At 40.4% G+C, this 122,621-nt stretch overlaps 3 protein-coding genes across 4 annotated transcripts; 1 reads left to right on the top strand and 2 right to left on the bottom strand.

Annotated features, from left to right (window-relative positions):
* Window positions 1–12,328: 12,328 nt before the first annotated feature.
* LOC306772844 (uncharacterized protein) lies at window positions 12,329–70,671 on the top strand. The gene is made up of 18 exons (XM_079262476.1): window positions 12,329–12,498; window positions 24,668–25,987; window positions 26,673–27,068; window positions 30,199–30,382; window positions 36,473–36,694; window positions 38,763–38,969; window positions 40,152–40,310; window positions 53,827–53,948; window positions 54,239–54,607; window positions 60,756–60,822; window positions 64,724–64,847; window positions 64,920–65,010; window positions 65,804–65,909; window positions 65,982–66,055; window positions 66,286–66,381; window positions 68,926–69,042; window positions 69,131–69,228; window positions 69,622–70,671. Exons 2-18 carry the CDS (start codon window positions 24,890–24,892, stop codon window positions 69,833–69,835), a joined length of 3,744 nt encoding a protein of 1,247 aa, XP_079118602.1. The 5' UTR covers window positions 12,329–12,498; window positions 24,668–24,889; the 3' UTR covers window positions 69,836–70,671.
* A 138-nt stretch (window positions 70,672–70,809) lies between these two features.
* Window positions 70,810–79,479, bottom strand: fgl1 (fibrinogen-like 1; the record flags this gene model as incomplete). The annotated part of the gene is made up of 7 exons (XM_079262465.1): window positions 70,810–71,035; window positions 71,128–71,324; window positions 75,753–75,841; window positions 75,912–76,009; window positions 76,110–76,269; window positions 77,935–78,103; window positions 79,423–79,479. The coding sequence occupies 7 exons, from the start codon at window positions 79,477–79,479 to the stop codon at window positions 70,810–70,812; spliced, it is 996 nt and encodes a 331-aa protein (XP_079118591.1).
* Window positions 79,480–84,680: 5,201 nt separating this feature from the next.
* On the bottom strand, window positions 84,681–108,164 carry patl1 (PAT1 homolog 1, processing body mRNA decay factor). Of its 2 annotated transcripts, none has more exons than XM_079264402.1 (20): window positions 108,107–108,164; window positions 104,569–104,674; window positions 101,116–101,343; window positions 99,485–99,727; window positions 99,219–99,295; window positions 97,834–97,914; window positions 97,544–97,744; window positions 95,644–95,745; window positions 95,447–95,533; window positions 93,252–93,469; window positions 92,979–93,123; window positions 90,779–90,899; window positions 90,599–90,696; window positions 89,424–89,483; window positions 89,195–89,340; window positions 88,947–89,106; window positions 88,745–88,870; window positions 86,410–86,501; window positions 86,172–86,321; window positions 84,681–84,937 (listed from the first exon to the last, which is right to left on the bottom strand). In XM_079264402.1, exons 1-20 carry the CDS (start codon window positions 108,119–108,121, stop codon window positions 84,916–84,918), a joined length of 2,478 nt encoding a protein of 825 aa, XP_079120528.1. In that variant the 5' UTR covers window positions 108,122–108,164; the 3' UTR covers window positions 84,681–84,915. The 2 variants fall into 2 exon arrangements, with proteins under 2 accessions (XP_079120528.1, XP_079120529.1); XM_079264403.1 differs by lacking the exon at window positions 108,107–108,164 and adding an exon at window positions 106,424–106,439.
* Between the last annotated feature and the right edge of the window lie 14,457 nt (window positions 108,165–122,621).

Here is a 122,621-nt window from a genome sequence, read left to right as displayed (position 1 = left end):
GAAAAAGAGAGAAATAGTAGCATAATTATTATTGATTATTCTGAGATGTAAAATTCTAAATTATTCAAATTCTGACCTTTCTAATTTGGACTTTCTAAGTCAAATTTAATTACTGTTATACTTTGTACTGTTTTTAAAGTCCAAATGGAAATTGTTTTCATGTAAATGGCAGGAAATTATATATTAACTTTTTTAAAAATTCTGTATTATCACCTTACCTGAAGAGAGGTTTTGCTGTCATAAGTCAGTCAAAAAGAAGATTTATTTATAATTTGATTATGTCACAGCTTCAAAAATCCATATAAAATCTTTTGTACACACACTGGTTCCTTTTTAGTTCCATCTGGTCACATTCTCTCCAAACATTTAGCTCTTTTTCTAAACTCTTCTTCTAAATAAAGTGCATCCTCATGGTCAGGCGGCAGTTTCCTGTCATGAGTAAGTGTTGCTCAGCAAGCAGGAACAAGTGGAAGTTAAATTACTAAATGTGTGGTAATCCATGTCATAACACGTGGCTAAACAGACCAAACCCATACAGATGTACTGGGAGCTGTGAAAAGAAATAAGTACTCTACGGCCTAATCTAAGGTGATTTATTGGAGGATGAATACACAAACTACCTCAAAAGAATTAGCAATCAATGAAGGAAGGAATTTGACTGCAAATGTAAAATTATTATTTTTTTTAGATTGCAATTTCTTATTTCTTATTTAATCCTATTCTCTTAAGGTAAAGTCAGAAAAAAAGCCTTAGATTGCCCATATCTGCTGAAAATAACTTTACGCTGATGTAAAAGTCTTTTACTTGCCAGTTAATGGATCCAGTACATGTTATGGAATTAATTAATCATTGTAAATTTTATTTAGGTTTATTCCCTTGTTTCTCATTGTCTGAAGATATTGAGGAAAATGAGGAAAGGGCAGTGGACTGGCCAGCTGTCCAGGGTGTAACCTGCCTTTCACCCAAAGACTGCTGGGATAGGCTCCAGCTTCCTTGCAACCTTTCATTGGACTAAGTGGTTAGGATAATGGATGGAGGAGAGGGCAGAAGAGAAAAGGAAAATAGAAATAAAATAAAAATAAATCAAATAAGTATAAGCTAAGTTTGGCCTTTTGACATTTTTAATGCTGACCTGCATCTGCTTTTTTGTTCCAGTTGATTTAAAAATGTTTATTAATTGCTGGTGTAATTATTTGTGTTCGAGGGGCAGATTACAAAACATTTACATTCATGTTTGAAATTCGTGTTTGTAGTAACTGATTTCTTTTGTAAAGAACTGAATAAATACATAAAAATGAAGCTGCATATCATAATGATCAAGTGAACATGGAAACAACGGCAAAGCTAGTCACCTTTTTTATTTTTACCTCTAGATGGCAGTGTGACATATACAGTGGTTCATAGGTGGCCAGGTGAGATGATCTGTCCATTCAGTCAGTTTTAACACCAGCTCAGTTTGTGACTTGCTCTAAGAATGAATGAATGAATAAATAAATAAATAAATAAATAAATAAATAACACGTTCATCAAATCCAACCAACAGGGAGTAGAAAACCTTGTCTTATTCAAAACTTCAACTCCGCTCAATCCGATCAAGGGTCGCGGAGAAACTGGAGCCTTTCCCAGCAGCCTCTGGGTGAGGCCGGGGTACACCCTGGACAGCTCGCCAGTCTATCGCAGGGATGTTTTTAAATTAAATGGAAATAATTATGTTAAAATGAACATTACATACTTCTATGTCATTGCACTGAGTCACTGATTTAATACAGATTTTCTTTTTCAAACTCTTTATAGTTATGGTGATGGTGTACCTGTGGTTTGTCACTGTGTTTGTAACTCAAAATAATCCATCATAAACTTCTGCTTGTTCAGATTTTCCAACCACTCAATTATTAGCTGTTGCAAATCCTAGTTTAAGTTGCCTACAAGTTAACAAAACTCTTCTGTGTCTCTGGGGTCACTTTTAGACCCCTACTAATGTCAGAAGTAAACCTGCACCTTTGGATAATCCTCAGTAAAAAAAAAAAAAAAAAAAAAAAAAAAAAATGCTGCTTCTTGTCCGTCATAATGACGACTTCGTGTTTTGTGTTTGATTACTTTGTATTTTGTCTTGAAAATCATAACAAACCATCACAAAACACAGTAAGACAACCAGCACGTCCACACTACACTGTATTCCTCCGCCAACAACTTAGTCCGTGAACGTGTGAGGGAGCCGAAGGCGTGACTATTAATTCGGGGCTTTTTGGTTGGTTCCAGTTGTCCACAGGTGTGTGACTCAGCCGGCCAGACAGTCCATGCAGGAGATGGTAGGATGCAGCTGAGAACCAGTTTCTGAAGGAATGGTGAGACTGGATGTTGACGTGTGAGAAATCTTGCGCTCGCGCCATGACCAGGTGAGCGTAGCGGACAGCGGTTTGGTTAATATGCAAGCGTTCACGCAAAGCTGTGGGTGATGGTGAGTGTGCACGTATGTCTTCATTATCATCATCACTGACCTGGTTCACCTTCCTGCCTGATGGCACAGCTGTTGGATGGAAGCGGTTGTTCACACACCAAACTCCGTTAGAAAATAGTGCGATTTAACGTTGGCGCGTGTCTGGTGACGGCACGATCGCAGTCACAAATGATTTCACCCTCTTTTTGAAGGTGAGAGACTCGTGCAACAATTTCGTCATGCATATAGTTAAGAACAGACACAGAATATTGGAGTTAACTGTGATTTATAAATAAAGAGTTGGATGAACGAGTTAAAGTAACTTAATCTGCTTTAGACGAGTAGTCCTCCATAGTGCTGCAACCACAGACTATCACTCACCTCTAATGAGGTGTCAGTGTAGCATCACAGGTGTCCTTACCTGACATTGTGTGGTGTCTCCCGCAGTGGAAAATGATTGTGTTCCAAGTCAGTGCTTGTCTTGTACAATCTGTGGTCTATTTCATAGATTTTTTTATTTATTTATTTATATTTATTAAAGGGATGGGAAATCGCCAAAGTTACACCCCATCCACGCTGAAGGACGTGATTTACAGCTTTGTGTGTCTGTGCATGTCTGTGTGCAACAGCCTCTAGCTGTTAAGTGTGTGGGTTCTCTAGCAAACATACTGAATGTATGGACACACATGAACTGGATTGCTTGCAGTAGAGGCCTTGTGTGCAGACTCCCTGCTGCGTTCACAAAAAGCCTTGGAACATCCACTGTGCGTGCGTGTGTTCAGTGGAGAGTGCCAGTGTGTAATGGACATTTGTGCTGCAGCAGCATTCTGAGGGGTTACATAACAGGTTGTCCTCTGCATCATCCTGCAGGGCTGTCCGGGATTAGATGAAGACTTGGTGCGTCTCTGTGACATCGCAGCGCTGTCTTTGCTGCACCTGTACTGTTTTAGAGCTGGTGTGGTCCATTTCTGTCCATTACAGGCTACTAGGTGGTCCTCTGCAGCTCCTTTATGCAGACATGTCTTGAATAACTTATTGCTGCTGAGGAAGCAGCAGCTCGGACTACTGCAGTGCACTTCATAAAAACTATCGTCAGATTTATAGCACAGGCTAATCTAGCTGTCTTTACAGCATTGGAAAGCTTCAGATACCAGATAATTACATTAATCTGATGATTTATAAAAAGTTGTGTATGTCTTTGTTATCCCTATTACTTTAATGCTCTATGTATATAATACAACTGCACAATAAATGCACTGAAAGGAGGAAACTTATCACCCCAGAATAGCCTGGCAGTGCTGTTCTGTGCAGGCGGTACTGTTCTTTAAGAGCTCCTAAAAGGAGAAATGTGACAGATAAGTATGAAAAAGAACCATTTTATAGGTTAGCATGGCATCAAAGACATAATTACCTGAAAAAATTAGAAATTTGTTTCATTTTAGGGTTAATTTGTGTTTAGAAAACGCAGCAACTCCTACTAAATGTATTGAAATTAAAATGAGGCACTCCATGAAGCGTGTCCTTGGTTGCATGGAGCCAGGTTTCTGCAGGACTAATCCAGCCACTCCTTTTTTTAAAAAAGTAATTGTAGCGGCGAGTTTGTCATAATTGGCATTTTTGTGTGTGAATGGGTGTGAGATAACTGAAGGCTAGTCTTTGCTCGGGCTTGTTGGGATTTTTTCAGTTACTGGTTTTGATTGTGGCTTTTATTCCTGTGTGCACAGTGGAGCAAAAATGTTATTTACATTTCCAACCCATATTTACTTGATAGCATCACAAGGTTGCTGCAGATATGTTGGCTGCACATCCATGATGAGGATCTCTTGTTTCACCACATCCCAAAGGTGCTCTGCTGGATCTTGTGACTGGAGGCCATTCAGTACACTGAACTCATTGTCATGTTAAGGAAAGCAGTTGGTGATGGTTTGAGCTTTGTGACTGTTGATCATGGACATGATGTTTCCACCTAATTCTGAGCTTACAATCTAAATATGAAGCTGAAACAGACTCGTCACACCGGGCAACATTTTTTTTTTTTTTTTTTTTTAAATCTTGTTAAGTTTTGATGAGTCTGTGTAAATTACCTTCAGCTTCGATTTCTTAGCCGACACGAGTAGCACCTTGGGTGGTCTTCTGCTGCTGTAGCCCATCTGCTTCAAGGTTAGACTTGTTCTGTGTCCAGAGATGCTACTCTGCTTACCTTGGCTGGAACAAGTGCTTATCTGACTTCCTGTTGCTGTTCTATCATCTCCTCTGACATCAATAAGACATTTTAGTCCAGACAACTGCTGCTTGCTGGATATTTTCTCCTTTTCAGCCCATCCTCTGTAAAGCCTAGTGATGGTTGTGTGTGAAAATCCCCGTAGATCAGCAGTTTCTGGAATGCAGATCAACATCCATACCATGTTTAAAGTCACTTTAACCCCCTTCTTCCTCATTCAGATGCTCAGCGAAGCCTCTTCCCCATGTCTACATGACTAAATGCCTCGGGTTGCTGTCATATGATTGGCAGATTACATATAATAGACATTAGAAGACCAAAGAAATGACTAAGAATTTCTTTACAACAGTATGTTCTATTATTACTCCGCTGTTCATCTGGAGTGAGGTGGTGGGAAGAGTCAGAATAGATGGTTATTGAGCCAAATTAATCTTATTCAGGATGGAAAGATGCATTTTAAATCCCAGGGTTGTAGAAGTTTCCCTTTTCAGCACCACCTCCCGCGTTGAAGCGAGCCAGTACTCCCCAGCTTCCTCCTCCTGTTGGCACAAACCTGCCATACCTTTACTGAGGCCTGCAGAGGAGAGCAACTCAGTGAGCAAAACAACCAAAAATAGACTGCAGCCACACACAGAGGACAGTAAGTGTGTGTGGGAGTGAGTTGCATCCATCTGTTTTTAGTCATGAAAGTTTGGGTCCAAATCTAGAGGTCCGGCCTGAATGTTGAAGTCCATTTCTATACGCATGAAAGTTTTAGTTTCCAAGATGATCATTATTTATTTTCAAGTCTTAATAAAATGATTTTCATTTGTTCCCTCAGATGGGTTTCAGGTAAAACTGATTTCTCTTTAGAGTTTATGGAGGTGGTCTTTTTAATGCTGGGACCCCACATGCTGATTTAAAAAAATAAAATAAAATAAAATAAAAAAAATAAATAAAAAAATTTACCAGTGTGTGGCTGCAGTTTACAGAGCTTACATTTATTAGGAAATAAGCGGTCATCCGTCACAGAACAAAGCTGCATATCTGAGAAATAAAACAATTGCATCTCTGCTGAAACACAAACAGTTCCACATCTTTTCACACAATATTTACCTGCTTCAACACACCTGTTTAATGGCTCATTACCAGGATTCTGCAGAACTTGTTGCTGTAATTCCCTCATTTAAATCAGATTTACTGGAGCAGAAAAGCCTCTAATATATGCAGATGAGCGGGTCCCAAACACCGCTGCAGAGGACACAGCAGCTATCAGGAAACAACATCCAGTTTTTATCTTCAAATATCCATATAAGACACCGTTAAATACTTTTGTCTGCATACTTTTGGCACATTGTCGCTCTGAAGCTGTAAATCTAAACCCTGATGTTGATCATCTGCCCTCATTTAGCAAACAGATGTCGGCAAATATTTACAACCAGCAGAAACTAAAGTCATGCTGCAGGCCAGTCAACAAGTCCAACGTTCAGCCTCATTTTTAGGTCTGTTTTTGTCTCATCGGCTCTGTTTAGCTGCTAATTGCTCTGTGACATTAACAAGCTGTTAACCGACCTGTGTCCGTTATGATTACAACCTCCTGGTAGATTTTATGATGGTGAACATAAATTCAAATAATGTGGTCCAAAAACTGGAAAAATTCCAGTACAGTCTGCAGGCCAGAATTATTTTAATCAATTAGCCAAAGAGCACCTGTTCAGTTACTTGTTACATGTAATTTAATTAAACATGTCAATGTTATAACACAGTTGTAAAAAATACAGTTCAGATTATTATGTAAGCTTTTTAGTTTTGAAGATATAAATGATATTTAATAATTAATAATAAAACAGATTCACTGCCATTTGTAGTGATTTTCTTTCTTTCATTCATTCATTCATTCATTCATTATCCTAACCGCTTAGTCCCATTAAGGGTCACGGGGAAGCTGGAGCCTATCACAGCAGTCTTTGGGCAAAAGGCAGGATACACCCTGGACAGCTGGCCAGTCCATCGCAGGGCCTGTAGTGATTTTATTTAGGATAAATGAACAAAACCAGCAGATCCAGAGTAATCTGAAACACAGTGTGAAGACACGCAGCAGGCTGGTGACGCAGCCTGAACCATAGTCTCATTTCAAGTTTCCAAAACAGACGGACACATTTCTAGTCAGCTCGACTGTAAGGTTGTAAGACCTTTTCTACAGTTTGTGGAGCTGTCTGTGGAAAGGTTGGATCCAACTTTAGTGGTGCTGTTCAGTTGCCATGGCAACACTGTGTGTTGAGCTCCTACACAGATCTGTTTGTTGCACCATCATGTGAAACCAAACCTGAGAATCTGAACCACGATCACCTGAGAGGAGTCGCAGTGAGACAGACGGATCTCTTATGGAGGATCCTGGTTATCGTGACAGCTTGGGGAGGAAACTTCACGCTTCCTGTGTCGGACAGGCCGGAAAGTTGATTAGAAGAATTTTTAGTCAGTGTTTCCATGGATCCCCACAAAAAAGATTACATTGTTTTTGCTTTAACCAGATTTTAAGAAAGTAAAATCTTAAAAAATAACTAATACCTGGATTAACAACTATCAAATAGAATACATAAATCAAATTTACCATAATAAATTGGAGGTTTAAACAGGAAACTGCTGGTTTCCCTTTAAACAAAGAGGGTTTTATAATGAAGTATTCACTTTTATCATCATCTGCTGTGTTATGATTTACTACATTCTGGATCCTCCTGGTCTTCGAAGGTGAATTTGAGGGCTATCCCTGGACTCTCTTGACTCTAATCATTAATAGAGATGTCCATCATCAACACCAGCTGATGGCTTCCTGAGATATTTACCTGCAGAACACCTGGAAAACTGCTTGTAGCCCAGTTCCTCATCAGACATTACTGTACTCATTCCTAAATTATGTTGGCTACTATCTGCTGGTTTACACTGAAAGTTATCTTTTTTTTTTTTCTTTTTTTTTTCTTTTTTGTTTTTTGTTTTCTGTAGGAGATAATCATGTAAATCTCCTACAGTGTTCCAGGTAAATTCACTGACACAGTAACTAATCTTGATTCAGTCATTTGTGTGTAATCTCACGTCTCCGCTTTATGTTAAAAAACAAAACAAAAAACCAAAAACAAGATGATAGCCATTGTAGTTGTGAAGGCATACTTAATTTACTTCGGGTGTGTTATTTTGGACTGTAGAGAGAGAAAATTAGGGTGTATCAAGAATAGATTAAGTTCTTTAAGACTGAGTTTTTCAGCTAAATGTGAGGTTTGGAGGTTTTCCATGTGGAAATACAGAACATAAAGTTTGCTCACTGCATTGTTTTGGGGTCCTGAAGTATTGTTAGGTTTTTAGCCATCCTGAAGTCAAACATCTTCAGGATACAACTGTCTATAGTTCCCTTGCATTTTCCCTCCATCTGATCTGCAGAATAATGCTGTTTTTGTGATGAATAATTTTCCATGTGACTCCTTAAGCTTCAACCTTTTTTAAGATCAGAAGTTAATCAGATTATTGTGCTGTTAATCAGTCTGCACTAATAAAAACCGGTGTGTATGTTTGTCTACAGTTCTAGTGAACCCAACATCATGAAGCTGAGGCTGCTCACTGTTTTCTCTTTAAGCTGTAGCATGTGCTGTGCAGTGCTCTGCACATGAGTGGGCTTTCCTTGAAGCTGTTCTGCTTTGTCTCAGAGGTCCAGACGTTGTGTTTTCCAGACGTTACTAGAGCTTATTTAATTCTGCCATCCACTAAAATCCATTTACATTAAAAAAAGGTTACTTTTTGGGGCCAAATGGTTTCAGTTGTTTTAAATGTGATTAATCAAAATAATTCAAAGTCTCTATTTAATTTGAAAAAAAAAACAAAACAAAACAAAAAAAAAAAAACACCTGATTATAACAGATTGGTTTGTAAACTCATCTGAAATAAACTCGGCAGCAGAAATTATTGATACTTTTATCTTCATTTTTGTCTTTTTAATGTTTATAAACTGCAGAAACGAGATGTTTATAGACAGAAATCATTCTCCAGAGCAGTTTCTGCATCTCTCAGGGGGAATAAAGTCATATTATTAACTTTTGTAGGCCAGCAGATTGCTCAATCAGCCATGTTGCTTCTTTCCAAAGGGGGCGGTTTTGCTGCAGGGTCTCAGTGGTGTGCAAGTGCTCACTCGATTACACCATCGGAATATAAAATTATAGTTGGCTTGAAGCACAGATATGTTAGTGATCTGCTGCGGTAGAAGTTTCATTCGCCAACAAATGTAATGCAGGCCACAGATTTTAGAACTTCAGACACTAAATGAGCCATGACTTTTTATGGAGTCGTCGCTTGTCGTCTTTGTTAGCATTTGATGGCATTTCAGACTGCTGTCCAACATGGTTTTACTGGGCCATAAAACAGCCGCCGCTCCCAGCAGCTCGGCGCTGATCAATGACTGTGGCTAAACCGTAAATATTTCAGATTATTCCAAGTTGTATTTTCCTACACGCGGCTGATGAAAACTCCTCTTGCTTGAGTTTGAGGACTCTATCGGCTACACAGCCACCTTCTCAGAGACCAGTACAACCGACCATCTAACTGGAGCAGATAAGGAAACAGCAGCTCAGACAAAGTCCTGCTTCTGCAGTATTTTTTTGTTTTTAATTGCAGGCCTGTTTTTATGAAGTCTCTATCTCACACGGTCTTCACTGCTTCTGCATGATGAAAACTGTTTCTGCTACGTTCAGATCTTCGGATGGATGGGAGGTTGTGTTTTCCTAATCACCTCTGGCTTGGTGAGAGCAGTTGCTGCCATTTATCATGCAGTTTATGGCCTCTAAAAGTTATGGGGCAGTTGCTGCCTGATCATGTTTTTTAGGTACAGGAGGTGAAATAATCCCTGCATTCATCCAGATGATTTAATAGAAGATAATTCACATAAAAATGTAGTCAAACTAATCAACTAAGTGCTGTGACTGTGTACTAAGTACAGACTGTTTACTAAGTACACCGTCTGCGTCTGCATCAACCATTTTTCCTTAATTTATTAGAAATTAACATGTTGCACAATAAAGGCAAACATTTAAAATAAAAATAATGTCTTTAGTTAGCACAGCGACTTATCTCCATCTGAATAACAAGAATACATATTATAATAAAATGGAGAAAAAAGTAAAGTACAAACTGGTCAAAGTAATATTGTATCAATCAAATCACATTCGATTTAATTTATTAATCTCTTTTCATACAGCAAGTAACACAAAGTGCTTTCTAAGACAAAAGCTTTATTTAAAGGTAAAAGCACAAGCCATCACATACACTAGGTTTATTACAGCACAATTGAGGAAGCACCTATAAATTAAGCCCACACCCCCTTCATCACTGCCCCACCCACTTGGGTACATTTACATCTGCCTTTTTAATTCAATTCTTAGTCCATTGTCTCGGAAAGTCTGCTTTGTTTGGGGAACTGTGAATATGCCAAACAAATTCGGACTACAATAGTCACTTCCTGCTTTTAGCGTAATATACAAAGCAATTGTGTTGCCCTCTGCCTTGTCTGTTGTTCATACTCTGCTCATTGGCTACGGTTACATGTTTTTTAATTCAGAATTAATTATTCAAAATTAAATGATTCAGAATTAACGTATTCTACGAGTTTACATGAAAATGATTCCGACTGAAGGTTTACATGAAACGCGTCCTTACTTAAATCCTCTTTAGAGCGGCGGATTGGGATGGGTTCTGCTTTTACAGAGGGTGCACGTGACATGACGTCTACCAGAAACAAAGAAAGTTGGCTCCCTGCTTCTCATCTTTTCAGTCATAACTTGTAAGAACTACGTAATTACCAGTTTTGCCGCTATTTTTATTAGAATTTTGAAGTACCAGCTCAACACAAGCATACTACTTCACTTTTTGCAGCAACTGAGAAGGAGAAGAAAGAGACCACTGAACACTGGAGGCAAAACAACGCGCGTCATCCGGACAGGACAAGGTAACGAGCATGAGCAGAGCGACCGGAATTAACTTGGAGCAGAATTACGGTTTACATGACAGAAGAATTAAATAGTTTGGAATTGAAATGCAAATAAACCAGTCACTTACATCAAAATAAGTTTAATTCCAAATAGAAATTAACATTAGTAATTAAGTGTTTACATGGTAATTTTTTTTTTTTTTTTTTTTTATCAGTTTAATGCTGAATTTACTTTTTTTTTTTTAATTAAACGGCTTAAAACTCCCATGTAAACATAGCAATTGTTGCTGTGTAAGTTTGCAGTATACTATATACACAGAATAAAATAAGTTGTGCTTCTTCCTACCTCTTTTTTAGACTTGTCAACAGAGTACATGGGTATTGTTGGAGGCTATATGCATGAATGTAAGCAAGTACATATGCAAAGGTATATGTAGGTGTGTGTGTGTGTGTGTATATGTAGACACATGAAGAACATAAGTAATGTTGACCTGTCTGAAATAAAAGAATTAAAACTAGTGCAGCGCCTCCTTTGGTGGGAATGGGGATATATTAGTTTGGCCAAAGTGCAGCGTGAACACGATCTTGGTCTGTATTGAGTGGGAGCAGGCCTGAATCCCAAACAGGACCCTAAGAGCCTCTTTTAAAAAACCATCGACAATCTCTGCATACTTGAGGTTCTCAGGCCCACAATGGTGCTGCGAACTTTGGGAACAACTTAACTACTCATTTTTCTCCAGGAGCAAAGAAATCCCACCTGGTTGATTTAATTAATGAGTTTGAAGGGAATAAATCTTCCTCTGCTCTACTTTCCCATGAAAACTCAGAAGGAAAACGACACAAGCGGTAACACATGGATGTTATTTTACTTTATTTACCTTCGTGGTCTGATTCACACATGGAAAGTCATGATATTGAACATCTTTATAATTAATTAGTTGGGCATTTAATTAGGATGTTAAATGCAAAATCAACATCACTAGTTATCAGGCAGAATCTGCTGGAAACTGTTCAGTCCTCGAGGCAGCGAAGCAACCACATACCATCACATCTCCACCACCGTGCCTCACAGGTTCTTCAGATACCTTTTAGAGGCCATAAAGGTGTGTTTGTGTGTGTGGACAGTAGTAGCCTTTAGTCTCTGTTTAGTCTTGGGTTTATATTCATTGACTTTCCAGGACAAACGTGACTCATTTCCAGTCCTCTCACTGGGATCAACCCTCTTTGGCTCCCTGGCTCAACTCCTCCCCTCCCCTACATCAGATTTCATGGCTTACTTTTCCATGACACCTCCTTTCTTCTGCAGTCCAAGACCTCCCCTCCTGTTTCCCCTCAGACTCCTGAAACTGAGAACAAGGAGGGGGACCGCTGCTGCTAGGCAACAGCCAGCCCCACTGGACCGGTCAGAACTAGTCCCTCCTCCATTTCTTTTTACACATAAGCGTAAGGTTACCTGGAAACTACAAGCTTTCTAAGTGAAAACACACGAGACTGAGTATAATGTGTGTGTGTGTTGAGGAATGTCTCCCCCAGTAAAAGCAGTGCAGCAGTTAGCTTGTTACTGCAGCACCAAGCAGCATGCTTGTGTTCAGAACCAAAAAGGGAGGTGTATTTCTCCCTCCCACCCTCTTGACTACCGTCACAGCCTGCGCAGTCTTCCCTCGTCTCTGTGCTCACACACAGCAGCGATGGGATAACACACAACGCGTGCACATGCAGGGCAGCGCAGTGCAGTGAGTGGTGTGAGGGAGGACAGCTGAGCGTCCCAGACTCGAACCAGACGGGCTGAAGAAACTATTCTTATTTTTACTGCTTTTTTTTTCTTCTACATTTTCCACCCTGATGAGGAGCTGAAGGAGCAAGTTTTTACTGCTACGCAGGAGATCTGCACGTGTGGTATTCATTAATGCGTGTTTGTTCTAGGGCAGAGGTCTTTTGGAAAGTAAATGATCCATGCACTTTAACATGTTGGCTGGTTTACAACAAGTCAATCATTGATCCTGAACCTGAGTCATTTCCAGCTAACAGGCCTGAAAAACTACAAACATCTTATCTCAATTACAGGAAATGTTTATTTTAGGGTATTCAGAGTTTCTCCTGCAGACTGGGCTGTAATTTCAGGGCAAATTTCTGTGCATATATTTACTTATTTTTATCAGGATTAATAATTCCAAGGTGAGGGCCGGCTGGCGGCTCCGTGGTGACACAAAGCTGGTGTTGTCGTAGAAGTTGATGGCTTTGATGGTTTCCAGATGCTTTGTGGAGATGATTGCAGATGTAACTGTATCCCTCCACTGCACACACAAAACTGGATCTTTGTTTCCGTGAGCTGAAGGTGGCGCGTTCGGGGTGGATTTAATATAAATGCAGCTGAAAATCTCAAGCAGTTTGCAGTCATGTTTGTTTAAAGAGGCATGAATGAATGTTTTGTCTCATTTCACGAACAGAAACAGGAGCGACAGATTAATAAAAGTGGAGATGGCATAACCTGTCAGTGATGAAGTTCTGCAGCGGCAGCAGAGGCGTCGCTCCTCTGGAGGAGGCCCAGTCCGTATGAACAGGATCATTTTAGTAGCAGAACCTTTTGAGGTGTCAGCAGGGCTGGATACACCGACCCTGCTGACCCAACCATGGACTGTAGTTTGGGTGCGTCATGTGTCTTGATCCTGACCCTCCCACACACACAAACACACTGTAGAACCATTGTACTTTTTGTTCAGAAACAGAGCCGTGACTGGACTGGTTCAGTTGACATTTTAAGCCTCATAGATAATTATGGACTTTTTGTCCTTTCGGGTAATTTTTCCAGCAGTTTCTGGCCATAATTCTGGATGTTTTCTCTTGTGGATGCCTTTTTTCTTGTAAGAAGGGGTTTCTCTTGAAGAACTTTAATCAGTCTTAGCAGAATCATTCTTACAACCCTTTTTGATCCCAAAAACTGGTATGAAATCCTTACATTAAAAATTTTAACCTTTTATTTCTCATATCATTCAATCGACATTTTACCTTTTTAGTTTATTTCATTTGATCTATTTTTACAAGATCTCTATAAAATGTGTTTTTCATATGTTATACAAAAACTGTAGTTGTATTTTTTTTCCTGTTTATCGCAGAGGCCAGCTTGATCATTTGAAATGCATGTTGTCTCTATCTATAGAGACATCTATTCTATACAAATAGATGCACAATATATGCTTTTATTTGGACTGAACTTGGCTGAAAATGTTTAGGCAAAAGTGAAATATATTAAGCTGTAATGTTTTAAAGCAGAGAAGACTTTTTGTCTTATGCACAACAAGGACAACAAAAAATGTTGTAAATTTGTTGTTGACTTCTCAGAAAATTCAAAATCAGAAGAATTTAAAAGTTCTTCAAGAGAAATACTTTTGAACGACCTCTCTTGGTGGATGGGTAGAAAATGGAAGCAAGCGCCAAGAGTTAACAAGGATTCGATCAGGACCTGCGTCATTTCACTGAGGCTATTTTTTCACACCAACGTCCCTCAGCAGTCACGTATCCAGCTATTGAATTTGTTATGCTGAGGTCAGATCTGGAAAAGGACAGCTACTCAGTTATGTAACAGCTCCGTTTACAATGTACAGTTTACCATCAGGACCAGTCCTGAGTGGACTGGCTCAGTTTCTGCATGTTACGGTGTTCTGGATGCCCATTAGCAGCCGTCTAATTAGCTTAATGCTTTCTGTCATGAGTGGCTCTGAGTTTAGTTTCCTGATGCTCATTGATTGCAGCGTCATCTGAAGCTCTACAACATCATACATGGTGATGTTTGTTTTTAACCGCTGATGGCTATAAAAAGTGTCATTTTGATCTTTTGAAAGCTCATGAGAATGGCAAAGTATCATTTGAATGAAGACAAGAAGACTAAATGGTGCATTTCCAACATTACTTTCCAGGTGCAGCGTTGGTTTCTGCACAGCTCTCTCAAGGCACCACACACATAATTTCCATCAGCTTTCATTTAGAGATGATCACAGTGTTTTTATTAATGATTCTCTTTTCCTTTCTTTTACTCCATGTAATCACCAGCTGGTAAGCTGTTTAAACTGAAGCTGGTTGTTATTTTAAGAGAAAATCTTGACCCATATAACTCCAAAAGGTTGGTTGTCGCCGTCTGTGTCTGCTTTAGATGACAGACTCTGTGTTTGTGCTCCGTATGCTGTTTTTTGGGGCTTCGAGGTTCCTTGTTTTCTCACCTGGTTAATTTTTGCCAAGACACAAGTCCAGTTATACTGTTATTTTTCTTAGAGACGATTTGCTCAAGAGGGGGAGTGGTAAGTTTGTGTGTATGAGAGTATGAATAGCTGTGTGTGTGGACTTTGACTTTTTTTTTATTAATTTTTTTTTTTTGTGATAAACGTGTGTGTTTGTGTGTGTGTGTGTGTGTGTGATTCCTTGTTAAGATGCAAACATTTTTATGCTGAAAAGCACTTTGTGCTGCTGTTGTGCATGTAAAGTGCTTCATGGATAAAGTTTGATATAAGATTATTAAAAAATGTTTTTTGTCTAATGGGTTCAAATTGAAATGGAAAAAAGGTTTTCATGTATGTTGCTCCCTTTGCCTGGAAACAACTGTACAGACTTGATTTGCTCTCTTTGGACAAATTTTAAAAATTCTGGATGGTTTGGAAACCATTACATTTTTTTTGTAGATGATCTGCTTATTTGGATATTTTATCTATTTTAATACTTTTGTCAGTTTAATTGTGTTTTAAGTTTGAGGTCTTGATTTTTTTCTGGATCTTGTCGTCACCTTGATTCTGTTGTGGTGTTTGGAGTCATTGTCTTGTTGCAGGACAGTCTCAGTCAAGCTTCAGCTGTCAGTGAGATGGACTTAAATCTGACTAGAACACTTTAGTATCCAGAGGAGTTTATGGTCCAGTCAGTTACTTCAAGTTTTCCAGGTCATTATCCTCCCACCACCATGCTGACGGTATGCTGAGTTTAACTGCAGTTTTTGGTTACTTGGTCTGATTAGCACCTGCAGTCAGTCTAAAATTCTGCTGCATATTTCTTAACAAGTCACATGATGCCATCAATCCAGTTTTAGCAGGTTTGCACTGGCTCTCTGAATGTTTTTGTACTTTTTAAAGCTTGACATGGCACCCAGCTCTTTAATCAAGCTGCTCCACTTACATATCTTCCAGAGATCACTGATAATATTTAGCTACCGTAATTGATTTTACTGAGATTTCATTTAAAGCAGTGTTTTTCAACCTTTTCAGGCTAAGGCACACTTTTTTTTTCACTTAAAAAATTCACAAGGTTCAAACCAAAAGTGATTGTTTAAAAAAAGCCTAAGTAATATAGAGTCCATCTTGTCATTTTTATTATCTTAGACTCTACTGGGCCTGAAACCTGGGCCTGTTTGGATGAACACAGAGCTATAAGAGCTAAAAAAGAGAGAACAATTAGGTGAAATTGGATCATTTGTCACAGAAGACCTGATAATTTCTGATGGGATGCTAGTAGCCACGGCACATTGAAAAACACTGATTTTAAAACTCAAGAAGGATCAGAGGCCCTTATGACAAAGCGTGATTAACATACTCTGGATATCTTTCTGTTACCTGAGTTTACTTACCCAGGCATTCAGGCTCTGGATAAGCAGTAGGACAAAGCTGGTTATCAACTCTGGAAAACTCTGGGTTGAATTACAATCTTAATCAGTGTGTGCTGACATAAAAAGGGGTGGAGAAATCCTGCAGAGCTTTTTTTTTTTTCTTTCTTTCTTTCTTTCTCCTGCAACCTTCCAAACAAGCCATACTTGTTCTGTCATAGATACGTACATACTGTACATATTCATATATCTGATGTTGGGGGACAACAATAACTAATAAAACACCTATCAATATCAGTATAGTAAATAAGAATAGTGGTGTTAGGTAAATGTAAAAATAAGAATAAGTGTAAAGCAGTGAAGTGAAATTGATGAGTGACAGTCCTGTATTCTGACCAAAGCCTTACCTGTGGTGCTGATGTGGTTTTTAGTTTTTTACCTGGAAAGACTGAAAGCTACCTGGAATATTTTCCACTTGTGAATAATATTTCTCTCTGTATAATGACTCCAGAAATAACCTGATAACTCTTCCTACACTGATGTGCAGCAACAACTGCTTCTGTAAGTTTATTGCTGATGTCTTTCCTCCTTAGCATTAGCATTGTGCTACTTTAAACAGTGTTTTGTTCCTGCTCTTTAGAGGTCCTGAAAGTTTCCTTGTTAATCTTTTGCCTAATTTTCTTTATTCCAAGTGTTTCACTTTCCTCCATCTTCCTCCCTGTAGAATCTATAACGTGTCTTTTGACATCACCCGTACCAACACACACGTCATCATCGTCATAGCTGCCGTCATCAGCAGCACTGCAGTGTTACATCTTCTGCTGTTAAACACTTTCTGTCATCCTCACACACACACACCTCTGCAGCGCCTGTAGGAGGTAAAATCTTGTAGGCAGGATGATGCGAGCCACACATAGTTTTCATCCATCTTTGCTCAGTGACTCAGCAGTCCTTATTGCTATGGTAACCACTTGTGCTGTATTGACTATCCTTTGTGTGATGCAGTGGGTGCAACTTTGCTGTCTGTGTATCGTGTTATCAGTTGTGTGTGTTGCTGTAACGTGATGCAGTGCAACTCATTCAGTGTTTGTATGAAGGCTAGATTAGCCTGCTGCCTGTTGAAGCTCTGGTTTCAGATGGGCATGCAGCCAGTCACAAACACCTTCAGCACAAAGCTTGTTTTCTGTTGCAACTTCACCTCATCAGATAAATTCCCTGATGAAGGATTTTTGTTATAAATCTGAAGCATCATGTTTTTGAAAATGTCACAGATCATCATTGTTTGATTGGGAGAGTTGCGCGTGTGGGTCTCTTTTCTACACCTTTCTACCACCCTTTTGTGACCTGCATGGTCAAAAATGTTCGCATACAAAAATTGCTTCATCAAAAGCCATATATATATATATATTTAAAAATACACTAATTTCCTTTGTTATTGCAAACATCCATGCACGTAGCTGTAACACAGCTAAAATGGTCACCAGGTAAAAGGAAGAATGCACCAAAATGCCTGAGGAGGGCACAATCTTTATATCACACCCAGCTTCACAGTGTTATGATTTTCCACAACCATCACACACACTCCTGATGCATGCACATTATAAAAGCTGATTTTTGTTGTCACATCAGTCTGCAGTGTCCAAATTATAGCTGCAAGTTATCCCTTCTTAAAATCCATTTTGTCTTTAGGAAAAAACATGTTTTCTTGTTTGTTACCTGGGATTAGACAAGACCTTATTCTGTTGTCTTAGTACCTGAAGATCTTTCTTGGTCTTTCTGTAACCTCATCATCAAAGATTTCCAGCAAATAAAGGCTGAAAATGATCAGTTAATTATTGATTAAAACACTCTTTGGGTTCAGATATAATTTGCTGCTTTTAAACTTTGCTTTTAGTTATCTTCTGTTCAGTATTGTTAGAGAAGCGAGTCTTGAGATAAACTTCCCATCCACTGTGCCACTTGTGTTACTTCATTTTAACACAAATATCTAATCATCCAATCACACGAAAGCAACTTAGTGCATTTAGTCATGCAGGAAACTGAGCATCAGAAGGAGGAAGAGAGAGGATTTAATAGACTTTGACCATTTCAGAAACTGCTGATCTACTGGGATTTTCAAACACAAGCATCTCAAGGGTTTACAAAGGATGATCTGGAAAAAAAGAGAAGATATCCAGTGAGCAGCAGTTGACTGGACTAACATGTCTTGTTGTTGTCAGAGGACAGAGGAGAATGGTCAGACTGGTTTGAGGTGACAGAAAGGCTACAGGAAGTCAAATGAATAAATAAGTATTTGTTCAACAACCATTGGAGAGTAGCATCAGTGAACACACAACACATCCAGCCTTGAAGCAGCTGGGCTGCAGCAGCAGAAGCCCACACCCCGCTGCCACTGCTTTCAGCTCATAGACTGTATATAAAAAGATGGACGTAGCCTCTGTGATGTCACCCATAGGTTTCTGAAGAGCTGAATTGAAACTCGTGGGTGGTTCCTACCATCGTCATCTTGGCAGGGGCATACGTGTCGCCTCGCCAGGAAAATACCTCTATGGGCAAAGGGGTTGAGCTGAGAGAGGCTGTGAGTGTCATGGTGAATGATTGACAATGAGCCAACTCCGAGCTGCCTGTAGCTAAGAGCATACCGAACTAACCCGGAGATAACCAGCTAATGGAGGTAATTGGACTAAACTTAAGTCACGTTCTGAACCAGCTAAAAACCGCAGTTGTTCTACGTTCTTCTCACTGTCAATCAAAAGGACACGCCCCTAAATATGCAGAATCCCGGGACGGGACTGCAGTTTTATGCACTTCCACATAGGCTTCACTTTTACCCGCCCTGGAGGCTCCATCCATCTTTCTTATACAGTTTGTCAGCTAAGAAGAAATTTGGTTACAATTCACACAGACTCACCGAAACTGGAGAAGAGAAGATGGAAAAACGTTTCAGTACCTCTTTCAGACGCTAGAAGTTAGAACTAGGTGGAAACCTCATGAAAGTATGGACCCGTCCAGGCTTGGACCAACATTTCAGGTGACTGGTGGTGTAATAGTGTGGGGGAATAGTTACTGGCCCACTTTGGGCACCTCATGACTACATATGATGGTTAACTTCCACAGCATACCAGAGTACTGTTATTGACCATGTCCATTCCTTAATGACCACATTGTAGCATCTTCTTAAGGCTGCTTCTAGCAGGATGATGCTCCATGTCACAAAGCTCAAATAACTGCTTGAATGCTTGAACATGACAATGACCCATTGAGCTAATCCCTTACAAGAGCTTTTTTTTTAGCAGAGTACAGAATGTTTTTAATCCAGAGTTGCTGAAAAGATCTTCTGGCTCATGATAATCAGCTTCAGTGGGGGTAAATGTTTGCTGTTACCTTATATAACTTCCAGTGCAGGCAGCTGTATCTGGCACACGTTGCTCTGAGGTTGTTTACAACTTTTTGTGCGATGAGGTCGAGAGACTAAAGTAACAAAGCCTGAAGAGTGAAGAAAATGGCTCAAAGTGCTAGAGGCAGTCTGCTTCATCACTCTGCACTTAGCTCAGAAAAAACTTTTTATTTTTCTTCATTCCAAACATGCAGCTTGAAAGGAAAGAAAAGGAAGATGGGCGCCTTTTCGGCCTCTGTCTGCAGAAAGATTGTTGGACTAACTTTTCCCTCCCTGAATGTAAAGGTTTAAGGTCTGATGTTGGTCCTGTGACCGTCTGAAAACCAGATACGAGCTGGTCTGATAAAGTGATGAAAGGGATCTTGCATAATGGAAAAACAAACTGTGGTGGTCTACAACGGTCAGGGCTGCAGAGTGGAAAGTTTGTGGTTTAAATATGGTTTAAATATTGGATATTTTCTCTCATGTGTTCAGTTAGAAAACACAATGTAAAAAACATCCCACACAGCAGCTGCAATTCTGATTCCCACAGCATCCGAGTTTATTTTCGGTTTCTGTCATGAGAAGTTGATTTTTAGCAGCTGTGGTGAGTCTGAAGGTAGATCAGATGGTTCAAGCGACGGATTGGATTGTTATGATCTGAACCTGTACAACACAATCTGTCATTTTACTTATCGGTAAGACACATTTTGTTTTTCATTTTGTTCAACTGACGAAAAAAAAAATCATAGATAATAATCACAAAATTTCCAAGAAAAAAACCCCCTGAAGTTTCAACTAATTTATCTTCCTATTATAATACAATTAGGACCATAACCATGTTTCATATAAAGTCAGTTCAGGAAAAAGGATTCTTACCGATTATTTCAGGTTTTCATGGCTAGACACCTCTAGAGTCAGCAACATGAAACCCTGCAGTCCAGAAGATGTTTGCAAACAGCAGGAAGCAGCGACGCTAACATGTAGTGTAGCAAAATGAAAAGGAGAAACCTGGTAACAAGACTCTACCAAGCATTAGCATCCAAACCAAAGACTGTTTAAAGCATGAGGAGAATAAGGACCTTCTCTGTCTAGAGCTTCTGCACTGTAGGGAACAGTTTGTGTGTTAAAACATGAAGCATGACTTTGCTGAAAACAAAGATGTCTGTCTCGCGATGCTGGGACCAAAACTCTAGGAGCTAGAAGCCAGAATCATAAATCATGTATTTTGTGGTTAAAAAGTTTTATTCCAGCTCTAATAACTCTGCTAATGTGTTGTCCTGTGTCTCTGCCTTTGTTTGAAATGAATCCTGAAGGTCTTGCTAGTTTCCATGGTGATGAAGGGGCTTTTATAGGAAAGTATTTCCTCCTCCTACCATAAACTATCTTGAGCTTCTTTTCTTTCTGGATCTTCTGGGGTGTGTTTAAGGTGAATTCTCCAAACCCTGATCAGAGTTGTCCATCATTTGATGGCTGATGGCTTTCCTAAGATATGTACCTGAGTAACGCCTCCACTAAAACACCTGGAAAACTGCTCAGGTTCACTTCTTACCCTCTAGCACAGTTCCTCATCAGACATTACTTCACTCATTCCTAGATGAATCCTGCTGCCATCCCCTGGTTTTTATCTAAGGTAATTTTCTTTTCAGAGGAGAAAACATTTACATTTTCATTTTACTCTGATGCAGGTCCGCATATCTTACTTCTGTAGTAATCTCACACGTCTCGCCTTTCTTTTAGAACCAAGATCATGCGTACAGTCCTTGCAGATATAAATATATACTAAATGTGTTTTGGGTATTTCCTCTTGTTGCACTGGACTTTGCTCCCTAACTGCAGCAATCAGCATCAGACTTCAGCTTGTCTCTTCTCTGAGTCCTACCCACACAGTAAACTTTTCTTATCTCCTGCTCTGCCCCTTTCTGTCCTTTGATAATGCCCCTTTGGATTTGGAGGACCACCGTGTTAAAGGGGGGCTTCCAATGTTTTGATTGCTGCAGCAATGATGGAAACTGTGTCCTTAGATGAACTCAACACCTTTTTAAAACATTAGCACTCTTTCTGTGATGATTCCACACCCAACATGAACAAAAGTGATCATTTCAGCTGCTCCCACCCACCACCGCTGTGTATCACACAGCCACTGTGCGCTTGATACGCTGATATGAGTTATGGCGACAGCATCACATGATGTCAGAAGGCTGTGGGTACGTTAGACCTCACTGGTTTCTCTCAGGCTCGTCTGAATTAACATGAACGTGAGAAATGAGTCGTCACTGTTCATCCAGCTTTATTCACAGAATCCTTCAACTAATTTTCAGTTTGTCTGCAGAGAGAATTGATCATATTTTCTGTTGATTGGTCTGGAAAAAACGGTGAAATCCTGAGTTCTGTTTGCAGGAATAACTGCAGCTCTTCAGATCTGGAAGCTTCCACATGAACGGGTGATAAAACTGACAGCAGGGTTTGCTTGTTGGGAAATATCTCCTCCCCTTTGTGCATTTGGAGTTTGGTTTCCCTAAGCTCCAGAAGTTTCCAAACCTCAAATATTCCCGAGACTGTGATGTTACGTTTGCGCCTCACTTCATTCCACATGACTTTTCAGATGAGATGGGCTGAAGGTCTGCAGGGATATTGCACAGGTGTGTTACTCAGGTTAAGCTTAGCTAAGCCTGCTGGGTAAAGTGTGTGTAGCTGGATTTAAAATTTTTTTTCTATTTTTTCATCAAAGTTCTTCATTTACTCTTTGAGCACTTCGCGTCTGTATTTGTGACTTTATGAAGTGAATTCACCAGGCTTACTGATCCGGTCCTCCTGCTGTTTAAATGTTGCCAAGTGCCCACTAATGGCTTTTGCCCCCTCTTTGTTCCCTTCAACTCCATCCATCTCTGAACTCATCCTGCTCGACAAGCGTGTCTTAATGCAAAGCAGGGTTCTACTTCTCAGCAGAGGTCCTCTAACTTGTGGATTAGCTCTGCCCTCCGCTTGACACACTTGGTCAGAATGAGGCCGCCAGCGGCCGATGATGAAGCTGATTTTAACAGGAGCGGACGAGTCGTTTGGTTGGTGCAGGACAGTTCAGTTAGAAAAGCTTAGTGTCAAAGGAAGCAGCCTCCTCACTCTGCTGGATGGAAATGTGGAACAGTCGGGATATCTGCTCTGGAACTCAGAGGAATTGTGTACACCACATAAGATGTTCATTTTTATTCAGTATTCCAGACAAAATGATCTCCTCTTCCATAAACTGCTATAAGACGTTAGCTTGATAATGTTGTTCCAACTTTTTCTCTCGAACTGTTCAAGCAACTTCAGTTCTTTAAAAGAAAAAAAAACAAATTTATAAATATTCCTTTTAAAGGAGTTTTTTCCTTCCCACTGTCACCAGTGTGCTTGCTCAGGATGGGAGATTGAGTTGTTGGTTTCCTTATATAGGCTATTATGAACTGGTTTTCATTATGTTTTCTTTTCTTTTTTTTTTCCTGTCTGTAAAGCGTCGTGAGATGGCATTGCCGTGATTTGACGCTATATAAATAAAATTGAATTGAATATTCAAATGTCTTTAAACCTTTTGAAATGCCAGTTTGATTACATAATTTCACTAGTTTTTTTTATTTAAAAAAATGCAAAGAAACATGTTATGGCGATAAGAATTTTATTTAAAGATCTGTATTTGTTGTGGTAACTGATTCTTAGTAACACCCAGATTTTGAACAAGTTTTAAATGGAAAACACTTCTTTCTTTCTGGATTTTACTCACAAATATTTGGAATAATTAGACTACATATTTGTTTTGATTAGAACTTGAGATGATTAAAACATTTTTGAGAAAAGTAAGAATAATCTTTAATGTTTTCGCAACAGTTTTCTGGTGACAAGTTTATCCTCCGATGGAAGTGACCAGCGAGGATTGAGGGACTGATTGTTTTATTTTAATTTCCCCGTCTTGATTATAAGACCAAGGATGACTTTCTAGGACCACTTAACTGGATTCTAGGAGCTTTTTAGGGGTTCACTGTTTTTATTTGGCTTTTTCCATAAAACACCAGCTTATGTAACAGAGTCGTTGGTCGTGTAAAGTGAACCTGACAGAGGAGCCGTGGTGACACCGAGCTCGTCCGTCACTGTGATCTGAGACCAACTGCAGCTCATACATGATGGATGGATGATGAGGTTGACTTTGAGGCTTCATCTGCAGATGAATGTAAAGGCAGAAACAACTTTTCTCTCATTTCTGTCTCTAACTTACATTTTCTCAAAATGACAGCAGCAAGCAGAGGGAACCTGCACTTCATGCTGCTTTCATGCTCAAATGGTGATGATGAAAGATCCATTTTCCTTTTACTGACTGTGTTTAACCTCAAAGTTTAGGGGCTTTGTGGGGAAACTGCCGTTTAGAGCTCTAACTTTCCACCACACCGGGATGATGGACAGATTCACCTCTATGTTTTGCTTTAAGTGTGTGCCGCTTCTTCATCTTCCTGCCTAGAAGTGAGTCATCTCATGGTGTCGCCCAGGGGCCCGACTGTCATTACTGGATAATAGAAAAGGAGTAACGTCCTGGATCTGATTGTCTTTATTTAGCTGCTCCACTCTTTTTGTCTTTGTCCCTGACCCACATTCACACATACAGAAACAGTCCAATAACTTGGACTCTTGACTGCGTTCGAGGTTCAGGTGCTTCATCTGAATGTAGATTTTTATTTACTGTAGATGATTTTCAGTCATTTTCAAGCGATTTGGTTTGAGATTTTTTTTAACCTGCAGTCAGAGTTACAGCCTGCAGGAGGCAGGATTTTCAAACTTAAGACTCAAGACAACTTTACTGATCCCTAGAAGGTTAAATCATTTGTAGCTCCTCCACATCACATACCGGCAATCAGAAACAAACAATTGTCTGTCAGCTCCAGTAGTCTGAACAGATTAAAAAAAAAAAAAAAAAAGTTAAGTCTTGGCTTAAATCCCAGTCCATTAAAAAGACTGCTGTCAGAATTCAGCAGTCTGATGGTTGAAGGAATGACGAACCTGGATCAACTTTTCTTCTCTGTCTCGTGTGATGAAATCCTAAAAAATGTTTACCAAATAAACTGATCTTTTCCTTTTTCTTCTTGCAGCTCCGAAAATGTGAAATCTTCAGGAAGGATGTGAGGATTCATCACAGATAACCTAAAGGAATATTTATCTAAAGCTCATGTGCAGCCCGGCCGCGACGTGACGATGTGAATGGATTCATGGGACATTACTGCAGAAGTATGATGAAGAGCAGCTGCCCTCTGGTTGCAAACCTGTAGGTGATATTTAGTCTTCTAGCAAAAACACGGATCCAGATTCCAGAAATGAGCATATTTGAGCGCGATGAGAGTTTCCCCATCCGGGGGAAGACTGGCTCCAGCATGAAGCTTCCCCTCCACCGCGCAGGAGACCGCAACGGGAACGCTTTCCCAATCTCCTCCTCTTCTTCCTCCTCATCCTCCTCCTGTCTGGGGGAGTCGTCCCCGGAGTCCCTGCGAAGCCTGAGCAGCCTGAGTGGGGGCCGGACCGACAGCCCGCTGGACTATGATGTGCTGGAGGTCACCCTGATGGCCACAGTGATGACCAAAACTGACACAATGCCTGATGTGGTGCTTTCTAAATGGCTTCCAGAGGATGAAGGTGAACAACGCGATGATGATGATGAAGATGGTGGGGGGAAAATCCAGACTGCAGCAGAGCTTTCGGAATCCAATGACACCTCTGTGTCCATTTACCTGGACGCCAACAGCAGTGATTACCGCCAGGACACCTGGAACGACAACCTGACGCTGGCCCTGTCTCTGAACACCAGCAGCGGTAACCATGGCAACAGTGATGATCTCAGCAGCAGGAGCAGCAGCGGGAGAAGGCACGGCTCATCCACTCCAGACTCTGATGCAACAGAGATCCCTGCTGATGACGACGACGATGATGTGGATGATGAAGCTTTGTTTCTGTCTGTTAGCTCTGACATGTGTGTGGCGTTCACACAGGCGAGTCCTGCTGGATCTAGAACCGCGACCAGGCTGCAAACTGAGGGCCCCGAGGCCCGGAAGGTAACCCAGGATGAATGTTCACCGCTTGGACCAGAAGGACCGGAGGTTTCCTGCCCTCTAGATCCACCTGCTGCTCCGGAGGACCTCAGTGAAAACTCAAACACACCACTTTCTAAACCTTCCCCTGGTTTAGCTCCAGGTGCCGCTATGCTAACGTCTCCCGCTGCTGAGGAACCTGATGGCCTTGCAGAAACATCCAAAGTTACCTACATTGGCTCAGCAGCAAAAACCAAACCACCTGACGCTAACACAGCTGTGAAACCATCTAATCTGGAAGCTAAAAAAGTTTCAAAAACCGACTTAAAATCTGTCAAGGCTAAAGTGGAATCGCGGCCCAACATGTCACCGTCTAAAACCCCCAGCCAGGTAATGTAATCACATCTGCAGGCTTCTGCACACCTGTCCTCCAACATTTAGACTGTAAGGGATTCAAACTCATTTTAGTTCAGTTTGATCCAGTAAAATAACATAATAACCTATTAATAACAAAAACTCCTAATTTTCCTCTTTAAATCTAAAGAAGTACGAGTATGTTTACATTTACTGAACTATCCTGTTTAATGTTTTACATATTATTTTATTTTTGTTTTCCAGTTGTCTTTGGTATGTTCGTAATGCATCAATCTATAACGCTGCCAAACATTTAATCTCGATATCTGGAAGTGAAAAATCCAGTATGTGACATTATGACTAGAGTAACTGTATATGTATATATGTATACATGTATATATGTGTGCATTTCCATATGAGTTGTAACCCTGACCAGGTGAACTGACTCCCCTCCTCCTACAAGCTGAAGTTGCACCTATAAAGTCAGAAAGATAAAATGGAACAAGTTATTCTTTTGCCTTAGAAATATTTTACGTTTAAACAGAACAAATAGACCTCATAATGATAAATGAGGGATTACGGTTACTTTTATTAAATAATTAGGGTTAAAATCATCTATGTTACATTCACTAAATTCATCCTGCTGTCCAGATTGGACCTGTGGCAGGCTGATTTTGGTCCCTGGGTCATGTGTTTGACAACACTGATTTTGACTCAGCAGAGCAGACCGACTCCGGCCGCGGGACGGAGAGCAGGTCCCAGGAAGGAGGAGCCTGACAGGAATAAGAGGACTCCTGCAGGTCAGGTGAAAGTGGCCGTTCTAAAACCAATAAGAGGAAAGAGCAGCAACCTGAAAACAAACCACAAGATGGCAGCAAGCACCAGCCCTGCTCCGCCAGTGGCCACCAGTCGAAGTCACTCTGCTTCAACCGGCTCTCTGAGCTATGAGGTGGTGGGAGAAGGACCCCAAGATGCTCCCAAGAAGGCTGTCCAGGATGCACCTGCAGGGGTGGAGGTGACACGTCCAGGTGGGGACATGGGTGGAGCTTCAGTAGAGAAGCAGAGGGAGACTTCGCTGAAGCATGCTGCTGTGGAAAAACCGCGCAGTCCTGGCAAGGTGAGTCTGAGTCACAGCTGACTGATAAAGATACAAATTAACTTCACATCCTCGTTGTTGAACATGGCGACCTGGAAATATTCAAGTCTTAAGAGCGTCGCTCATTTTAAACACTCAAATGATGTTCTTCAGACAAAGAAACATCCAGAAACAGAAGAGCAAATTTAAGCACTGACTCAGGCAGGTCGCCTGACTCTCCTGGAGATATGGGATCATCGCTGACCCAGCATCTCATCCTGAAATGTCTGCCTGGCAGTCGGGTACCAGTCTGACATCTATGACTGAAAAACACCTGAAGCACTGAACTCATTGGCTGCTAAAGCCATCTTTTGTGATTTCCGTATTTGGAAATCCAATTTGGCCAGGTGTGTGTCAGCACACATGCAACATGTTGTGAATGTGCTCGCAGTGTGCACCCAAAAGGCTTCCCAACACACACACACACACACACACGGCCAAATCAGCCCCCCCCCCCCCCCCCATTCTGGAGACCAGAATGACCCAAAAAGCACAGGACTCACTTCCTGGCAGCCAGTTAGTTAAAGAGTCAATAAAAAAAAAAAAAAAGAAAGTCGGTTCCTGCAGAAGTGATGCAGTCATTTCTGTAAAGATGATTGGAGAAATCCGGTCAAATCGTTCTGAAACGGTGAAACATCGAGCAGTTTGTCTTCTCACCGCAGACTAACTCATTTCTGGTTCTGATCCCTCAACATATAAGAAACCCCTCTGGGTTTTTTTTTTTTTCTTTCTTGTGACTTTGATAAAATGAGATTCTGGTATTCAGCAGAGACTCTGGGATATGTTTCATTTTCTGAAGTGATGCTGTCGTACTATAAATCCTTGTGTTGAAAGATGTAGCGCCCCATCCCGGTTTCATTTCTGAGCCATGTGTTGTGGCAGTACTCGGGGGTTTATTCTTGTTGGTTTGTTGGTTTCCATCTGCATGACTCAACTAAGCTAACAGGATGTAGCCCTCAGTTGGATGATTACATCAGATTTAATCACAAAAACCTCAAAGCAGAAAATCATTGTCAGCGTTCGTAAAACACTCAGATGTGCTGTAAACTGGATCATCATTTTTTCCTCCAGAACAATCCAGATGTTTGTCCAAAGTGTGTTTCCTCTGTAAGATCAGTCAGACTGGTGAAGAGAGTCTAATAGCTCTGGTTCCAGACCACGTTTGGACCAACATGTTGCTTCGAGCAGCACTGTTGTCTGGTCGGGTTTGGGAACGGATCATTCCGCTGCTGATGTGGGAAGACCTGATCCATCATGTTTATTCGTTTTCCTCACCGCTTAGTCCGAGGAAGGGTCGCGGGGAAGCTGGAGCCTATCCCAGCAGTCTCCAGGCAAAAGGCAGGGTACACCATGGACAGCTCACCAGTCCATCGCAGGGTCATCAATGAATATTCTCAATCAAAATATCCAAATGAAAACCAGCTGGATTTAGTGATGTCATCGCATAAACGGCGACCCCAGACTGACTGGAGATGGTCACAAATATTTTACTGCAAATGTAGAACCACGGTGGAGGAGGTGAGGAGGATGACTCCTTCCATCTTTGGTTATGAGTTCTTGTTGTTGCGTAATAAAAACATTCCAGTTATTATTTTCATATGATTCTGCTGTCGCAGGTACAAGTAGAGAGCAGCAGTCCTGCAGTTTTAGATGTTACCTGCTCCAACGCACCTGAACCAAACTCTAAGAAATGATCAAATTCTGCTCAGGTACTCATTCAGTTCGATCAGGTGTGTTTAAACAGAGAAACATCTAAAACCTGCAGGTTTCCAGGACCAAACCTGCTCTGCATGTCAACTGTCATGGTGCTGCTGCTACACTGATGTCACATGACTCCATCAGGTGGTGATCGGATTCTGCGGAGCTTTAAATCCTGCGTCTGGACTTAACTCTTAAACGTGGCCTCAGGCAGCAGCAAACCTCTGCGTCTCAATCTGGATTCCAGCCTCAGGAGCTGCAACGATAATGTGGTCAAGCAGGAAAAACTGCAGTCAGCAGCTCTGTGATGCACACTTTTCCTGATAAGAAATGAACAAATCTGCGTTGTTTTAAAGAGAAAGCCGTGAGCTTCAGTCGCCTGATTCAGGTTGCTTCATCAACAGTTGCAGACAAAGCAACATGCAGCTTCAGGTGTGAGCTCTATTGTGAAATGTGAGAGCGCTTCAAGGAGCATGCTCAGTCTCTGGTATGTGTTTTTAAAGATCCGGCGAGCCGGTGACAAGTTTAAAACCTGCCCTGGCGTATTTGCTCATAGGTTGCCTCGGGTTCGTATCAGCAGGGTAAACTGTGCTTTTAACCCATACATGCACAACGGTGCTTCTAAAAGCCCGAAAGGTGAAGTGAGCTGCACGATTTTCAGTCAGACGCACACGCCTGAGTCGTCTGTTTAGCTGATTTTACTGGTTCCCTCACCGCTTCGTTGGATCTCAGTGCATGTGACGAGATGGCTAACATACAGAGAAACTGCTGCACGTGTGCATCAAAGTCCATCTATCAGTGCTTCCTCAAACAGAGCTGCCAGCGAGCGTGTTAACACATGATTTAGTGTGTATTGGCATGCTACAGTAATCTCCTGGCTCTGCTTCTAAGCTGCTCTCTGAACAGCTTCATCTTTTCTGCAATAATGTCTGATTTTCTGCAGGAGGAAATTTAGCAGAGAATATGTTTACTGGTGTTCTGCTTATCCCAGTCCCTGACGCTGAGCTGCGACAGTTAAGTGACCGAGACGGATGCCAGAGCTTCGTCCACAAACTTGCTCCATGTGTGCTTGTGTTTATAGAGTCAGAGGGGAGGGACGTGGACGGGTGGGGGGTGGGGGATGAGCCGGAGAGAGGGAAAAAGTTTGGCCTGGTCGGAGCTGCTGCTCTCAGGGGGAATGTACAACACAATACCAACTTCTTGTGGTTGCAGCACACTCCCAGTTTTTCCCTCCTCCCCCTCTGTTTTAACTCATGCCGTGGCACTCCTCCCCTCCTTCGGTGTTCCTCTGCCTTCCCTCGTCCACATTTCTGACTCTGAGCAGGGAATGGCTAACACCATGGTCTCAGTGCGCAGCTCCGAGCTCAGGCCCCTCGGCTGGGACCCCGTCTCTAAACATCAGCTCTTCCTGCAGAAGGTCTCCTCCAAGCTGGGACCCAGCGCCAGGCAGCAGGTGAGAGGAGCCAAGCCGGATAAGGCACCTACAGGACCGGGATCTGGGACTGGACCTCCAGGACAGGGGACACTGGGAGAAAGTGGGCAGACAACTGGGAGCAGATCTCCAACTCGAGCGAGACAGAACCAGATCCAGAACCAAGGTGAGTCAATGTGGAACCAGCTGCACATGTGTGTGTTTCAGTCTCATGTCGGCGTGTGTGTGAGACGGGAGAGAGAGTGTTTTATCTGTGCAGCAGACCGAGGAAACAAGTCTGGTTCTGCAGAACTTGTTCAGATCCTTATATTGTTGTTGTTTTCATCTCTGTGTTTGTGTGTGCTGACTAATTTTAACCCGCACTTCCCTGTTGGCCTTCAGAGGAACTTGCCCATGAGTAACATTTCCTTCTCCATGCTGTCATTGCTTTTCTTTTCGTCTTTTCTCTTCTTTTTCTTTGTTTCTTGCAGGAATTTCAGGCTATTGTCCATTTCCTGTGTGCATTTGTGTGTGTTGGTAAATATAGAGTATTCTGGTGGCGAGACGCCGTTCAGACTGTCAACCTAAACATGGTGTCCCCTGTCTGGTGTCTTGTGGCCTGTAATTCCACACAAGCGTAACTTGACTCTTGTTTTCCGTAATCACTGCGCTGCAGCGGGTCATTTTCATAGCGGAAAATGCTCATGTGCATGTTGTGTTTGTGTTTGGGTGAAACATATTCAAGTGTGTGTAAAAGCAGATCTTTGTCCCAGTAAAGGCCACATTCTGCTGGACAAAAGCTGGTCTGTCCTCCCTGCTGATACAGGGGGACAAATGGACGCCTCTAGATCTCAGACTAAGATCTCCATCAATGAATTCCTTTGAGTCTCTGTGTTGCGACACAGGTTTACAGATGTGTTTATGCTTTCTGGGTTTTCTCAGATACCATCAGCTTCTGTAAACACTTCGATGAACACGAGAGTGATCCTCGTTTTATCAATACAGCTGTTTTCTGTCAAACCGATCAAAGAATTTGTGAATTTTCCATATTCTACAAAGTTGGAAAGAAAATTATTTTTAAAAATAAACTTTATTTGAATTGATTAGGCATGCACTGCATCTGTGGTCCAGCAGTGGGCGACTTCTGTAGCTTTGTGACTATTTGATTCAAGCTCAGTTTGGAGGGATATAATTTTCACAATTATGTAGATTAATTTGTTTTAGAATTTAAAGGGAGCAAATGACGATCTGGAGCAGTTCAGGACTCAGCCTGGTGGTCATTAGTGGTACTGCACTGAAACGCTTCAACTTCTTCATTAGGCCTTTTTTTCTGCCTCCTGGATTGAGATACCCAAGCTAATTTAAGTTAAGTTAAATTATCTTTAACTATGAGTGCTGTATGTATAATCTTATTCTCCATAGAAAGCTGAGACATGTGAGATTACTACAGAAGTGTCAGAAACAAGAGATTTGTTATTAATACATTTCTGTGAGTAAAGTAACGTCTGATGAGGATATGTGCGACAGCAGAAGGTAAAAAGTGACCTGATGCAATTTTCCTGGTGTTTTAATAGAGACCTTATGCAGATACATAAATTAGGAAAGCCTCTGGCTGATGAATGATGGATACCTGTATTAATGGTCAGTCAGCAGAATCCTGGGACCGCTCCAAATTTACCTTAGAAACACCACAAGGATCCTGAAAGAAGAGAAGCCCATTATAGTGTTTTATAGAAAGAGAGAAAACTTCACTATAAACCCCCTTTATCTCCATGGAAACTAGCAGGACCTTCATGATTTATTTTGGAAACCACATTTAGCCATTTTTGTAATCAGCAGTGAGTCTGCTCTTGTGAGACATGTTGTTTCAGTAATTCTTAGACTTCATTACTTTGTGTTCTTTGATTATTTTTGACGGCAAAATAACATTTATCAGGCATTCCTGGAGCCATTTGCCCAGCAGCATCCTGAAGACGACAAACCACAACTTAGTTTTCTGTTCTAGTGAAATTCTCTATGGAAAAGCATCACAGGAAAGCAACTAGATATAAACACAATGGCTGATTTTAACACACCATCATAGCTGATTTCTCAAAGAAACCCAAAGAGAGCATTTTCAGAGGAAGTGAATCAACTGGGAAAAGCTGCCAAATTCAGTATTTGAGCTTTAAACGTGAGTGAGGTAAAACATGAAAGAGCTCCTCAGCATCTTGTTGCTGATGAGTAGGAAGACAAAATTCAGGCAGTCAGGAGGTATTTGTCCTTTTTTCTATCTCAGCTGAGGCTTAGTTTGTTTTGTTCTGGTAAAGGTAAAAGGTTGTGATTACAGAGGAATGAAGTCAATGAAGCTGAAGTCATCGCGTGCGTGCATGCATGCGTGTGTGTGTGTTGCCAATAGAGCACGAGTCAGATGTTCAGCGAAGCAGCTCTTACCTAACTCTCATTTCTGAGGTAACACGATCCAGCTGCTTTCCTCCATCTTCCTCCGAACTGAAACCAAATGAAGCCAGATGTTTCCTGCTTACTTCAATCACACTTCTGTGTGTGTGTGTGTGTGTGTGTGTGTGTGTGTGTGTGTGTGTGTGTGTGTGTGTGTGTGTGTGTGTGTGTGTGTGTGTGTGTGTGTGTGTGTGTGGTAACTGCAGTGAACACACACCAACCATTTTTATTACAAGCTTTGTTTTCTTTTGTTCTTTGTGTGTTCATCATTTCCAGCGAGGAGTCGCGCTGCTGAGAGATAGTTTGTCAGGAAGCTACGGTGGCCCTCAGGTCCAAAACTTGGATCCATTATAAAAATGTAGGAGTTTTTGCACAATTTATTTAGATGTTGTGACTGTTTTTAGTGTTGCTTTATGTTCATTTCATGTATTTGTTGTCATTCTGTGCTGTTTTTGCCCTCAGGGCCACCGTAGATTGAAGTATAGACACAAACAAACAGGATGTAAAGAGTTAGCTGTTAAGATGTAAAACAAGCTGGATCAAGACAAGGATTTATGCGTTAGTCTCTGAAATGTGCATTAACAAGATCTTTCTGTCATATCTGGTTTTTATCATGGTGACCTTCTAGTATCTGGTCGAACCACAGCTCTGCTCAGACAGAACAGCCGCCATTAGCCTCGTTTCCACCAACTGGTCCAGTTTGGTTTGGGTCGGTACGCATTTCTTTTGCATTAACACAGCTGGAACTGGGAAGGGTACCAGAATATCCAACTCAAACCATCCCGCCTGTTTGGGACTCTTTTGCTGACGTCCCAGTCTTCCTGACCTGAGGGAAGATGGATGGTAGATTTTGGTGGATTTTGATGGATATTGACGTTTTTTAAAGCCAAATGCAAAGTAAAAAGACGACAAACTGTTGATGTCCACCAGCCGAGGAAGGTGTCGCATGGTTATGACATCACGCTGTCACGTGGAAAACACATCAATCGCGATCAGGCTGATACGCCGCCTACCAGAGCTTTTAGTTGCTCTGCTCCTAAACTCTGGACCTCCTTTCCCTCCTGACCTCCATGAAATCGACTCCCTTTCTCTCTTTAAAACCAATCTGATTAATCTTTGCCACGAACTTGAACTTCTTCAATATATCTGACTTGCTATATTTGAATGCTTATTAACTGTTTTATTTACTCTGTGTTGCATTGAAACTGTTTCATTTTAGTTTTGTTTAACTTAAATGTCGTGTGATTAAGATTGTGAAGTGTCCTTGGGTTTCCTAAAGGAGCTCTAAATAAAATGGCTCATTATTAGTATTATAACAGTTGCTTCTGAGCAAAATGCACATCCAAGCAGTTTGTAGCTGATTTCAGGAAGTTAAAATGATTTAATTGTTAATTAATTTGTGTATATTTACGTTGAAAATGAGAGAAGTTTGGGAGCAAAGGAGCAACTCCTGTTCACGTTCTGACTGAGGTTTGCTGGAAACTCCGAGACCGTCTTCTGCTCACAGACATAGAAAACTTGAGAACAAGATTGTTTTCTTTCATTTGACGCCGTGTTTATGACATCATTGTCCCGCAGGCCTTTCCTCTGCACCTCCTGCTCTGGATTTTTATTAAATAACAGAAGTTGCTGGAAATTCTCACATTTTATCATTTCTTTAGCAGCTTATAAAAATGTTTATTTCCTGCATTTAGTCCAATTTCCTAACATGATTAAACTATTTATTTCTCTATTTTTCTTTTTATTTGTGTGTCAAACTTTGATTTAGGGAACAAACATGTTGCTGTTTGGTGGTTTATGTGTCCCTGAACACAGTTCTGCATCTTCACCACTTTTGTTTCCTCTCAGAGGATTAACTGGATGCAGGCATGAAGGAAGCAGCTGATGAACAGATGAATAAATCAGAAGAAAGTTTGGTTCAGAAGGAGGAAGAGAGCTGGCGCGTGGATATGATGGAGCTTGTTCTCTGGACATACTGAAAAGCGATTAGTCATGTTTGTAGAGAAACATATTAAATGTCTTCCAGGTTTGAGGAGGGAGAGCTGACGGAGGAGGCAGGAACACTGAACTCTGCTGAAGTGGAACAGAAATATTTTGCAGTGACAGATGGTTAGGGGTGGGAAAATCAAATCGAAAAATCTGAGATTGGGATTTTTTTCTTCACAATTTTAAAATTGATTTTTTTGTTTAAAAAATTTTGTTTTTCACATAAATAAAATCAATCCACTATAAAATTTGATATTTTCATTGGTTTTATTGATCTTTTTACTTGTCTTCTTGTGCGTTACAGCAGCAGAATGATGATCTGGCTCCTGTGTTGTTTTTTCTAACTGAAATCTAGAAAAATTACTAGCAAAAAGAAGTTTTATTAAAAAAAAAAAAAAAAAAAAAAAATTGTTTTTAATTTACAAAAATCATCAATATTGAAGAATTTTGAGAATCGCAATTTAAATCGAATCGGCATCCAAAAAATCGGAATCGAATCGGGACAAAAGGATATCGTCACAGCCCTACAGATGGTGCAGAACCTCTGTGTTTCAGCATCTACTGAGCAGAATGCAGGGAAATGATTGGGAAAAGTCTGTGTGGAGAGGTTTGATGGTCGTGTTTCTCAGGAGACACTGTCATTAAGAACCATTTTAATGTGACTCATCCATGTGTCTGGATGAGCTGGAATCTGAGACTGGAGTAAACCAGGAGGCCGTGTGTATCCACGCTGCTTGTTTCTAAATGATCACCTGCGTCCTGTTCACGTTCCTCAGGCGATGATCTGGATCATTTCCAGCTGTGGAAGCAGCTGCTGAGTTCTGCTCCAGGAATTCTCCCTCTTGTCCTTTTAAACATTCATATGCAAATACACGCTCAGTCTGACTTCCTGAGCATATCTTGTTCTGGCTTGGTGTGAGGAAGAGGATGAGGGCGGTGTTTTGGCACTCAGGGAGTCCTGCTTTGGTCTTTCAGGAAAGAATGTGTGATTAAACCCGCAAAAATGATGAGTGACTGTTTCACATTTCTGGCTGCAAAGCCGGACTGTCTTCTGGTACAGGAACCAAATTCTGGTTTCATTTTCCTCAACTTAAAACACAAAACCAGTCTGATCCTAACCTATATGTGATGATCACTACCTGTGTTTCGGTTGTTACGTTTTAGCTGCTGAGGTCCAGTGTTCTGTAAAGTTGTGGCTCTGTTCCAGCATGAAAAGAGGCCTGTTGAAGCCGAATGACCAGATGCTTCAGATGTTTGAGATTTTTCTTGCTGTTGGTGCGAACAGATGTTGCAGGAGGATCAGCTTCTTGTTGCAGCCGAAGGCGAAGAAATATCTTATATCTCTTACATTTCATCCCTACTAGAAAGGTGCTCTGGATTTTATTCCACTTGTTCCAGTCATTTGACGTACCGTTTGTACACTTGGATCTTAGCAAAGTCAGCCTTATCCTGTGATCCTGTAAATTCATGGACACGCTTTGTGGCTGCAGAATATTCCCTCTTGTTGATTTTAAACGTTGGGTGTCTGATTTTTGTAAATCGCCCAGTGATTGTTTTGAAATATTTTTATGCTGATTTTATTGTTTTATGATTTGTTGCTGCTGTAAACTTGTCATCCCTGTGAATGTTAAAATAAAAAGTTGGATTTGATAAGAAATGGTTTTACAGCATAAGAAACAGCAGCTTCTTGTGAACACTTTAGCTTTTTAGTATTTTTCCTTTAAACCAGAGACATACCTGGAAAAGTTCAGTGTTAGTTTTTCTTTTTTTTTGCCTAACAAGTCAGTTTCTGTGTGTTTTTCTACATATTTATGTTTTCAGAGATGCTCATTGGCTGTTCTTTGTGTCCCAGGTATCCCCAAGCTTCGCACCAATGCGGAACGATCTTTCATGCTCTCTGCTCAGAGTCCAGCAGCATCTGTCGTCAAGCCAGCAGCCAATCAGCAGTCGGCAGCAGGGTCAGCGGCGCGACCCGCCGCTCCTGCTGCCTCCAAACTTCCTGTGAAAGGTTTAAACACAAGTCTGAGCTCCTCATCGCTGGGAAGCACGGAGAACAATGGAGCAACCAGCAAAGGTGAGACTCTCACGCACGCAGCCTGCACAGAGGTGTGTTTCAGAAGTGTAGTTTCCTTCCCGTGTGTGTCTTTCTGGTTCAGCATGAAGTGTGTGTGTGTGTGTGTGTGTGTGTGTGTGTGTGTGTGTGTGTGTGTGTGTGTGTGTGTGTGTGTGTGTGTGTAATGACTTTGTGGTATTATTTTACTCAGGTTTGAGATAGTTTTGTTTTCAGCTGAAGCAGAATTTGACAATTGGCCAGATTTTTGTTTAATTTCTTCAGAAGTTTAGGAAGAATCTGTCGGCAGGTTTACTGGTCTGACGGGGATTTTGCAGCCAAATGAAATGGAAAACAATGAAATACCAGCTGGTTGAAATGATTGGTCAGCTGTCATGAGACAGAAAAGTTCCTCAACCTGTTCGACCCGATGTGTAAATCTTTAAAGAGACTTTAAATTCAAGCCTTTAAACTTCCGCAGGTTTTCTGATGTGAGCTCATTTTATCCCAGTAGCCTTAAAAACTCCAAGCCCTCACTCGCTCTTTTTAGATGGTAGAGGCTGAACATTTTTGTCCCAGTTAACATCCAGGTATTATTTTCCAGGGACAGCCTCAGTTGTCACATTATGAGGTTATAATGTGTAAAATATATTATTTATTATCAACAGTACTTTGTAGAAATGCCTCGTAGATCAACAGTGACAAAGCCTTTTTTTTGTCCGCATTCTTTTCTTATCAGGAAAAAACTGACTGGCATTGAAACAAACAAACTATTAACATATTTGCACTTTTTCCTCTAGGGTTTTTTTTGTTTACAAGTATTTAAGCTACTATTTACCTACAATCCTCACAAAACCAACTAATCTAGTTTTTGGCGCTACTGTGCAAAAAAAAAAAAGTCATTCTGGCTTTATTCACGCCATGAAGGACCATTATTTTTATTCTGCTCACCTGTTGATCTTTGGCCTCTTCTGATTGCTTAAATTGATGGTAATGTCCAATCTGATTGGTGGAAAGCTTGACAGGAAATGGCTTAATCTTAAAATAAAATATAAATGAAATGACACTTACATTTCTGGCATCACAGATGTCATGTCTGATATGGTTTATTCAGACGGTTATTTAAATTTTGGCTCATATTTTAGACTGACTTGGCAGAAAGAACAAGAAGCGTTTCTGTCCAGTTCTGCTGGCAACCAGTTGCACCAGTCATTTACACTGACCAGCCATAATATTATGTCCGACAGCTCAGAGGAGCCTGTTTGATGGCAGGTGGGAATATTCCACAACACTGCAGCATTTCAGGGAAGACTGGGGGAAAATGTTTGACTTCAACTGGAAGAGAGGAAGTCTGATGAAACCAGACTCTTCCCAGTTGCTCCACTCAGTTTTACTTCCTCTGTTTGTGTGTAAAAGCAAGTTTTTTTGGGTTTTTTTTTTTTTTTTCCCATCAGGGATGTCGTTATCAGACTCTGAATGTGTGACTTCAGTCGACTTTCACTCTCACACAGTTACACATGACATTGTGGGAGATATCTGGGTTGTTATGGCAACTAGATTACGTTTGAGATGACTGGTTCCCATGGAGACACCTGTCAGAGAGCGGCGTAGGTGTTGTCAAATCTCTCACATTAGTGTTGATGAGTCACACCTGATCTAACATGGAGCTGAAGGAGGAGGTGAGAGGTCCTTCCTCCTCCTCATCTTCACCTACAGCGGCGACATGCAGAAGAATTTCATTGTGGATGCTCAGCAGCTTTCTGTTATGTGTGGAATCCGCCTACACACACACACACACACACACACACACACACACACACACAAATCACTCTCTGTTCCAAATGACCACTATCTAGTGTGTCCACCATGTTTTTGTTCCCGCTGCTTCCTGTCTACCAGTTCTGATTAAACTTTTGCTGAATCACACTGGATCAGAAATGCATATTTATTAAAGTGAAAAACTTTTAGTTGGTAGAATGTCTGAGATAATGAGTGAACATAACTGAAGTACAATTTCATTCACTCAAAGATCCCGCCCTCCGTCTGTTACTACGTGTCAACAAGACATTTGTGACGTTTGTGTCGCCATCAGCTCCAGCGGGAAACAAGTCAGATGAGCGGCCAAGCAGAAGCACGCTTCCTGTCGTCAGCCAGACTGCAGCGAAGCCTCCAAACTCTGGAGGAGCCGTTCCAACCTCCGGCACCAGTGCCCCCAGTGATGCTGCTCCCAGTGGCGTGCTAAGGCCGCCCGCCATGAGGAGCAGAGCGCTGTCTCTGCAGGCCAGGACATCGGCTACAGGTCAGAAGCTGCAGCTTGTTAAACCTGAACTGCTCTGAATGTTGGATGTCTGGTAAGATGAGGGATTCTAGATGATGCGTTCAAAGACCATTTATCTTTCAAGTTAGTTAGATTAGCTGCACATTAATGACCTCAGCTGCATGGTGGCGCAGTGGTTAGCACTGTGGCCTCACTGCAAGAAGGTCGCTGGTTCGATCCTTGGCTGGTTTGGTCAGTGGTACTCCGGCTTCCTCCCACCATCCAAACACATGCATGATAGGTTAATTGGTTACTCTAAATTGCCCCTAGGAGTGAGTGTGGTTGTTCGTCTCTGTGTGGCCCTGCGATGGACTGGCGAGCTGTCCAGGGTGTACCCTGCCTGTCACCCAAAGCCAGCTGGGATAGGCTCCGGCTTCCCCGCGACCCTGAATTGGAATAAGCGGTTCGGAAAATGAATGACTGAATGAATAATGACCTTTGAGATGGTTATGTGTTACTCAGGACCCAGGATGCTGCAGAGGCAACAAAGGGATAAAAAAAAAAACATAATCAAACCCAAAGAAACTTCCTAAACACGCTTTGAGATTTGTCATGATGGTAGTTGTAGACATGTACACCGTTGATGCTACGTTACCACAATCTGGTTTGTTGGCAGTTTTAACAGTTTTTATCTGGACTTTATAGATACTTTAAATGTAAAATAAATGTTAGTCTGTGATGACACAGTGCTGTGATGGTGCGTTTAATGGAGACTGCTTTTGCAGGCCTCGTGTGTGTGTGTGTGTGTGTGTGTGTGTGTGTGTGTGTGTGTGTGTGTGTGTGTGTGTGGGTTTTATTGTAAGTTGTAAGTGCATGTTAGTGCATGTGAGTGAATTTCTGTGTTTTCTTCAATGTTAATGGTAAAACTTGCTAGTTTTCCAAAGAGGAAAAGATCTGGAAGGCTCCATGTGAGGTTCCACTTTCAGTTTTACTTCAGGCTGATGTTAAACTGCACAGGCTCACCACCCAGAACTTACCAGGTTGAATTAACTTGTTAAGCCCACCACATATGCTCCATTTTCCAATACAATTTATTTTTGTGCTAATTATTCAACGTCCTGTTGCGGCAGCGAACAGCTACAGCTTCCTGAAGCTTCTTGAAGTGGGAAAAATGCTTTTGCAGAGAAAGTGATGGTCTTTATCCGTCCTGCATCCTGTCCACAGCTCTGAAGACCCCGACCGTCACAAGCAACAACATGACCAAGATGGCCGCTGGTCAACCGGCAGCAAAGGTTTCTGCTGCATCGGGTCAGGCGCCGGCGAAGCCGACGGCGCCGCTGCAGCGAAGCGGCTCAGCCAGACTCAGCCGAATGAGCAGCACAGGTAGGCTGTTTACCTGCTACCTGTGTGTTCCTGTCTGCACGTTGGTGTGTTGTTGTTACCTGACTGTTACGTGTCTGTGTGAAATGCAGCAGGTTGTTTTGGCGTCTTTAACCACATGAATCATAAAACTGTGGCTCAGATCCAGCATCATCACAGCAGCTGTGTGTGTGTGTGAAAGGAGTGTGAGATGTTTGTGGGTTTGGCTCATGTTGGTATTTAAATAAATATTTTTCAGTTGAACACATTTTGTTCCTAAACAGATTAAATATTTTACTCTGTCAGCTTTTTTTTCTTCTTCAGTCACAAGTAAATGGAGGGGTTATAACCTGGAATGAGCTGCTACATTTTTTTTTCACCATAAACATTGTTAGTTTGTAGTTTTCTTGTCTTAAATCACATGTTGGCTCTCCAGCTGTGGCCTTCTTTGTTTGCTTTTCCACTCCTTTTTGAAGCCACAGGGATGTAAGTGTGTGTGTGACTGGTATCGGTGAGGGATGATGGTTAAAAGGCAAGGTGGTCTTACTGGGGGAGGATGGAGAGCTTCGGTGTCGTTTTCATGTAGATGAATGAATTCCTATTACTTGCATCTGAATAATCTTCTTGAAAATATTAACATATAATAACAGTTGCAGAGTGCTCGTGCGTACCACTTGTCGTCAGCATTTGTTCTATGAAGGATTTCTTTTGTCAGAAATGACAGTGATCTTGTTTTTCTGCATGGAGAGCTTGTAAGTTGCAGAGGACTCAGGAATTCCTGCTTGAAAGATGGCTTCCAGCAATTGTCTTTATCGTTTTATTTGTGTCTGCTATGTTTAAGGTGTAAACATCAGCGAGTTGTTCTTGACATTTACTTTCCTATAGTGGGGTTGTTTCTACTTCCATTATGTCATTTATTCATCTTAATAGAAGGGTGGCACGGTGGTGTAGTGGTTAGCACTGTGGTCTCACAGCAAGCAGGTTGCTGGTTTGAGTCTCGGCTCAGGGAGGTTTGGATGGTGGCCTTTTTGTGTGGAGGTTTCATGTTCGCCCTGCGGACAGCCTGGCGACCTGTCCAGGGTGTTCCCTGCATCTTGCCCCGTGATTGCTGGGATAGGCTTCAGCTTCCCTGCGACCCTTAATTGGAGTAGGCGGTTAGAAAAATGGATGGATAATATTTATAGTTTGGTCTCATGTTACACATTTTTACAACTGGTTTGTGATTTTCTAGTTTCATGCAGCAGAACTGTAGATGTTCACAAACTGTCTGTTTTAGAGGCATCCATTTTTTCCCATCTTGGTGCAACGGGAATGTAAGCTGTGTGGTAATGACGTCACCTACTCAGACATGGAAAATTACAGAACTGGAGCATTGAAACCTTGTCTATTACTATGTTATTACATAATAATAATAATAATACTGATATTTCACTGGTGCTGTTTGGTGTGCTTTAAACTGACCCTGGTCCACTTCTACAGATACTACGGTCCATTTTAAGCGGAGTAAACGTGCATTTGAGCTGTAAAGACCAAAGACGTGAACTCTGGTCGGCTTGAAAACGTGTAACCCCAGGTGGACATGTGGCTGCCTCCTCTGCTGCTCATATGGGACAGATTCTGGTGAAAACTGGATTAAGTTTGTGTCCTAATGGTGAAGTCTGGGGCAGAAGAACAGAATTCCAGTCCAGAGCGCCACATTGAAAGCACTCGTTTTAGATTAAACTTTATTAGTGATTAATTCTGAGGCAGACACACACACACACACACACACACACATTTGGGCCTCCTGTCTGTACAGCTCATACCCTGCAAGCCGAAGCAAACAGAATTATCATCCCTCCGCAGCCTCTCTGTAATTATTCCTCTGCTCATGTGACACACTGGTTCACACTGAGTGGAAACATATTTGCATTGCAGCAGCACTTAAAGTTGCTTTGAATCTTCACATGTTTCCTCCACTGAGACCAATAACCCCCCCCCCCTTTTTTTTTTTCTTTTTTTTTTTTTTTTTTTATAAACTGGTTTAATTGCACATGATTTCGCCTTCATTTCAAAGCTGCTTCAGTCATGGATGTCTTCATGGTTGAGGATGAGAAATGCTGTTTGTTCCTCCTGAGCAGCTGCCTCCCTCCACGCGGGCCCTCTGAAGCCGGGGCCTGTGGTTGGAGCCTCCTCCCCCATGCGGTGGCTCTCGTCTTGGCCGGGGCGCCTGCCTGCCTCCCCTCTGTGGCTGGTCCTGGAAGTCTCTGCAGGGCTTGCGGGAAGACGTGCTGTCACCATCAAGATGGCTTGAATGCTCTCACACAGAGAGGCCGGCAGCACACGTGTTTGATTCCGACACCAGCAGCCTTCAGGCGACGGTGGTTTGCTGTGTGGGCTTTTAAGGCTTTCTGAGGTTTCAGTCTCTATTGAAGATGCACTTTATGGACTCTGACGCGCACAGGTTTTATTGTCCACGTCCTGTCCTCTGCTGTCTGGGGAGTGATTATATTTAACAGTTTTTTGATGTCTAAGTTTATATTTGTCCTTCTCTCAATTAAACGGGTCATTTTTCTTTGTATAGACATGTTCTTAAACGCGCTGCATTTTAAAGCGCTTGTTTTTCACCAGCAGAGTCCAACTGAACTCTGAAGCTGAGTTTCCTCCTTCTGCCATGTGGGGATGCCAGTGTACAACTTTATACTTTGTCTTATATGTTTATAAGACATGTTTTACTGCAGCAAACTGCAAAACAAAAGTTTATATATTGTATATAATTAACTTCTAAAACTTGTATATTATATATAATTAACTTAAAAAATTACATATAATGAAAATGAAGGGAGAACAATGAGATATCTGTCTTAATAGTAACATTTACAACACATTCAGTCAATACCTTAAAATATGGAAATGAAAAAGTGATAGTGTGTGACTGTGGAATAGACTGAGATGGATATCCTTTAGGTGATCTACGCAAGGTTTCCAGGCATATCTATCCTGTCCAGGAGGTTTACGATCCAGCCTCAAAATAGTGTTTATTCAGAGACTCCTTATCAGGGGTGCCCAAAGTCGGTCTTTGAAGACCACAATCCTGCAGGTTTTCCATGTATTTCTTTTCCAACACACCTTGCTTCCATTTAATAGATCAAACAACCAATGAAGTTCTGCACAACGAGTGATTAATTGGAGTCCGGTATGTTGAAAGAGGGATACATGGGAAAACCTGCAGGATTGTGTTCCTTGAGGACCGGAGCTGGACACCCTTGCTCTACATGGTAAACATCCACCATGAATAATCCATGATAACACCAATAATTATGTTTTCCTCATGAAAAAACATCACTGTCACTACATTGTTGCTAGGAGACCTGTTTTTGACCTGGCAATCATGGAGAATTCACTTCCTGTCAAACTTTTCATCAGTCACATACCTTAATTCGAGGATGTTTTCTAATCAGGAGCAGCCATGTATCAACGTGTGGAAAAAGTGCTTCAAATAGAGCAAACATATGGATCAAGAAAACATTTTTGGTGCACGCTGGCACCAAAAACCAGCTAAGTTAGACATGATTTTGTGAGGATAGAAGGTAGATATTACAATAAATAACTCTGAATGAGGGAAAAGTTTGAATATGTAAATATATTCATTTGTGTGTTTATTTCATTGCCAATATTTTTTTCTCCTGAAAGCAATGACTTGATAAAATGACATGCAGATTAGAAAAGGCTCGGTCTCTGTTGATCTCTGGGTTATTTAGACAAAGTACTGTTAGTAATAAATTATTTTTTGTTATCTTATCTGATGCTGTATCTATTAATGTGTTCATTTTATACATTTTAGCATCACAATCTGACAGCTGAAGCTTCTCTGGAAAAATATTAACTGGATACTAACTGGGATTAAAAGGGTTCAGTTTCTACAAACAATTTCAAAATTTTAAAAGATTTTAAAAGAAAAAACAGCAGCGAAAATGGCAAAACTCATCCTGGAGTTTAAGGGTTAAAGACCTTTTTAAAAAGGAGTGTTTATGACTTTACACATTAAAAATTAGTTATTGCACGATAATCCTAACATCCCGATTATCTTTAATCCTGATATCCGTGCTGCAGTTTAGGTTTTTTTTTTTCTGAAGAAATTTTAGACATTTAAAAGGAAAATTTCCTGCAACAAACTTCAGTCCAGACTTTTCTGCTGCTGTCTCAACAGACTTTGAGATGAATGAAGGGACTTTGAAACAAAGCTGCCTCTTCAATGCGACACCTGCCTCGGACAGATGAGGAGCGTGCGTGCGTGCGTGCGTGCGTGCGTGCGTGCGTGCGTGTGTGTGTGTGTGTGTGAACATGATTTATCTGCGGCTCTTTCTCTGGTTTAAATGGAGGGAAGACGGGAGCTCAGAGTTAGGAAGGAGGGAGGGGAGCGAGGGAACAGCAGAGGGAGATTATTCAGATCCCGCCTCCTCCCCTCCCCCTTCCTCCCCTGCAGCATCCCTCCTCCTGTACGTGTGTGTTTGCAGAGCTCTCTGGGACACATCATGGTGTTTTTTTTTTCCCATGCAGCAGCGCAGACGGACGACTGATCGTCACCGGTGATGAGGATTTTCTCTCCTCCCTCCCTCCTCACACACTAACACCAGCAGATCCTCGTCTTTTTTTTCTTCTCCGTCGCTTTTCATCTTCATCCGTTGGAGGTTCCTTCACCTGGACGACGGTGAAGCACGCGGCTATTTTTGGCGCCATATTCTCATCCTTCTCTACTAGTGGCACCGTGGCAACGAGCCGCTCTTTGGTTTGAATGTTTTGCAGCTGCAGATTTGATTAGAAAAAGGATTAACAGGATACTCCCCCCCCCCCTCTGCTATTTCAGCTCTTTGTAGAAACACAGCGAAGATTTTGTTTTTAAAATTGACGATCCGGCTTCCATGTGGCTTCAACACAATTTAAAAGAAGAAAAATTTTTTAGAATCTTCTTGATTTTCTCATTTTTTGTTGGAATTGTGGATGAAAAGCTTGAGGTTCTTTTTTCAGGAGTTTTAATGAAGACAGAAAAAGCTGGAAACTTGGAGCACAAGAACTAAAACTGGGTCAGAAATCTTTCACCTCAGGAATCTCTGAGGCCTTTAAGGAAATCCAGGAAACGTTGATCTAACGGGAAGTCTCAGACGATGTTATGGTCTCCCAGACTTTCGCTGTCCAACTTCCACGTGAAGCTGACAGCCAAAGGACTTTTCCGAAACCTTCAGCTGCTGCCGGGATGCAGGAAGAACACGGTGGTGTTCCACGCAGGTCTGGATCTGTCTGTCATGTCACCATCACCCTGTCAGCACCTCCATCCTTCTCCCCATTACATCCTCAGTATTCACTATTAGATACCTCAGAGAAACCGGTGACCTTCATGTTGCACACCAGCCTCGTGTCTGTCCCAGCAGCCTCCTCTTCCTCCTTATGTCCTGAGAGTGAAGGCCTGAAACTGAGGCGATGGGCCTTCGTACGTGCACACATGGCTGGGTGGGGTCGACGTGAGAAGCTGCCACACCCAAAGCAGCGTCTCGCGTCATTTTCTGTCAAAATAATTGACTTTAAAAAGATAATTTGGTGTCGCACGTGGTTTGTTTAAAACGAATAAAACTTAATTTAAAGAAAATCTTTCCGTTCTTCCACCTGAAGGCTGTGGTTGCCTTTCAGTCGTTGCTCCAGACTCCTTTACTATTTTTCTTTTTCGCTCAGTCTTCTTTCATGGGGTCCCAAACCTGACGCCAAATCAGTCTCTGAGGCCATTCACTCTTCCTCACCACCTCCTCCTCCGCTCCTCTGCATCAGCATTGTGGTCTCCACTCCTCCTCTGCTGTGGAAGCTTTTCATGGATGTGCAGGGTTACAATAGGAGCCTTTGGTTGTATGTAGTGTGTGTGTGTGTGGGGGGGGGGAATCTTTATGCACGAGTGCTTCAGTGGTGGCGTGATGAATATCCACGGCTGCTGGGTCCTGTTAGCTCTGATGCCCACGCCTAGAGGGGCACCGACCACGTGACTAACACAGTAAACAGAAATAGCCGAGGACACAGAGGACGGATCTGTTTTTTTACTCATTCAGCCACTAGAAGGTGTTTTCTGTTCAGAGAGGCCTCACGTCTATGGCGATGTGGTTGAAATAACATCCTGGAGTCATCCTCGAGCATCTTTCTAATCCTACACCAGGAGAAAAATGACAACTGAAAGGATGTTAGTAGAAAGGAAGCCTCGTTCTGATGTTTTTGTTGGTAACAGTCAGTTTCTCATCATGGCTTCTCTTGAAATTGTCACGTTATTAAATCTTAAAAACATTAGAAACCCGTCTCAGTCATGCTTGTTGTTCTTATTTTCTTACTGGTTTCTTTGGTTCTGGTTTTCCTGTCAGTCATTAGCTTTCACTCTACCTCAGATCTGTAGCATTTATTTGCTTGTCTGCTTTTAAGGACTCTGGCAGTTTGTGTTGAGTCTAAACTAAAGGTGCTGTAGTCTCTCCTCTGCATGATGCAGACAGCAAAACTACATGTTTTATAAATGGTGTAAATTGTAAAGTATGAAGCCAGATAAGCTTTTCACACCAAATTTCAGACTTTAACACGTGAAAGTGATTCAGATCTCCAGCATGGTGATATAAGGTGATGTAGGAACATCCATATGGTGGTGTTGCACCTCACCAATGGAGTCAGCTGTGAAAAAATTCACCACCTTTTAATTAAATGGTCCTTGTACATGTGATCCGTATCTGAAGGGCATCACCCCTAATGACACCATTAACCTTAAATATGTTGCGTCTGAAGTTATTTTAAGTTCGTGTGGAACATTTCTGGTGATATCTTGGCAAAAATGCAATTAAATCCCAAGCAATCTATTTGCTGTTTTAGTCTACTTAAAATGAATAAATAAATGATATATTTATATATAAAATGATAATAAAACTGCCTAAAGAAACTTAATCCTTATAATACTAGTAAACATTTAGTATGACACCCGAGACACCCTGAGTTGTCAGATTATGAGGTTAAAATGATGCAACAGTAGATGAGGCACCATAAAGGCCAACCACAACAACAAAACAGAATTTATTGCCACAATACTTTGTAGAAATAACACACAGAGATGAAGCATCTTCTCATGTACATGTCATTTTCTCAATTTTTGGCTTTCAGAAGAAAGGATATTGGCATTGAAACAAACTATGTGCATATTTATACAGTTTCCTCCAGTTGGTTTTAACTATTTACAGTAATTTAAGCTGCCGTTTACCAACTAACCTCACAAAACCAACTGAATGCAGCTGGTTTTGTGAGGTACCACTCACCACTGTGCATCAAAAACTCCCTCTTGGCTTTATTCCAGCCTTTTGGGACCATTATTTTTGTTCTTTTCAGGCAAACAGAACTTTCTATGCACATGATCCTGATTAGACATTAACACCAGTTTAATGTGATTGGTGGAAAGTTTGACAGGAAGTGGCTTAATCACAATTTCCAGGTCAAAAAAAGTTCTCGCAGCAACATGTTGTTCTGTCTTTCCTGTCGTCTCCACCCCAACCAGTCGAGGCAGATGGCTGCCCTCCTTGAGCCGGGTTCTGCTGGAGGTTTTCTTCCTGTTAGAAGGGAGTTTTTTCCTTCCCACTGTCACCTTTTGCATGCTCAGGATGGGGGACTGGATCGCAGTCATGACTCGATGCAATCAGTTGGTTTCTATTATAGGCTATGTATGAATTGGCTTGTATTGATGTGTATGTAAAGTGCCCTGTGACAACATTGTTGTGAAGTGGCGCTATACAAATAAAGCTGAATTGAACAGAGTATTAGTGAATTTGCTATATAGTATGAACAGTACATTTTGTGGCTGGATTGTAAACCTCCTGGATGGGGAGTCTGGAAAACTTAACCCAACAGACACTCCTGTTCCTGAGAAACTGATAATATAAATGATAACTCTAGTCATGGTGGAGCTTTAAAGATTAAGCCGCAGTTCGCTGTTTGAGCCACTAGACGTCCAACATACTGAGCCTTTAACTCGTATTGTGGTGAACCTGTTGAGTTCATTTCATTTCGACTTGGCGGCTGGGTTTCTCTTGTTTGCATTGGAAAGAATTTCAATGGTGTTAATAACACGAACTTCAAAATCTATCAAATTTATTTATATGGCAACTTCCCCAAAATCCATGCTGCCCGAAGTGCTACACAAACAAACATACAATACAAATAAATAAAATGCATGACAGTTGTGATTAAAAACAATGAAACCAGTGCGATAATTAAAAACCGTTAAATAAATGTTTATCAACTTGTACGAAAAGCCAGTCTGTAAACGTTTGTTTTACGTAGAGATTTAAAATGATCCAATGCTGATCTGATGTTTAGGCTGCAATCACTCTGGCACTGTTTGCTCCACTTCAGCGGATATTCTGGTCCATCGGGAGCAGTGTGCATTCAGACTCTGGTGCAGACAGAAACAAACTTTGGTCTACAATAAAACCAGGGATCTCTATCTGCTTGAAAGTGACAAATGGCGCGGCACAGAACAAATCAGCTACATGGCTGCCTATGTGGCTCCTCATACTGGACAGATTAATGGACCAGCAAATGTTGACAACAGTGTTCTGAATGTAATACTTACAAAGTGCTCGTAGATGTTTCAGATTATTACAGTCATCTGACCCAGATATCTGATTTTTATGAGTCATGTAAACAGGCTACGTGTTTTATAAAAACAGTCATCTGAGAATCAGGAAAATTTGGTGTTAAATCTTAAATATCTGTAAATGAATCATATGGAACTGGATTTAATCAAATCAGACTGGTATTCATTAAATTGACTGAGGAAATTAGTGGCGATACCCAGCCCGATGCTCCATGTTGACTGTGAACACACCAGCAAAGCTGCTTCATTTTAAGTGTGTGTGTGTGTGTGTGTGTGTGTGTGTGTGTGTGTGTGTGTCATTTATCAGATTTTAAATAAAATACTATTTATTTTCAGATGCTCAAATACTTATTTTTCTGTAGTTTTGGAAAATGTCGTTATCTGGGTGCACTTAAAACAAAAGATGCAAAAAAAAAAAAAAAGACCTTAAAATGAAGAGAACAACCCTCTTTAGGTATTCCCGTTAACTCCAGTTTGACTCAAACGTCTTCACGTGGGTTTGACTTGTGCATCTGCCAGCATCATCAGACCACCCAGCTTACCCTGAAACTTTAAACTCTTCCCCATGTTTTTTATCTAATTCTCTTCCAAACATGAACCTGAACAAATTGTCTGGATCTCCAGACCGATGTTTGTCGTGTTCACCGTCAGATCATCTGGAAATCTGCTCATGTTCCGCTGGTTCAGTGTGACTCGTGTCGGCGTGTTTTAGTTCTGTAGGAGTTGACTGAACTCGGCTCGCTGCTCCTCCATCTGAGCTCTGCAGCACGTGTTTGGCTGCGTTGTGTTTTCTGGGTCTAAGCACCACAGACCCACTTCCCTGCTGCCGCTTGCCATCACTCTGAAATGTAGGTTAGATCAGGCTTTAGTCAACACGCGCGGCTCGTTCATGCTGCAGAGGTTCAGCCAAGGCTGGCCAGTCATGCAGACGTTAATCTGATGCGGAGCAGATGAGCGTGCTTGCTGCATGAAAATCATCCAGCAGAAGATTTGATCTGCAGGATTTTTGACTGATTATAAAACTAGGCAGAGATGTTCTCTGTGGGCATGAGGTCAGGTTATCTTTTGGACACGATGTGTCAGTAACAGCTGTTTGACAGCGGTTTGCAGCAGCTGGAGCAGAGGATGACTTTCCTGCTTAGTTTGGAACTCAGGCTTCTTTCATCCAACATTAGGTAGTTTTTCTTCTCAGCATGGGGTTGTCGCTCATCATAAGGTCACAGAGAGCCCCTCCAGCTCTGTTTCTGTCACATTGGCAATAATAAAAGTCTAACAAGTTACTGAAAGACAGAAATAAAAATTGAGTCACGGCTGACGACAGAAGGTGACATGATTCACAAAGATTTTTAGAAATTACATTTGGACAAAGTCATAAATCATTTGTCAGATATGCAACAGATCTGAATCGGTCATCAAGCTGATTTTATCCTCAGATCTGAGCATGAAGAAGCAGTAACTCGGTTACTGATTCACTGAAACATGTTTTCTTCACTGATGAAGATGAGACCGATGAAGCTGCCGCTAGTTTTAGTTCAGGATCTATCCAGCCGCTTTCAGCTATCAGCCCAGGATGGAAAAAAAAAGTCATTGTTGCTAGGAAACCGCACAGTCTGGCTAAAAGCAAGCAGGTCAGATAGTGGACACGTTTACCTCATGCTCTGCATGCCTGTTTCTATGGTAACAGGCATGTGTGGGAGGTGATGTTTCTGTTTCTGGTGAAGGGATGATGCTCGACAAGATGTAAACAAGGCGTGCGCAGAGTTGGATTTTATGTTTCATCATGTGAGACTGAACCTTTCCAGCATTTAGAACCTTTATTTGTATCATGCGTTTATAAAATCACACGTTTACCTTCAGTCATCAGAATCCAGCGAGTGAAAGTTGTCGACCACCTGCGGCGAGGTGGCCTCTCGTCCCCTCCGCTCTGCTGGTCCACTTTCCCTCCTCTGAACACAGATCCAGAGTAATCCAGCAGTAATCTGCCTCCAGGTTGGTGTTGTTTAAATCTGACCGTGCCACGTGGCCGCGCCGTAATCGCCCAGGTTTCTGCCGCCTCACTTGTGTTTGTGGAGGATTTGAGTCTCTGAGTGGTAATGTGACGGCTTATTACAGACAAACCCACAACAAGTGATAATCTAATTAGGGCCTGATGCTGCTCCGTGAGGCGTTAGCGGTCAGATTTCAGCCTGTTAGACCAGAGAGACGTCTCACACGAGCAGGAACATGTTTGTGTGCATTTAATCACCTTTTATACACCGTAGATCCAAGTTTGGTTAAATAGAGCAGAAAATGAAGTTTTCCAGGCTTTTGTCTTCTTGACCAGTTAAACTGGTTTTACCAAAGGACTGAAAGTAATGTGATGGACCAGAAGAAGCACATGACATGAAGCCTTCACCCCTCCTTCTGCTCCACCTCCTCTTCCTCAGCTCCAGAGCCTTTACTGGTTTCCCCTGCAGTACATTAAACACACAGTGGACATTCCTACTGATCATGAAACCTGTTGAATTTTCTTGTATTAAAAGCACAAGTTAGTTTTCTTAACATCTGCTTTGTCTTGTCCTTCTTGTTTCATGTCTATCTGATCAGTTTCAGACTGAACAGATTAAATGAAACAAATGACACCGGATGAAAATGTGCCGATCTGCAGAATCCTGCCTTCACCCTGCAGCTTTTCTACAGAGTCACATGATTCCTCATGTTGTCATGCAGGTGATCTGACCGAAGCAGATCGTCATGACGCAGCAGGAAGTGTCCCCTGTGTGTTCCCTCTGTAAAGTGTTTAGCATGCTAACCCTCTGGTTTCTCTCTCAGTCTGGGCTCAGCAGCTCTGCATGCCAGCCTGGCAGCCACCAGGTACAAACCGCCATCTCACACACACACACACACACACATCAGCACGTTTCAGCAGGACACACACTCATCAGGCTGACACATAGACTGTATATAGAACTATATGCAGTATATAAAGGCTATGAGCAGAAAGTGCATCTCATTTCAGTCATGTAAACATCAACTTTAGCTTCTTTTTTTCATGACATAAATGACTTCTGTCATGACTGCTGACCTTCCTGTTGTCCACACATTAATAAATACACTTTACTGAGCTGCCAGCAACTTTTTATTGGTTCTAAAATAATTTCAGAGAAAGAAAAAAGATCCTCTCAGATCTGAATGGTTTTGTTAAAAGCTTCAGCTGGTTGATGAAAGTTTCAGCTTTTCAGATTTGTCTACATACATCATCTACTGGGGTATGAATGTGTGAGAGAAGAGGGAGCGCTGGGAATGTGACTGATAGAAAATAGATTAGTGTGTGCGAATAGGTGAATGTGACATGTAGTGTTAAATGGCTTTGAGAGGTCAACATGACTAGAAAAGGGCTAAATGATTAGTCAGTTTGCCATATATTTAATGTAACTATTAGATTATGTTATAAATGGACTCATTTGCTCTGTGGAAAAAGGAGAAAAAAAGCCAAAGGATTTTTTTTTTTTTTACATCTTCTCAGATCAGTCTGCTGCAAAATTAGATAATTAATGGAATAATTAATGAAAAATCAGGCTTTTTAAAAAAAAAAAAAAATCAAATAAAAGTGGTTGAAGTCCTTCATGTAAAAAGCGTGAATCGTCGAGCAGACCTCAGTCTTCTGTCTGCACCAGCTGATGGGGATGAAGCGGGGGTGTAACTTATCCTGTCGGACACCAGCCAAAAGGGAAATCTCTGCACAGTGAGGATAACTCATCTCGTGTTGTTATGAGAAGTTGCTGCTGCTTCTTGTGGAAACATTTTCTGTATAGTGGAGCTTCGTTCTGGTGGAGGTAACAAGATCTCTGCAGAGGAAGCTACAGGTCCCATAAAGTCTCCTCAGCCGGTAAATCACATGCAGACAAAAAGAAGTGAGTTGTCTGGTTCATCGTGATGATTAAGAAGCAATGACTGAGATCTTGGAATCAGCGAGGAGTTTCAGCTGCAGTTTGAGGGCGAAATCAGGCTGATTTATGAATGCTTGTTTCTTTTCGACAGAAAATCGTTTGTGTTAAAGAGCAAACTAGCAAATTGATCCTTCACACACAGCGTCCTGTTTTCAGATATTAAATATTCATCAGGCTGAACCGTAACTCCTTCATCACCATGATGAAGCTTAACTGCATGCAGGAACAGACTCCCGTTAGTTCAGATCATTTTAGTTGCTTGTTGGTCAAACTGACTCTGGATCTGTCTCGTGATGATTTCCCCATCCTGCTGTTGTTGAACTGCAGTTCGAGTGTTGTTGTCCTGCTCTGCGTTTGCCACCAGGGGGCAGTGTCTCCCTGTCTCTGAGCCAAGCGCAGCACAATTTACACCAGTGGGAATTATTTACTTTTTGGTAAGAGTGGAGTTTTAAAAGTTAATATTTACCATCAACACACAGAAATAATCACAAACCACAACAACTCTGGTCCTGCAGGCTGCAGAGTTGGATGTTTTTACGTGTGATTGTCCAGGAATCCTGTATGGGGCTGATAAGACATCCGTCAGGTCATACATGCAGACATCAGCAGCCTCAGCTTCCAGTCAGGCAGAGTCTGGACAATGGGGAGCAGAAAGGAGGAGGAGAGCTGATCTGTCTCTCTCTCTAATTGCTTCTCTCTAGTAATGCACTCCTTAATGTACACTCAGGACACACACACACATATGCGCACACAAAGACTGGCCATCATTACCTCACATTCCCATGATGCATCTGTTTCAGCTCTAACAGTGGGTAGGGCGTATTCTCCTTGACCAGATGAGTGTTTTTATGTGACTGTTTGCTGTGGAGGATGAAGTAGTGTGAGTAGGCCTTTAGTGTGTGTGTGTGTGCTGACATGATGTTTAATGTTGCACATGCTGCCCACAAACTCAGAGGTCGCCGCTGTCTTGCAGTGGAGAAAAGCAAACCCCGGGAGGCGTCGACGAGACCCACCGGGAACACCAGCAGCGGCTCCCAGATCACGGCGTCTGCAGTGGGAAACCAGCACAACCAGCAGCTCCCTCCACCCGAACCCGTACGTCTCCCTCCTCCTCTTCCTCTTCGTTAAGTTTTACACGACAGATTCAACTCAGACGTGGAAGAATTCTTTTTTTTGTAAACTCACTAGTAAACAGCTGATGATGAAAGTGAAGTGTGTTTTGTTAGCAGATAGGAGAAAATTCATTTAAAAATGGAAACAAAATTCCCTTTTTGTGTAACAGGAGCTATAAAAACATGATCATTTTAAATTATTATTCCTCAGATTTAGGTATTTTGTTTCTATTTGTGGTCCAACATGTGTGTTTTTTCTGTTGGTGTGATCAGGTTCCAGATGAGGTGAATGCTAACACAACTGTAACGCCATCTGTCCCGGCGCCTGCTGCTGAAGTCGCTCCCACCACATCAGGCACCACTGGACCTGATGTGGTGGTCCCAGTTCTTGCTGGTCATGGTTTCAAAGCAAGAACTGGGACACGCTCCAGCCCTAAAACAGGACCCCGCCTTCAGAACCCGTCCAGACCTGGAGCAGGTGGGACTATGGTGGCGGAGGGGTCGGTCGCAGCCAAACAGAACCTGAACAAAGATCAGGCTGAGAGGAAGAAGCAGGCCATCAGTCAACTGAAGAAGCTGCTGCTGCAAGGGAATAAGAGGGTGGAGGCGCTGGCTACAGTCATCCAGCATCTCTTCTCTGAGGTACTTCCTTCTCCTTTCTCAGTTCATGAATTACAACCCAAAGAGTTGGGACATTGTACAAAAGGTCAATAAAAAACAGAAATCAGTGATTTCTAAGTCTCATCAGCCCATATTTTCTTCCCAGTGGAATGTAAACATGTCAGATGCCTAAACGGAGACATTTTACCATTTAACAGGAAATATGAGCTGATTGTGAATCTAATGGCAGTGGCACGTGTAAAAAGTAGTTCCAGGATGATGTTCAGCATCGTGTCTCTTCTTTATCTGCCTGTAAACGTCTGGGAAGCGAGCAGTTACTGGAGTTTTAGAAGATGAGTGTTGGTTTGATGCAGGATTATTGCTGCTCAGCAGCTCTGGACCTTTTTGCTGGATTGTTGCTTTCATGATTCTCCATATTTTTTCTGCTGGTGGAAGGTCTGGACTGCAGGCCAGTTCAGCACCTCAACTCTTCCTCCACCTCCATGTACTTTTCAGCATCGATGGCGCCGTCTCAGATGTGGAAGCTGCCCACATCATGGTACTAAAGCAATCCTCATACCATCAGAGATGCAGACGTTTGAACTGTGCACTGATGGGAAGCTCCCACATGGTGTCCATGCTTTCCTTAAAAATGTCCCATTTTCATCCATCGGACCACAGAATAGTTTCCCACTTTGTTTCAGATGATTGTACATGAGTTTTGGTCTGCATAGCTGCAACCTTGTCTTTACATTTAGAAGGAGATGAGACACAGTGCTGGGCTTTGATACCTCCTGTTAAGTCATGCCAGAATGTTTAGAGCCTGAAATCAGCAGGAAAACATTAAAGTCAATTCTGGAACAAACAAGAAGCTGATATTAGGCCAACACTGATGCGAGGATTAAAGACGAGCCGCAGACGACATAAATCAGAGGAAAGACGTCTTAATTTAATCAAACGCTGACAGAGGAGTGTGGAAAGCCAACATGAGTTGCTGAGTCTTTATGTGCAGCCGTTTCTGACATGTTTTCATACGTTTAAAGTAAATCTTCTAATCAATTCAATAAAACCCGACAGAGAAATGTAAAAAGAAGATGGGTTTACTGGTTATACTGGTATATTCATATGATTTAACATGTTAAAATTAATGTAAAAACATTCATTTAGCTCATTTTCTCTTGCGAAAATCAAACTTTGATTTGTTTTTTTGTTTTTTTTTTGGGGGGGGGGGGGTTGTTTGTTTGTTTTAAACATTAAATGATCAAATTGATTTTAAAAAAACAAAAACAAAAAAAACATGCCATCTTCTTATGAGGACAAAAATGAATCTCAAATCTCAAACACGTCATGGCAACATTAGCATGTCAACATTTTAAGTTACAGCTATTATTATTATTATTCTTATTATTATTGTTTATTATTATTAGTGTAGTAGTAGTAGTATTTATTATTATTATGACATAAAAAAGGAGGCTTCACTGTGCTGACTTTGCTGTAGATTCTCATCTCAGGAACGGCAGATCAGAAGGATGTTTGTCCGTGCATGTGCAGGTCGGTCTTACTCCACATCAGGAGGGGAAATGAGGGGAAACGATCGGTGATCTTCCTCCTCTCTGTAATTACAGCATCAGCTGGTGATAAGACGTGTTTCTATTTGAGGTGCAGCTGCAGGAGGAGGGGAGTAAAATGTTGTCGCTGTTTTTAGCAGGAAGCAGCCGGGAGAGGCTCGTCCACACCCAGCTGCCATTAACACGTACACACACACACACTGCTGATGGAGGTGAATGTGTGTGTATAAACACTGAGATTGTGGTTTACATGGTGTTGGTGTTAGGATACATCACAGTGTGTATAACATGTATAACAGGAGATTTCCGTGATGTGTAACAAGCTGCTGAGTGTTTTCTCCTCACACTCCTTCCTGCTGTACGTCCCGATCATACAGTTGTGTTAAAGGCAGGTATTTAGAGATTGGGGTTCCCAGCGATGTGGAAATGACATGCAGACATGTCATGCAAAGGCTTTTAATGACCAGACGGTGCTCTCACTGAGTTCTTCTGGATACAGCAACGTCAGTGTTAAATGTCTGAACAGGAAAACAAATCTATGCCCACTTTTTATTTGATAATTATCAGATATTTGGGGTCATTTGCATTCTTAGCGTCGCTATACAATCACCATTTAACATGCTTTAGTTCTGCACAGTCATGCATGTACAGGGGGACGCGTAAACACCACATAAAACGGCTCCAGCCAGGGTCCAACCAGATGTTACACCAGATGTTAAGGGCTTAAAACTTAAGTGTAATTCTCAAATAAGTATATTTCTAATAAAATGCAAATATATGATCAAATAAATACATATAATGTGTATATGGATAAACATAAAATGAAGTGTATTAGATCAGTTTTGTGCATCTATGCTCAGTGCTGTGTAAGCGAGTCAGTAATGTTGTTGCAGGTTTTTGGTTTGTTTTTAACATAAATTGAAACATGGTTCAGTTCTTTGAAACATTCAGCGTTCTTCTTGTTTTTTTGGCTTTCCACATCTCCGAGACATTTATAATGTTTCAGTTCAACAATAAAAGATAAAGAAAAAACTGGATTTAGATCCTTTTAGACTTGTTACATGTGTGAGCATGAAATTGATCCAGAATGATTAAAAGATGAATTATGGGATGGACGCCATGCGATAACTTAAGGATCTTTTTGTGTGTGAGCAGAATTGTTTGAACACAATGAAAAACAAGTGGAAAGATTGGCAGCAGAAGAAATAACATCACTGATGTTTGTTCAAAGTATTTTAAGCATTTGCTTGACAGAATAAATCTGGAGTAAATTTCTAAATGAAACTACTTTCACTATGTTATCCAAGTTATTCATAAATACTGTATTTTCAGCCTTTTATCCCACTGAAGATGACCGGTGGTAACTTAGCAACAGCATTTTGCAACAGGTCTTTGTTTGTGTTGAGATTTTCTCGGCGTCGGTCTGTGATTGGCTCAGAGCAACAGGATCTCCCGCAGCATCCGGGTCCTGGAGGTAAATATTTGCTGTGGTTAGTTTAACTAGTTCCTGCAACATTAAAGTTCCTGCCGTTAAAACTAGTTCTGCTCAGATTTGTCTGAACTTTCCTCTGTGACCTGAGGGGGTCGGGAGAGAATAATGACACTTTAGTTATTCAGACCTCAGGGGGATTTTTGTGCTTGTTGCGCAGGTTTGTTTTCTGACTAACTCGCTCTCAGATCTGCAGGTTTCATAACTTGACCTGTGCTGTCGACTAATCTGCATTAGGATCTGAAGATAAGCTGTAGTAGAACACAAACATTAACTCTGCAGCGCAGCTGCAAAGATAAATCTGCTGTTATCTTGATGCATCTGAGTGAAAGAGGAGGATTTGTACCGTCACCTGTTACAAGCGTTGGGCTGTTGTGAAACTCCCAGCAGCGCCGGCTGGTTGGAATACCTTTTATATGTTGGGATAAATGTCCCACTTCTGCAGCTGTTTACATCAGCGATCAGTCTGGAGTTTGCTTTCAGACGCAAACTGAGTCTGATATTGACTGGAGCTTCACCAGGCAGGCAGATGGACTCCAGATAAATGAGGCAATGTGTTTCTTTTTATCTGAAGCATGAAGGTCTATCTTATCTGTCCTGCATGCTTCAGAGGCGAGTAAATATAAACTGAAGACTTCATGTGGAGCTGCTTTCCCCTGAGGGGTGGGTGGGCGAACCCTGCCCAGCTCCAGTAAGGGAGGAGTGTGTAGTTTTAGAGGGGGGTCTGGTGTGACTCCCTCTGTCAGATTCAACTTTTTTGTTTATTAAAGACTCTTTTCAGGACCTTCTGGGTTCAGTTTGGAAGTTAAAGTCCACAGCGGGGACTGAAAGTGTTTTTAAAGCAGGAAAGCAGCCAGAGTAGCGAGGTTTGGTGTGTTCCAGCTTTAGTTCTTGCAGAAAGGATGGAAAAAAAGTGAAGCGGTGAAAGTTAAGAGAAGGTTGGAATGAGTTTTCACTGGTTGTGAAGAGGAGATAAGATGGAAATAACCAGTAGAAGGTGGTGCACAAATAACTGGCATTCCTTCGTTGTGCTTTAGGAGGAGGGACGGGGGAGGTCTGTGGTGAGCAGGTACAGAGGGGGAGGAGTGGAAACGCTCAGAGCGACTCATTCGGGACCAGTTTGTGTCTGCTAAGCGTGTTTACGGAGGAGGAACAGCTGTGTGTGTGTGGTGGGGTTTTGTTTTTTGTTTTGGGTGAAACATGGGCTCTGTGGAGAGTAAAGCCCATCCAAAGCCCAGGAATCCCCCCCGTCATCGCCGCAAGAAGAAGCGAAAGGTGTGTTTTCTTTGCTGCTGCTCTTCTGTTTTCACCCGAAGCTGAAACCGAGGAGTTTGGAGGAATTTTCCACACTTTTCCGTGTTCCTTGCTTTGTACGCAGCTTCTGTTTGTAGGAACACGGCCGTCCGTCAGCTTCTCTAAATCTTCTGCTGGTTCAGAGTTCGTCACATCCACCAGCTGCCTCTGCTGACCCCAGATCAGAAACGAGGCAGACCACCAGACTCCGGGGGATTCCTTTACTTCTAGAGGAAGTAAATGTTGATTACTGCAGATGTGTCTCTGCAGGATCATACTGTTCTGTTCTGGAGAGCAGCTGTGTACTTTGATCACCTGTCAAGCCCAAGTGTGTGTGGAAGTCCACGTGTTTACGAGTGTGTGCTGTATTGCTAGTGTCCGCCTCACCATGTGTTTGTGTGATAGTAAAGTAATAAGAAAAGATCAGAAGCTGATGAAGCTCCCGTTGTTGTTCAGGGTGACATCTCAGGTTCTCAGACTGTGTTCCTTCGTAATTACACGTCATTATCTCTGCTCTCTGCTGTCGTTGAACAAAAACTGGATGTTTTGTTGCATCTAAAAAGCAAGCAAACGATTTGAAGCATTTTCTTCATCTTCGAAAGGAAAGAAGACCTGACGTCAGGCAAGTTGATGTTAACGCGAACATCCTCGAAGAAAAAGGCCCTTCAGCTAGAGAGGAGCCTGCAACATGTTGGTGTGGAGATGTTGTGTAAACAGTCCTCCCTGCAGAGCTGGAAGACGTCATTCAGACATGACTGTACCATTATCTCTGCAGAGAGGAAGAAGTGGGAAAAGATCTGATTCTGGTGTCTTTTCAGCTAGTTTGAAACATGCTGCTGTTCATTCACTGCTGAAGCAACGTAGTTTAACTTCTTTTGGTGACCACAAACCAGTCTTCCCAGTCTGAGCTTCAACAGCTCAGCTCAGTCCGTATCATTTATGATTTCTAATTGTTTTTAACCAGTTTGGTCTTTTTAAATTTCATGCCTATGCACAAAAGCTGCTATAAATCATCAAAGATCACTATTGTTTTCTGATTTTTCGGTTTTATTGATAATTAAAACAACTTGCTCGACATCCCCTAAACATTCAATCCTTTTTAGGATTGTAACCCTTCAAATGCTAGTTTGAATTACTGCCTCATTTATTACAGAAAAAACAAGAACTTAATTTAATATTTGGAAAAAAAAATTTTTTTTCAGTAGAGTTTTAAACCTGGAACTTGTTTTGTTTACTTTTATTATTTGTATTAAAGCCAGCGGGTTCTGTTGCTGTGATTCCATGTGACTGACTTGTGTTGAACATGGAAACGAGTAACATGTGTGGACGTAACCTTCCCTCTGGGGGGAAGAGTCTGTAGCTTGTGAGCCATATCAGGGAAAATGTAGTTGAATCGCTCTGATAGAAGTGTTGCTCGGAGAACCTGCTGGAGTTTTAAGGGTTAATGAAGCCGCTCTGGTCCGAGTTTGTTCAGAAGTGAAAGTCAGCAGCGTTTTTACATTCAGCCCAGATTCCACAAACACAAACATGGATGAAACGCTACAGTGATTTATCTCCGACTGAAGCTTTGACGGCTTCAAAATATTTCTGCAGTTTCCTTTTTCCATTAAGATGTAACTGTTAACGTTTCTAACAACCTGTGTTGCACATGATGCAGATGAAAGAATAGTAGAAATAAAAGTTGTTTCATATAAATATAACGAAGAAACCAATCCTCTGTTTACTGTTTAGGTCCGTTTAAGATTCATAATGTTCCGGGTTTTGGGTTGTAACGAACTGAGCAAAAAGTTCACTCTGATGCATCAAGAGTTTAATCTGTCGTCTCTTCATCCCTCTGCAGCGCGAAGAAACCCTGAAGCAGAAGAAGGAGCTGTCGCTGGAGCTGTCGAAGCTTCGAGAAGAGCTGGGTAAGAAGCTGCACGTTGATTTATTCAATTCAACAAAAAAGAAAAAACAGAAAGAAAAAAAAAAGATCCAGAAACATGAATGCAGAGAGGAATGAAAAAAAAAGACTTGTAAATAAACTTTATATAAACTCTCTTTTCACGTGGCAGTTGCATCTCAGCATGACCAAATTTAAAATAAAGTGTTGAAGAAAATGGCTGATGTGACCTCTACCTGAGCGGGCTCGCATCACTTTTAACCAGTTCCAGAAACTAGCGTCCTTTACAAAATCACGTCCCATCAGCTGAGTTCTGAATCTGGGTTTAATAAACATCTCTGACACTTTTAACTTCTATCTACTCACTCTTTTTCTAATGTTTTCTGACTGCTTACACCGCCTCCTGCATGCTCCCCGTCTGTCTGCATATTTGCATATGACACAAATGGCCAGGCACACATGCGTGCAGCCTGCCAGGCAGGAAAACAGCCATTCAAACATGGTGTGTGTGTGTGTGTGTGTTGGTGTTGGTGCAGCTGCTGCTCGGGAGGAGGCAGGGAGCAGGAGAAGCTCCACACAGGCCACGACCTGCAAACACGTCTGTCATCTGTGTTTTTATGAGCATGGTAATATTAGCGTCAATCAGCTGTCGGATTTAAAGGTCGGCGTTTTGGCGTGAAGGCTGTAAACAAACACAGCAGACCGCCGGAGTCCAGTTGGAACAGAACCGCAGACCCGGATCAGACTGAGCCGTAAATGAATACAAAACTGTTTTTCTTTAACTGAACTCGATCATATCATTTACTTTGACCTTTTGTTTAAAAACTTAAACCAGAATCCTTTAAAAATGACTAAAACCAGATCAGTTTAGATCCAGAGTGTCCAAAATGGGTCCTCCAAGTCCACAATCCTGCAGGTTCTCCAGCCTATGCAGTTCTGCACAGTGACTCATTAATCTGAATCAGGTGAGTTGGAGCAGGGACACACTGAAAACCTGCAGGATTGTTGTCCTTGAGGACCAGAATTCATATGAAAATATTTGTGAAATCTGCTGCTCCTCATTTTAGCCTAAAAACTATTAGAGCGGCACGTTTTATTGTCTAGAATCTGAACGGAGAAGAATGAATCTACAGGAGTTATAAAGGAGGATTTTGAGCTCCAGCCCATTCATGAAAACATGAAACTCCAGATATTCTGTTCTTGTTTCAACACCTCCTCATTTGTGACGTAAAAAACAGATTATTTCTAATGGAGGTAAGAAAAACATAAAACTAAATTACTTTTCCAAATGTGTGGAGGAAGAAAGCTATTTTCTGAAACGTGTTGAAGTTTCTTATTGGATAAAAACAGGAGGAAAACATGAAGGATTGGATTGTCTCCTGTCTTTGTTTTTCTCCATTTTTATGGTAATGGGGTTAGCTTGAAGAATTTCTGTTTTATGAATTAAGTGCAAAATTGAGTGTTTTCTGGAAACTGAGTTAAGACATTGATAAAAAAAACGAACTTTTTAAGTAAATAAAAATGAACTGAGTTCTAACTAAATGACCTGCGTTTCACCACAAACGTGGCCTGTAAAACTTGTTTTAAAAATCTGTAAAAACCGCTAAACAAATTGCTAAATTAAGCTAAATTAAACTTTTTAATTTAGCTTAATTATTACAGAACTATTTAAAGGTAAAAACCGACTTCTGGAGGAAGTGTGAAGGGATACGGAAGAGAAGAATCTGTAGGATGAATGCAGGCTCTGATTGGTTGTCCAGGATCCCAGCATGAAGATGATGAAACCAGACAACTAGGAACAGGATTGATTTTATTATTTGAACCAAAGGAGACAATCACTGCAAACATAAATCTCAACATTTACATAAAACCAATCAGGAGGAAGGAAAAAAAAATCTAATTTAATGCCCCTCAAACAACCTGTAATTAACCAACATATAAAAATTTTTAAACGTCTGCAGGCTTACTTTCAACAGATCCTTCATATTTTACATTTCCATAAAACGATTAGTACTTGTGTGTGCGTGTGCGTTTGGGGTGTGTCGTGTGCTGTGCTGCAGGGTTTGGCAGGACGCCACAAGATCAAACCTGGTGGTTAAAAACAACCATCGACATCAGATGAGAAACCTACCCTAACCTCCTCAGCGTGTCCTCATACTTCCCTTCTCCTCCCTGCTATGACTTTCACTGCTTTGACCTCTCGGCTCGTCTCCTCACACACCAAGCTGAGGAATGCCAGTAATGTGTGGACCCCCGCTGTCACCATCAACACTCAGCTGTCTGCTGGAGTTGGACTGAACAGGACCGACCTGTTTGTTTGGTGCTGATGACGGTTACGTCCCTCTGAAGTTTGCTGTCATAATGTGATTTAAAACTGAGAAATATTCTCCGTCTGTCCACAGAACCGAATGATTTTCCCACTCGCTGCTTTCCTGATCATTTTCTAAGCTCACATTGAATTTTAGCTCCTTTCTGGTCATTTGGGCTGATTGTTGTTTTCTCCTTTTTCATCTTTTTCATTAGAATTTCTTTCATTTGTTGTTTTGTTTCCACGTCTCAGAGGTTTCTTTTAATGTTGAGATAAAACTTTTCATCTGAGAACCTGCATAAGTGAGACGTGATTCATAATTCTGGCTGCCAGAGTTTCTGTCCCACAACGATGAAACAGACATTTCTGTAACCTGCAGAGTCTCGGCTGTCATGGGACACATTGTTTGTGTAGTTTGCTTGAAGGGGACGAATTAGCAGGAGCCCTGAAGTGGACGGTGCTGTTCTCATGCTTTTCTTACATTCCCATGTAATTGTTTGGGGTTTGAATTGTGTGTGGTTGCGATATGAATACTTTTAGCTGAGATCCTCATCTGCTCTGCTGAATGTTTACTAGTCAGAGTTCATTGTTTTTTCATATTTCTGTCATTTTGGTCGTTTTGCTGCAGATTTTCTGAGTCCATGCTGTCTTAGTTTGTTTCTGGGGATTTTATTTAATATTTTCTTTTGTCTTTTTTTTGATGAGTCTCTCTTTGTGTTTCCGTGTCTCTCAACGATTTGTTCATTTAATCTGATTTCCATTATTCTCCGTCTCTTTTTGATCAACACAGACAGATGTAGGACAGATGTGCGTCACTATGAGTGAAATCTGTGTGTTTATTCCTGAAGCATTTAAAGTTAAAAGGCGCAGAATTTGCCTCTGGCTGACAGGTTTCTGCTCTGCTGTGGAAGGAATGAAGATCAGATGGGAAATAAGATGTTTACAGCCAACATTCAGACTTCGAGATCCATCAGGTGTTTTTTTCTTCGTCACAATCTTCCACGTCGGAAAAAAGAACGTGACGTCTCTGTTTGCACCTGCTGCACACACATGCTGTGCACATGTGTGTGTTGTCCGGCATGCGATAAAGACGTTTGTGTTTAAGTTCCCGTCAGCTGCTGCTGACTTTGTGTCTCCATCACCACGGCAACAGACCCTCACACAGAGCTCCATTCAGAGGAAACGGCAACTGTCCCCGGCTGCAGACGGCTGTCGGCGTGGAAACGGCAGGCAGGGCTGCTCTGCCTGATGTGTGAAGCAGCGAAAAGCGTTCCAGGTGTTCCGCTCCGCTTCTGGATCTTTTCCCAGATATTTCAGATCACAAACAGACACCCAGTAAATGGAAGTGGTGTGATGATGGGTGGAGGAGAGGGAGGAGGCGTGCATGTGCTTGTAGCCATGAGAGGAAAGAGGGCCGCTGCATGCCTCTGCTCTGACTTGCAGATGTTTCGGGGTTGATTTGCTGCAGGATTAATGAAGCTGGAATGTGACTGAGAAACAGAAAATGTGATCTTGGTTATCTGGGAATGCTGCTGAAGGCACCCAGTCATTAAAATATACTCTGAATTAATAAAGATAAGACGGTTTATTTATTAAACTTGCTCTTTTTCTCGACTAGTGGCTTCGACGCAGTGCTGCGAGCGTCTGCAGAGGGAGAAGGAGGAGGCTCGCGTAAGTCTGGAGGAGGCCCTTAAGAGGTTGGGGGAGCAGCACCAGGAGGAGCTGGTCCAGCTGGAGGACAGGTGAGGTTTCACCTCCGCTGCACCCGGAGCGCCTCTGTTTTCTATCTGTATCTCATTTTAACTGTTTCTTAGGTTGAGAGGTTTTTACCAAACAGAGTGGGACAAAGTCCACCAGGTGTACCAGGAGGAGGCTGATAAATGCCGCAAGCTGATGGAACAACAGGTCGGCACACACACTCCAACACACACGCAAAGACAGTGATGCACGCTCATTCTGATCTTACTCCATTCTGTAAGATCTTTGAGATCATTAAAAATCTGTCACTCAGCATCCATAAGGGATGTAAAGTGTTGCCATGAAAACAGCATGATGCACATCAGTTTGTAAGTTATTCCAAGTGGAAGGAGCCACGTTGCATCCATCATCTACAGACCAGCATGAGAAGACCGCCATCTTTATGGTGGTCTCTTCATTGGAATAATCTACAATTCTGCTGCTCCTGTCGTCACAAAGACCAGAAAAACTCTCACATCTTTTGTTCTGGTTCTGGTCCAGCATATAGATCTGATCTACTGAAGCCTCTGAGACTTCTTAGATCATCTGGGTCCAGTTTGCTTTCCATCCTGAGAGTTCAGACCAAATATTTAGTTTTTCAGCTCCAGATGTCTGAAACAAACAACCAGAAAACCTGAAATCTGATCCCAACCCAGATAGTCCTGGAAAACCTGGAGTCTGATCCAAATCTGGATTTATTTCATTCTGATAATTCTGCTTTGTTTAGTTAATATATTTGCTTGCATCTGTGTATTGACAGTGTTTATGATGCTGCTGCTGATGATGATAATGGTTGCTTCATCATATATAACTTGCTGTCTTGTTCTATGAACAGCACATTAAGTTTAATATGCATGAAATGCGATGCATAGATAAATTAGTTTCACCTGGGATCAGCGAGGACACCTGACATCACCTGGTCGGAAGCAGATCTGATCTGATCTTTTGCTGCGTTCCTCAGGTGGAGGAGCTGAGAAGCCGACAGGAAGCAGAGAGGAAGAACCAGGAAGTCAGTCACAGCCAGAAGATGGAGTCTCTCAAACAGGAGTATGAGACATCTATACAAGGTGTGTGCGGGTCTCACCGGTCTCAGGTAAACAGTTAATCTGTTGAGATTCATGAATTGCTTGTCGTTTCAGAGCTGAAGACGATGCAGCGGACGGAGCTGGAAGATCTGCAGAAAACCCTGAAGGAGACTGAAACTTCTCTCTCTGTAAGAACCGCTTTAATCAGATTTACGCTCATTTACACATCACGACTTCTACCTTCTTCTCTTTAAACAACGTCAAATCTCTCCTGCCATTTGCTTTGTTTCCACGGTGACAGCATCATGTTTTATTTAAACTTCACGGAGATATTTGAAGAAACTGTCCTGTAGGAGTTCATGATACACAGAAGAAAGATCGCTGCAGTATTAAACTCTCAGCTCCGTCTCTGTTGCAGGAGAAGATTTCTGAACTGTCTGCAGAAAAGGAGGATTTGAGCGAGAAGCTGCGAGCTGAAGAGGAGAGGAGGCGAATACTCAGCGACAAAAATCTGGTAAACTCCACACACGCTGCGAAACACACAATCCACCCAGTTTCATCTGGTTAGAGAGGATATTTAGAGTATACAGCAAAGTAAGACATCAGCACTATTTACATAATACATAGTATGTAATAGGACTAGCATACAAGTTTCATTCTGCTTTACCAGAACAACAACAAAGCTCCGTCACCTAACATAGGCTGACATCAAGTAGCCATTAGTGTCAAACTGCGACTGGGGTGAAACTTGTGTAACCCTTTTTGCCACCCGGCTCGTATGGTAAGGGAGTGTTCTCTCTGAATACACCCGCTCTTTTCTGGAAAGCAAATTAACACGATGGCAGAAGAGACATCTCAATGTATCAAAACTGTGTCTAGGGTCTATTATTAGTCTTATTCACAAATGCATAACCAAAAAAATGACTCCTCAGGAACTATAAGGAGCACCAGTATGACTTAGCACTGTCCATAACTAGTTAGCTTAGAAATATATATATATATATATATATATATATATATATATATATATATATATATATATATATATATATATTTTTTATTTTTTTTTTTTTTTTTAACAGTGTAGGCTTTTACCAGAATAAAAAACAATGCAAAACACAGACTGAATTTCAGATTACTTGTGTATTCAACGAATGTCAATACAAGAACCTGGGATGTAAAGTATTTCAACCCTTTTTTTTTTCCTACCAGTATTTTTTTAGAGTGCACTCTGTGTCTATATCAGCTTGTAGTTCGGAACGTTGGCGCGCGTTGGAGCTCAGATAAATGGAGAGAAAAAAAACCCTCAATGCAACGATCATACCAGTCGCTGGCTTTTTCCCATCCTTGCTGAAAGCAACAGCATGAAGCAGAAATCCTCCTGCCTGAGATCTCCGATGTAGGTGAGTGGCGGTCCGCTGGCAGCGACGCGTTTTCTCTCGCTGCCGCTCTCCTGGCAGATGCCGGACGGTCTGGCGCTAGCTTCCGCTTTAGCCTGCTGGTCTGTCCCGGCGATGTGCTGCCGCTCACTCTCTGCGCTGCGGGTCGCTAATCCAGTCCTCAGCAGTCAACCAAAAAGTGAAGAACACTTCTGCAGATTGTCCTGTACGTGGCCAAGCTCTGTGACGTCCCACGCACCTGTTCTTCTCCCTGCCGGACGTCGGAAAAAAAAAAACCCCACGTGTACCCTCGTGTCCTCTCCTTTTTTCTCTCCCGCCTGTCTTCTTCTACGCTTCCCGTTCCACACACACCACACATACAGCGTCACCCCAACGTTTTTCTTTATGAAAAAAACATGAACCAGTGAAAAATAATAACGATTATTAGTCATGTCTTGAAACACAATAAACCAATGTGTGCCTTCTTTATAAAACAAAGTAAAATATGTATTTTGTAAATAACATTAACAATACTGATTTATCACATTACTACACTTGGAAGCAATGACCTCCGTCCAACATGGTTTCATGGTTAGATGGAGACCTGAAGAGGTCCACAAGCCACAGCGTCTCACACTGCCTGTTACTTACAGATGATCAGGGTGCTTCAGCAAAGGTGTTAATAAAGCCACATACAAGAATATTCTATAAAAACTTTACTTGACGATCTCCACAACTCGGAGGATTACAGCAGAACAGCCTGAAGGATCAATGTCTGGATGGAGGATTACTACACACACATCTCAGGCCTGTTGAAAACCTCTGAATGACACCAGAAGGAAGATGGACGGCCGCAAACCATTAGAAAAAACTTAGCAGTTTCCTTTGTGTTTGGAGAAAGAGTAGAAATTTAGAAAACGGCGGTTTGAGCAGTGGTGTTTCACTTTTCCGCTGTATCTTCCAACTGAATGTTTAGCAGACTAGTTTGGTCAGTAGGTGGCGCTCTTGGTTAGTTATCAGCTGAATCTGTTGGATCAAAGCATCTCCTGTTTTTTTATTTCTTTTTTTTTTTAAATCCATGGAGACATGTAGGTTTTGATTAGTAGTTATTTTCATTCAAATACAATAAAATAGCCAAACATTTGATCTTTCTAAAATGATCTAAAGTTAATGCTTAAAATAAAATGTGATTACTTTTAAAGGATGAAATTATTTGCTGACAGATTATTTTCCCAGCTCTCAGCCTCTACATGCCCACTGTGGAGATAAATCTGAAAGTGGAAGTCCCTCGTTAGGTTTATTGATTCAACGTAGATTAGTTCACTGCGGTGCATCTTTCCTAAATGATCCAGAGAGACTTGTATTCTCAGAGTTGACGCAGAGATGGACGAGTTCATCCCAACAGAGATGTTTCTGAAACAGACTTTCTGCAGGACTTGTTCTCCAGCTGGTTTCTCAGGTCAAAACTATCAGAAGCTTCTCTGCTCATCATGACTGCCCTCTGCTGGTCTACATGCATACTACACACACATACACACACACACACACACACACACATCATGGCTTTATCTTCACTGAAGTTTCATACAGCGATGCTCTGTGTGTGTGTGTGTGTGTGTGTGTGTGTGTGTGTGTGTGTGTGTGTGTGTGTGTGTGTGTGTGTGTGTGTGTGTGTGCAGAAGGATTCGCACACTGTGTACCTGGAGCAGGAGCTGGAGAGTCTGAAGGTGGTGCTGGAGATCAAGAACAATCAGCTGCACCAGAAAGAGAAGAAGCTGATGGAGTTGGACAAACTAGTAGGTGTCTCTCTGGCTTTGTGTCAGTGTGTGACGGGCTTGTTTGAGGCTCCGCTGTTTGAGCTCAGTGTGTGACGGCATTCTGCAGGTGGAGACCAACGTGAAGCTGGGGGAGTGTCTGAAGAAGGTCCAGCAGGAGAATGAGGACTACAAGGCCAGGATGGACAAACACGCTGCCCTCTCAAAGTACGTAACCTCCCCCCATTACCCTGCTGCATGAATATGAGATAGATGTGGCGAGTTATTTCTCCATCTGCTCCTGCAGCGTTCCCACACAACCAAGCAGATTTTTATCTCTTGTGTCCATCAAGATATGTTTGTGTTCCCATTGTTTAAAAAAAAAAAAAAAAAAGAAAAAAGGATGACATTCACTGTTAATACAGTGAACATAAAGCCATTTATCAGTTTCTTTAGTTGTTTCTGGTCTGCATCTCACTTTCTCAGAATCAACCCAACATAACACACACATATATTTGCAGTTATGTCCATGTTAAGACATTCCTGGACCGCCAATGGATCCCACGGCATCTTGTCTACATCTGATGTTTCCTGTCTGGTGCTCTCTGTCTCCCCCTGCAGGCAGCTGTCCAACGAGCAGGCCATCCTCCAGCAGACATTGCAGAAGGAGTCCAAGGTCAACAAGCGTCTGTCCATGGAGAACGAGGAGCTGCTGTGGAAGCTTCACAACGGCGACCTGCTGGCGAGTCCTCGCCGCCTCTCGCCCACCTCACCCTTCGGCTCACCGCAGAACTCTGCTTCCTTCCCCACAGCTGCACCGTTATCACCCAGATAACCTCACAACAAACCCAGCAAGCCTGCCCGGCAGAAGAAGAGCCTCTTCGCTCCGAGGGCAGCACGTGGAAGTTGTTTTGGAGGCGAGGACGCTGCAGCGGCACCGTGCACTTAAACCAGAGCGTGGGACTGTCCTCGCTCCCCGTCTCTACCAAATGCCTGATCAGATAAACTTTTCTTCTTTGAAGGAAACTGAACAGCGGGCGCAGCTCAGGGTCTGTACAGAAGCTCCACGTCATCGTGACTCTTTTCTTTTTCATTTTTGTACAGCAGAAGTTTCCCGTCCTGTTCCGCTTCATAAGAAACTGGTGAGGAAAAAAAACTTTGATTTCGCGTGGAACGGAGATTTGTGGAGACGATAAAATGACTGGTATCTGACGATGGATCCTGAGATTATTTTGCCTTTTTTCTTTAGAGGTTGTTGTTTTCCCAAAGAGCGAAGCTCAATCACTGATCTGCTGCGAACGTCTGGAAGAAGTGGATGAACTGGATGTGTGTTTGTGGACAAACTGGAACAATCTGACCAGAATCATTCACACCGACCTCTACACTGGTGGATGTGTGTGTGTGTGTGTTCCTCTGTGTAAACTCCTCACAACGTCTACCTTAATCTACTCCGTGGAATGTAATCACCCTTGGATGTAAAGCCGGAGATGAATATGCAGTTTATTTACATAAAACAACTTCCCTGAAATCACCTCGTGCCCTAAATGGCCCCAAACAATGACTCACTTTTCCACACTTGTTCCTGATTGAAAAATGTGTCACCCTGAACCTCAGATTTACCCAGAATGCCTCAGTGTACAATGTTCTATTGTATTTTGGACACAGAATAAAATCCATACGATATAAAATGGGTTAATTGTTTTATTTGAGGTGAAACGGACGTACACAGACAGGAGGAAAGCAGGTGTGTTTGGGTTGCAGCTGTGTGCACCTGAGCCTCTTCAGGCTGCAGTCCGAGCTGCTTCCGGCTTACTGATGGTAATTAGACTTCTTATTTCCATCATACTCCACGAACTGCTCCGGCCACCGCGCAATTATGGGCGGTGGGTGTTTGAGATCAGCAGCTCGCAGCATCATCACCACGGACTTGATGGCGTATGACCAGCCGTGCCATATGTACCACGCCACGCCGTCGTCCGTCATCGCTTTAAAGGGTCCGTTGTAGTAATGATCGTTCAGGTTACCGGAGTCACATCTGTGATGACAGACAAGGGAACTCTGTGCTGTTTGTGCTCTTTGAGTTAATGCAACCTGAAGAGTGTGTGTGTGTGTGTGTGTGTTAGTTACCTGCAGAACCACCAGCCTGATTTGCTGAGCCTGATGCAGCGCCCGTTGTCTCTGTCTGCGTTGATGTAGTTTGGGTGGTCGTAGGTACTGAATTTGATTCCACCTGCACACGGACTGTTCATGTTTGCCATCCGCGCGTCAGCCAGAGAGTCACCTGCATCCCCGGTGTACTCCCCGATGTGGAGCTGGTACTGGTCCTGTACATCACACAGTCAGGAGCAGAGTTGAAGTATTTCGGCAGACATTTAAAGCTTTTATTAGCTACCTAAGCCACGTATTTGCTTTCAGACGAAGATAGCAGCCTAAATTATCTAGGAATGAGTGAATTAATGTCTGATAAGGAACTGTGCCACAGTAGAAGGTAAACCTGAGTAGTTTTTCAGGTGTTTTTTAATAGGTGATTATGGAGGTACTGTTCTCAGGAAGCCATCCACTGATGATGATGGACACCTCTGTTAATGATCAGTCAGGAGAATGGAGGGATAGTCCCAGAATTCACCTTAGAAACGGAAAGATCCAGAGAGAAGTGAAGCCCATGATGGTATATGATGGAAAGAGAAGATAATTCACAATAAAACCTCTTGCATCGCCGTGGAAACTAGCAGTACCATGATTCATGTCAAAGGCAGTCATAGTAGAACATATCTGGGTTATTAGAGCTGGAAAAACACTTTACTCACAAAAAAAAGCTCTTCAAATATAAAAGATGATTCAGGATTCTGGTTAATGGCTTAGAAGTTGGTTTTTTTTTTTTTTTACCCACAGACAAAATTGTCAAATTCCTCAGAGGAATTTTAAAAATGTGGAAAGGTTGCCTTTATATATATATATATATATATATATATATATATATATATATATATATATATATACATATATATATATATATATATATATATAAATATAATATAAAAATCTGCAAAATAACTGACTAAACTCTGAGCTGAATATACAGGAGCTCAGGCAGAACCTAAACACAAGGACAAATGTAATGCGCAGCATAATGTAAGATCTATTTGTACATTTTCCAATCAGTTTATTTCTGCCAGTACAAGTTTAAGTCTGGATGGAGTTTTTTTTAAAAAAAATCCTACATTTGATTAATTGGATGTGACCAAAAAAGTAAACTTGTTTTATAAAGACTGAATGGAGAATTTAGAGTTAAATTGCAACACAAATCAGCAAAAAGTCGGGACATTCGTGAAAGAAACTGATTCTTAATGTAATTTTTACTAAATATATTACAAGTTTTCTCTTTGTTTATTAACAAACCTTCATTTTTTCCATTTCCGAGCTGCAACACTAAAAGTGGTAGAATATTGACTTTTTTAATGTTCCCATTCCTCCTCACATTTTTGCATATTTCTCTGTCTGCAGTTCAGAACATCATTAAGGCATCCAAGGAAACTGGAGGAATTTCAATAAAGGGAAGACTAAACAACATGCTAAAAGGCAGGCTCGGTGATGTAAGATGTGTCTGCAGAAAAAATGGGACAAAATAAAACCTGAAACTCATCATCATGTTGCGTCCTCAATGTCAAAATGTCTTTGAACTGCTGGGAGGAGTTGTGGGAACATTACAATTTGGGCAAAAATTCACAAATATCTTTTACTAGAATGTGCAGCATGTTTCAAATGCAAGACTGAATCTACAGTAATAAATTAATCCTTTTATCGGGCAAATGGCCATGTTTGTACACTTCCCAGGACAAGATGCTTCTGACAGCTAGTAAAACCACGAAGAGTTCTGCACGGCACGATTCAATAATCAGGTCACATCCCAGCAACATCATTAAGATCTTCAGCGTAGAATAATAATGAAGTAAACCTCCAACATCACAAATAATATGCTGATGTTTTCGGTCGCATAGATTTTACATTTAAAATGATTAAAACTGCGATGCTCTGTCACAGATGCCTTCCAATCATAACATGACAGAAATCATGAAGGTAATCCCATATTTAGTTTAAAAAAAAAAAAAAAAAAAAAAAAAAAGACCTTGAAACAAGTCCCTGAACAGAATATTTCAGATTATTAATTTTTTTGGAAATCAGCAATATATTTTTCTCCTTATCTTCCTATGAAGCCACTAAAACAAGAGAACACGGCTCCCTGATGTCCATCAGCGGACATCAGGACAGAACCAGCTTTATGAAGCAGCCAAAGGTAAGGCTGAGGGACACGGAGGTCCCGGTGTTGGATTGGCCTGCAGTCCTGATCCGTCTATAACCAAGCAGAAACTTCAAATGAACAAAAACAAGATGAATTCTGGCAAATTAAATTAAACTTACAAGGCAACATTAAATATGCTGAGCTCAGATGATCTGCAGTGAAATAAAGCATCACTGCAAGTATTTCAGTACTTACTGAAAAATATGTCAAATAAAAATAATAAACACAAAGCCTTTTATATTATTCAGTCATGGATCTCTAACTGGTTTCATACCCATTTGACACCCCGACTGGTTTGGTTTCAAGAGAGAAACAAATTGATAAACTCAGATTAAAAATAAAAAACGTTGAATATGTTAAATACGTCGCAGAATCGTAGATTTCTGTTCTGGATCAATAAAAGCCTTTTTGCTTCCTGTTATATTAGAAATAAGACTTTACAAAGCTTTAAGACTCTAACAAATACGACTGCTTTTCATTTAATGGATTTAATCAAATTATTATTCTACTTTTATTGATCTATTATTAATTATATATTTATGCAGTCACACATACATTTTTTGCAATTAATTGCATTTCTGCACTCCAATAAAAGACAGCTTCAGTATAATTATTTTCTTTACACAATAACAAATCAAATATTTTCTGTAACTTCATTCTTTATTTGGATTTATTCTGTAGTCGAATCTCCATTAGCGTCCATGTGAGTGGTTTATACTCACATCTGTACACTAAATTAAAGTAATAAAATTACAACTTTATGACAAGGAAGGATGAAAATTTTAGGATTTATTAATTAAAAGGGTCAGCAGGATGAATTTAAAGCTATGTGAAGCTGCTTTCGTCTAAAACACAGAGAGAAGAACGTCAGATGAATTTCCAGCCATCAGCTGATCAGACAGAAAGCAGGATTAAATCTCAGCTCTTTTAGACTAGGAGGTGAGATAAAGCTTAAAAAATGCTCAATAACTTCCCACGTCCACCCAGCACTTTTAGTCGTACATTATCCAGATTCAGGTCATACTGCATGAGAAGCGTCATGTGTTTGTAATATACATAGGTGTGTGTGTGTTAAACACACAGTGTCACAGATAGGCACAGGTGGTGCTAGAGCACTTGCCCTTTGCCCTCTGGGTCAAACAGCACATCAAAGTTATTATTGCCTTTTTACTGTTTTTTTTTTTTTTGGTTTTATCCAATCCACTCTATTTACACAGCACATTTTAGACCAAATGGTTTCCAAAGCGCTGTTCATATGACATATAAATGCTGAAATCTTCCAAACACCTCCAGAAAATCTGCACCCCAAAATGACATTAAAAGACTTGAGAAACAGAATACACAAATATGTCTGAAGTACACTAAAGAAATGTAAAACTACAAACTACACCAAAAAATTAAAAGACTAAAATCCACTAAAAGATATTTAAAGGATTAAAATGAATTAAAAAAAAAAAAAAATTAAGGCTGCTATAAAATAATCAAAAGGCCAAACAACACTAAAAAAAGTGAAAAGTTAGGACACACAATGAATTAACAAGACAAAATCACTAATAAACATAGGAAAAGGAATAAAAATCTGTTGAACTGGTATAATAGTTAATAGTTATGTAATTATCGTTACTTCTACCTAGTCGTTTACAGATACTGTCTTGTCCCATTTTACTGAAAGCCTGCTTTAAGTTGTGTTCAATGGAAAAACTGACAATAAGCAGAACATGTGCATCTTCCTGGTCTGATTTTTACAGAAACAACTTCTTTTGTTTTCTCATTAAACCTAAAATGAAAACACGAGCAGATTAAATGGATCCGTCAAGCTGGAGAAATAGTTTGGATGATGGAAACCAACGTCACATCTGCTCACAACTGGATTTTAAATACATTCATACATAAATCTACCTTCTTAATTCTTAGTTTCCTCTTGTTGTGTTTGTTTGTCTTTTAAGAGTTTGAGTCAAAAGTCCTTCATAAACCGGAACAGCTCTTTGTTTCCGTCGCGCTCATTGTGACGTGCACATCTTCCAGGTTTAAGAATGATGTCACCTACTGGGGCTCCATCAAAGTAGAAACCCAAACAATCATCTATGCTTCGTAAACATCTCCCCGACTACAAGTGTGACCAGAGAAATGGGCAGACGAATGAACAGAAGGAACTACCAGACGACCTTGCTTCTGTTTCCATAGCAACACAAGAACTGACATAGTCTAAATAAGAAAATGTTATGGGAACTGGAGTTGGCAAGGATAGAGGTGGAAGAAACAGATGGATGGATGGATGGATGGATGGATGGATGGATGGGGGGGTTAGGAGAACCAGAGCAGCCAATTTACAATCAGATCCAATGATTTCATCCACAATAAAAAATTTCAGATGTTTCCACAAGCAAGGAGTATTGTTGATCCTGTACCTTCACTAGGGGTGTGTTTTAGTTTGCATCTGTGTGTTTTTCACCTTTTCGTCATCCACTCTGAAGTTCTTGTATTCTGCAAAGCGTTTGTTCCCCTTAAAGTCTTCCATGTCGATGCGCAGGTCATAGTTGCCTACGAGACAACCGGGTTAAACAGATCACAACGTCTGAGGTGGCTTGTGATGACACACACGTATACACACCTTGTGCAGTGAGGTGGTGCAGAGGTTCGTTTCCCAGCCAGAACTCTCCTTTTGGAGAGTAAAGGTCTCCAAACCCATGCTTATACTCCACCCAGGCTCTACAAAAACACACAAACACACACAGAGTCGATGCATATGTTCACTTGTAAGAGGAAAGTCTTGTTGTAGGCTATGTGTGTGTGTGAAGATTGCACACACCTGTCAAAGCTTTCTTTTCCATCTGTCCTCCTCTGGAAGACGGTCCATCCTCCTCCATTGGTCATGTCGCAGAAGACGCTGAGCGCCGTGGGAGAGCCGTCGGGCCGGACCACGTACAGCCCACTGGCCACGTTGCCGTCCTCGAACACTTCAGAGCAGTCTGACACACAAACCAGAAGCAGGTACACACGTTAGATGTAACATACTTGAGTCATGAACATGCCGTCATGATCTGCTGTCAACACTGTCAACACATGTCTCAGTCAACACTCAGAAACACCAGGAGACGCTTCAGAAAAGCAGCAACGTCACACTGAATTTGGAAGTCCTTCTGGAGTCTCAGCTTTCATTTTACCATGAGATTAAAAACAAACATAAAACTAACAAACAAGGAACGTTGTGTCAACATGCCCGGAGAAATTGTGTGATCGGACAGAGCAGAAGGTTCAACTCTTTTTGTGCATCGTTGCGGATGTTGCAACGGATCAATGTGGGAAGAAACGCTGCAGAGGAGGAAAGTTCAAACACTCCGATTTCTCTGAACTCAGTGCAGAGGTGTGTTTGTTCATGGCTGCAGTTCAGTCTGATGTACGGCTGTTGGTGGGTCTTTAACCATGAATAAAACCTTTAAGGACATCTTGTGCCTTTACAGCTGATTAAATAAATGGGTCTAAATATTTCCCAGCAAATATTGTTTTACTTAATTCTACAACTTTAGTGTCAGATCCTAAGATGCCAAAGCTGCACAAAGACTCACATTTGATCTGAAAATAAAATGTCCCTTAAAATACCACTATAAATGCCATTTTTGACTTTGATGTTTATCTTAACATAAAAAACATCTATATCTTTTATATTACAACCTAATTTTGGACTACTTCCCTTTTGTTTTTCATTTATAAATTTATCCATCAGATTGGAGCATTTTTTTAAACTCAATACATACAACGCATTTTATAGTAACTATTTAATTTTTTTGTTCCTTAAAAAATGCGTTTTGTAAACAAACTGGCAATCAATGGCTTAAAAACAATAAATTACAATTATTTCATTATATATTTCAGATTGAATAAAAAAAAAAACTGAATTATACAAATCAGAAAAATATTAATTTATAATATTTACAGACAATTTTGCCACAGTAAAATTTTTTGTGATTGTTTAAAATAGCACTGTAAAAAAATAATGCAACAGTATTGCTGCCAATTATTTACCCATCCTAGATAATAATAATAATAATAATAATAATAATAATAATAATAATAATAATAATAATAATAATAATAATAAATAAACTTTATACAGCAAAAATTTAAAAAAAAAGTTTTTAGATTCAAGTTTTTTAAGGTTTAAAATTGATGAAAACTCTTTAAGGAAAAAATTCCCACACAGTGCTGACATGATTAATAGAGCAATGAGAGTTATTCCATCCACTGGTAAGGACAAATATGTAAATATGAACACAACACAAAGGACCTTGCAGAGACAGGAAGTTTAAGTGGTGTAAATCCCACAAAATAAAAGTTCAGAAACACAAAAGAAATACAAACAGTTTCCTCCTCAATCCCTGAAGGACGGTTTTCCTGGCACAGAAATGAGGACATTAATGATCCAACCTGTGTAGAATTTTGTTTTTATTTCAGCTTAGTTTCCCTCATATTTTCCTCATGTTTTTTAGTTTCCCGCATGTCGATATTAAGTAAATGGTTATGAACTTGTAAGATTTTGTGTTTGCTTTCCGTTTAAAATCTGGGCAAATAAATGATCTTCCATGCAGGAGGTGTGATCAAGACAAATGCGTGCTACGAGTTTCATGGGAACCGACCTCTGTAGATGTTCTCGGGGCCCAGGTGTGCATTGGGGAGGTGTTGCAGCGACAGCGACTGGGTGTTGTGGAGCTCCAGGATATAACGGTGCTGGTCGTTGATCACGTTCAGCAGACCTCGAATTTCTGCTTCCAGATGGATAACCCTCTCCTCACATGGGACAGGGGCCTGGACACAAACAGAGAAATAAGCTGGACTTTGAAAACAACGAAAATTAGGAAAGGAAATTGAGGATTTATCCACACACTTTAGAGTTGGTAATAAGGCTCTGCAAGGTTCTGCTCTTAGACAGATTGCTTCTATGAAACAAGTCAAACTTCATTTACTATGCAGATAAAATTAGATTAGACCTCAATTCCTCTCAAATCACTCTCAATATTTAACAGAATCTAAATCCGACCAAGACCTGTTCTCAAAAAAATAAAAATAAAAATAAAAATAAAAATAAAAACCCACAGAAATCCAGCCCGTAGTGATTTTGTAAATTTGCAAACAGACCGACAGACACACAGGCAGATAGATGAACGCAGGCAAAACCAACCTCTTTGATGGAGGTATGAATTCATTGCTGCTTCCATGCTTCCAATTTTAATTCTTTATAAAAATTAATTCTTTATAAGAATTAAAATCATAATAAGATCATATTCAGAGGCTTTGTTATATTAAACTTATGAAAAAAGTTAAATACAACAAATACAACGTTTTTATCATCATTTTCAGTAATGTAACCAACTGTGAAGCACGGTGGAGGAAGTTTTATGGTTTGGAGGTATGTTGTTTATTCATTTTATTTGCATATTTATTTTATTTGACCTCTTCACACATTTATCACAACTTCCAGATGACAGTGAATCAACAAATTCACATTTAATCCCAGGTATCTGGAAGTGAAAAATATATTTACATTATGATCAGTTATTTTTCCTGATCTAAAAGTTACTTTAATTGTAAATATGTGTACTTTTCCACATATGTAGTAATCCAGAGCATCTGAGCTGACTCACCTATTTATCTATAAAGAACAATATGTATGTCTTTGAAATCTGAAACTGGTGCTGGAAATCTGAAGAAACACTGGCAAGATCATACTGGAAACCATTACTGCTGCTAACAGCTTTATTATTGTTATTATTGTCCAAATATATAGCTGAAATAATCATGTTATTAACTTACTTGTACTTTTGCATGACTATATGCAAAGATTTGATGGTCATAAACCTGCATTATCGCATTAAGTCTCACAGTAACTTTGTTCTAAAGTTTTATCTGAAAAATTAAAGAATGAAAAACAAATAAGAGAGTTTTCAGTATTACTAAAAACAGCTTGTCTCCATTTCAGATAAAAGACTACGGCTGTTTTGTAAAAAGATACTCTAATCAAGTTTTTTTTGTTTTAGTGAAGGTTGAAACTCCAGCTATCATAAATATTGACGTTTATAATCACTCCATATTTGCATGCAGATAGTTTTGGTTTTACAGCATCTTACCGTCAGAGAGGAAACCAGGTGAAGGAGAAAGGCCACAAAAGCTCTCAGCACTGCCATGATGGATGAGCTGATCGGACTGAACCTACATGCAGCTCCAACTTCTGTGTGTTTAGTCCTGGCAACCTCTCCTCTCGTCTTATGTTGGCTACTGAGGCATCGCTGATCCCAGAGCAGGTGTTGGAAAACTGCACACATGTGCAGCCTCCATCTAGTGGCTGAAACAACCAGACCTCAGAAGTTTTCTGTGACATGGAAACATAGACTCTGCTGAATGTCCAGCATAAAAAAGAAAAATATGTGTTTTTAAACAATCAAAAAAAGACTTGAATGAATCTGACATACTTAGAAAGACACACAAAACAAAGCTGAAATGCATGAACATTAAAACGCAGATAAAAGCATTATGAGAGCAAACACCTCCATGCAGCCATTTTCCACCCACGTTGTGATTTCCACTCTTTGTTATAGTCCTACTTTCATTTTATATGTAAACATGATTAGATTCCTAGATACATGATCATGAATCAACAATGTTTGGTTATATTGTGTTTGTTGCATGTTCATATCATAATTTCCAAAGGTCCCCTATTTTTTCTGCTCTGCATTGTAATATCCAGAATTTTGCTGGAATCCAGATTTCTCCTTGATATCTTCAAAAAACATGTCGGGAACTTCAGTATTATTATAATTATTATTATTATTTTTTTTTTTTTTTAGGCCAAACATCCTGACCATTTATTGTGGCATTAAATTCCTACTTTAAATGCACCTGTAAGTGGCACTGAGAAAGTCCTTCAAAAAAAAAAAAAAAATTCAAATTGATTTAGAGGGTGATTCAGATCACTACAACCCATTCAGAAAAAAATAATTAATAAATAAAAATGCATTCTGAAATTTTTTAGGTAGTTGCTAACAAACAGACAGACAGACAAACAAACAGATAAACATAACAGTATTGACCTCGACTGTCTGCCATTTTTGCATTGGGAAGTGCGTGTGTAATTCTGGTGAGAAATTGGTCTGTTTTTTTCTTTATCCTGCTTGTTGTTGAACAATATCCAGCAAATGAAAATGCGCCGCTGTTGGTTTTCTGGCAGCAGGAAACCTTCAGCTGTGGAAAGAAAAAAAAAAGCTGAGTGTGAAGAAGAAGAATCTTTAATTCACGAGGACTTCCCGAGTCAGAGACCTGCAGGCTGCAGGTTTATTTTTCTATTGAAAGAAACACAGAGAAGTTCGACAGAAGTGAGTAAAGCATATTAACAGAAGGGTATTACTCCCAACAACAGCTCGGTAAGTTTATATTAAAAAACAAAAAAGTCTGCGTTTCCATGTATCGTGGCGTCGTTAATATGCTAATTATTGCTAATGGCTGCTAAGAATAAATGATTTGGGAGAAACTGTGAAATTTGACGAAGTGTAGACCAGCCAAAAAAGAAAAAACACATCTGGACTTTAGTTCTAACCTCTTGTCATGGGTTTTTGTAAAAGTGTGTAAGTTTTATTATCAGAAAGTGTCATGTATTGGTTGGCACACAACAGAAGGGACCTGATGCTGGGCTGAAATGTGGCGTTAATGTTGACGATTAAATCACAGATTTGTAACTTTATAGTTAAAATATACATATCTATATATAAAGACTGGGAAGAATTTTGTTCTAGTGAGGCAGCTATGAAGATTGGCTAACCACTGCTACATGCTGAAGAGTTTGCAAATACACAGATACTTGTTCTCGGTTCAGCGTGATCAGACAGACGAGTCGCTAGTTTTAAACTTAGTTTAGACCTTTTTTTTTTTAACTTTAGACTTGGTTTTAGACACAGTTTTCGACTGGTTTTAGATATTGTACGAAACCCAGTTTTAGACCTTGAACTAAACTTTATATTAGATCTCTTTACCCCTGACACTGGTGAGATTTGCGTATTATTCACGACTTGGTTGCGGTGTGGGAAGTTGTCAGTATACAGTTATGTGTTTATTAAACTGAATTAAGTCCATAGAAGAACACATACAGAAGATACATACACACAATATAACAAAACTATAATCTAAAAACATCAAATACAAATTTGTATTTAAAGTATTACAAAATATGAATATAAAGTTAAAAATGCGACTCCGGTGGGACTCGAACCCACAACCTTTGAATCACTCCTCAAGTGTTTGACTAGAAGTCCAATGCGCTATCCATTGCGCCACGGAGCCACCTGTTGCGCCTGGTCATGCATGACATTATAACTCTAATATACGTATACAGTTGTAGATCTGTCGTTAATGTTTTCATTAAACCAAGTACATAGAAAGGGTGCCGTTTTAGCGTTTTTGCAAAACTGGTACTATAACACGGCAGGTGCTATGCTAATGTTAGCATCCCTGCTGCAGAAGGCCGAAGCCGCCCTCGGCCTCTGTACCAGAGATTTACAGGTCGTCTATCCGGTTTAGAAAACCTAAAATGTCATTTGCTTTCATTTTTACTACTGAAGATATCTGTCTTGGATTTTCTGAGAAAAGCAGAAGCAGACAACCGACATGACAAGGTCGATAAAAGCTCGGTTTAGCGACCACACCACGCTGCTAACAAAAACATGCAAACAAAAAAACCAAATGCCAGACAAAGTGCTGTATTGCACATTGAAAGAGAAGTTGGACAGGACAGACACCTCAGCATGGAGCTACGAGGGAGACGAAGCGACGAGTGTTAGCAAGATAAGCAAAACATAATACACCACAGTGGACAGTCATACACACGACATACACACGACACACATGTAATCGAGTGATTATGATGGTCCAGAATTATTGAGTTAGAGCCCGGATAGCTCAGTCGGTAGAGCATCAGACTTTTAATCTGAGGGTCCAGGGTTCAAGTCCCTGTTCGGGCGTAGTGTTTTTTACACTTATAATTTTGCAAATTCTCGGTGTCTGCAACACAGGACCATATAAAGACTATTGCTGAAGTACATTGTGTAATCAGAGCTTACGCTTTATGAGATAATAGAATAGCACATTACACTCTTTGGTACCTTCACCCATGAGAAGAACCATCTGCATGAACCATGCTCATGATGCATGACACAATATGTGTGATAAGAATTCAGATAAACTCATAATTAAAATGTACAATGACGTTTTGAGCAAGGAAAATGTATCAAACCACTATTAGACATGTTTAATACAGCCACTCATTTAATTCTAGCACTACTGCAGTAGGCTAATAACAGTCCCGGCCACACCTATTAAATATGTTAACGTGGTAATCACAGACCTCTTTCCCTCCTGATTGGAGACATTAAAGTGGAACTATTATGTGCATTTCAGGCTAATTTATTTTTCTTTCTGACAAAAATAAATTAATCAATCTGGGGTTGATCGAGTTATTGTCACAAATGGCTTTATTTACTTCAGACCGACCCTCTCCGTAGGCTGTCAGATCAGCCTGCGGGCAAAACGAGTGGATTGAGACTCTTCCGCATTAAGCGGAACATCTGATAAACAGAAGGATTAGGCTAATATGAACTCTATAAAAAAACAAAATACAATGTCAACACATAACATGCAGCCCTACATGTTGGAACCTGAATCAGACCCTGAAAACAAAGTGGAAAACAGCAACCCCACAGCAACGAATGCAACTGGATGTCTCTCTTTGGTAAACTCACCAGCCATCGTTGGAAATAACTTTATCCGACGTTTTCCACCCGCCTGATGTATTTGTACATGCCCTTGTTAACCAGTAGAAGGTAACCAATCACCGAACCTTATCACCCGGAACGTCACAAGGATTTCCAAGTAGAAAAAACTCTCTAAAACGACGCGTTTTTCGTCGCTATGGAAACCGAACGGTGAGCGTGCTGGAACTCAAACTCAAACTCAAACATGCGTTTAGGTGATAAGAAACAGTGCCGCTCACATGTCTGATGAGGATTCAACACTGTAACACTGTAGAAAGCTCAGAAAACTTGAAATACCATAATAGCACCCCTTTAAGTTAGATGCAAAAATATTAAGCTAAGTAGTGGTGTAGTCCAGGGTATACAGAGTATACTCACCTCTTTTTCAGTCAGCATCGAGTATACTCTAGAGTATACATACTTCTTGAGGGACCACGACACCACTGACGCTAAGGTATAGGCAGCCTATCTTACTAAACTTTTACATAACAACTAAAGCAGTTTTGGTAAAATCAATCAAACTTTATTCACTTCACAGAAGGCACTTAGCATTTGGTAATGTGCTCTTGCTCTCGCTGTTGTGGCAAAATGCATTGCAACCATGAACACAAGTTCAGCACAGAAAAGATTGAGTTTACTCCTAACATTAACTAACTAGCAAATGATGTAACATTAGCTTTTGTGGTTAATTTGTTAAAGACAATATGAATTAACTATCCACATGATTTAATCCCAACTCCTCTTTTCCTTGAAAATATCCTGAGTGGGTAATAAGGAGTCATCACCTGAAAGACTGGGAAGTATACAGGGATCTTTGTTTTTAATTGCCCTATTCCAGCTAACACACAAGTGAATTATCTATTCTGAGTACAGTGAGGAGGAAAAAAATTTACATATTTTGTAAAACCTCAATAAGGAATTGATTTAACAATGAAAAAGAAGAAATACATAAAACTCATAGAAGTATTTACTTTGGGTTAACAGATGTTTGATCACCTTCCATATCCCAGGTACCCCGGAGCTCAGAGAAGTCTACTCGAACTTTGAAACCAGGTTAATGTGCAGATTCTTTCTGCTTAGTGAAGTCACCAGTGACATCTTTGGATAAAACTCTGTAATGTGGAGTATGAAGGTTTCCACAGTAACCATTTCCCCTGTGGTGCCATCTGTGGAGATGAATGTGGTTGCAGATCCATCTGAGATTGCCGAAGTCCAGATCAGTGATGGTAAATCACCCTCTTAGTATCTTTATTATTTTCCAATAAAGAAACAATTGACAGAAAAAAACCCCGTAAAAAATAATGTTTTTTTGTTTTGTGTTTCTTTGATAATACATAATTCCCAGATTATGGTATTTCAGAGCCACAAAGTCAATAAATAATGTATTTTAAACAGAATGCAAAGAAAAAAAACCCCTCACCTGATCACAATTATCTTATAAGGACAAAAAGTTGATGTCCTTTTTTGACATTTCAGTTTGTTGTATCTGTTAGTAATCAGAAGCTAAATATATCCCAAATGTAACCAATGAGTGAGACACGAGGCAGAGAAAGCAACAGGTTTATATTAGAAATACTTTTTAATTTTCATCACAGGCATAATCGTAAACAAGATATTTAAAAATGCAGATTCCTTTTTTATTGTCATTCAGACGTCTGTCTTTCACACACACAACCAGGCTAAGACAAAGAAAAAGTGACTAGAGATTTTGACGTAATAAAATAATCCATCGTCGACTCTCCAGACACAAACACACACGCACACAAACACACTGAAGTTCTGCATGGAGGGGAAGGAGGGATGATGGAGATACTGTGGTAACTTCTACCTGGACAAAGCAGAGATCCTGAAAGAGAAAAGATCAGATTTAATCTCAACACTCCTACAGTGGCAACATGTTTAGTCTCCATGCAGAACTCATGAAGCCAGTCTGTGGTCCAACCTACATCTAAAACAGGTTTCAAGGACCACCTACTTCTGTCTACCCAATATTCCCAGAATGAGGAACATCCTGCCTTAAGAGTGATGCAGGAAAACTTGAACATGAATTTGTTTCTTTCAGATTGGACTACTGTAATTCCTGATTATTGGTCTGTGCCAGAAATGTTCTAAAAAGTCTCAATGACCTGTGATGGATTGGCGACCTGTCCAGGGTGTACCTGTTCCTGCGACCCTCCACTTTTATCTTCTTTTTATCGGCTTCCCATTAAATCCAAAGAATTCTCTCCTCCCAAGCTCTTAGTGACCAAGGTCTGTTGGACCTTAAAGATCTCAACGTTGCACATTTTCCCAGCAGAACACTTCATTCTCAGAATGCTGGTTTATTTGTGGTTTTTAAAAAGGTTATGAAAGTCAAAAAGGAGCCACAACCCTCAGTGTGGAAGCAGCTCCCAGTATGGCTTCAGGAAGCAGACACCCTCTCTAACTTTCAGCCCAGGCCTCAAACTTCCCTTTCTGATAAATATTCCAGTTGAATCCATCAGGCATTTTGTGTTTGGTGCACCATAACAGCGGTGGCGAGTCTTAATGAACATGTCTGTTTTATAACCATGTCATACCATCAAAATATTTTAACACTACAAGAAGAAAAAGAATATTAGCAAAAGTCACAAATACATTTAGACTGCATGTGGGTCTCTGTGACTCATTACATGGAAAACCTGTCAGCATCACTGTACTAGTTAGACATCTGCACATTACTGTAAACTCTAATTCATCTGATTTTAACAACTGAATCCTAATCTAAAACAATAACCTGGTTGTAATAAATTATTAAAAATTGGAAATAGTTTTAAACTTTTACAAAAGTGGTTCATTTTCTGTTTTATCTCTGGTGTTTAGGCTACAAACATGTATGTGAACAATTTCTGAGTGATTTAATTTATTTTTTTTAAGGATTTTAATTTTTCTAAGTGAATATGAATTTCTTTCATGGGGATGAATAACATATCTGCCTTTGTGTCTGTCTATCCTTTCTGGTCATAGCATTACCACGATAAGAGCAGTTAATCTCTATTTTTTACAATTTACTCTCAGCAACACCGCTGCTTCATAGTACGAGTAAATCTAAACAGACTCACTGTAGCTTCTCTTGTAACAGCTCCAGCCTCTGTCGGTCCACGTAGCGTGAGAAGAGGGAGAGCAGGTTTGGAGGGGTGAAGAGAGGAGGAGAGAGCGATGAAGGAGGGACACTGAGCAGCTCCCTTGTCACAGAAAACACCAATTCAGTCCTGAAGACAGATGGGGGCCAGGTGTGAGGAGAGGCAACGGGAAGCAGAAAACCATGATGAAGACGTGGAAGAATCAGAGGGAGCTTACCATCGATTGTCGTCCATGAGCTGACAGTTTGGGTCGGAGCTCTGCATCCTCTCTCCTTCACTCAGGATCAGATACAGCAGTGTCACGCCAAACTACAACACAAATACTCGTTGGTTTAAAAGGTTTTATAAAGAGTTATTTCAATCTGAAATGAGCTAAACTGACTCTCCTGTAGAGATTTAGGAAACAGGAAGTTGCATAAAATAAGAACCTGTTTGATCCTGCTAAATCAACGTCACCCAGGAGTTGCATGTTTGATGGAGATTAGACAACAGATGAACGGATAATCCTAAATTCCTGATCAGAACGAATACATGTGAAAGATTTTACATTCAAACAGACTGTAGGAGTCTGGGAGAGAAAACACATCAGGGTGGAATAAATCAGAATTTCTGCTGAGATCAGGGTTGGGACGGACCAGGTATCAGACTGGTAGGTCTACATTTTGTTCATGTGAGCGCTGCATATCTGTTAACTAACTAAAGTTGGCTGGACGTCTGTTTCCTGGAGACGATGTTTCACCTGTCTTCGGTTCTGACCAGGTAGAAACGAGTTTCAGGCTTATAAGAAATTCAGAGTTGGTTGAACTTGTTTCCACACACCTCCAGATGTCCAGAGGTTGACCAGTCCAGATTCAGTGACCTCTAAATGTGAACATGTAGAGTTTGATTTCCTGTGTTGTGTAGTATGTGTTTTTGGGTGGAAGCAGCCTCTGTCTGAGGTTTTGAAGTGCACCAGATGACTTTTTTTTTTTTTTTTTTGGAGAAAATCCTTTGTAATTTCTCAGACACTCCCGCCACATATGAAATGATAATTATATTCTTGTGCTTGTTTTTCTTCTGTTTCTGTTATTTTTTCCTGATTTCCCAGCTTAGTTGAGAAATGTCCCATTTGGATATCTACAGGTTTTTTATTTTGGTTTTTTTTTAAATCCTTTTGTATTCCTTCAGTTTATTTCCGCTGTGTCCCAGTGGGTGATGAAACACTGGTCTGTGTGGAGGTTTCCAGTAAACAATCTGCACCATAATGTCAAACAAAGGCTACATGCCATCTTTAGCATTTTCTTGAGTGAAGTTGGAGTTTTTGTTCTGTGAATGTTTTGATGATTTTCACTCACATGTCATCCACATATCTTAACCATTAACTTGGTGTTTCCTTTCTGGAGCTCAGTGCTCTGCTGGAGATCCCATGATGACACAGTTGCTTTCTGCTGCCTTTATTCAAGTTGTAGGAATAACTGTGACCTGGACAACTAACACTCTACGCCAACACACACTCTGTTCAGGAAAGTACCAACTTAAATAATCACTGAATGATTACCCATCATCTGATATGCAAAGACTTTCCAGCTTACAGAAAAACTGGAACATAGCATTATTTGCCATCTAGGAATCCAACCATTAATTATTCTGCTGCATGCAAAGATATTATATTCTGTCTTAGTCCTGATAGGGGCAGTAACATGAGTAATCATCACTGCAGATCAGGTGCAGTAAGAACATTAGTTAGTTGGGAATAGGGCTGGGCGATATGACGATGTACCGTTTTGACGATAGAAAATGTCTATTGTTTCATAAGAGGCTCGATCATTTATGAAGAAAAAAAACAAAGAAAAAATACTTTATTAATCCCCAAAGGGAAAATTCAATTTATTTATTTAATTTATGACACGATAAGGTGCTTTACTGCAGTATTTTATGTCAAGATGCGCTTTACGGCATACACGCTGCAATATATAAACAAACATTGAGAAATACGGTAGAAGATGCGTTTCAGAGCAGGGTTACTCACTAAAAGATGACTAGCCAACAAGAACTGATGAGCTTGTTCTTAAAAAAAAAAAAAAAAAAAAAAAAAAAAAAAAAAAAAAGGGGGGGGGGGGGGGGATTTGATGCTGTTCAAATATGAAAAGGCCGACGTGGAACCGACAACAGACAACTCACAGTCCCAACAACAGACTCCGACATAACTAACTCATTTTATCACCTGTGCAAGAATCAGAATAAAGATTACAGAATAAAGAATAGGGTCAATGAGCAAATGCCGTAAAAGCAGCGTCAAGTGGTGGTGAAAGCGCTTGTAAAAAACTCCAGACACAAATGCTACAACAGGCATCTACCCGTGAAACCTCATACAGCCAAAGTTCCCGCAGATGGAAGGAGATCACTGCTGCCGTTGCCAAGCCCATCTGACACATAACTGATGACTGACACAAAATTACACAAACAGTTTTATATCGTTATGTATGTCGTTATGGAAATGTAAAATGAACTATATCAGGATATGAGATTTTGGTCATATCGCCCAGCCCTAGGTGGAAAGTATGTGTGTTCACCTTGTTTTGCAGCACTGTCACCAGTTGGCCCTCGCTTCCTTGAAGTTCCTGCAGCAGATCCGTGAGGGGGGAGCTGGACAATGACTGGACGACTGAAGAGACCGGCTCGACTAACCAGCACAGCACCTGAACAGATGGGCAGACATCTTGGTCAACATGGCGCTTGGATGCATTTAATTTGACCAAAGGCTTCTTCCTTTACCTGATCCTGCTTGTCCTTCTTGGCCAAAGCAGGAATGTTGCGGGCGATTGCCATGACAACAGCAGCTGCTTGGTTTGAGGGTAGAAATGGGAGGAGCCTGGCAATGAGTCGCTTGCCCTTCCTCACTGACATGATCATCACACACTGCTCATCGCTCACTCTGAGGGAGAGAAAAAAAAAAGCCTTTTGTTAATCTTCCAGCACAAAGAACGTGCTGCAGATCGTCATCTTGTCCTTCTGCGTCTCACCTGGCGTCCCACTCCTTTTCCCGCAGAGAGCCACACAGCTGCTCGGTGTTGGTTTTATGCTGCTCAAGCAGAGCCTCCCGGTCCTCCTCTGGGGTCTGGACGAAACGTTTCTCAAAGTCCTGAACCTCCAGGAGCAAGCTGTACATCTGCAGGAGAGGAGTCAGAGACATTTTACAGGTGTGTTCAGGTGTTTCCTACAGCAGGATTCAGGATGCTGTGCTCGTCTTACCTTCTCCACCGTGTAGAGGATCTGTCTCCTCTTGTTCCAAACCTGCTTTTCTCTCTTCTCCTGCAGGTAAACACAACATTTAACAACTTTTAAACTCCAAAGGTATTTTTGAGGTTCCCGCACTAAAATGACATGCCCATAAATAAATAAATAATCCATTATCTGCAAATTCAAACTCTAAACAATTTTGATATCAAAGTAAAGCTAAAACTTGTGAGATCTCATCAGAGATGGAAGCGCTGCTGATGTATTACAGCGGTTTCATGAAAGAGCTACTAGCATTTTTTTTTTTCTGAAGTCCACCTCATCTGGCTCTCATTGTCTTCAAAATCATTACCAGTTTTTCTTCTCTAGTAAAGCATTTCTTTGGGATGCTATTTTATCAAAAAGTAGTTAAAAAGTTAAGGAAAACACAGCAAGTCTACATTTTAACTCAATTTGAATTGTATCGGGATGAATATCCTAACTCCAGCTTCAATCTGCTGATTCTCACTGAATGATGCTGATGTCACCTTGTTTTCATCCATATTCCTAATCCTCAACAGTAAGGAGAGAAATATCTGACAGACTGACAGAACTTTGTCTTTCTCAGCAAATTCATGCAACCAGGCAGAATATAGTCATAATGGAGGGAAACTGCTCTCAAAGGACTATGGGAAATGGACTTTTTCTGTAAATAGGGTTTTATTCGGGTGGACAGAGGTTTGAGGCCAGATAGCAAAGTTAAAACAGAATTCCTGATGATGTTTTTCAGACATGAAGCAGAATTTTTATTTCTTCTGCTTGAATGAATCTTTGTTAAGATAAAAAAAAACAAAAAAAACCCGAAGAGCTCTGTGCTTTCAGAATATACATAGTTTGTCCATGTTCACACTGTGGGGGGAACAGGTGGAACCATAATTTGTGTTTACATCTTACTGCAGACTTTGTTTACTCGCTCTTTGTTTATTGTCCCAGCTGTGTTCTGTGGTAATGAAAATGGTTTTAATGGGCTTTTAGCTGGAATTCAGGACTTTAAACACATACCACACATTTATATTTACATAATACACTTAATGTTAAATTCTGTGAAACAAGATGTTTATGCCCCAGATGGGACTTAAGATGGTAACCAAACCCTTGCCATAACAGGAAGTAGTTTGTATAAGCGAAGAAGCTGTGAAATATTAACAGACCTCATCGTCTGAGCGTGTCGTCACTACGGCGTCAATCATCTTGCGGGGGTTGTTGACGCTGGAGACCGTTAGCTTCCCCAGAGATCCTGCAAACTGAACTGTGGGCAAATCGTGTACAATTAGTAAACATGAAGAGATCTCATTTGAGAGGGGGTGCGCTGCTTTTCTGCTGGCTCTTACCTGGTCTGTAGGTGTGTTCAACCTTGGCAACCTGGGGGGTGATGAGCTTGGTAGTGTGTTCCTTCTTACTGCTGCTGTCTCGTTCTCTCTCCTGACGCTTCTCCATCTTCTCATAATAGTTCTAAAAGAGTCAAAACACACACAAACACTAGTCTTACACAACTGGCCAATTTCTTACTTCCTGTTTACACAAATATTTAATCAGTCAATCACATGGCAGCACCTCAGCACATTTAGTCCTGTAGACATGGGCAAGATGACTTTCTGAAGGTCAAACTGAGCATCAAAATGAGGAAGAAAGTGGATTTAAATGTCTTTGAATGTGGCATGGTTGTCGGTCTGAATACCTCCAGGGTTTACAGAGAATTATTAAAATTAAAAAGGAAATCCAGTGAGCGGCAGTTGTCTGGACCAAAATGTCTTGATGTCAGAGGAGAAAAGGAAGACAGACTGGAGATAGTAGAAAGGCAACAGGAACCAAGATAACCAACCACGGTATGCAGAACAGCATTTCTGAACCACAACTCATCCAACATGAAAGCAGATGGACTAGAGCAGGGGTGTCCAGCTCTGGTCCTCAAGGGCCACAATCCTGCCAGTTTTCCATGTATTGCTGTTCCAACACACCTGACACAAATGAATTAGTCACAGAACTTCAATGGTTGTTTTATCTGATTAATGTGAGCCAGGTGTGAAAAAGGTGTAAAAGTTATACATTGAATCTCTGCAGGACACTGGCCCCTCAGGGACTGACTTTGGTCAGCCCTGGGAAACACAAGACCACACCGGGTGCCGCTCCTGTCAGCTGAGAACAGGAAACTGAGGCTACAATTCCACAGACTCACTGAAACTGGACAGTCAATAAAAGATGGAAACATGTTGCCTGGTTTGATGAATCTCTATTTCAGCTCCACATTAAGGTGATAAGAGTCAGAATTTAGCAAAAACCATCTAGAAAAAAATAGATCCACTCTGCCCTGGATAAATGCTTTACACTGCTGCTGGCGTAAAGACATGCAGGATTTTCTTGGCCCACTTTGGGCCACTTAACACCAACGGGGCAATGTTTTAACATTACAACGGACCTGAGTATTGTTGCTGACCATGTTCATTCCTTTATGTGCACAGTGTAGCATCTTCTCACGGCAACTTCCAGCAGGATGATGCAACATGTTACAAAGCTCAAATCAAATCTCCAACTGCTTCTTGAACATGACAATGAGTTTGCTCTACTCCAATGGCCTCCACAGAAACCAGAGCTTCTTTGGGACGTGGTGGATTGGAAGATTCTCATATTAGATATGCAGCCAACAAATCTGCAGCAACTGTGTGATGCCATCAATTCAATATGGAGCAAAATCTCTGAGGAACATTTCCAACACCTTGTCCAATGTATGACACTGAGAATTAAAGCCTTTCTGAAGGAAAAAAGAAGCTCCAGCCTGGTACCAGAAGATGAACCTGTTAAAGAGGAAGGTGAGTGTGTCTTTTTTTTTTTTTTTTTTGCTAATACTCAAAGGCATAAAGATACATCCCTTTATTTATATATCTTTAATAAATCCACTGTGCCCCTTAATTTTTTATCTTAACACAATCAACAACTCTTCACCGACGCAGGTCCAAATCTTGAACCAGTTTTTTGCATTTTGACTCTTTTAAAAGCCAAAACCAGAACAGAACTAATATTTTACTGATGCAACTCCTCAAAAATATTAACTGGGCCGATGCTACATCACACAACATGTTTATAAACAATAATGGTTGTCTGCAATAGTTTTGAATCAGTATACAGGTGACATTAATACATAATAGGAACCTAAACCAATAACTGATTAGTGGTGATGATAAACCACTATCAGCACCTGGTTAATCAAAGGCTATGATTGTTCTGAGCACAGTGGACAACATTTTAAACTTTGGACATGTTTGTGAGGCTTCTTTTAGAAAACCTCCCATGTTTGGGGGAGAAAACTAAACTTTTAATATTGAAAGGAAGAACAAGTAAAGTTTTACCAGCTTAATGTGGAAATGCAGCAAGTCCCTGAAACCCAAAGTAATTTCTGATTTTAGGAAGCAAATATTTGATTAGCCAAAGGTTACACGTGTTGTCAAGCTACCATTCTAACATAATTACCTCTAGTCTGAATCTTCAGCATAACAAAAGCAATAAACCTATTTAAAAACGACACAGCAAGCTAACCTGGTAGTAGTAGTCGTCCAGGTAAGGGTCAGTGCTTTGCAGCTGCATCATCTGGATTTTGGTGACCCATTCCTTCTCTTTCTGGGTCATCAGGTTACTGTAGGGGTCTCGGCTGCGTCGGTCCCCTCCAGTCCTGGCCCGGTCCCTGGAAAGAGGCAACAAGCCGGACTAATGTAGAGCTGTTTTCATGAGGCTCACCAGTTACACAGGACTGGTGTTCTGAGCCATTCTGCAGCTGTGTCATCAGTTCAACGTTTACACTCTCGGCCTTACCCTCCTCTGCTCTGCATGCGCTGGGTGAGCATGCGGCGGTGCTGCGGGTGGAGGTGCGTGGTGTTATGTCGGATGGGGGGTGTGTGGTTGGGGGGTCCATGCAGTGGCGGGGGGCCCATTCTGTGGCCATGTGGAGGAGGAGGGCCTCCAAAGAATGGCCTAAAACCTCCACCTGGTAATAAAGGTGGGGCAGGGCCGCCGCGAGGAAAACCAGCCACCTTGAGATAAATGGGAGAAAGTTCAGAGATGATATAATTTCTTTTCTGGAGGTCGTTTCTGTCTTACTGTGGGTTCACACAAGGGCTGGGTGATATGGATCACTACTTAAACCTGTTACATACTCCACGAGGCGCAAGAACTGAGTTCTTGTTCTCGAGACTGCAAGAACAAGAAAAAACGTCCTGTTCGGCAGGTCCATACATACTCCACAAGAAGCACGTCTGCAGCGGGGAGGGGTCACTGCGGGGGGCGATGTCTGCTTTTATGTGCGAACCAGTTGTTACCTCTGCCGAGGAGGTTGTTTTTCCCGGCGTCTTTTTGCTCAAGATAACTTAAAAGGTTACGGGCAGATTTTTATAAATATTTCAAAAGTTGTTGCAAATGTAAAAATGAAAAACTGATTAATTTTTGGTGGTGATCCGGATCACCGTTTGGATCCAGGAATTTTTAAAAAAGATTCTTTAACATCGTGATTGGTGAAGGTTTCCGCTCTAAGTGATTTTCTTGTTTCATATTTGACAAGCAACTTGGTCCGCGGCAGGGTGGGTCATGCACGCGGCTGGGTCAGAGTATTTTAATGCCACATGTAAAAATGTTTGTACTTTCTCACCACCTCGATCAGCTGTTTTATCAAAGCAATCTGTTTTGCCGGGAACAGCCAACACACGGAAGCCGCAACTCCGCTTCATGCTTTCTCCGTGTTAACCACGCCCACCTCAAATGTCCGACCAATCACACGATACTTCTCGGGGCCCCGCAAGAAAAAGAGTTCTGCCAGCCCGGTGTGTCGAGAACTGTCTTCAAACACATCCACCAGAACAAAATGACGTCATTTTCTTCTCAGAGCCTCAAGAACTTCTCGCTTCTTGGAGTATGTAACAGACTTTAGGCTCATAGTTTTTGCTATATTATGAAATCCTTCCAGCTGCAGTGTTTCCTCCACCATTATACTGGGGGACAACCTGCCCTACACCCAACAGCAAGTTTAAGTTATTTTCATCTTCTCTCATACCATCTTATACTCTCGACTTTAGTGATATTGCATAGTTATCTCGCTTTCTCTTGTGAGGCAGAATATGTAAACAAGTCTGTATGTGATTTTGTTTTGGGCTAGAAGACTGGAGTACAGTCTGGGTTTCAGTCTGACATCTAATCAATCAAAGTTTATTTCTATAGTACTTTCATACAAAAGTGGCACAAAGTGCTTTACAAGATAAAAAGCAAAAATAAAACAAGGTTAAAAACACACCCCCACATACAAAAACAGAATTTACCCCAAGTCTAACACATACACTCACTTTTTAACACACACTCACATAGATAAAACACATAAAACAATCTCATCAAACCAATCTTAGGGATCCATCCACATTGGGACACTAATCATGTCTATAGAGGCCACTGCCTTAAAAAACAAACAAACCCATATAATATTCAATAAGAAAGGTAAATAATTTAAATGACAATCATAAAAGGAAAGTCTAAAAACAGAACTAATTAAAAGCCAGATTAAAAAGATGGGTCTTGATACTTTCTGCAGTAAAAGGTGGAACAGATGAATTCTTCTCAAACCTTTATGTCCAAATTTGTTTTAAAATATTCCCTACACAAAACATTACTCAGTTTCTCATGTGCAGTTTTCAATCTGAATCATATCCATTCACTCGTCTGTGTCTGTTGCACCGATAAATGCGGTGGGAGCTGTGAGGCTGGGGGGGGTAGGGTTTCGCTCAGATTCAGGGATAGAGGTAGAAATTGTATTCAGGAAAAGGAGAATTAATCAACTCTGGTATAAAATTATATCACAATTTAAGAACTCAAAGTGTCTCAGAATGAAGGCAACAGGTCTGTTCTTGGGCTGAAAATTTTAACCCTAAACTCTTTTTTAGCTCTGTGTGAGGGAAATTGAGGGAGCTGAAGAAAAGATTTAGTTCCTGGGTTGAAGCATCACCTGCTGATCATACTAAGATACCCACCTGAGAGTTAAGTAGCTGGGCTCGTTGAATCTGAGACAGTACTGGACCAACTCTGGGAGGGAACGGGCCGCGACAAAGTGGTGAGTTCTGAACACAAACGGAATAGAAAACATGAAGGTCAGCAGTCCAGACTGGAGCAGAAAATGTCCCGGAACAGCAAATCTGCAGGACGAAGGGTGGGGTGGAAAGAAACTCACAGCTATATTCAGGAGGGTGTTGGGTGACAGCCGCTCAGGGAAGGGAGTGGGGTACCGGTGCTGGACCGGGGCTCTCACATGAACTGCCGTGGGATGGTGGATCTACACATCCAAAGGACAGATGGTAACTACAGCTTCAGTCTGAATTATTGAACACGCCACAATGCAACTAAAATACCAAAACAAAGAACAAAGGGCACCAGTGGACAGGAAGACATCAGGGCCTCTTATTTATCAACCATCATTATGTACAGATTTGCACATATTTATCATTTTCTTCTTAAAGATATTCTTAAATATATCTGAGCTGCTTATGTACATAATCTGGTGGTAAAACTAAGAAACTGCTTAATTTTTTAAGGTGTCAGGAATCTCCCTCTGCATTCTCAATCTGGTCAAAATAATAATTAGATGTTATTATAATATAGTTAATATTAAGAAAAATAAATAGGTGTGTAACTTATTTTTTATAAAAACCCACAAAAAACGAATGATAGATGGATGTGAAATGATAATCAATTATCTGATAGTATCAAATAATTCAAACTCTCCTTTGTGAGCATCAGATTATCAGCTGATCCGACTGCCAACATTTCTGATCAGATGCTGAGAGATCTTGTTCCACAGTGATCTTGGATGTGTTTTGCTAAGTTATTTAGTCTATTCTGGAGGGTTTCTGGAAAATGATATGAGACAGGAGGCAGGTGGGACATTTCCTTACCATCTCTGAGCTACTGTACAGCATCTGTGCTGGATCTCTTTTCTCCTGACTAAAACACATTTATTTCTCTTTAACAATTCAAAATCAGATCAAAAGAAGTGTGCTGCAATGATGATCTGAATGTGTGCGCAAGTTCCATTGAATCAAGTATCCTTCATCTCTATAGAATATGTAAAACCATCTGAGCTTAGCCAAATAGCTTCAAAGAATAAAAATGCATTATTGAGGTGGAAGTTCTGTTGGTTTCTGTCCAGCAGCAGATATGATTCATCTCTGTGCTAATGAGCTTTCTAAAATATTTTTATTGAATTGTTTTAATAGGTTGTCTGATGGTTTAATAAAAGATTTTTCACTGCGCTGATTTTATATTCTTTGTTACTTGAATTTTTTTTAATGCAGAAAATTTTTCAGTGTTGTTGAATAATGTGAACTAAACTTGAATGAGTGAAGCAGAAAACATCTGTTTATTTCAAACTAGAGATGCCCCATATTATCAGCATGCAGATATCATCGTCTGTTATCAACATTAAAAGGCAACTTTGAAAATTATTTGTTTCGGTTTTTACTTTTACCGACAACTTTTACACAACATGCACATATTACAGATCAAACACTTCAGCTCAGTCTACCCTAACTCAAAATATAATTTATAGTTTTCCAAAATTTTTTTGTTTTGTTTGGCACAACTTGCTCCAAAAATATCTGTATCGATGGATATTGGTATCAGAAATTAAGAGTTGGACGAAATTGATAAATCTGATTTTGGTAAAAAGGCCAATATCAAACATCCCCACTTCAAGCTCAGTAGAAATCTAATCTCCCTCTCCATCACAAAGGTGGAACAGGTGATTTCAGCACGACATCTAGAGGGTCATGTTTTCTCTATCTGGTTAAATGAGGATGTTTCCGAATGCAAATGAGCATGAACGGATAAGACCTGGTGATTTAGAACATGCAAGATTTAAGGCCTGTCCAGGTTTGATAAATATGAATTTTTTTTTTTTTTAAACTTAATTCTAAATTTTACATTTGTAGGATGAGTATAGGCCAATAATGTTCCTACAAATGATTGATAAATAAGGCCCCTATTTTCTGCAAAGCATTTTCTGCAACCTAAAATTGTTCTTGTCATTAAAACAGTGCAGAAGGAGGAAAGATGATGAGTTATTTACTGCTCACCTGATGATTCAGGCTGTGGCTCATTGGCTGCTTTGGTGGAGTCCCAATAGGCACCGCCCTCACTGGAGGAGAGCCGATAACAGGAGAGGAAGAGCGTGGGGGTGGAACCCTCTCTGACAGATCCCTCCCTTCATCGTTTCTGCCCTGATGAGGTCGTTTAGGGAGACCCACCTCTTTGATTATTGACATTAGTGGACTATCCTGAAGGAGAAGATAAATACAAAATTATCTGAAATCAACAGATTTTCTTGAACATACAGATGTTTTGGGGATCATAGAGTTTTCCTCACCTCCATATGTGTGGCCAATCCAGGTGTAACACTGACTGGCCCAAAACCCATGTTGTTCTCCCAGATATTATGAGAGTTCATCTAAAGGGACAAAGAAAAATATTCACCGAAACTTCTTTTCAAGGATGTTTTCCTCACAAACATCTGGTCTTGTGTCAAATGAATGTGCAGTAGAAGCAGGAATTAATCGAGAATACAAGGGAACACAACACCTGGGTGTACTGGCTATTTTACTTAAGGACCCCGCATTGGACCAACAGAAACATCTTCTAATAAATCCTCTTTATTTAAAGTTAAAATAACCTTTAAATTATAAAATACCAGCCCAACTTTTCTAATAGTTTTCTCCACAGTAGCATTATTACTCAAGGTATGCTCTGTCACGTATTACTATAATTGCCATTACTGCACTTTAGTTTACAGTTTACTTCATTATACTTCAGTATTTTACTGCATGATTATTGTGCTACATTTATTATCAATGGGTCCTTTTTACAATTACTTACAACTATGACTCGTTACTGTTATACACAGTTATTAATTTTTACATTTCCAATTGCATAATCATCATTAATATTATCCTATTTACTGCTGTTGGTTTTATTACACTGCTTATTATTCTATAGCATGCTGTAGTTAATTAGCATATTATATGGTTTTACAATAGCATATTATACTCTGCTGCAAATTCAGTATACATTAAATATTACATGTTAATTTTAAATTATACTACTACACTATTAGTGTATACTACTGCCTTGTTTCTTAATAATTTACTGTTTACATTTACACTTTTTACCTTTACTCAGAGTGCATCACGCAAAAACACAGCTGTGTTTTCTGGTCCATGTCTTGTCCTCTCAGGAACAAATAAAGTTTTTTATTGAATGAATTGTTGCGTTTTATTTTGGTTCTAAACAATATTAAAAATGTTGTAACAAATTGTGTTAATATCTACAGGAGTGATTTGGCTGCTGTGGATATTTTTTTTTTTTTATAATTTCTTTTGTATAAATCTAAATCCTGTCATTTTAAACCCAATCTGGTAATTTTTCATCAACTAGAATCTTACAGATTATAAAACTTATTATCCAAGATTTAATCTGACTAAATGTTTGGATCCATAGTTAATCGATAAGACATAAAAAAAAAAAGGCTTGACACCATCTCTGACTTGTATATATGTTTTATTAATATGTTATATTCAAATATCTATATTACTAAAATTGATGGGAGTTATAAGTAAGAAAACATTTAGAACAACAAATCTTTTTATAACATTTCATCATACATAATGTGGCACAAAAAATGTCAAATATATAATATAATATAATATAATATAATATAATATAATATAATATATTCTAAAAAATTCCAAGCCTCACCTGGGCCATAGGAGCGGCTCCTCTACGGAGCAGGTGCTGCTGCTGTTGGTAGCTAAGCATGGCTGAAGGAGGAAGGCCTGAAATGAAGCAATGTGAGCGTCAGGTTTCATTAAAATCTGGAAACCATGAAACCATGGACTGGATACCAGAACATTTAGGTGTGATAACATGTGTTGGATGTTGTAGCTGTCACCATCACATCTACAGTTCTGGCTCTAACTGTGCCAGACTAGTTTGGGGATATTGGCATACTGTCTGATGCTTACCTGAGGCGGGGGGTCCAGGAGGCAGCTGGTTTTGGGGGTGACGGGGATGTGGGATGGAGGTGGGCTGTGGCAGGATTCTAGGTTGATCTAACCCATGCAGGGCTGACAGGCTGGACCCTGCAGAACTGGAAGATGGACCAGGCTTCTCAGCAGCTCCAACCCCGGCAATGGCAGGGTCGGCCTCCAGGATGAGCCGGGCCAGGGACTCAGCCAGGTCCCCTCCACCTGCTCGGTCTTCAGCATCTGAAATGATGGATTATTGTCTTTAAAACAAATATTTTCAAAAAAGTTGATTCTACCCAACAGGTTATCTGATTGTTATAAGAAAGTTTTAGTTTAACCCTTAAAAGTCCACTAGATCTCCGACTCCAGCGAGTCTGATCATTTATGTCATTAATAGTTTCTCATGAACAGTAATGTGTAAATCTGTGGGTTGAATTATGGTGGATTGCTTACCCTTTAGGTGATCTAGAAAGAGTTTCTAGACTTTTCTATCCCATCCAGGAGGTTAACAATCAAACCACAAACTGTAGTGTTTAGAGGCTGGTTATGGTAAACCAGAGTCTGCAGAGACCATATCAGGGGTGTCCAGCTCTGATCCTCAAGGGCCACAATCCTGCAGATTTTCCTTGTGTCCCTATTCCAACACACCTGATTCAAATCAATCAGTCATTGTGCAGAACCTTATTGACTGTTGGATCCATTTAATGTGAACCAGAAGTGTTGGAACAGGGATACAGACCTGAAGGAGAGCGGTGCTCGAGGACCGACTTTGGACACCTCTGCTCTATATGGTAAATCCACAATGAGCAATCAACAATACAACCATTATTTATCACATTTTCATCATAAAAATATCACTACTGTGTTGCCAAGAAATCTGTATTTTTACCAGGTAATGATGGTGAAGCTACATCCTGTCAAACTTTCCACTAAGCAGATAGCATAGATTGACAGTAATGTCCAATCAGGAGCAGCCAAAGGTCAACAAGTGAGCAGAAAGTTCTATGTCTTTCTGAAAAGAACAAATATAATGGACCTCTTTGGGTAGAATAAAACCAACACATTTTTGATGTACACTGGCACCAAAAACCAGCTTAGCAAAAGTTAGTTTTGTGAGGGTAGTACGTAAATATAAAAATAAATCACTGTACAAAGCAAAAACCAACTGGAGTAAATATGTACATATTTTTGTTGTTTCATTGTTTCAATGTCAATATTTTTTCACCTGAAAGCCAGCACATTAGAGAATGATAAGGGTGACAAAATTCTTGGTCACTGTTGATCTGTGTGTTATTTCTACAAAGTTCTTTTACCCATGAATTCTGTTTTGTTGTTTAGGTTGGTCTTTATTGTGCCATCTATTGATATATTCCCTTTAGATAATTTTAGCCTCATGATCTGACAACTGACACTGTCCTAAAAAACAAAATGTCTCCATGTTAACTGAGATGAAGAGTTCAGCTTCTACACACAGTTTTATGTTAAAAACAAACATGTGGACCAAAAATAGTTTAAAGAAAAAGGCTTGGAGTCTTTGGGATTAATTACCTGCTGGTTGAGATGATAGAGGATCAAGCTCTTACACAGAAACAAAGCAAGGAAACAAATCCAGCGAGGATGTTACTGACCTCGTGAAGGCAGTCCAGAGGAAGACGAGGAGAAGTTGAGTGTAGGGAGGGAAGATGGGAGTGAGAGATTGCCTGTGGAGGAAGGGAGACGTTTGGAGGACAAGTGCTCAGCTCCCCCTACATCCAGTTCTCCTCCCATCCCCCCTCCTCCCAACCCCAGTCCTGCTCCTAAACCATCGCGCTCATCAAGCTCAGCAAGGCGCTTGTGCTCTTCCTGCCAATCGTCATCTGGAAGAGTCAAGACAGAAGGAATCATAATCAATTAGTCAGAATCAGCAAGTCATCTATGCTGCAGTCACAATGACAGATTCTTGTGGTCTGTTACACCAACAGATTGCAAACAAGGTGGTACAGTAACATCTCCATTACGTTAAGCAACAACACCAGACAGTGTTAACATGAAAAAAATCTACATCCAAAGAGTCCTCTGGATCACAGAATCCATAAAATATGAAAAACTGTCAACTAACAAAAAAAAAAAAGGGGGGGGGGGGGGGGGGGGGCATTCACACCAGGATAGTCCAGAGGGGCTCTGTCCTTCTGGGTGGGATTAGCAAACGATTTCACATCTTCCTTTGGTTTGGTTTGTGTTCAAATTACATTATAGTCAAGCGGACAACACTGCCTACGCAACGTTTCATAGATAAAACAACTGTCTGCTATGGGGCAACACTTCCACAAAAACAGAGCTTTGCAGGTAACAATGGCAGCTTAAATATCATGCAGGTGGATATTTATTCAGTGTGAGCGGGTCACAGGATTTCTTCTCCCAGTCTCCTTTCTTATTGTTGTGGACATGATGAGTGTTTGACTGGTCAGGCGTTGTGGTCACTGTCATTGTAAAGTCCTGCAGGAGTATTTTCAAACCTAGCATTTATTCCCTAGCGAGGAATGTTCTCCCAATCAAATTAATAAAGCCCCCAAGAAGCAAGGTCATGGTCTTTTCCTTTTTTCCCCCCCATTTTGTAAATGAAAACAAAGACAAAACGACAATGATCACATTAGATTATAGGAGTGGGAAAATCAAATATCTGGATTTTTTGTTTCACAACTTGAAAATCGATTTTTTTTTCAAATAAATTAAAATAATCTATATTAAAATTTCTGTCATTTTTATGGATCTTTTTACTTGTCTTCTTGGGCATTATAGCAGCAGAATTATGGTCCAGTTACTGTGTTGTTTTTTCCCATGAAAAATGACTAGTTAAAAAAGTTTTGTGCGGAGATGCAAACAGATCAGGTTTGGTCACTGTGATGGATTTGGGTCCACAAAACTGTAACCATCTTGCGTTTCCTAATTTTATTGTTGTACACAAAACACTTATTCTGAAAACATGCTGTTAGCTTCGTTCTTTCTCCCACCCAAACAATAATCTGCATAATTTCCTTCTTCAGTTTGAGGCTTTATTGCAGTTGGAATATGTCGCTTCATTTTTGGTCCAAACTGGGACCCCTCTACGCCCAAGCAGACCAGAGTCAACTTCTCTGGTCTGTGGTTAGAGTGTGGTTGGTGTTCACCATACGCATGTCGGCAGGTGCAAGATGATTAGGATCTTCAATTCAGCAATGGCGGTTCAGCAATATGGCATAACACAAAACAACTGCCAGATCTATCTACATCAGTCAGCTCTTCAGATGTAGCAAAGAGCTAACCCGGAACTAACGGGAGCCAACTAAGGCTGCTTGATTATGGCAAAAATTATTATCACCGCTAAGTTTTTATGCTCTCATGAGGGAGTTTTTCAGATGTTTTGATAGAGAAACATAGCAAAAGTGTAATGGAAACACATTTACAAGTCCCCAGACATGACAAGGAAGGGGGGGGTCATGTGACCAGTTTATTTCTAGTAAAGATGGCGTGATGCAGAACAAACATTGAATTTCAGAGTTTAGGAAAAGAAAATGAGGGATGAAACCTTGGAAAATTTGTAGCAAATTCTCCACAGTCAGTAGAAAACCCCAAATTAACTCTACGTGCCTACTTTGCATAAACCGCAATTTTGTGAAATCTAGTTACCTGCGTTCAATGGAAACACCCGCAAATCACAACTGTTTGTTGAAACTTACAAATATTGCTTTTATTTTGTGAAAAAATGTAATGGAAACGCAGATGAGGCACTGGTTGCAGGGACAGATATTTCTTGTCTCTTCTTTACTAGCTGGGAGTGTGTGTTGACGTCACTATAAGGTACGGAAGCTCAAAAGGTGCTGGCGGGACAAAAGAAAAAAGTCAATTTTCATAAAAATAAAACTTCATAAATAGAAAATTCAAATTAATAGATTAAATGTATTAATCACCCAGCCCTAAAGTAACATGAAGCTTTGTCTTGACAAAGTGCAAATACTGATGTAAACTAATTATAAACTATGTTGTAGTGAACTTCCTCAATCTACTGCAATTATTCTATATTGCACCTGCAGCCGGAGCTGACTGTGAGATTCGTGACAGAAACTGTAGAACAATATGCGCCTTCAAGTCAGTCGCCAAAACAACAGCACAAGTGTAAATTTGAAAGATGGAGAGAGAAGAGGAGAAAAAATACAAATAAAAAAAAATAAAATAAAATAAAATCGAACATATTTTTCGGGCCATAAGGCGCACTTAAAGCTGCTCATTTTGGCAAAAATCTGCAGTGTGCCTTTTAACCAGGTGCGCCTTATGTGTGTGCTGAAGCCCAAAATCAGTAAAAATGTTCAATTTTGATTGTGCAATTTTAGTAAGCGCTCTGCCTGATAGACTGTGAGACCATTTACTGCCGTCATAGGGGCGTAATACGAGGAGAAAATGAAAGAGTGGCTGAGAGAGGTGCATGTAAAGAAACTGGTTGTTTTTTTGTTTTTTTTATACATCACCACCTCTGTTGATCCATGACTCCATGCGTGCCCATATCACCACTACTATGAAAAGTTAGGAAAACAAATGAATTTTGAGCTTATCATCATCTCCAGAGGATTAACGGAAGAACTACAACCGCTGGAAATTGGTGTAAACAGGGTGTCTAAAGCTAAGTTGCGAGCCTTAAGGAAGCGATGGATGAGAGATGGTAAACACACCTTCACAAAGACTGAGAGGCAGCGTTGGCCGAGTTACATATGTTAGGAGATTGTGGATGCCTGTGCTAATGTATCTCCATCAATTGTTGTCCGAGCTTTTGCAAAAGCCAGTATCATCGTTGAACAGCCACCCAGCAATGACATCAACTGACAACAAAGAGAGAAATTGCGCCCAGTATGCTTAATGGCAAAATTGCCCAGCTGTTATTTTCCGGCACAGAAGATGAGGACTTGTGTATGACCTGAAGACAAAAATAGACTCTGTAATTGAGACTGCGCTTCATAACGTAGTGCACCTTGAAGCCCGAAAAATACGGTAAATAGCCTTAACTGCATAACTGTGATGTCTGCAGCTCACGGGCTCCACAGCAAATCAACAAACATTTTAGCAGGACTCACCGATGGCTCCAGCTCCAAATGTGTCATCATTAAACTGATCAATTTCATCTTCCTCCTCTATCAGTCCATCATCTTCCTCCTCCAAGGTACAGTCATCATCCAGGGACTGGAAATAAAGAAGGTAGTAGTATTATAGTTATCTGTGATCTTTTTAAATAGTTTCACAAGCTTAAAAGAATTGAACCAGAACATACTGCAAGGCTGTAACACTGAGTCTTTAAACCTGTTAATTTCAATCAATCCATCAAATTCCTACTGTATCTCCCGGTCAATGATATCGTATCATCTTCCCGAGTGGGACAAGAGGTAATAGCAGACCAGCAGATGTAATCTCTCCAGGATGTTTTTTTTTTTTTTCTTGAAGCCTCCTCATACTGGTTCGTGAAACCCTGACCCCAGAGAAGTTTAGAAAGATGCCCAAACCTTCTCATTGCTTATTTAAACGGAGAGCAGCATTTCTGGTTCCATGTTCCTAATTTTAAAAGTCCTTGAAATGACAGCATCTCAGGTCCATCTGCTGACACTAAGCTTAAAATAACATAATTTATAAGTACTTGGGTCGAAATGCCTGACTTGCTCTATCCTTTAGTAAAATCCGACTACATCTGAATAATTAAAGCAAAATAAAAAACATCGGTATGGTATGAAAAAGCAAAAGCTCTCAGAGACCAGACCTCTGTCAAGCAATTTCATTTTTCTTTTTATTAGGGTCCGAGCCATACGAAGTATGGCAAGGCCCTATTGTTTTCCAAATGTTTATTCTTCTATATTATTCTTCTCAGCACAACTCGGCCATTTTTGACCCCCTTAGACCCCGTGAAAAGTTGCGAAACTTGGCACACACCTCAAGCCCGGCGAAAATAGCGATATTCTAGGGTCCGCATGCACGCCAATTCAACAATGCCTCGACAGCGCCCCCTAGAAACGCCAAAGATGGCCCGTAGAATGGGGTGTCAAAAGTTTACTTTGACATAGGATGACGAAATTCGGTACATATGTCTAACACCATAAGACGACCAAAAAAGTCAATCGTACACCTGTTGTCATGGCAACGGGTTGTCCGCCATCATGGCGTTGACGGCCATTTTTTTGCCTGTTTTTGTCGATTTGGGTGCATCGTATTTGAACGAACTAGTCTGAGGCAATTCATGCGATTGGCTCCACATTCGCCATGGAGCTTCGTGACAAGATGGGGACCAAAAGTTATTAAAATCTTTCTGATAGGAGAAAGCGTGTTACCGTGGCAACCCATGGAAAACAACCTTCTCGCCATGAAACACGGTTCACTCATGTCTTCGCAGAAATACATGCGATCTGCACAAAAATTACAATAATTCATATTTGGAGGGTCCTTAACGCATTGTAATATGTATTGGGGGGGGGCACTTTTTGGGGGGGGGCCCTAGGGGCCCGATCGTCTACTTTGAGCTAGGGCTACGAAATTCGCCACACATGTGTATCAACCCTAGACAAGCAAAAAACTCAATTAAGCACCTGTTACCATGGCAACGGGGTGTCCGCCATCTTGACACCATCACATATTTTTCTCAATATGTGAATTGTATTTCTCTATTAAAATGAACTGGCTCTGCGGGTCCTTTACATGTAGCATTAGGAGAACCAGGACTCGGGTGGAGGGTTCGGCATGAGGCGAGGACCCGGTGGATGCCGCTTGCGGCTTTAATTATTATTTGTTTATTTTTTGTCAGTGATTGTGGGCATCATTTTTGAGTTAGAAGCTCTGATGGCATCATTCTTATATTCTCATTCTGATAGCAGAACGATGGTCTGGCTGCTGTACTGCGCTGAACACATTTAATGTTTCAAGACTAATATCCATGGATGTTAGGCTCACCTTTATTCTTTATTTTATCATTTATATCATAAGTTTGTTATTTCAGCTTATAACTACTGGACCGGACCAGAAGAAAACCTACAATAGAGAGAAAGGATGAGAAAAAAGATGGAAGAAAAGAGAGAAATGATGAAAAGAGAAATAATAAGGTTCTCCAACATTCTCGAGTGATTACAGGTCAGGATCTCTGATCTAACCAAATACCATCAAAGAGCCTTAATTTTATCCAATACCATGACAGAAGTTTTGGACAGTCTGGATGCTCCTTTTGCCCCTTTTTTCCCCAGCAAAGATCTGGAATGTTTATAGGAATGACCACAATCCAGGTTTCTACAGTGTAATGGTTCATTAGAGTCCAGAGAAGTCGACTCTGGAGCTCTGGGCAACATTAACATACAGCTTATTTTCTCCTCAGTAAATTCTGAAGTGACATCTGTGAATGTAAGTCTGGAATGAAGAGCTTGATAAAATTTTCCACAGCAATCCTTATTCAAGTGGTTCTATCAGCTCATCATGAAAGTTCCTGATGCAAGTCCATGTGAGGGTTCAGGGATCATAGTGTCCACCTTAGACTTGCTCTCTTGTTCTTTACACACTAAAACTCCTCCAGACTAACTTAATGGTTTAATGACATTCTAGCTGCATAGGAGATATGTGGCAATCCTTCCATTTAACTGTTAGAAATTTTGCTTTTGAACACTTGATTTTCTTACATTTGGAGACAAACAGAAGATCCTCAGTCCATTTTTAATTCTTCAAAGACTCATATTTTCATTGATGCCATGTCTAAAATAATGTTTGAATACTTAATTTCTTAATTTGGATATCCATACTTCATTATTGACCCTCATATGACCATACAAAAATTAAACATTAAAATAATAAGATGCAACATGTCATCAGGGCTGCATTGAAGTTAATGTAAGAATCCCACTTTTCTTTCCACTTTGTCCCAATTTTATTGTCTCTAAATGCGCAGCTTGCACATCAATGGACCGTTTATACATGTGGGATATACTGCAACACTTATTGGTGATTTAAGTTGATGCATCAAAGACAAACTAACATTTTGCAGGGGTGTAAATAAATTGTTCACATAATCACTTCGACTAAAAGAAAAAACAAATTAAACAGCCAAATCGGAATATCGATTCTTTCTTGAAAGCAACAAAAAGTGGGGTAGATTAATAAGCCGCATTAATAATTAGCTAATAGTTTATATTTATTAACTTGCAGGTATACATACAGAAACAACAACATAAATTGTCCACGACCCTCAGACACCCTGCAGGTAGCCAGCTAGCCACGATGCTAACACTGACGTTACATCACGTAAGACCCACGTCGATGAGAAACTGGGTCTCTAAGCTTACTCTGTACCAGGGTGTCAAGATACTCACCACACTCCGACTTTTTTTTAAACGTAGTGTGATTTACAAAGCAGCCTGTTTATTCCCGTCAGCAGTGGCGGGGAGGGCTCAGCGTCCCTACGGTTCATGTCACCAAACCAAGCGGGCTGCCTCACAGGCCGCCGACCGCATTGAAATCTGGCAGCCGCGTAAACAAAAGGTAATACTGGACATATAAACCTTGCGCAGGCTGATGTTACCATAAAGTCTTTGTGAAACATCATATCTTAGAGTCAAAGGTAGCGTGTGTTCACTTTTAGAGGTCATTACTCACCTGAAATCGAAACATCTATCTTCAGACTGTCGGGAAAAGAAGTGCATCGGGAGCGAGGCGGCGCGCAAATGACGCAGCTGAGACGTCGTCCACTTGAACGTGCGTGACAGGGCAACAAGCACGAGCACGTATTTGGGCGAATACGGGTGCGGCGCGCGCAGCTGTTTTCTCTGTTTACAGCAGATGATAAGGAAGAGGAAGCATCTGCAGAGTACCAGCTGCAGAAACGCTAACGTAAAGGTAAACAAACTGTGTGAAAAGGGCCTGCATGAGGACATATATTGTGTCCGGACACAAGGTGTGTCTGACTTTTGTCATGAGCTCCGAATATGACCTGCGGTCACTTCCGGAAGTATCTGGGATCAAGATACTGAAGAGTCAGAATCCTGACATATCTGTAGGGGATATTTCACTAGGTCTCAGAAGAATCTGGACCATTTCTGGTAAATATCCTCAGTGGCCACCATGTGCCATATCTGGTGATATACGGACATAAAATACTGTATGAGGTTATATACTGTGTCCAGATACAAGGTGTGTCTGACTTTTCTCATATTTGATCTCCGGATATGACCTGCGCTCACGTCCGGAAGTATTTGTGGTCAAGATAATAAACAGAGCAAGAATCTTGAAATATCTGTAGGGGATATTTCACTAGGTCTCAGAAGAATCTGGACCATTTCTGGTAAAGATCCTCAGTGGTCAACATGTGCCATATCTGGTGATATACAGACATAAGATACTGCATGAGGTTATATACTGTGTCCAAATACAAGGTGTGTCTGACTTTAGTCATATATGAGCTCCGAATATGACCTGCAGTCACGTCTGGAAGTAGCCGAGATCAAGATACTAAAAAGAATCTGAATCATGATTTATCTGTAGGGTATATTTCTCTGTGCCTTATAAAAATCTGGGCCATTTCTAGTAAAGTCACAAAACATTGATATTTTTCTTTCTTGATATGCAGGTTCAGGATACTTGTGCAGATATTGTGTCAGGATACCAGACAGAAAGCCAGTGGAGCAATACTAAAAACACATTTTTTGTGTTATTTATTGTATATTCTTTTTACAAACACATGCACGTGAGCAGAAAAGTTCATTTGACAGCAAAGAAAATACTTAAATATCAGTCTTATTATACAAAAATTTGACCAATATGATGTTATATATCAATGGATGACTTATTGCTGGGCGAAGCACATGACTAAATACATTTTGCTAATAGTTCGATCACAAACATATAACATAGTTTCTTGCCTTCTTGTAGAAAAGACTACTTTAGATGTCTTGCAGCTGTCCTCAGTGGAATGAAAGGCCTTTGAACATAGCAAATGCGTCATGGGGAAATCAGACATTGTGAATGTGTTGTGGCTGCAGTCAAAGGGAAACCATGAGAAGAGGCATGTTAAATTGTAAATAAGTTTACACCTTCTTGTGCTCTCTCTTTTGTAACAGGGATTGTCCTCACAACGACCACTTCAATGGCAAATTGCTTTGGGCTTGGCCACAATGCCAGTCAATGACATGCAAATCAGCCATTTTGGGTGTCTTCCAGGGCAGATTAATCTCTGTAAATCTTCCAAGTCAGAAACTGAATTGCAAATGTTTTGCTGAAGTTCACAGAGGGAACTTATGTTTTCCTCTAGAGTATGTTTTCACAAATAAGTAGCTAAATTACATGTTCATCTTCTGATGACTTCACAATGTAGCGAGTTGGTGGTCGTCTCATCAGATGGAGGGAAAAAAACAAAACAACAGTTCTCCATATAGATCTGATCAGTATAACTTTAGTCTAAAGTTACAGTAAAACAATTTTAGTTGTATGTATTGATGAAGTTATTGCAAGTAATTTGGATGTAAAATGGGAGTAAATAAGTTTTCTTCTTTCCACCTTTTAGGCAAAACTCTTTTTTTCCCCTGATTTTGTTTCATGGGTCATTGTTTGAAAAATGACAGACTCTTGTCTCCTCTGTTTTGCTGTAAATACCACCGTCTGAAATACAAAAAGCAAACAGTTATACAGTGAAGCAGGGAAATAACTCAGACTGAAAATTGGTGTGCTGAATGTGTGTATGTGTTGCAAGCAGATTCGCCTGCCGTCAATCTGCTTGCATTCTAGGAACATGTAAATTACACTTGACTCGGATGTAATGAAAAGAAGTATTGAGCAGATAGAATCTATTTCATGACCAATTAATTACTGTTGAGACATTTGTTTCCCATGTCAGTGCACCATGTATACCTATAAAATTACTAGATAGAACCAGGCATGTACCAAGTAAAATGATAGCTACAGACGTGAATAAAATTATTGGTTCCCGTTGGTCAATCAAAGAAAAACTCACAATCGTCACAAAAAATAATTTGAATCTGACAAAAGTATTAATAAATAAAAATTCTAATGAATTTAACCAGTGAAAGTCAAACATTGCTTTTCAATCATGCTTTAACAGAATTCTATGAAAAAATAAACTCCTGAAACAGGCATGGACAAAAATGACGGTACTCCAAGAGAAGACTGAAAACAATGTTACCAAAGGAACATGTTAATCCAAAGTGTGTCCACTAATTAGCATCACGGGTGTCTACAATCTTGTAATGAGTCAGTGGGCCTATATGAAATGGAACTGTTTGCCAAGTAGGCCAAAACAACACTGTCTCTACCGGAAAACATGGAGGAGGTTCTGTGATGTTCGAGGGCTGCTTTGCTGCATCTGGCACAGGGTGTCTTGAATTTGTGCAGGTACAATGAAATCTCAACAGTATCAAGGGATTCTAGGGAGAAATGTGCTTGCCAGTGTCAGAAAGCTTGGTATCAGTTGCAGGTCATGGGTCTTGCAACAGGACAGTGGGCCAAAACACTCAGCTAACACAAGAATGTCTAAGAGGAAAACATTGGATTAAAGTCACCTTCTATGAGTCCTGACCTAAATCCTATTTAGCATCCTTGGAAGGGGTTGAGACATGGCACCTGAAAAAGGCACCTTTCAAATCTGAGAAAACTGGAGAAGTTTGCTGAGGAGTGGGCCAAAATACATGCGGAGAGGTGCATTGCCAGTTACAGGAAACATTTAATGGCAGTGATCGCCTCAAAAGGTTGTGCAACCAAATATTAAGTTAAGGGTTCCATAATTTTTGTCCACGCCTGTTTCATGAGTTTATTTTCATATAATTATGTTAAAGCATGGCTGAAAAACAATGTTTTACTTTCATTGGTTAAATTTCATAGAATTTTTATTATTTTAGTCAGATTCAAGTTATTACTGTGACCATTGTAAGTTTTTCTTTCATTGACTGAAGGGAACCATCAATTCTGTCCACGTATGTATAGTTTTAGATCAAGTGCAACTTTCAGTACATTACCTGTTGACTTCCTAGAGTCATCAGTGTAATCAACAATGTGGTATGGCAGTCTTATCAACTGAGTGGAAAAAAAAAACATAATATAATCAGCCAAGTTTTCACATTGTCTGCTATAACAGGAAGTTATTGTTGACCGACGAAACGTTTTTACCTACACACTTTCTGCCAATATCCATGTTGCCTCTCTCCTCCATCTGACTGAAAACATGCAGTACAATGACAACAGATGCATCAGCAGCTGTTATCATTGTGTATAATTTTGTTTTACAGACATTTAAGAGCAGTGCTTGCTACAGCTCTAAACCCCTCTAACCCATTGGAACCGTTCTTGATAATTCTGCAATTTAATTTGTTACACAGATGTTCTACATCTACATGTGTGTGGCAATGGTTGGTGTGGTGCTGAATTCCAACAAACAGATTACATTGAAAGAAAGCAGATTAACAAAATAATGCAAGTAAATCTCAAATAATGTGTAAGATGGCTAGACATAGGGGAGGGAAATAATTGCTAAATACTAAATATCATTGTTGTGTTATGGTGTAACAGCAAAGGGTCACTTACCACTTTTCACATTTCTGATGGCGGTAAAATGCTGACCAAAACATCCTTTCCACAGTGATGGCAAAGGCTTCAGTTGTATTTCCTTCCACAGACATGCTACTTTTTTTTAAAACAGCAAGCAAAAAAAATTAAATGACTCCAAACTAATCTGTTGGACAAATCCTGAATTTCCTGAATTATCTAAAGGCCTGGGAAATTGGATGTTAAATGGGGAAGTGTGATTGGGTCACTGACTAATGTAAATTATATCAATGTAAAAATAAAAAAAAAAGACACAAGGAGTTAAACATCTGAAATAAAGAGCTTAATAAAAAAAAATACAGAACATTTCATTCAGCGAGGTTTCTCTTAATTTAATCTCATACTTGATTATTATTTGTTTTTGTCATATTTCTCTCATCACTTCAGAGGATTTTAAAATCAGAACTTCATGCAAAGCAGTTTGTGTTAGCAACTATGTCCATGACGTTTTTCCAAAGCTCCAGTAAAAAGAAATGTGATTGGCTGCATCATTGGCGTGCCAGAGTTGCTTTCTGTCTATTGGCTGCAAAGTCACATGACCGGACTGTTTGAAAATAATGGCGGGACGCTGACGAGCCGCTCCTTAGGAAGAAGTCGAAAAAGAACAGCTAAGAAAAACTAAAGTGAATACTGAACAAATAAAACAAAGAATGGGAGACATGAACGACTGCAGCATGCTGACACTCTCCAACAAGGCGCGACGACGCAGGAGTTTGCGTGAAGTTCAGACGTCCTTCTCATTCCAGCATCGCAGAGAAGCCCACACCGGGTCCGGGAGGGGCGGGGGCACGTGCGGATATTTTCAGTTAAAACTACCTCTTTCAATCACGCAACAATGTTGGTGTGTTCTATTATAGAAATAATTCTTCCAATCTGCCAACGTCATATGCGTTCTTGTGTTAATTAAAACCAGAAGGAGCCTGAAGAATGAACAGTTAACATCATGTAGGAGAGATGGGAGCAGGGAGGAGGAGAAATATGCTGATCAGGTAAGTTGTTTAAATTAAATCTGCAAATGTCTCTTTACCTTAACTTTGATAAGCCAGACATTAACAATTCAGAGTTGCATTTTACCAAGGTTTTTTAAAAAAAAAAAAATATATATATATGTGTGTGTGTGTGTGTGTGTGTGTGTGTGCAGTGAAACATCATGTGCTGAATGCTGTTTATAACGTGGTATGTGTGTGTGTGTGTATGTGTGTGTGTGTGTGCGTGTGTATATATATATATATATATATATATATATATATATATATATATATATATATATATATATAATTTTTTTAACATACTTTATATATATATATATATATATATAAGTATATATATATATATATATATATATATATATATATATATATATATATATATATAAGTATGTTAAAAAAAATTATATATATATATATATATATATATATATATATATATATATATATATATATATGTGTGTCTATAAAGGTTTAGTTATACAAAAGTTTTAGGAAAGTTTAGGTGCATTATACTGAGTCTGGTAATATGTACAATGTAGCCTCCAAGGCTCTTCCAGGAGGAATAAAACAACTTTTATTTTCCTTTTCTTTTTCTCCTTGGCAGGATTAAATTATGGGCTCTTGATCTCCTCTTGCAGTCAGGGGGGTGTCATCCTAGAGGACTGGAGAAAATGACCTTTTGTGACCCGAAAGAGGAGGACGGCTTCGGGTGTATTAGTTTTCTTTTCTTCCCCCCCCCCCAGATAAACACACAATTCACATTTACCTCCAGATTTCTCTTTCAGGACCTCCTGCAGACCCCAAACCAGATGGTCTGAACAAAACCTCTAACACAATTTACAGTCCCTTAGGTCAATAGATACGGAATGTCACATCGAACTAAGCAACTGGCTCTTGTCAAAATGACACCTTTACACCTCCAGATAAGACTCAACGGCGCCAGGAGAGAGACCCGGCAACTCTGCTTTGATCCTCCCCGAATATACATTCTGGGTGACAGATCCACCCCTCTTCCCACAGGAAGAAACTCCAGATGCACTTCTTTGTGTCTTAAATCTCCTTTCACTAACTGGTTTAATGTAGCCTACATGATTTTTGTTGATAGGTTTGACTGAAGTTTCCCTTTTATTCATTCTCATATGTGATTTAAATCCTTGAACTGATCACACATCAGAATCAATCATGAACACTTTACTGCATAATGTTGGATATATCTTTCCAAGTTTGGAACCCCTGCTAAGCAAATAATAGGAATGGATAAGAATGTAACTCTCTTTCAGGATTCATCGGCTGAGGAAGACAAGTCATGCCAATGGATTAATCCACACTTGATAAGAAATATGTGAAATATGCAACAATTGGGTTTCATGTGTAAAAGTATTACTATTGGTAAATGTTCCCTTTTCAAGCAAACAAAACATCTGCATGAGTCCCCAGAATGTTGATTGCCATGCTTAAAGCTAAGAAACAAAGTTAATAATTTGATTATCATGATCATGTTAATGAAATGGGAGAAAGGAACCAGGGCCCGCAGTGAAATAAGACCTGAATCACTCCTACCCTCTTGGTTAACAATCAAAGCTGACCTGATTGGGTAAGACTGACCAGCCTTCTGACGATTAGTGGTTTGCGATTGGTCAGGACCTAGGAGGAAGGGTCCAGTTAAATGGACCCGCGCTCTGGACTTAGCACTTCTTCTTCTTCTCTTCTTTTTGTTTTTGTCCTCCGTGGTTCTTCTCTCTCGGCCCTTGACTCTCGATCGCCGTAATTCTTGTACTTTGACTTAAGTTCGTTGCCCTCTCGCAACTTTCCGCTGTACGCAGCTGTTTCTTTGTTCTCATAAGTTTACTCCATCTCTCTTCTTTTGTGCGCGTAAGATCTTAACGAGATAAGTTCGAACAGAAAAGTAATATTTGTGTTGAAGGCGAAACAAGCCTTGTTTAAGTTTACCCAGCGAACATTTTTATTTTTCCTTTTTGAGATCAGTAATTCACCAGAACCGCAGTTCCACTAATTTTTGCGTCTGTACAAGTACTGCCTACCCTCAGACAGTACGCGTGGAACACAACCTTTGGAATAATTTGAGTACGAGAAACACCGCCCTTGGCTCTGGGATTCTGCTGGACAGAGATCCCAACCCGTTCATCAGAGCAGCTCCAGACCTACTTCTCCCGACGCCAGAAGGTCCATTTCCCGGAGACTTGCAGTCCAGGACAGAACCACCCGGTCCGCCGGCTCCATCAACTGACCCAGCGGGAAAAAGTAGGATCTTCATAGCGCTTTGATATCACTTGTGGTGTTCAACAGTACATCAAATTTAACCAAAGTATAAATTTGAATTCTCATCCAAACACTAAGTATAATTTTAACAAAGATTTAAGTGAAATAACGATACCGATTTAATTGCTTCAATTCCAACCAGTTCCTTTCTGCCCCATTTCATTCAATTCATTTTTACCTCTCATTATTACTATCATAAATGAAAATCCCTGTAAACAAATTCACTTGACCATCTCACCAATAACCTCTCCATCATTGCTCATTTTCACTGCTGTATGTTTACCATCATTGTAATAAATATGTATAATCAATTCATCCGTTCTTGTCATAATTTCTGAATGTACAATTTCTGGTTCATTCGTTCTGAGAATTTACTACTTTAAGTGAGACTGTGTTTATTGAATTAAGTATATTTCAGGTTTTTCTCATCCTCCTGAATCTTAAGTTAAGTAAAAGTGATGAGTGGTGCTCCGAGGTAATTAAAATTTAATAAGTAGTAATTGATAGAGGCATAGTTTTACTACAACAATATATCCAGACATGGCCTGTGGTTAATGAATTAGTTAACCTAACTTAATACTTTGAGTATACGGTCTGTCATAGTTGGGTGTGAATACCTCATCCTCAGTCAAAGAATCCCATGTAATGATAAACACTTGTGTAGCTTGTGTGTAGGTGCACCTAAAAAATTCACCTGTGTCTGTGTGCTTTAAAGAGCTGTATTCTTGTTTTCCATCTGTCTGTCCCATGTTTTAAAGATACCTGATGTCTACAGACCCTCTGACAAAGCCCAGTACTCACCTCTCATCTGTAATATCTAAACTGATGTCTTGGCTATGAATATAACTGAAAGTTATACGCTTCACCTTCAAGTTTAGTTTTTCCACTGACAAAAAAATTAAAAGCATTTGTCTTTTGATTATTTTTAAATAGATATAGTTTGGAGAAAACTGAAATTAATTTGTTTTTCTTGTTTTTCCACAGTTATTCAAGAAGCGGGTGAAAATTGACAAGGACATCCGGATGACCTCACATATTGAAAAGGAGCAAAAGCAAACTTCAGGAAAGCAAGGAGGAAACACCATGTTATAATTAACCCTCACCAAAGTGGGACTCTATCTAGCTCACTGCGGTCATCAGTAGATGCCTAAAGGCCTTGTATGAGAAGAGGAAGGGAATCGCACCGAGGTCAACACTTGCAAGATACTGTGCTGGCTTCACAGACTGCTGTCCATGTCCTGCAAAAAGCTGCTATGAATATGCTGTGGAGGAAGAAAGTAATAAGGACTCTTAGGAGACTTCCTTTCTCTGCTGCATTTTGTATTCTGTTGATATTGTTTGCTAGTGAAGTATGGTGTTTATTTTGAAATATTTATTGTGAATTCATTTTTGTAATTAAAATTTTTGGCATAAAATGGTTTGCTGTCCTTTTTACCTGAATATTGTTGATTTAGAATATATGTCAGAATTCTGACCTCTTATGTGACTGCTATCCTGGCATCAGAAATCACCAGGATTGACTTAAGTAGAACCTAGAGATATCCAGACTATGGATATTACTTGTGTTTGGACTACAAATATGGCTACAGGCCACATATACAGAATCCTGACTCCAGATATGATGGATATATCCACATCAGATATCACCAGATTTGACATGAGTAGAATCTGGAGATATCCGGACTACAGATATCACTTGTGTTTGGTCTGCAAATATGGATACAGGCTACATATACAGAATCATGAGCCCAGATATGATGGCTACATTAACATCAGAAATTACTAGATTTTACTTTATTAGAATCTTGAAATATCCTGTCCGGATATCTCTAGTTTAGGGATACTCTCCGAATATGGGCCTTGACCCATATCCCATATCCGGAGAAAATCTGAACTACAGATTCTACTAGTATCAAAGTGGTCCCATACCGGGAGTTGATATGCTCCTGACATGACATCTGAAGCTGTCATGGTTGGAGAGTATCCAGGACAGATATCACCATGCTTGAGCCATATCTGAGGGTATCCAGGCAAAGATATCTGGATTCTGGGGGTTTTTGCACAGTGAAAGTCAGCAGCATTTATGATAGGATACAGTTTCCATTTTAGACGTTGTTTTCACATATTTCCCCATTTATATATTACAACTGACGTAAGTGCGACATCCTGTGATAAATGTTACATCACGTGACAACTTCTTTAGTATGGATCCAGAATATTTGGCACATTTAGATATTGTTGATATCACTGAATTATTTGTTAGGACAAATTAGGCAGATTTTTTTTTACAAGGAATGTTTCCATGTCTTCTTTTTTTTCTTTGTTAAAAAAGTTAAACTCGTAATAATTTAATAGCCTACGTTTAAGCATGTTCTACTTCAGAAATGGTCAAAGCAACATTGTCAATACACACGTAAATATGCTTGTGTGTAAGTTTCTTATGTGTATGAATTATGGTTAAATATCTGTCAACAACAGAGGACCACTACTGTATGTTTTTTAACATCACTAGTTTTAATCAGCAGGAATCACCAGTGAGAACTGGGGCGATTTATTACCTCTGAAGTGGCTTCAAATTTTATTAATATTTTACACTGCACCTCTGCTCAGCTGTTACTTGTATTTTGTGATTTTATGGTAGATCAATTTAACTGCAAACTTAAATCAGCCATTGATGCTGTTGCTCCACTGAAAACAAAATCTTGAGTTTTTCTCACAGTTAAACCCAACACCCTCCTTTGTAGGTCCGATTCCCACATCGCTTTCAAAAACATATCATGGTTTCTTTGAGCCTGAGCTTTTAAATAAGGTGATTTACTCTCTTCAGATGGCGGTGGTGAGGTTCCTTCTGAATAAGAGTAATTTATATTTGAACATTATGGATTTCTACAGACCTGTATCCACCTTACCGTATAAGTAAAGTTATAGAAAAAGTTGTTTTTAGTTATTCCTCTTGCATTTGGAAGCCAAGTGCCTGTTCTCAGAGGTCATTACAATAATTGTTGTTTGATGAAATACCTTTTTTTGTTTCATTTTTAATTTTTCTTTTTATTTCCGATATAGACCCGAATAAGTCTGAACTAAAGAAAAACCTAAAATATACGACGTGCTTCATTTTCTTACTGTTCTACATTTTTTGCACAATAATTGCAAAGTCATTGAAACACTTTTTTGCAGATTGTTTTATTTAGTTTGTGTTACTGTTAACAGTGTAAAAACATCAAACTTTACTATAAACACTGAAAGAAATGCACACATTGTTAATGTTTATATATTTATGTTTCTGCATGTGATCAGGAGCTCGCGTGCACGTGAATTCTGGGGTCCACCATGGTCCAGAGCCAGCTCTGCACTCTGGAGCAGCTGATAGCGTCAGGATTTGGACGTCCTTTTCCACGTCACGGCCTCCAGCTGCTGTTTTGGTTTGCCAACGACTGCGTGATCTGTGAGCTCGATAACTTAATGGAAGTCATGAAGGTAAATACGATAACTCATTCACATATGTGTGATGTAGGAACAGAGAAACTAACAAGCATTAACTGGACCTATTTACTCAGCTGGTGTCAGACTGTCAACCGGAGACCGGCATCTACGGTTTCCACCTGTTTGGAAACATGGAAGACCTTTTACCTGTGCTGCAAACTCAAGCGCGAGTGAGACAGGTTTGTGATGCTTCTACTAAAAAAAAAAAACAACAAAAAAAACCACTATCTATGTTAGCAAACTTTCCCTCTAGAAAGTCATTGTTTGCTCTCGTTGTGTCCATCAACTAGTTAAAACTTTAAAATATCCACAAACACAATTGATTACACTGTTTCTGTTGACAAATTCCCCAAATTTTAACACAACCATCCTCTGACACTCTGCAAAATCTTAGCTTCTTATTTCAAATATAAACTTCTGTTCTACGGCGTTTTAGAACTGTTTTATGACCAAAATGCACATATAAAATATACATTTCAAGAGGGCCAAATTAGATAAATAAGTCAGACATGAAAAACATATTTTTCATGTCTGGAGAGCCTCAATTCAGAAATTAAAGTAAAGTTAAAGCCAAACAGGCTGTTGCTTTTTCAGCCATAATACTAAACCTTTGAAACCCCCCCCCCCCCCCCCCCCCCCCCCCCCCCAAATAATTTTTTATGTTTTCACCTGCTGGTGTTCTTTCAATGTAAATATTTTTTTATTAGTTTAGTTTTTATAGAAACACAGAAGACGTAGAAGGGGCAACTGATTTTTAATTTATAGCATTAAGCTAATTCACAACTGATTCCCGATTGGGCTTTTCCAACAGGAAGAATAAAGGGAAATAAAACCAGACTTACAGACAAAAATGTCCAGAAAACTAAATTCACCTCATTTCTGTCCAGTTAATTTAATCTAAAGAATTATTCCACAAACAACATGATTGAGCTGACCTTTTTTACATTTCCAAGGTGGGCTCATTCTTACTTTGTATGCAACAAAATTTTAACATTTGCTATGAAAGTTTTAAAAAAATGGCCTATCTTTTATTTAGTTTTGGAATGGTGTTCCAGATGTGACGACTTTTTACAGAAAACTCTGACTGTGTAAATGAGGTTTTGTGTTGCGATATTTGTAAGTTGTTATTGATCTGGCGACTCTGCTTCCATCCTGTCTTAGAATCAGTCCCAAAAGTGGCTTAGATACTGATTTATTAACCCATCTGAACATTAAATTAGGAAAGCAGAGATCGATGAAGTTTTCAGCAGTACAGGTAGAAGCTGAACCCTTTAAGTCCATGTCAAATTCAGACATTATTTTTTAGGAAAGCTTCAGATATCAGATTATGAGGCTAAATTCATGTCAAATGAATAGATATAGCACCATTAAGGCAACCAAAATAACAAAACAGATCTAATTAGTAGCAATACTTTGTAGATATAGCACACAGATAAACAGTGACCAAGCAAGAATGTTATTCGCTCTTATTTTTAAGTGAACTTTAAATTTACTGATAATGATTTCAAGTTGGTAAGGTGTCTGTTTCAAATGCCTGATAGTAAACGCATAATGAAGTGAATTTGTGGTGGAGGTGAAGATGGGGGACCTGTTTATTTCTACTTTAAAGGCTGGTACTGCAATGAAGCAGATCCTGGAGGTATAAAATATGTTCAAACCCAAAGTCATGTAACTGTGATGAATGTGTTTTTTTTTATCGGGGTATTTGAGTTGAAATATGTGCTCTTAAGCACAGAAAAGTTCACTGCTGCTTTTTTAGCATCAGCTCAGCCTTCCAGATCTGTAACATGCCCTGCATCACAGCTACTAGATGTGAATATTATACCAAATTATTCATTTCCTACTTCACCATCCATGAAGATGTTTTAGATGCTCTGTAATGATTCTCACTCCAATCTAATTTTAATCTTTCTTTCTCTCCAGTTTGCATACTTTGTGGTCGGTAACCTGAACACAGAAACGTACCCATCCTCTGCACACCTGCCGACATTTGTAAGGGAAAATTACGGCGTTGATGGTGACTACAGTTTCTCCAACAAGGACCGCGTCATCATCAGTTACCGGATGAGGAGCAGGGTGGTGAAGGCGGTTTATATCACCGAGCACGACAGCGCCGCCTTTGGGAGGTTCCGACCTGACCAGACTTACGAAGTCAGACCTGAGCTGATCCGAGCTCTGCAGAACCCTCAGCTGGACATCAGCAGCTTTCTCATTCAGATGGGTTACTATGGGAATGCAAATATTTTTGAGAATACGGAACTAATTTACAACTCAGACCCTTCAGCAGAGCTAATGCTTAGCATGATGCAAAATGATCACTATGGATTCTTCTATGAAGCCTTCAGACAGCATCTGAACATGAACTTTGACTCCTACAACTATGACCAGTATGGCTATAACATAAACTCACACAATAGTGAGGCTGTGGTCAATTATAGGCAAGTTAAAAGGAAAAAAAAGAAGCCAAGGGCGGTCAAGAAACCAAGACCTATGAGGGTTTTTTACCCGGATTACAGCTGGAGGCTGGATTACAAAGGTAGATATCAGCTCTGGGGGGAATTTGGGATTTTAGTCCAGAAAGGTTCTGCTGTGAGCTTATTTACAATTAGGTTGATTCACAAATATTTTATTTTAATCAATAAAAAATGTATTAACTTATTTTACAGATGTATAGAAATGTATTTTTCTAGTAACTGAAGCTGTGGCAGTTTAATATTATTTTATTGGCACAATGCAGACTAATAGCAGGTAATTTGTAAAGGATTTAATTTTGGAAATTTACCTGTAAAATATATGAATTTTTTTTTTTTTTACTCATCCAGAGGACTCAATGGTCTGAGAGCAACATTGATCAGTGGAAGCAGGTTTTCACATTGTGTTTTTATGGTGACTACAGTCCAAAATCCAAAGTTTACATCAGAGTACTGATGGATTATTGTTACTGACTTTTATTGAAAAATCCTTGTCAGCAATCCCCTTAGAACAGGGGTGTCAAACTGCAGTCCTGGAGGGCTGGAGGCCTGCAGGTTTTTATTGTCTCTGTGCTCCAACACACACCTGTCCGACACTCAAACAGGTTGACAAGAAGCTGCTGGATCCATTGATTTGAATCAGCTGTGTTAGTGGAGGGAAACAACAAAAACCTGCCGGATTTCCGCCCTCGAGCACTGGATTCTGACACCCCTGCCTTAGAAGTATATTTACAGAGAAACATAAAACGTGTGTGTTTTCTTTTTTACCTGATGTATATGTGAAGGTGGAAACAGTCATAGGTCATATTTAAATGCTTATTGACCTTTTCTTGGCTTTCTATCTCCAGCTTTTGATGAAGAGGACAAGAAGAGGGGTGGAGGTGGAGGGTTCAGCCTTTTTAAGTTCCTTCTGGGTGTTGGAGCTGTCTACCTGGCAGCCAAATGCTTCAGCTGGTGCTTGAGGAACGTCTTAACTCAGGACTGGAGCCAAACTGTCCTGCAGATGATGCCATGCAGGACTCAGAGTTACCCACGTACGCACATCATGCTGGATTATGTGTACTAGACTGTTGAAGACATCACACTGAGAGCATCTCTGCAGCATCTTTCACCTGTCCTCATAGATGAAAGTCCTGGAGTGAACTTTTCAAACTGTACAAACACTGAATTATGATTTTAATGGTCTAGAAAAGATCCTAACCTTCATTTTGACCACACAGATTTTAATCTAAACTTTTATTTTTATATTTTAATGTTGAACTGAGTCATAAATGAAATCATTTTCAAACTTAGTTGTTGCTGACTTGTTTTATTAAATCTGATATGTTTTAAGAAAAT

Source organism: Telmatherina bonti, assembly GCF_933228915.1.
Source record: "Telmatherina bonti genome assembly, chromosome: 3".
Taxonomy (NCBI): Eukaryota; Metazoa; Chordata; class Actinopteri; order Atheriniformes; family Telmatherinidae; genus Telmatherina; species Telmatherina bonti.
Note: the sequence above shows the minus strand (reverse complement) of the source record. Positions and strands in the feature narration are given on the sequence as shown.

Excerpts from the sequence above, each read along its gene's own strand:
- LOC306772844 (XM_079262476.1), top strand. The coding sequence starts at position 24,890 with ATGAGCATATTTGAGCGCGATGAGAGTTTCCCCATCCGGGGGAAGACT. Across the intron at positions 27,069-30,198 it reads AACCGCGCAGTCCTGGCAAG|AAGGTCTCCTCCAAGCTGGG; the intron begins GTGAGTCTGAGT and ends CTCTTCCTGCAG. Across the intron at positions 69,043-69,130 it reads TGATGGAGTTGGACAAACTA|GTGGAGACCAACGTGAAGCT; the intron begins GTAGGTGTCTCT and ends GGCATTCTGCAG.
- patl1 (XM_079264402.1), bottom strand. Across the intron at positions 93,470-95,446 it reads CCCAGCTACTTAACTCTCAG|GTGGCTGGTTTTCCTCGCGG; the intron begins GTGGGTATCTTA and ends ATTTATCTCAAG. Across the intron at positions 84,938-86,171 it reads CTGTTACAAGAGAAGCTACA|GATCTCTGCTTTGTCCAGGT; the intron begins GTGAGTCTGTTT and ends TTTCTCTTTCAG.